This window comes from Sceloporus occidentalis, unplaced genomic scaffold (genome assembly GCF_023333645.1).
Source record: "Sceloporus occidentalis isolate IW3139 unplaced genomic scaffold, rSceOcc1.0.p SCAF_25, whole genome shotgun sequence".
NCBI lineage: Eukaryota > Metazoa > Chordata > Lepidosauria > Squamata > Phrynosomatidae > Sceloporus > Sceloporus occidentalis.
This window is the reverse complement of record NW_028317005.1, coordinates 10,139,996-10,261,891: the sequence shown is the minus strand read 5'-3', so window position 1 is coordinate 10,261,891 and position 121,896 is coordinate 10,139,996. Positions and strand designations below refer to the sequence as shown.

General features: G+C 39.3%; 1 protein-coding gene across 1 annotated transcript; it reads left to right on the top strand.

The window, feature by feature from the left end:
* The first annotated feature begins 6,166 nt into the window (after positions 1-6,166).
* LOC149300378 (zinc finger B-box domain-containing protein 1-like) lies at positions 6,167-70,983 on the top strand. Its single transcript, XM_089485323.1, has 17 exons — positions 6,167-6,231; positions 6,921-7,034; positions 7,297-7,375; positions 8,643-8,691; positions 12,445-12,554; positions 23,048-23,206; positions 23,706-23,859; positions 27,552-27,672; positions 28,960-29,060; positions 29,163-29,272; positions 35,906-35,982; positions 40,616-40,797; positions 42,275-42,366; positions 44,100-44,259; positions 51,894-52,058; positions 56,448-56,684; positions 70,787-70,983. Exons 1-17 carry the CDS (start codon positions 6,167-6,169, stop codon positions 70,981-70,983), a joined length of 2,172 nt encoding a protein of 723 aa, XP_089341449.1.
* The last annotated feature ends 50,913 nt before the right edge of the window (positions 70,984-121,896 follow it).

Genomic DNA, 121,896 nt, shown 5'->3' with positions numbered 1-121,896 from the left:
TCTTCCTAACAGACACCTGAAGGTCTTGTGCCGAAATTCCCTGGTATTTGGAACTGTTCATAATTGACTAAGACCCCGGTTCCAGCTGAAGAAAAACTGCCCCAAAGCATGATGCAGCCACCACCATGCGTCACCGTGGGTATGGTGTTCTTTGGGTGATGTGCAGTGTTGTTTTTGCTCCAAACATACCTTTTGGAATTATGGCCAAAAAGTTCAACCTTGGTTTCATCCGACCATAACACATTTTCCCACGTGCTTTTTGGGGACTCGATGTTTGTTTCAGCCGGGTTTAGATTAGGGCTGCAACAACGAATCGATAATAATCGATTATGAAAATCGTTGTCAACGATTTTCATAATCGATTAGTTGAAAAAAAATGTATCGATTTATAAAATGATGTTTTTCAGAGCAAATGCTCTGAAAAACTCCCTTCTATAATCCGATCTCAAATAGAGATCGGATTATAACTGTAGAATCCAGACCCCCCGCAAAGCTGCAGGAGACCTGGATCCTCTCTGCCACCCGGTGAGGGTCTGTGCAAAACGCGCAGACATCCTCCGCTTCTCCCCTCCACTTCCGCTGGAGCTTCTATTACTGAACCCGTCGTCAAGTGACCTTCCGGCGCGGCTTCCATCATGGAAGCCCCAACGGAAGCGGAGGGAAGAAGCGGCTGTCTGCGCGCATCGCACAGACCCCTACCGGCTGCCGGAGAGGATCCAGGTCCCGTGCAGCGCTGCAGGGGATTTGGATTTTAGTGTGCGATGTGCGCAACCTCCGCTACTTCATCTCACTGCCACTTCCACCTGCCCCACCAGGGGTTAATATATCAACAGAAGAAAAACAGGACAATTAAGCAGCACTGGGTAAGTATTATCTTTATTTTTATGCTCATTTGCCCTGTGTTTCTTCTGTTGATATATTAACCCTTGGTGGGGCAGGTAGAATTCTTGCGGGATCTATTAATTATGTGCATTCTCTAATTTCTGTTTTTTATTTTTTGATGTCTGTAATATTTGATTTATTGTTTATATTGTCCATATATTTATATATATTTATATTGTATTGTGTATTTATTTTTTTGTCTATATTTAATAAATATAAATATAAAAAACTATTTTAGCAATGTCAGTTTTTCTTATATGGGGGGCACATAAGACATATCAGGGGGCACAGTGGTATCAGGGGGGGACAGTAGCATAAAGGGGATATAAGGCGTATCAGGGGGGGGCACAGTGGCATAAGAGCGCTATAAGGCATATCAGGGGGCACAATGGCATCTCAGTGGCATATAGGGGTAAAATGCATATCAGGGGCATGGTGGCATATCAAGGGTAAAAGGCATATAGGGGGCTATAAGGCATATCAGGGGGGCACAGTGGCATATAGGGGGTATAAGGCATATCAGGGGACAGAGTGGCATATAGGGGGTATAAGGCATATTAGGGGACAGAGTGGCATATCAGTGGCATATAGGGGGCTATAAGGCATATCAGGAGGGGTATAAGGCATATCAGGGGACAGAGTGGCATATAGGAGGTATAAGGGGACACAGTGGCATCTCTGACATATAGGAGGGTATAAGGCATATATAGGGGCAGAGTAGCATATAGGGGGTATAAGGCATATATAGGGGCAGAGAGGCAAGCTGGGGGTGAGACGTGCATAACTGGCCAAAAATAGTTTACATGAATATTTACTAGTAAAGCTTTTTTTTGGTATTTTTTGGGTTCTTGTTAAAATATAGCTTTAATTATTATGTCAGTAAAATAAGAAGGCAAATCGTGAAATGCCATGGTAAATTATAAGTTTTTATTTAAAATAAACGAAAAATTTGCATATTTTTTTTTACCCGATTAATCGACTAATCGAAAAAATAATCGGCCAACTAATCGATTATGAAAATAATCGTTAGTTGCAGCGCTAGTTTGGATGTTTTTCTTTGTAAGAAAAGGCTTCCGTCTTGCCACCCTACCCCATAGTCCATTCATATGAAGAATAGGGGAGATTGTTGTCACATGTAGCACACAGCCACTACTTGCCAGAAACTCCTGCAGCTCCTTTATTCTTGCAGTAGGCCTCTTGTAAACCTCACTGACCAGTCTTTTTCTCGTCTTTTCATCAATTTTGGAGGGACGTCCAGTTCTTGGTAATGTCTCTGTTGTGCCATATTGTCTCGACTTGATGACTTCACTGTGTTCCATGGCATATCTAATGCTTTGGAAATTCTTTTTTACCCTTCTGATTGATATCTTTCAACAATGAGATCCCTGATGCTTTGGAAGCTCTCTGATGCAACTAAGCAAATGTCAGGTAAATCCTACCAGAACCGCTGAACTGAATCAGAGTCACTTTAAATGATGGCAGGTGTGTAATGAGATCTATTTAACATGAGTTTGAATGTGATTGGTTAATTCTGGACACACCCACAGCCCCAGTTATAAGAGGGTGTGCACACTTATGCAACCAGGTTATTCTGAGGTTTTTTTTTCTCCTCAAAGATTTCAGTTTTGCAGTTGAATTGTTCTCGTTAGAGGTCACATTAAAGGTGGAAAAAGTTCTGACATGATTTCTATTTGTCTCATTCTTTAACATCACAAGCACCTGGCATTTTAACAGGGGTGTGTAGCCGTTTTATATCCACTGTATGTCATCAGGCGGCCGCTGGGCTTAAAGTGCCAAGTTTAATTAAGTTTAATTAATTCTAAGATTCTTTTAGACTGTAAGCTCTTGTCCTAACATTTCATCTCCTATATATTTCACTTTGTTGATTCCTATTATGTATTTAATCTTTCCTTTGATATCCTGCCTCTCTCTGTTTTCTCCTCCAAACGTAGCCCCATTGACAGCTCAAGTTTAATTATTGCTAATTCCAGTTAAATGTGTGGAAATCAATTTGCTTACTTGAATTTTTACATTCCAAATCTCCTTCACCCATTGTCCTACAAATGACAGTTTTGCTGTCTAGAACTACAAGCCTCCTCATCATACCCTGCAATCATATACCGGGCATCTTTCGTGAAATCAATAGTTTGAAGTTGCTCCAGATGGAATCCTTTGCTAGGATAGCTACAAAATGCTAAACTAAAGGTACGAAAATAACCGTAGGACACACAGGGATTTCAAATAAAAAAACATAATCAGGAAGTGGACATTCAGCCCTATTTTTGAGCAGTTTGTAGGGGCTCTACTAACAACAGAATGTTTAATGAGAAGTAATTAGCGTTTTTGACAGTGTTTTTCCCAAATGCCTTTGCTCAATGTGCCCAACTTTTTTACGTTGAGGGATATGAATTTGAAATTTGACAAAAAAATCCAGAATCTATGAGCTATTGATGTAAGAAAATAAAAATACTGTAAGAGGATTGTACAAAAGCCAACAAAGGTCACGTCCAGTATACAGGCTTCCAGCTGGATAACAATGTCTTGACAATGAAAGGCTAACAATGGCCTCTCGCCCTTTGAATATTTCTAACATATTGTTAAATATAAAGCATTTTGACAGACATATGTGGGTTTTTTTTTCCAATAATTTCATTGAAAGATGTGTTTGTCTTGTGATTGCTTTCACAGCCCTAGTACCACATTGTGATGACCTGCCATGACCCTGAAAACCTTCTCAATATGAAGAAAACAAATGATATGCCATTATTTTAGAAGGATCTAAACTATTTGAGATAAGCTAACTTACTTTGGCTTTCTGCTTACATAGACATGAATCCTTTGTTGATGATTTTCCTCTATATGATTTTAAAGCAGAAAGTCATCTTGATACAAAATTCTGACTTTTAAGCAACTCCTGAAGACCAGTGACCTTCAGGAATCGGGGTTGATGCCAGGATCTTCAAAAACTGATTATATTTGACATTCATGCATTATGTATACTTCCTTTAACAACAACTACGCTGGCATTTCAAAACTATTTTGAACAACGGATTACAAACTGCATTGCCACTTTCTTTACTGCCTCTTATAGTTCAAAGAATGTTGCTGCTCATTTGAAGAGTACAAGGAGATTTCAGGATTCAATGGACTTGTTCTGAAAAATTGCAGTTTAGCCTATCAGTATGAAATCAGCATTGATATGGAAAAGAATTAGCTACAACACCCTGCCATGCAGTTGACTTTTTCCATTTCAGAAAATCTATTATGTCTTAAAATAGACTTTAAAACTACAAGGCCCACTTAACCTTTTTATGTATTTTTTATTTGCTTTTGGAGAGGCCACACAAGCAAGGAAAATGTTTCGACTTGTATTGTTTAAGAACAGAGACATTTATAAGGGTAGATTTGGGAGTTTATTGATTACAAGAAATATCACAGCAAATTAGTCATCCACTGACCTTTTTAGTGTTGGCAATTCATTGCTAAAGTAGATTCATTCTGATACTTGGCCACATTTTGGCTGAAGGGTGAGGTCATGAATAGGAAACATGTGACGTGCACTAGGTACGTGTCTCCACTTTGTGTTTTTGAAAGTAATCTTAGCCTGTGAGGAGTTCCAACAACAAAGCTTATCACACTCACATCAGCCATGGATGGCTTATAGAAGACCCAGAGCTTTGGCTGATAGCGAGCTATCACGCACTCCAAACATATGATATTAGATACATTATAGCATCTAAAGAGCATCTTCCCAACTAGAAGATTCACTAAAAGATGTCCATTCCCTTAGCCCTAGCGATAGGCAATAAGATTGCTTAGCTGTGCTGTGATGCCATTATTTCTCCTGTACCAGTAACATTCAGTTCCTATTCCCTTAATAGCTGCAACACTGTTGAGTTTTTACATTCCTTAACCCAACGCCATCGATTTTTTTGGGGGGCACTGAAACAAAAGGAAAGAAAGAAACACACTTTGTTAACACGGCTACATACAGTTCCCTCTTAGGGGGTTTGGCGCCAGTTTTGGTTACATGAAACCAATCACTGGCGGGAAAACATTACCATTTAAATCAAAGGAAGTACTTTCTGGGCTGTAGCAGACTGGCATTTGCACTGGCAAGCAGGACATATGTTCTATCAAGCGCATGTAATTTCATTTAAAGGTGATCCTAAGCTACCATAGGCATTAAAGTGCAAATGATGGCTGGGATGTTCTTTAAAGGAAGGCCATTTTTCATCCGCCTTACTGATTATCTGATTTCCATTACTACTCTATCCATATATTATCCATTGTATGGTAACAGCCTTTGAGATGATTGGAACAGAGTATTGGATTGCTTTCCTTGGTTTGTTATCTAGTGTGAATCATAGCAGATACCCATCTTCCTTATTATGGCATATGCTTTTAATGTTAGACACACCAACGATATTAGTGCATTATTTTATTCGGTATTTCTTAGATATTTGCAATATCTATTTTTGTGATTCTACAAAGCTTTATCAGTGGCCTCATTCACCCCAGGTAAGTATTTTAGAACTAATCTGTTCCCCTGAGGAGAGTCTAAGGTGCCCCTGAAAGGATTAGAACAAAGCCCTTGGCAGGGGCAAACACAAAGCAGGATGCGGATTAACATTATGAACAATTATATTGCATGTCTCAGGAACAGCGATAACGTTAGGAGGTCCAACCATGCTCGGATTTGAAACCCAAGGTTGTCTGTCTGTCTGTATGTAAATGTAAATACTTTGTGTGGGTGTCCTGTTCGCGCCGATAAATGATAAACTGTGAAATATCAGAGGATTTTGCAGAAGAATAAGTCTGTTTATTAAACCCCATAGTTTTATTAATATGGTTAATCCAGAGTCCCAGGCTGCCCTCTAAACAATCAATGAACTTTGTAAGTACTTTCATATGCCTTATTCAATGTTTAAAAAAGGAAAGATGTATTTTCCTTATGGAGTCTCATCTCTTCCGTGGTGTGATATTTCTGACCGGCGGTAGGTATAGTATATGGCAGCAGATGTGTTCGGCTGAACACGTCTCCTGCACTGACAATATCTGGGAAGTTGGGAAAAGGAGGAATGTATATGAAGGGATTCTGCCAGAATACAGATAATTGAATTCTTTGCGATTTTATGTATTTTGTTTGTGCCCAGACGTTTTTTCCAATATCGCTAATCACTAATAATGTAGACTAACTAATTACTAAAAAGAATCCCTGCCTCCTATTTCAGGCCCAGGATCTTTGCGTGCCAACGGGCAAAGGAGTCGTTTTTAACTAGCCATGAACAGCGAATTTGTAACACTTCCTGCGACAAGGAGTGGAAGCTCTGTCAAATTAAAAGCAAAGTAAGTATAACGAATCTGTTGGGATATAGGTAATTATGCACGTGTATAGCTAAGTAGTATGACTAGAATCCTGAAATACCTCGAAATTAAAGTACCTTGAACCTTTTAAATAAAAAAGAATCCCCAGGTTGCCTGAACCAAATTAGTCAGATGATCTTTTTCAGTTTCTACAGTGCAAATGACTTCACTGAGTTTTATACTCATCAGAGTAAGATGAGATCTTCGGTAGTGCTAGGAAAAAACACCGTTCCCTCTGCCCGCCTGCCCAGGACAGGGTTAGGTATATACTGTAATGCAATTCAAGTACGAAGGAGTGAAGTGGGGCAATCAGCAGAAGTATTTTATGGGTTGTTATAGGTTTTTCCACTTTGCACCATAATTTGCCTTTATACGTAACCCCATATCTTCCTGTTATCATTCCTGGTGGAACAAGACCAATGGCAAATGATTTAGGAAAATTCGATTAATGGAGAGTGATTAATTAGAGAGTGTGGCAGCTGCAGTTTAATGTTGATAAATGTAAAATAATGCATTTTGCATGTAAAAAAATCCAAGGTAAAAATAGCTTTGCAAAAGAAGTAAAAAAGGAAGATGTGTTATTATTATTAGTCCCCTTAACAGTCTACATAGCTGTTACATAAAATGTTTTGTTTTTTTAAAGGATTCATAGCAATGCAATTTTTCTTTAGAAATATACACAAACTGCGTGTGGAGAATCTTCAGCTTGAAATGCAAAACCAAGAGATGCAGCAGAAATTAAACCAGCTACGTCAGAGCATGAGTAGAGAGAAAGAAGAACGAGAGTAAGTTAATTGCTTCATCAGCGGTGACCCTAGGGTTAGTGGCCCCTGTGGTGCCTCCTCTCCCTGTATGTAAAACACACACATACTAACCCGCAAACCTGCTTTAACACCCACTCCCCATGCTCACCACATAGAATTCTTTGTTTGCAATGTCTGCTGCTCCCCTAATAACACCTTGAAATAAATGGATATCTTCTTGCAGAGAAAGCTAAATCATGTGATATTATTAGTTTTATATCCATGCAGTACTTTTACTTTACAGGCGATCAAATGGATACCACTGGAAATCTGGCCAAGCTGGGTATCAGTTCCATAATCAAGATAAAGAAAATATTGGAAAGGTATTAATTCTAAAGAATGTGAAGGGTCACTGAAGGTTTCTTTGGAAGTGCATCTGCGGTAAACTTGATGAGATTAGAGAAAGTTTGACGAGCTGCTATTTTGTAGAATTATTTTAACTGTTCGGATTTCTCCCTAGAAGAATTACAAGCTGTCATCAGAATGTTCTATAGTCAGGTTTGTGTTTAATTATCTCACCTGACAGCAGCGTTGTACACTGACATTACTGTGCGTTGTGAAGGGTCACATCTTGTTGAAGAAGGGCTGAACTGGTCCTGTATGATGCATATTTCAAGAGCCAAGGGATCTTCAAGAGCTCTCTTGACACTGAATATACATTATGCAGGGTCATCTTTGGCTTGTGTTCCTATGAAACCTTATATAGTGGAATTGCTGAATTAAAATATTGCAACTCACCTGCAAACCTAGCAAGTATAACTCAGATTTTCAGGATTTTTTAACTCCATCCCCTGCATTATAAACATATTAACAAAACAAACCGGTCAACAAAACTCCTATACTGAAATCAGCCCTGATATATTAGTTTGGGATTGAAATGATCAACCAGTTAGGCAGAAGGTTATACTGGAGCAGCAGTATTGGTATTTGCCCCTATCGCCCAACAGGCATTTGCCTGGGGTGCCAGTTGGCCAGTTCAGGCCCAGTATATTGAGAGCAGGTTAAATGCATCATGGGGTATTTCCTATTGTGTTCCAAAAGCAGATTGGGATAATTAGCATACTTTACTCCTTGTTACTCCATAACACAATAGAAACATCGAATTTGATGGCAGAGGAGAACCATTCGGCGCACCCAGTCCTCCCAATCAGTCCTTGATCTTGATTCTAAGACAAGATCAGTCCTTGATCTTGTCTTAGAATCAAGATAGAGTGCCTATCCCATGCTTGCTTAAATGCCCTTACTATATCAGCCTCTGCCTCTTCTGATGGGATTGGTTTTTCCATTTATCTACCACCATCTCAGTAAAGTAAAAATAAGATCCAAGCAGGTAGAATTATAGAATTAGAATATCTTGAAACATTTAAACCATATTACATATTTTAACACAGCTTTAGTATATTTGAATCATCTATTGTTACTTAATGATAATTTGTACAATAATTTTCTATGCCGCAATACATCTCTCTCTAGTATTGCTTCACTAAGGTACAAAACAACAGTTAATAAATTGATGGACTGTTTACCGTCTTGAAATCTTATCAAATGATGATGACATTATGTACTTAAGGTTTTATTTTTATATTCTAGATTTCCTCTGGACAAATAAAGTTTAAAGTGCTCAAAAATCCAATACCAGGTAAATAAGGGAAACATGTGTAAACTATTAATTACCAACAGGTCAGCACGTTTATTATTATAACCGCTTAGAATAGGTTTAAATAAACCATTTATATTACTTTATGGTTGTGTGTGTTTTTTATTCCATGAATTGGCTGACGCATAGAGACCCTTTTTATTCAGCTATCCATACATTTATCTGAATTGAAGTCTCTAAAAGGCCTTTAGACGATATACAGGAAGCAACTGTAATATTTATTGCTTGAGAGGCTTTCATGATGAAGGCCTGCACTCAGCCTACCAAAACAATATATGACATGGTTAGCAGTACTATCAAGCTGTTACAATCAATGACCTTCAGCACAGCCTGAATTGCTCTGCATGGTGACCGAGTCTGTTCTGGGAGTGATTTTAGCTACTTCATTTATTATTGTTTGATGTCACAAAATCAATATACCATGATGTCACCAAGTTCACAGTGAAAAAAAAAAAGATATGCTTAAGAGCATCCCTATAACCCATGTTTCTTCCTTGCACCCACCACTATATACCCAATCTCATCCTCATCAACATAGCACATTAAACCGGCAGTATTATGGAGGGCCTGCTCACGTCTTCTTGCAGAAGAAGCTCAATGGTGTTGGTCCTTTGTAATACATAGGAAAGTTAACGTGTTCATCCCAGCTGTTTGCCCTGTATAAGGTACAGTGCTTTTCCAAAAGTATTCACTCCCCTTGGCATTTTTCCTATCTTGTTGCATTACAACCTGGAAGTAAAATGAATTTTCATGTAAAGGACATACACAAAATACTCTAAATTGGTGAAGTGAAATGAAGAAAATACCTGTTTTAAAAAAATTGGTGGAGCATGCATATTTATTCACCCTCTTTGATATGAATCCCCTAATAAGATCTGGTGCAACCAATTACCTTCAGAAGTCACATAATTCGTTAAATAAAGTCCACCTATGTGCAATCTTAAGGCATTCCTGGAGGCATAGTGCTCTGTGAAATGCCTTTTAACCACCTTAATGCCACTCTGCCTCTAGAAATGCCTTTTAACCCTCTATACGCCACTCATGGGTGTAGGAACCGGGGGGGACAGACCCCCCCCAGTAACTCATGCGGTTACTGTGAATGAATGAGTATATGAATGAATCCAACCAGTAAATGCTGGAACCTAGGCATGATGGGACTGTGATTGCTGTTAGCAATCACACTCCTATCATGCCAAGTCAGCCAGTACATGCTGAAACCTAGCTAGCTGCCCCCCTTGCCTATTGATGCTGCCAGCAGTATGGGGTCTGCACATCACTTACAGCCACCCTGTACCAGCATGTACTGGCTGACTTGGCATGATAGGAGTGTGATTGCTAACAGCAATCACAGTCCCATCATGCCTAGGTTCCAGCATTTACTGGTTGGATGTGTAAGTGCTGGAATCTAGGCATGATGGGACTGTGATCGCTGTTAGCAATCACTGTTAGCAATCACTGTTAGCAATCACACTCCTATCATTCCAAGTCAGCCAGTACATGCTGAAACGTAGCTAGCTGCCCCCCTTGTGTATTGATGCTGGCAGCAATATCGGGTCTGCACATCACTTACAGCCACCCTGTACCAGCATGTACTGGCTGCCTGGGTATGATAGGAGTGTGATTGCTGGTAGCAATCACACTCCTATCATGCCAAGTCATATTGCTAATTTTTTTGTCCAATTGTGGTGTGTTACCTACTTTTATAAAAAAATTGAGTTTTTATTAATTTTAAAGGTGGGGGGGTCATTTTCGGTTTTGGCCTTGAAACCGTGAATGTTTTGGTCCAGAATTTTCATTTTGGTGGATCCCTAAAATAAATAGGACTATTTCATTTTTAATTATCCTGAGTCCTGAATTTGTAGTCACAAAACCTTCTAGGCCCAGAAATCAGTGAGAGGAAAAGTAAAGGTTTTGTGTCATTTACTTTATTTTAATCTGCATATTTTATTAAAGGCCATATTTTCTCACAGTGAAAAATGAGTGTGGCCCGCGCACGTATACAAAAGTGGCCAACTGCAGAAAAAACTTGGACACCCCTGGGGTAGACAGTGAGAAGGGGGGGTAGGGAGAGGGTGGGTAGAGAGAGGGTAGCTAGTGAGAAGGGGGTAGGGATAGGGTAGCTGGTGAGAAGGGGGGGTAGGGAGAGGGTAGCTAGTGAGAAGGGGGCCATAGGGAGAGGGTAGCTAGTGAGAAGGGGGCGATAGGGAGAGGGTAGATAGTGTGAGAAGGGAGGGTAGGGAGGGGGTAGATAGTAAGAAAGTGTGAGAGGGGGTAGATAGTGTGAGAGATGGGGAGAAAGTGGGGATATGATGGTGGAAAATGCTGTCCCCCCCAGATTTTTAGGGGTTCCTACGCCCATGATGCCACTCTGCCTCCTGAAATGCCCTATACCTCCCTATGTGCCACTCTGCCCCATAATATGCATTTTAACCCCCTAAATGCCAGAGTGACATATAGGGGTATAAGGCATTTCTGGAGGCGGAGTGGCACATAGGGGGTCAAAAGGCATATCATGGGGCACAGTGGCATATAGAGGGTTAAAAGGGGGGGCAGGTTGAAAAAAAAAAAGGAAATAAAAACAAAATATTTTTCTCAATCGTAGCTTTTATTAACAAACAATTGTTCACATAGTTTACATGAATTAACATTTACTGGTAAAACTTTTTTCCTATAGGGTCGTCTTATATTCAGGCCTTTTTCTTTTTTTTCATAAATTAATATTCAGATTTTGGGAGGTCGTCTTATAATCAGGGTCGTCTTATAATCGAGCAAATACGGTATTAACCTATAATGCAGTTTAGTGTACCTGTTGGTTGAAATAATGGTCGAATTCTCCTCAGAAAGAGTTTTCCTTTATTTAGATCATGTGCATAATCGAGACAAGGCACACAACAAACAAAAGTCGAAGCATTGGTTACTTTTCAAGCAGGTTACGCCTCTTTAAGCTGCATGATTAAGAATGGCCTATACTTGACCCTTTGCACATATATATATATATATATATATATATATAATAACATAGAGTAGATATGTTGGCGTGAACTCGTGCATATATCATAGACTAGACATTTTCTACTTTCTTATGTCTTTGTCAGCAATAATATTTACGATAACATAAGCATTTTTCTAACAGTACCTCTACCTCATAGGTTATCTAGGATTAGTAGAAAATAATTACCCAGAGTTTGGGAAAAACAGAGGAAATAGTCATCAAAATGAATAAGAAACATTTTCTTATTACAGAATACCAATTTTTATAGGTGACTTTTAGTATGATATATGAGTAGTGCAGTGCCCTTGAATAAATGAAATAAACAAATGGGAAATTTGGCACCTAAACCCAAACTCTGTTGGTTTTATTGAAAGGGATTTAGAAATAAATTGCTGAAGTATTTTGCTTACAGGGTCGACTTGTTGCTTCCAGTAGCCACATTCGTTTTCATTATCCGTGCATGCCTTGCCCGCTTGTCGGTGACCAGCTGTGTAAAATTAAACACATGCATGGCTGGATATGTTGCCTGGTGACTTGTGAACAGAATTAATTCTGAATATTAAAGATTGGAGTAATTGTAAACTTCACATTGGAAGATAATTTGTGGCTAGCTTGTCAGTAGGTGATGTGTTTCTATCAGACTATGTGGGTATTCTGTGTATTTCCGTAATGTGATGGAGTGCTTTCCTCTGGCTATTGCTGATGCTTACACCTAATTAAACCAGATTGTATTTTTTTTCTAGAGCCTGGGAAAGAGAAGCCAGTTTCTAGACCGACAAATATGACAGTGACTGAAAAACCTAAAATAAAGGGGAAACCATGTGGACAATGTGAATCTAAGAGTGCTTTATTGGTATGTATGCAAAAATGTTAGTTTCTGCACTATTTTTAGTGTTGTGCTTTTTTTAACTCTATAAATGTTTAAAAGAACTGTAATTTGTCTACATGTATTTGTATGTGCAATCCAAATTACAGGCATTTTCTTTATCCACGTGATTGCCTGCAGAATGTCATAATTACTTAAAAAACGGCATTACAAATACTATTGAAAGTCCATGGTTAAAGGCATCAGTTAATATCTTAAATCTTTAATGAGATCTAAAATGCATAATTCCCTTTCATTCTGCCCCATGGTTCAGATTGGCAATTTTGTTAAATATTCTCTTGCAGCTGTCACACTTTTTCTGAATTGTATTCTTCAATTTACCAACTTGACCTTGCCCCGATGACAAGGAGATTGTGTTTTAACAAGTGACACATATTTTCCACTTTGTCGCTGCCTCGGGCCAATGCCACACACACCATCAGCTGTGAATGGGGATGTATGTTTGAAAAATGGACACTTAAAAAAACCTATTAAGTGTGTCTGTAAGCTGTACTTGAAGGTGGTGTTTGGCTAAGCATACGGTCATTAGGGGAGGAAGACAAGGGTTATATAGATCACAACAGGACCTGCCAAATGATCACTTCTTTTGCAGTGCACCTAAATCGCAATCGTGTCATGTGATGGACAAAGTGGTTTTCACCGATGTTCAACGATCAATTAGTATCCTAAGAATTTAAAGACTGTGCAAAAGATCTTGTAAGCCACGGCAAGCAGAAAGGCAGTCATGCCCGTTTTTTTTTTGTTTTGTTTTTTTAGGATAAATATAGCAGTGTTTATTGAGCCCTATTCCCCTTCTATACAAACAGATCCACTGCCTGGTGACTGCCTCTTGACATCAGCCAGGCACTCCTGCTGGGTATCTGAGCTTGCATACATACTAGAAGCATATTTTTTAACATTGTGTCAAGTTAAACAGCAGCTCCAGACATGAAAACTGTTATAACCGGCTGCTGCCCTACCATCTAAGTCTTTGGGGCTCTGTGGGACTCTATCATACGTCATTAAAATGTTCTTTTCTCCTGGTTAAGAGAAGTGTTCTTCATAGAGATACTGTTGCTTTAAGATTTATGTGGAAGCGCGGGGTCCAAAAATTGGTGTTTATTAATGTACTGAAGTCATATTTTTGCTTGAGATTTTAGACACCCCTGTCTTGCATTCTAACACAACCTGGCTATAGTTTTCCTACAGCTTTGTCAGCAGGATGGCTTCCTAATGTCTGGGGAAAAGTTTAGTTCCCCTAGTTGTTATTCCACCTCTTCTTTAGAAATCTCCTTCATAGTTGTTGAATATAAAGATTCTGTGCAAACATTTTGTACAGTATGTAGTCATTTATTGCCATTTGTGTTGTCCTACTGGGTTTCGACCAGTGTTTATAATACATTTGGAATGTGCTGTAATGGACTTGGAAGCGGTCGTAGTTATTTTGAAAAATAAGCTGGTAAATACATAATGTTTCAGTTATTATTTTGTGATCTATCACAGCAAATGCATTTTAGAGTGATTAACTTGTTTTTTTTTTTTTTTACCAGCTAATGTCCTTGACTGTAAATGGGGACATGGCACCGTGATGTGAGTTTCCACAAACATATAATTTATTTCACTCATGGGGAGAGATTCTCTGTGGTTGTTACTACCACAGAGTAGTCTTTTTTTGCCACAATATTTTCCCAATTTTTACAAATAATGATCTAAAGGGCCTTTTGTTCCCCATTATAACAGATAAATTAAGGGAAAATATTACAGAATCCACTCTCGTGGATCAGCCTCCTTTTACTTAAGTCAAGGTCCCGAAAACTGTCCTACCCCCTGCATACTGTTTTTCATGAGGAACAGTAAGTCGAGTATGCATGCCCTTCACAGAGCACAAGTGGGTTTATGTCTGGCATGGGGGGAAAAGCGCGAGTGTGTAATCATTTGGATCACAATGCCGAACACACACAATAACAGGACTCCAGACTGGCAGGTGGGCAAGAGCCAGCCATCTGGTAAGTGATTAAGCAGAGACGAAAGGGGGTCAGAACAAGCACATTCAAAGAAAAGTATAACAGCCAAAAAATGTCTTCAAAGTATTCTTTACTTTTTCTTATTAATATAGACACCTCTGTTACCTAATACCTTGTCCATCACGTCTTCTTGGTGCACCTTCCATGGAACTGGTAAATTGAGAATTTGAAAAATGGCTTGTAAATGCTGGCGCTTCTCATACGTGAAATATGAGAAAAGAAAAAAGTTGGTGCGCTAAGCTAGTCCCAGGCTCAAATAATACAAATGTGTAAAATGAGGCCTACCAAACAGGTGTGAACATGTGAAATATAAATGGGATAGACTGTCAAGGCCAGGTGTAGATTCAGCAGCACCGCCACGCACCTCTAGAGTCTCAATCTAGAAAAAGTACCGATATTCAACAAACAGAGTGGTTGGACACGCTACCAGACTGCACCTTATAATCCCACCAAAGGTGTATAATACTTAAATATATATAACACCATTATTTATATTATGATTATAAATACACACACACACACACACATATATATATTACCATTATTTATATTACCAGTATAAATACATATATATATTACCATTATTTATATTACCAGTATATATATATATATATACATATATATTACCATTAATTATATTACCAGTATAAATACATTACCATTATTTACATTGCCAGTATATATATATTACCATTATTTGTATTACCAGGATATATATACATATATATTACCATTAATTATATTACCAGTATAAATACATTACCATTATTTATATTACCAGTGTATATATACATATATATCACCATTATTTAATCCGTAAACACAATGAAATTCAGGATTTGTGAAAGGCGACAGATGGGCTTTCATACTGAAAGGTAGAATGATTGCCAGAAATATAAAAAAAGGTGTAGACTTCTGCTAGGTGTGAAACACCGACATTTGTTGAAACTGCATTTCAAACCCAAAAAAACGAAGCATCTAAAAGAACTGTAAAAAGGTTTAGTTTGCTATTGTGCTTGTACCTGCATTACCGTAGCCAGTGAAGACAGCGGGGTATCTGAGCCACCTACTCCTACTCTCCTGGCATAGAAATCAGATCTGTTCAAGATTTAATGAACTGATTAGGTCACAGAGACCTTGAGTTTAGACATCGACTTTGTTTACGTTTGATGACCTTCCAGCTTTTGAAGAGAAGCTTATTATCGTGCCCATCTTCTTCTAATTGAGTTCATAGCTACGTGTGTGTGTGTGTGTGTGTGTGTGTGTGTGTATATATATATATATATTCTGCTGTCCCTGCAGCAGCATCAGACTTGCTTTTATAATTTAATGCACATCAGTTCATCTGGCAGATTGCTATTTCAGGCCTGGCAGGGTTGAGTGTAGTTCAGAAGACATTTCTGTGTCTCGGTGGATTATTTGTGATGTCTCAGTCTCCTCTGACACCTCTTACTGTCACTCTCACAACTACTTGCTACTTTAACACTAAGCGCTGAGACTGTTGAATGACTGAGCCACGTTGTTTGCTCAGCGCGAGGAACCCATCCTAACCTGTCATTCCATGTTATCAATGCTTATTAATGCGCATCTTTCCAAACGGTGTAGACCTGTTCAATTCATACACTAATGTTCTTTTAATAATAACATCACACGTCAAAATATTGTGCGCATTGGCCTTGAGAACAAATGCTGGGGCTATGATCTCATTTCCTTAAGTCCTCTTCCTTGATGCTTGATATATACGTTTGCACTCTCTGTTCTGTTTCTATTGTGTGTTTGTACTTTTTCTTATAAAACCATTAAATAAGGTAATCTTAGCTATTATTCTCCAGCCATCATTAATCATCTCGATTTTCCAGTGTGTACATTATGTCTCTAGTTATTTATTTCAATGGGCAGTCCAACTGAATATGTTAACTCCTCATAAATTAAGTAATAGCGTTTTTAATGATTTTTATAATAGCTAAACTGTTATTTTTATGTAATATTTCATTATTAAAAGCATTATAAGCTCATCCCTTTTCTTCTTGTGTCTAGCAGTGGATGGTTTAGGTCTTGTGTCTTTATAAACCTGTTCTCTTGATGCTAAGCAATAAATGATGCATTTAGGATAAGCTTTTTTTTTTTTTATACAACATATACCTATGGTCTTGTATGCGGCCCTTACTGCCTTATATATGCGAACCCATCACCAATCATAAATTGAATGTGCGCATTAAACAGATTATTCATGGGTTAAAAAAAATTTAAAACATTCTCAAGTTAATTGGATTTTATTTGGAAGTATTAGAAAATATTTCTAGTAAAGCTAGCTGTATATTGCTGCAGGGTGACATTTCTAGATATATATATATTGTAATTTTACAATTACAACACGTTTTCAGCCTCTGTGTTATATTGAATTGAAATCATACAATTGCACTACATTTAACATCTCTTTGTACGACACAGACGCAAGTATTCTTTCTTTCTATATGATCTTTGATTCCAGAATGCGATCAATATCTCGATAATGCTTGGCAAAAAAACCAAAACAAACAATATAACATGCATAGTAAGTGCTAAATAATGAAAAGAGTGCGTTGTGCTGAAGGCGATTTATTTATTTATTTTTTGTTCTATTCTTTATCTTTCACTTAAGAAATGCCTGGAGTGCGGAGAAGATTACTGTTCTGCGTGCTTTGCCAAAATTCACCAGAAGGGGGCATTGAAGCTTCATAGATCTACTCCTATTCAGGTACCATCTTTTTTTTTCCTGTAGGCTTACTCGTTCCGAACAGAAATGCGTTTTAACCTATTTTCAAAGGAGCGCATTACAAGTATGAGATTCTGCCACACGTTAAACTTTATTTTATTGTTACTGTAGAGTGATAGTATAATATGTGCGTTTATTTCAAACCCAAATTTCCCCCATTCTGACAATTTATTGATTGCATGTGCAAATTGTAATCTTGAGTTATCCATGTTTACAATTACCATGATTCGTCCAAGAATGTTCCTCCCAGCATCATGCTATCCCCGTAACCTAAATATGTCTCCTAGACCTGAATTTATGTAACCTTGACGTAATTTACCTGGCATTCGTCCGTTTTCATTTATTTGTATGTGGATGAGTAATTTGCCGGGCTTACAAGCTGTCGTATTTCCATAAATAGCCGCTGTAAGCAAGATTGCCGTATCATGTGATACATACACACAGAAAAGCTCTTTCGTGAAACACAGTAATTTACCGACATACCTGTAGTTTAGAAATATTAATTGTCAGCGTGTGCATTAGTCCTGCCTCTTCCAGGGCCCTTTGCAGCTTTGATCGTATCATTTTAATTGACAGATAGCAAATCAGTAATATGATTCATAATTATAGTGTAAGAACTACAATGTACGCACCTCCTATTTTGTGTTGACATGGCAAATACCAGTTCATTTTCTGTTTTTACCACTAACAGACTTTTATCCTTCCAGCTCTTGCTAATTACAGCTACTGTCATGTTCAGTGACTTAGGGAAAGCTGAGGATAATAGGTGTTGTAATTAGAATTAAACAAAGCAGAAATCATTACAAAATATAATAATCAGTAAAGCAAAGATTAGTGATATTTTAACAAACAGCGGTAGACAATTTAATCCCTAAAGTGTCAAGACCACTGTTTTAAGATGATCTACTTTGTGGTTTTGTGATATGCTGTGCCTTTTATTAACTAGACCCTTTGCCTCAGTGGCCACATAAAACAGACAGTTTTTTGGTTTTGCTTCCATTCCAGAAATATGTCACAAAATGAAATTCCCTAATTTCCCTCATTGTTATTTATATATATATATATATATAATTCATATTAAGAATTACTAGATAAGTGAAATATTTTTTTTCAAGGACATTGAAGAATATGCAGTGCAGTTTAGGATTAAACAATGGTTGCTCTGATCACTAGTTTTATTCAACCATTTACAATTTGTGTATGCATGAAAAGCCAGTTTGGCAGTTTTTTAGCTTAAAAATAGAATAGAATATTACCCTTTGTCACCAGCAATTAAAAGTGGTGAAAAAAAAAGTATCTAAAATGTATAGCTCGTCCGAAATAAAAAAGCTAATTGAGGTAGTTTCATCATTAATGATTATACGCGAGGTTCACGCATATTTGCTATATAAAACTACAATTAGGCACAGCATCTAACTATAACGTACGGTTATTTACATGGCTAGTAACACAATGGTCTAAGTATAATTCACATTGAGTTACTGCTCACATTACACTCGTTCCAAGAATATAATCAATGCTATGGAGCCTACTAAGCTAGGGTGTGAGATATAGAAGTAAAGAGTGCATCTTCTTATAATGAATATGTTTAAAAAAAAAAATAGAGTCAATATCATTCTTTTAAAATTGCTCTAATTTAACCAAGAAACGTTAATCCAAATCGAGTCTTAAAGAAGCTTTGCTGTTAATGTGAAAGCTTAATTCACAGATTTAGCTAAATCCTGAACTGATTCTGGTGGGATGTTAAAACACTCTCGCAGCGTTTCATTTCTGTAGTTGGTGGAGGTATATGACCCAGTTGGAAACAGACCGCCGGTACCAAACGTTACAAAAGTTATTTATATAATGGACAAGAAATTTCCTTCTATTGCTGTCAAGACACCTAATTGGAGAATTGCGGAAAACATGTCTTAATGGGACAATTTATCTAAGACTGTCTGCCTAAGTGAACAACCTTTTAATTCCAATGTTTTATGGAGATGAGTATTTCATCAATCAAGAATTTCCATTCTAAAGCCAGTCTTATAAACTGGTTGTCTTCCCGATCAGTCAGAGTAATGCTTCTTTATTTGTTTTGAAGAACATGTAAACGGCTTTCTCCAGAAACAAGCATAATGAGGTTCTGAACATCGCTGACATTGAATTAAACTGTAAAGGAGCAGCCATCTTAAATGTATTTACAGGCCTAGAGCACTTTCTTTTAAGCTAATTAGATCAACAAATAATGTTGAGAATCGGAAACACAGACTTTTAAGAAATGAACGGCATTTTAAAAAAAAATGGATATCTGAAGAGCCCTCACTAGCTATAATGAAAGGGAAGAATGGAGTGGAATTAATTAAATAAAATCTTAAGTGGATCACATGTCCCAGATGTACATTCTTCTGGCGGTTATAATAAAATACATGAGTAGACAGGTAAAATTAAACTATGGTATTCGTCGGAAAATATGCCCCACTGTTCCCCTGATGTTTAAATTATAAAACTAATGTTCAACCTATAATTAGAGGTTTACTAAACTTATTGTAATTTCAAATGCATCCAAGTGTAAGTGGCTGTCTATAATCTGAATGTCCTGTATTTCAAACAACATGTTAAGTAAATGTCCTATCGCGGCTGGTTCATCGACTACTAGACCGGAGGTGAAAAGTCAGTTCCCAACCTAGTCATCAAGGCATACCAACGGTCCAAGTTTTAGGAATCTCCTTAGTTAGAATAGAACATGGTACTTCCTAAGCCATACCCTGATATGTGTCATACAGTGGGAACCTCTGCACTAAGCAGTAACAGTACATGCATATGAATACACACTGGTTTCTTAAACATAGTCTTGTTATAACGGTATGCATTATCTGACATAACATTTCCAGAAACTGAATGAGCCATCAGCATGTGAGTTTGGGGAAGCGCACGCAAATCATGTGGATAATGCATGAGATGGGGAATACTGCACCTGTACAGCAGTGAGTCAAGATGCAATACATGGTTTCATAGCACTCATATGTTAGAACATTACTTTGCCTGCTGTTCATATTCTCTCCACTAAATAACTGGAAAACATCTTGATGTTTTTTTTCCCCTCTCTAAACAACACAAGCATTACTGTTTATTACATCAACATGGTTCGTCCACATTAACATGCATCAAAATAAAAGGAGTTCTGTAGATTGTCAAAGACTCAAATGTAAGTCAGCGTTCTTTATTGCTTGGTGTTTCACCAATAAAATTGATTCTTTTGCATGTCCATGACTGATCAGCTGCTCATTGTAAATCTGTTGAAGCAGAAAAAGACTCGAGCTGCCCCACGAAAGCCTCTCTAAATAAGCTGTTTAGGAAAATGGAACATGACGAGATTGAGAAATTTTCTGGTCTGTTTAACGCTGCTCGAACAGTAGCTAAATATGGCTAAAGTTTCATGGATTTTCACAGTTGTCAAAAAAAACAAAAAAACAGGCATAACAAGACCTCACTAGCAGCCCACAATATGTAAACTGCTGTGGCTACAGGATTTGGTTTTCACAGAGGGCTAGTCCATGCACATCCCCCCCCCCCCGTTGGCAATTTTTATGTACAGTTGTGAAATTTGGAAACTTCATAATCCAGTGACAGTGACACAAAATACATTTTAAGTCTTTCTGCAGTCTCATGGACATCATGCTCTTATTCTATGCATAAAATCAGTGTTAGGATATATTGTTATATAGACAGAGATGTTGCACATAGTTATAGATATATTTAATGTTGTCTGCTTACTCTCTTTCCCTGCTGCCATGTTCAACCAATGCCATTTCTTTCCCTCAGCACTGTCCACTCTCAATGCTTCTTCTCTCTTGCCTCCTATGTAGTTAAAATAGATTATTTTTGAGATTGACGATGAAGGGGGTAGACCTTTACATGTCCATAGGACTAAAAGTCGTCTCACTTGTATAACGACAATCCCAAGGAAAAACCCTATTTCCTTGTAGTGTGGGTGTGTGTGTGTGTTAGTGTGAGTATCTGTGTGTCTGGGTATGATAGTTGGTTTATGTCTTAGTGTCTGTGTGTGTCCAGTTGTGTCAGTGTGTTAATTTGTCTGGTTGTGTTAGTGTCTGGGTGGGTATGTGTTACGGTGGGTGTCTGCTTATGTGTGTTTGGATATGTTAGTGTGTGTTTGGGTGTGTTAGTGTATGTGTTACTGTTGAGTGCCTGGTTTTGTTAGTGTGAATGTCTAAGTGATTGTATTAGTCTGAGTCTCAGATGAGTGTGTTAGTATGAGTTTCTGTGTGCGTATGTGTTATTGTGAATGTCTGTGTGTGCTAGTGCGAGTGTCTGACTGTGTGTTAACATGTGCGTGGCTGCATATGTTAGTGGATGTGTGTAAATGTTAGCGTGTTTGTGTGCATGTGAGGGTCCATGTATGTGTGTTTGTGTGAATGTGTGTAAATGTTGGTATGTGTCTGTGTGCATGTCGGTTAACATGCCAAGTTGTGTTAGTGTGAGTGCCCCTCCTGCGATCAGCTCTGGATTCACCCCTGTCCCCACTTAGGAAGGAGGCAATTTCCCCCTGCACCATTGAAATATTTTGGGCCAGTAGCATATGCAGCTTTACTTTTAACAGGGAGAGCTAGAGTAAAAAAACCATTTCAGACATCATTTGCACCTTGGCTGTATCATGTGCACCTATTAGAGGTTTTCTTTGCAATATTGCTGGTAAATGTTTGTTGGACCAGTGTGATTGTTAATATGGAGCATGTTGTCTGTCAAATAGGATCCGGCCTGGTGTATTAATGGGACACTTGTCTAAGCTTGCCCTTCATGGCTGTCTGTTGCTAGGCCTTCCATGAAGATTCACTTCTGTGGTCACTAGAGGTTCTAGATATAGCGCTTCCAGTCCTCTATCAAGTATCTAACTGTGGGAGTAAGCATGAGGGTTAGCAGGAGAGATATGATTTCAACTCACACACAGAACTAAACACCCCAGTGAGTATCCACTCTGAGTGATTGAATTATGCACTGTGCTGGGTCAGCGCAGTCCTTCATGCAGTGAACTTGACAGGACTGGTCCATCATCATCCATAATGAATTCAGCAGGTTGAAACCACAACTCTTCAGCCATCGCCTTCTTGAGTTAATAAACCAATGTGACATTTGGTTATTTGAATCCATCATATTGTTAAATGGGGACTTCATTAGTATTGACATTAATAATAACCAGTAAATGCTTTTCACACTACACCTGCCTACCGTGCTAGACAGCCGTTTTAGCTGAACTAGCATAGACTTTTTTAATTGAACTAGCAACATATGCACAGCTTAATAAAGTATAGTCAAATATGTCAAGATCCAGGGAAGCCTTACATCGTCTTACAATTTAAGCCTAACCTGGACTCCCACTGCCTTTTATACTGTGGTTTCAAAAGATAAATGCACTCTAAGCACTAGAGGAGAATGTTGCTGTAAAAGAGACAATTTGGCACGTCTGCTTGCGGTTTCCTTAAGTACACTTCTTCTGTGCCAATTTGCATATTTTTTAAATAATGAGATAAGTATGGACAATTCAACAAGACATTTAGCATGCATATAAAGTACAGCAAAAGTGAAGTGTCCATTGGAAATATCTCCACAACATACTGGGAGTCAGTGGGTTGCTAATTTCATGCATTTAATGTCAGCAGCTAAATTGTTTAGCTATTCAATTTATGTGTGATATTTCATATTTGCAGTACAGATCTCAAGATGGCAAATTAGATGTTTTACACGAGCCTAAAAAACAACCGAGTTGCCAAGAGTCAAGAGAGAGACTAGAAACAGAAAAGGATAATAACCGCTTTGGTTCCACCGGCATTTCTTCCTCTCGTTTGAAACATGATGACAATGGAGAGGTTAGCATTTTATGCTTATTACCAAAAATATATACAATGTTTACTAACAATCATGCTACAAACGGTGAGAACAGCAGAATATATAATCATAATATATAATAATATAGTGCCACAAATCAGTAGATTTTTTTTTTACCGATCTGTTGGATCCAGTTATTTGACACAGGCACATGGGCGGCCCTATAGAATATATATATATTTTAAAACTACAGTAATCTTCAAATAATTTAGAAAATGTTGCCCTATTTCAGCATCTGACATCTGCTTCAGTTAGGGGCCTTGGTAAAAGTCTTTACTGGGTAATCCACCATCCAGCATTCAATGCCCAAGGGTGTTAGGAATCAAATACTGGATTTCATAACCAAACCTTTTACCAGTCTCTTGTTGATTCCAAAATAAGTTATTCGGGCTAACTGGGCATAAGGCAAATTCTTAAAGATTTCAATTTGGCATTTTGCATTAAGGTATCAAAAATAATTATTTGTTAACTTTTTTACAGGCATTTTATTCCCCATCAAGAAAACAATCTGGCAGTGGTGGATTGTTGATGCATGGGGAATTCTGTGAAACAGAATCAGCTAAATCATTTTCTGATGCCTTAATGGAATGGAGGAATAACCAAAAGAAACATTCTGTACTGGACACGGAAATGGGCAAGTATCATTTGTGGATTACAGACTTTTTCATGACTATTTCATGTCATTTTCAGAGGGGGTTTACTCAATAAAAAGTAGTTTGCAGGGGAGTGGAGTAACTCCTTGACTTTGCTATGAATTATGACCGGTTCCCAGCAGGGTTCTCCTATGAGAAGGGCATAGTTAGCTCAACATTATGCACAGTTTAATTGCTAAGAAGGAATTTAAAGATTTAGCTGTGCATTATACACAGCCAGTGGTAGGAGAAAATTGTTGCCCTTCCTAACGTATATTTAAATTGGTGAGTTAAAATGTTTTATCTCATTTTAGCTCAACTGAACAACTATCTTCACTAACCTTCAAAGATGGTGCAGACATACTGTGCAGTATGTAAAAATACATTTGAAAGTGCACACGCATAAAAAAGCATAATTTATTAGAAAACAAATTAGTAACATTTTCTGCGTTGGTGTCACCATTGACTCTGATCTCTATTTCACTCCTCGCATTCTGTCTGTTTCCAAAAACTGCAGTCTACATCTTAAAAATAATACAAAAAATTCACAACTTCCCAGCACAAAATGCAACTAAAATGAACTTGTCAAAGGACACATGTCTAGCAATATCAATTTTTTTAATCTGTTCAAGATGTTGGCTTGTACTATTATGTACTAAGGAAAGGTTCCCAGACAACCCTTCGGACAAAAGAGTATGCCCTATATATTTTGCACCAGAGGGGACATTTCTCTGTTGGTATTTGGGAGATCATGCTATCTTCGGACAGCAAGGTCAGCGTTGTTGGCTCTGTGCTGACGGCGCTCAGTGAGAACACTTTAATGTTAATGGGTGCTCTTGGGGGAGTTGACACCGCTGGAAACACCGAAGATGCTTGCTGATCGCTCTGTTATCAGCTGCAGTGACGATCAAGGTACAAGGAGTCAGAAACCTAAGTGAACAAAAATAAAAGGCAAAAAATTAATTTCCCAAACACCCCATACCTCAAACCTTTACTCAACCCAAAGTATTTGGGAAAAAATGTCAAATTTTTACATTGGGCACGGTAGGTTATGCAACCTTTTCTCCGCTAGTTAACCAGTTACCAAGCTGTGAAGTGACCATTCAGATGGGGAGGAACAGGTGCATGGATTAACACATAACCATGTAGGCTGGTTATACATTAATGTGAGAGTAAGCTTTTTATTACAAAACATAAACATCACCATAAAATGTTAACAGAACATAGAACATATAGGCAGTTGTTTATACTCTGTTTATTACTTCTATCTGTCATAGAAGTAGTCGATTCAGTTCTTGTAGGAAAAGCACTCTGATGTACCTGTTTGCAACTCACGATAACTGCTTTGCGCCTTCACTTCCTCATTTGCATTTAGAGATTTAGAAGAAGGAAATCTTCTGGGCTGCTCAGCGCCTGGGACCCTCAGCGCCTCTCCAAAGCACATGGAAACAGCACAAAGAAAAACACAGGTCCCACACCCAGAATCTTAGTAGAATGAAATATATTTCTTAAATAAAGTGCCAAAGAATCCAGACTTTGCTTAACGTGCTTCGCGTTAAACTTAGCGCTTACTCATAAACTCCCAAAAATGTGTTAAGCAATTAGTCTGTCTGGATTATTTGGCACTTTATGAAATAAATATATTTCATACTAATTACATTCGGAGTGCAGGACCTGTGGTTTTTCTTTCTACAATTTTAAGTATATGCCAGACTGAACATCCTTAAGCCTACTAATCCATGCCACAAAACATTGAGCAATAACAATTGCACTCAATAACCCTGCCTCGGAGTGAACATACCTGCCGTGAGACCGGTTGGGTTCTTGGCTTTTCTCGGGCTCTGTATTGCTAGCACAATTAGTTTTGTTCATCATCGCTCTATGTGATTTGACTTCATCTACATCAGCCCACTGAGGAGCCACTAAGTAATCATTACTCTGTTTAATCCGTATACCATAAACATCTAACATTTCTTTGCAATTCAGATGATTGTTCCTCATCAAAGGTTTGAACATTAGCATTTTGCATGTATTTTCTTGCTAATTACAGATTTTACATATTCTGTTAGACGGAATGTGTTATAGCTTTATATTTTAACTATATCTGATTTTGAGGGGCGATCACTATGAGCAAGCTTTTTCTTCTGCATGTTACAAGAACCAAATATTCTTGCTTTTTGAAGTACACTATTATATTGGTGGGAGAGAAATGTGTAGATGATAAATACCAACATGGATCAATTGACTCCAGTAAAAGTATTCAAAGGCATGCCATTTTGTGGTTATTAGCATGTGCATGACTGGGAAATCTCTGGGTTTGACCTGGAGCCTACGGGTGAAGCGCTGCTTCCCCGGGTTCTTGTGCCACTTCTCTTTCATTAGGCTGGTAAGTAGTGTTTAGTCAGACACTCCCTCGTCCACACTCCTTGGCTCTCCTTCATACTGTTTGGGGCTAGCCCAGTCCCAATGCAAAGCTGGCCCTGCCCCTTTTTGGTGGCAACCTCTCCCCTTGCATGGCCCCACCCCCATGTCTTACCTACCCCCTTACAAAGCCACTCCTCCAGAAAAAGGTGAGACCAGGTATGTTCCAGGTATGAAGTCCCACATATGTACAAAAAACAAGAGTAAATTACTTGCTGGCCTTGGTTACCAGAGCACCAGAACCAGTGGTTTAAAACAAAATCCTGGGCTTCCCTGAAAGCGGTCTTCTTCCTACTCTGTATTGGGTCAAAAAATGCTATTTTGCTTAAAATATAAGCCAGTGGTAAGTTAACAAACACGTTCAATATAGTTGGTAAGAAAAAAATACACAATTATAGATGTCCTTAGCAGCAGATTAATGTCAATTTCGAGTGACCCACTTCTGTTCCAAGAAGGCTCGGGGCCCCCCTGCAGCATCTGTCTGTTTTAGAAAGATATTTGCTTCTAAACCGTATGATATTTTTGGAAATACCTACTTTTTTTAAAGCAATTGTGTATCTTTTGGCTACATGAATAGACATAAAAGAAAAGTCCCTGTGTGGATTGTTTAGAGGAAGACTCTTGAACCAGCCTGTAGGAGGAAAGGGCTCTTTGCGGAAAGATATCAAGGAAAGTGCATGAACGCAGCCTGTGTTGGTGGCTCCATTAAGATTACGTTGACTGTAGCATAAAACCCCTTCTTCTAGTCAGTGAAAAACAGGGTTTTTCAAATGTTTAATTTTCAAAATAATGATTTAACAGTTTGTGTTTTAATAACTGTTTTCTTGTAATGGGTAGGAATACTTATTCTCTTTAAAAAGTAGTTAGTATACAGTAATAATAATAATAATAATATACAGTTTCCATAAAATGACAAAAGTAAGAACTGGCCAAATGCTACAAGCCAAGTCTTGGGAACGGAACGCCTCTTGGGCTTCCACAGTTTACCTTAGACATGACAAGACATTGAGTGCTGGGACATGACATCATATTTTGGTGGTCCGCTGTGAGGACAGTGGATGGGGTAGCTGTGGGCACAGCCCTGGGTCTGGCCTGGGCAGTTTACAGGGTAAATGAGTTCTTCTCCATGGGTTTAATATTTTCTGCCTTGCCAAAACCATAATCCAACATTGGGAATTTCTCTGGAGTTTTTCATAAAAATAGTTTGCACACTAAAGTATATATAAAAAAAATATTTAATTTTCCAGTTAAATATTTTTGCCTTACTTTATAGATTGCACAGGAAATTCAGAGGCTCAAACAGTCATGACCATAGTTAAAAAGCCCTTTGAAGTGGAATTTAAAGAAGATGGACTCAACTACCTGGAGAAGCTGATGCTTAAAAAACACAGACGGTAAATGAATCAAGAGATGGCTAAAATGAGACATTTCTGTGCTTGGTCTATCACAGTTTTGTGATAACATTGGTGTTTCAAAGGTGCACCTTGTTATTGGTTTGAATAGTTTAAACTAAAATGGGTGTCAATCCCCTTAAAAAAATACTGTTAACATAGAGAGTACATCTGGCGGAGTACCCACAATCTTGAGGTTCTTGGTGAATAAAATGAAGAGCATTACTTTGACGTGAGCCCCAAAAAATGGAAGCCACGGGCCAATGATTTTAAATAACTTGTAATATAGGATATTGGAGAAAAGAAATATGTGTAATGAAAAACTAAAGAAATGTAAACTTACAGTGGTGGTAAAGATGGTCAAAAGAAACTGTAAAAGGGCCTTTGCAGAGAAAACAACACATTCATTGTACAATAAGATCAATTGGATCTATTGAGGCAAAAAGCTGGGCAAATGGAATTAAACGAGATATAATCTCAATATCTAAATCAAGGATGCAAAATGGACTCAAACGTCCATTAAAAATAAAATTCTGGGCCTAGACTGTTCCTCTATGATGTGTTTTATAGTATAGTTGATATCATAGACTACATGGACTTGAAAATAACCAGATATAATCATTTTTAATGAACCTAAGCCATGTTTGCTTATAACTGTAGCATTTAAATTATTCAGTTGCTGTTTTCTGTTAATACCTAAGGACTCGGCTGTCCGGTCCTACCTTAGAACCACATTTTATGATTTTTTACCATATGTTATATATATATTTTTTTTTTTTACTGTTGTAACAGCTCTTTGGCTACATAAACTGTGTTTAGGTAGTGGTATTGGGTTTTTCATTTAAGTTTCTCATCTTATATTTCTTTCTGATGATGAAAGTATAGTGATATATGTGTAACAATCATCTAGTGTTGAAGGCACACTAATAAAATAGTAATTGGGGCAGGATAGCGATTACAATAGGGAAACTAGGGAACTGTAGGTCATGCATTTCATTACTTTTAAGCCTTTTGATGGCAGCTAAATTAGCAATTACCTCCCAGGAAGAGTTAAATCTAACATATGCAATAATGATGTCGGCCTTCCTTTTAAAGCTGTCCTCTCCTTTTATATAAACTTTATAATGACTTTATGAAAGATTTTTTTACTGCATTTGCAAATACTTATTGTGTAGTTTTATTTTTTACATCTAGTTATGTTTTTTTATAGCTTGGTGTAGAATGCAAAAACATCTGTTTCTATCCCCATTTGTCTGTGTAGTCATAAAAGTGTTTTGTGTTTTTTTGCAGAACTCCCATTAATCATTTTGCCAGTAAGCCATTAGATAAATGCAGATATTCTAGTACCTCTGTATCAGACCATGAACTGAATGATTTTGATGGCTTGACAGGTTAGTATGTCTTTTACTGCTTTATAATAGACATTTTTCAAACACATGGATGAATAGTTATGCCGTTGCACTAATGATTCACCTGGCTGTTATTCTTTAAAGCCGAAGAAGTGGAAGAACACGAGCAATACGCAGCTTTGTTTAAGCCAGAGAAGGATGCCCCAGACATGGTGACATACGAACCAGCTCTAGAGATCATGGAAATTGACGAGGTAAAGTGGAATGGGTCCATGACTTACTTGGAGGATGTTCACTTTGCTTTTATTAACCAGAACCTTGTGCCCAATCTAGTTTGCATAGCTAATTACAATTTAATTCCTGAAATGCAAATTACACCCCAGGCTTTGGATGATTCTTTAGCCGCTTTGTCCCTTCACTATGATCTTTTTTGTCTTTTCATGTAAAGTTATGCATTAGTACAAACATATGCTAGAGGCTGTATCAACCATCTTTAGCAATGCTTGTGCAAGAACTTGGATGAGCAAGAGTCACCCTGGGAATACAGTTATCGTTAACGTTACTAGGAAAGCGTCAATGCAGACTTATGGTTTCTACTAAGGAAACAAAATTAAAACACGAGATGAAATGTGGTAGGCAGAAGATCTCTGCAAACTGTAACTGCACTCATAGAAACATTTAATTTGGTGGCAGATAAGGACTATTTAGCCCATCTAGTCTGCATTTTTTCCTCATGTATAGACTGAGACCTCAACCAGTCCTTGGCCTTGTCTTAAATTTTAGATATTTTTATGCCTATCTCATACATGTTTAAATTTCCTCATTGCATTAGCCTCTACCATTTCTGTTGGAGGCTGTTCTATTTATCTACCACCCTCTCAGTGAAAGTAAAGCTTCCTTATACTACATCGAAGCCTTTGACACTTTAGATTTAAAGTATGGCCTCTTGTTTTCACTTATCTTCCTTTGAAAGAACTTTCCCCCTGTACTAAAACTATTTATACTTCATTGAAACCAGACATTGCTTGGCCAATTCACTTCTCCTTGTTACCATTATTGATATTAATTATTGCATCCGCACACAATTAGAATCTCCATTTATATGCCAGTTAAGAATCAATGGAGCCCAAGAAATCTTACTTATGATTCCTCAAAAATATTGGGTGTCATTTAGCAGAAGATGCTATATCTTACAACCTATTATTTATTAATATTGTTTATGGTTTGTTGTGTGAGTGTTTGTGATGAACAGTTGAGCTATTGATGTTTAGAAGTCGGTGGTTCCTCTAACCAATAATAGGAGTATGATAAACTTCCTATAGTTTGTGGTGATGAGAACCACTTGGCCACTTTAATCAGCATCTTCAACAAGGAAGGTAAATTGAGCAGTGATGGAGGACATACCAGTGCGAAAGAAACATGTCAAAATCAATATGTCCGCCCTTGTATATATTTACTTTTTATTAAAGCAGCAAAATAATAGAAATATGGTATGGATGGATGATAAACTATACTTAATGACCTTTACAGTATGCAGGCTGAACCTTTTACATGGTGTGTTCGTGTGAACATTACGTTAAATTATTCTAACATTACTAATCATTTTGTGGCAGATAGCTTTGCTTTAACCCAACAAGTTCTAGATTTGCAAAAGCTATTTTCGAGTTGCAGAGATTAAGATTATTCTCAATAATTGTTCAGTTCATTAACATTTTGTAGCACATGTTCTAACGTTTTTGTAGGAGAAATAGGAGATGCAGAGAAATATCACAGACAAGCCAAGCACTTACTGAATACTTGGCATTTAATAAGGTTCCCTGCTAATTTGGTTAAGATGTGCTCAGATCTTTCTGTAATACATGAGTAAAGTTTAACTTTAAATGGGTCAGTTACCTTAGATAGAAATACATGACTGATCAAGCATAATTCTTAAATGTACTTTCTGGAAATGACTGCTGTTGCTAGGCGGCATTTGATCACTTACTATTAGTTTTAAAAGTGAATATTTTATCCATTCTCTCTCTCTCTCTCTACACTCCCTTTGCCCAGTTATATCATATTAGCTTTTGTTCGTGTCTTAAATTAGCTGTTTTTCTCCTGGACTCTTTTCATTTCATGGATAATAAGTAATTATGAAAAATAAGTCATTTTATCCAGATGAAATTGGCACCCAACCTTTTCACACAAGAAATCTAAAATGCACATTATTAATTTACCACTTTCATATTCCGTGGTGAATTCACACAAATTTGTATTTGTTGCATTGAATGCTGATTAAATTTGATGGCAGATAAGAACCTTTTAGCCCATCCAGTCTGTCCATTTACTGATGTTAAAACTTAAACCTTAATCCGTCCTTGGTCTTGTCACAGATAGGCTTTATGTCTGTGTCATCAATGTTTAAATTCTCTTACAGTAACGGTAGAGCGGTACCATTTGGCAAAGTTGAAACCTTTATTGGCTGACGTATAATGGATTGCAAGCTTTTGAGACAATCTCAGCCAATAAAGGTGACATAGAAAGTGACGGCAAATAAGAACGATTTGGCCCATCCAGTCTGCCCAATCTTTACCAAAAGTTCTTTCTATATTGACCTCTACCACATCTCCTGGAGGCTGTTACTACCTATATCCACATGTACCACACTCTCTGTAAAATAAAAACGTCCTGTTTTTACACATCCCCTCTCTCTCTCTCTCTAAATATTTCGATTCTTTAGCCTTTCCTGATAAACTTCATCCTGCAAAAACCATTCACCATTTTAGCAGCCCTCCTGTGAACTCTCTGCAGAACATCAATATCCTTCTGAAGAACAGAACAGTACACAATGCTCTATGTGAAGTCTGACCAGAGATCTGTAAAGTGTCATAACTACTTATGTATTAAATCCATATATTTATGTAGGATCCAGAGGAAGACCTTGAAAAACCCAGAAGCTTTTCCGTGTCTGAGAGGAAACGTAATGAAACCATCCAAAACACGTAAGGATTGTATTTTTTCCATATTAAATACATGCAATAAATTAAAACTCATATATATATAAAAAAGGTCCGGCAGTGTATAGCTGGCATCAAAGGAAAATGTGCAAAAACGGGTCATGGTTCTCATTTTTTTTTAATAGAAGTCTACGGAGAAAAAGTGGCTACTGCTTATTGACTTCTTAACCCCTTCACAACAAGCCCGTACATGTATTGTCATTAATGGGTTTAAGAGCAACCCTTTTAAGGGGTTAAGCTGATATAAGTATTCCTTTGGTGATTGGAAATAAAGACTCTAAACTGCTATGCTAGAGCATTGAAAATATTATTGAAGACAGTATTTGTCTCAACAAGACTTCACATCCCTTCCTTTAGAAGACCCATTCATGTCGGCAGGGATTACCTCATTATCCCTTAGTAAGGGATGCATCTGAAAACATAGTTCTGCGTCAGTGTTTAGAATCAGCCTAGATATAAGGGATGTTTATGAAGCCCTAGGATAATCTGCGTTTGCCTTTCAAATTCTAAAAAACAGATAAATCATTGTGGTTTTCAGAATTAGCAGTAGATGTTTACTGACTGCTGGTCTTAATTTTCATGCCCAGTCAATTCCTGGTACTGTTATGGCATATCGTCTGTAGTAAAGTCATGCAACGCTAGGCATAAACATATCACAAATAACTGAATAACAGTCCTACTATAGACTTAAAAGAATTAGATAAAAAGTGCGAAAGATTAAATCTGTTCAGCAGAAATCCTATTCAGTTACTTAATAAGGAAAATGGATATAGAGATATTGGTCCAAGAGAAGATTGATTCTTTAGTAGGGATGATTTGGTCAACATAGAAGAAAATAGAATTTCAATCTGGAAAAGAGACTTCTGGCCCAATAAAAGGTATCCATATTAAATTGCTTGTGAGAAATGTCCAGCATTGGATCCAGCCCATTAATAGTATTTTGTCAGCCACCAAACACTTGTGGAATATGTCCATTGAAGGTGGCAACAGAGATGATTCAGTGAGACAGTGATGCTGTCCTGGGGAACTGAGCTTTAGAGTGATTTATTCATAAAGTAGGATACTATTGATCTCAAGCATATCATTTGTGACTGCATCAAGAAAGATCTGTCTCATAAAGTACATGTTTACAATGAAATAGGCAACACTACATGACAGATGTGATGATGCAGCTGGGCATAAAAGAAGCACTCAGAGGCTCAATCGGAGTAACACTAGCAATCTAAGAGAGACATATACAGCCAAAGACATTAATTGATGACTAGGCATCTTTCAGATCAAATTGATTCGGACACCTACCCAAATTTGATTACTGAATCTTTCCACCAAATTTACGTTGTTTTTAGTTAAAATAAGATATGACAAATACAGCAACTATTTCTTTGTGCAAGAAGGTTATTACTAAAAAGCAAATGTCAAAGATGTTCACCGGATACATTCAAAGGATAATAGGATAGGAGACCTGTAGTACAGTGTTTCTGGAATTGCAGATATCTGTAAGGTGGCACATTCACCAGAAGAAATATATATAGTCCAGGTGCAGGGGTTTTGTGTACTTGAGAAGCAGACCATATAAAGGTGTATTCAGTTAAGGGAGAGTTGATAGGAAAGTTTGCAGGAGAGTTGTGGTTATAAGGTGAATTCTTAACAAAGGTGGAGAGCTATTGCGATGCCAATCCCATGCGAAGAAGGACAAAACCAGCATAGTAGCCAGTTTACAAGCATGGGCGTAGGAACAGATCCCCCCCCCAGTAACTCATGCGGGGGGGACAGATAATGAAGAAATACCCCCCAGGGCCATAGGACCCCCCCCATAGAAACGCCGCAAACACGGCCCGCGTAAGACCGGCAGCCAGGGCAACCGATCTTACGCGGTCCGCACCTCGAGCCCTGCTACTTACCTGTGAGAGGATCTTCTGTACTGCACAGAGGAAGCGGAACCCAGCAGAGTTCACGTGACATCACATCACATCCTGCTTCCTCTGTGCAGTACCAGAACCCAGAGGGAGGCCGCGCCCCCTGCTGAAGTCAGTGAGCGGCATCGAGGAGCTGGGAGGGTGTTTGAATCAGTATGCGTGATTGAGGGAATGAATCTGTGAATGAATGAGTGTATGAATGAATGAGTGTGTGTGATAGCATGGATGTGTAAGTGCTGGAACCTAGGCATGATGGGACTGTGATTGCTGTTAGCAATCACCCTCCTATCATGCCAAGTCAGCCAGTACATGCTGAAACCTAGCTAGCTGCCCCCCTTGTGTATTGATGCTGCCAGCAATATGGGGTCTGCACATCACTTACAGCCACCCTGTACCAGCATGTACTGGCTGCCTGGGTATGATAGGAGTGTGATTGCTGTTAACAATCACACTCCTATCATGCCAAGTCATATTGCTAATTTTATTTGTCCAATTGTGGTGTGTTGCTTTTATTAAAAATGTGAGTTTTTATTATTATTTTTAAAGGTGGGGGGTCATTTGCGGTTTTGGCTAAGTGAACCGTGAATGTTTTGGTCCAGAATTTTCATTTTGGTGCATCCCTAGAATAAATAGAACTATTTCATTTTTAATTATCCTGAGTCCTGAATCCTGAGAGGAAAAGTAAAGGTTTTGTGTCATTTACTTTATTTTAATCTGCATATTTTATTAAAGGCCATATTTTCTCACAGTGAAAAATGAGTGCGGCCCGCGCACGTATACAATTCTGATGAAGTGGCCCACTGCAGAAAAAACTTGGACACCCCTGGGGTAGACAGTGAGAAGGGGGGGTAGGGAGAGGGTAGCTAGTGAGAAGGGGGGTAGGGAGAGGGTAGCTAGTGAGAAGGGGGGTAGGGAGAGTGTAGCTAGTGAGAAGGGGGGTAGGGAGAAGGTAGCTAGTGAGAAGGGGGTAGGGAGAGGGTAGATAGTGTGAGAAGGTGGAGAGGGGGTAGATAGTGTGAGAGATGGGGAGAAAGTGGGAATCTGATGGGGGAAAATGCTGTCCCCCCAGATTTTTAGGGGTTCCTACGCCCATGTTTACAAGCCCTATGGCAACAATTGGTCAGGAGAACCAATAAGTATTTATGGCAGGCAGGCAGAATAACTGAGCACTGGCTAGCAGAGAACAGATGTGTTAAATGCTATACATACCTGAGAATGCTTCAGGCTTAACCTGGAGTCTCCGGGTAAAGTACTGCGCCATTGACTGTCCAGGTTACAATTCTTTTTCTCTGGGCAGGGGAGCAGTGTTTGTTCTTGTTACCATGCTGTTTTAATATTCCTCATTATCTCTTGTTGCAGTTAGTCCTCTCTTTTAGCTTCCTATTACGTAGAGAACTATTCATTTCTTTGTGGGACTACCTGTTCCGAGATATGCCAGTTTTATATAAATTAGAGTGTGTGTTATCACGTATGCAGAGCCCCAGGAATCATGCCCATCCAATACGCAGAAGTTAGACACAAGAATTTTAAGCCTCTCTTCCTGAATTTCAGCGCCATTCTGTTTAGTGCCAACAAAATGTATTGCAGTAAAACATTCTCCCTTTTGTAGATATGTCCAATATGTGGAATTAGACTTCCAGAACGGGGTTAACACAACAAAATTAGTCATGTCAAATGTAATTTGTCATAGTACCTTTATTTTAGGTTAACCTGACATGTACTGTAGATTGTTTTAGATTGTCTATGATTTCTTCCTGGGATCGGAAAGGCTCCACAAGCTCCTAGTAGGTTAACCAAGTACCATGTGAAGTTTTCGGGAATGTTGTTAAAGTGCCAATCAGTAGGAATGGAGGTGAGAAAACCAGCTTTTAACCCCAATTTATTTTTTTTCAGTTCACAAAAACCCTTGATCCTACTTCATCCTTACCCTATCATTTGAAAAAGACATATTTTGTCTTTTTTCTGTACCCACCAGAAAGAAAATAAACTGGATAAAATGGAAACAGAAGAGTCTGGCCAGGAAAGTGTCCTCATAAAACAGCCAGTAGACCCGTTAGCTGTAGCCTTGACAGTTTTTATAAAGGGCAGTCCCATCAGCCTGCATTTAACATGATTAGCGTGTAGTTATTTGGGTTATTAATCTTGTCAATGTGGTTTAATTAACAATGAAGTAATCTAAAATGTGTTGACAGCTAGGGTGTGTGAACTAATAGCGTTACTGATGCTTTAAGCAGTGCATGTGGCTTTATAAAGTTCTGTTAACTTAGGGATCTTGCATGTGTAGTTGAGATCACAGTGTTTGTTTGTTTTGCACATAATTCTGATAAACAGATGAAATAACCAGGTTTTGTGATCTGTTGTGCAGCAAGTAACCCCCCCCAAGAAAATAAGTCTGTCTGCTCAACAATAATAACCAATAAATCACTGCACAACATGCAGACCTGTTGTTAAGCTACTGTCCATGGACAGCCGACTCCGAAAATGTCAAAATTACGTGACACCATAAATATAATGGGTCGTTTTTCAAAGCCCGTTGTAAAGAAGCCTTGATCCCACTCTTTGTTGGGTGACCAGGAAGAGGACAGCAGGCCAGAGCAATTCCAGGGCAAAATTCTAGAAGTGGAGCGATCACCATGAAACCAATGGGATGCTTCTGCTAATTATGCCTCGTATCCCTCTTTCTGCATCAAAATATCAAAATATTTCTGCTCTGCCTCAAAATATTATTATATTCTTAAAATGTAAACAACCATCTAAGGCTCATTAGCGCAGAAGACTCCCCTACTATTTGTGTTTATTGTATTCATTTACAGACTATTCAGTTCTTGAAACGTTTTCGTTTACTGTGTATAAAAATAGGCACACGAAGAGCATCACTGACCTCAGTGGAAATTGCATACAAGATTAACTTTCACTGAATACATCAAATTTTAGAAATCGCAAACGTTCAGCTGCAGGCCCGTCATTAGGAAAAGCCATTTATGCTTTAAAATACCCCATAGGCTCCGCTATGCCACATCATTGTTTTAACATTTGCCTCCCTCTAACCTTGTGTATCTAAAATACATTCTCACTCCATTTAAAGATAGAATGGAGTCTAGCACTCATGTGCTCTTTTTTGTTGTTGTTTCGGACTACACTATTATTTGTTAAAAGAAACATGTTTTGGAGTTATATTCTGCCGTTCCTAAGTTCTAAGTGGGGTCACTTAGAAATGTCCTTGTTTTTGAAAGAAAATCCAATTTTGGCCATTAAAATAACATGAAATGGATCAGAAATACAGTGCCGATGTAAAATGACTATTGTAGCTGGAAACGGCTGATTTTTCATGTAATATCTTCATAGGCTTACAGAGGCCCTTTATCACTCCCATCACTCCTGTATTCCAATGGCACATTGTCTTCACGAATCCATGTTTAAGATTAAAAGGATACTTAATCATTTAAAAACTCTTTTGCAATTATGTTACCGCAGCTAGAAATGTCCATGTTTTGAATGAAAACAGCTAAGTGACCCCAAACTTTTGAGCGGTAGTGTACATAATATTAATAAAATCATAATAGCAAATGAGCATTAGGATAAATGACAACCCTAAATCTCCCTCTTCTGTGTGAATGGCTTACAGAGGGGCGGTACTAGCTGGATGTGTAATGCTTGAATGGGAGTGGCTAACTGTGAGGGGTGGTGCTAACCCTAGGTAGCATTGGTTAGGAGGGAAGGTAGGCAGGGTGTGGGCTCGGCTAAACACCACTCTCCTTGCCTGTAGAAAAAGAGCAGTGACCCAGACACCTGGAGAAGCAGAGACTGAGTTTAACCATGAGAGTCCCCAGGTATACTAACACACTTGGGGACTTGTGGGCTCCGGCTACCCTCGCGGGATGCGGTCCCACTGATGCTGGGGGATGTTCCCATTGACTTCGCTGGAAACACCCCCATTTAAAGGGGAAATGGGCAGGGAGTTGGGCATGTCAGGACCCCACTCCTGCAACACAGAGGATTTGGGGGTTGACCCAGAGAACCGGAGAAGTGGCCCTCTTCGGGCCAAATCTGGAAAGTTCCCTGGTATGCTAAGAAATAAAATAATAACTTCATAAATAATCAGAATGTCTACCACTTGCTAGACCTCTTATGTAAATCACTTTCTTGAACAACAAGATGTGCTTTGTTGACAGTTTAACAAGACTGCTTTTATGATAATGTGTATGGAAGGGATCGGAGACAAGCGCATGCAATACTGAAGACAGAAAAACACATTGTACTGTAATTATTTTCTAGTATACACACTGCAGAGGGTTCTTTAAAATGTTTGTTTACTACTTGGAACATATGTCATTTTCCTATTAAAGGTGCAAGGTGCTTCGCTCTGATTCTTCACGCTTTCAGACCAATATATTTAATGATATCTTACCTGATGTCAGAGTGCCATGGTTTAGCCTGCTCTAAATTTCATTCCCTTCTGCTGTATAGATTGTCTGTCAAAGTAATTGGAATGCATTAGATGAGCCGAGTTCCCGTCTAAGGTCATACAAAATGAAGCCTATCATTCCCACGGCGCTAGCAGCTTAATTTAAATATGCAAAATTTTCTACCAGCAAAACAAATACATTACTCTAATGTTAACATTATGTCTTCAGGTTGTTTAAACCTTTGGCAGCTTTCGAACGTGTAACAATAGCTAAGCTTACCTTGTGTGCTCTTTGAATGTGAACTTTTCTAATGCTGTCCTTTATGTTATTTATGATAAGCAGAGGAAAATTGTTATTTGCCAGAAAAATCTTGGAAAAGTGTCCTTTGCTTGTGCATGTTAATGTTAAGGACACTAAAGACTAAACAAAGTATGGCGCAAGAATACATGCGCACCTGAGGCTTACCTCCTTACATTTCCAAATGCCAATGTAGGACCCCTCAAATGCCCCCTGTCCCAGATCAATCGAGACAATTGGGAGATATGGCTCCAAAACTGAATGTGTTGCTTATCAAATTATGAAAACTGTTTTAACCCCTTAAGGACAATGGGTTGTCCTTAAACCTATTAAAAACAATGCATTGTGACATTAAGGGGTTAACACAGTTATTGAGATATTTGCATAATGTGTAATAAAAGATTTCAGTCCCTTGGGAAACTACCCTGAACCTCACCCTGCTTCCTGATTTTACTTTTTATGTCTTAACAAGCTTTTAGGTGGACTACAATTCCAATAAACCCTCAAATGCAGGGATATGGAATGGATGTCATAACCAAGAAAATACATATTTTATATCTAAATGGGGAGGGGGGTATAATTATCTCTAAACTATGTCAAACCTCTTTCACTCATTGGTTTAAATAGAAAAAGGTTCCTTCAATAATACTAGAATATTCTGTAGGGAGAAGATGGTAAAAGACATCTTATCGTCTGTTGACAGCAAAAAGGGCATGTGATAAAAACACGCAGAAGCAGGGATGACGAAAGCTCTATATTTACATACATATTGGTATATTCTATCAGGGGTGGACAGTAAAAGGTGCATTAACCACACTTTTGATGAAACAAGTTTTCTGAACGTCATAAACTGTCTCAAAGAGGGTTTTGTAACGCAAATGACTGTGAATCAGTGTTAATATCATCTTCCATGTACACTATTCCCTCCAGGTCTCCGTTCCAGATTTATGGCTATTTATAGTTTTATGAAAACATTTTTCATTTAATAGTTGGGGCGAAGGCGTTCTAAAGCTACTGATCTAATGCCTTTTGTTAGTGTTCAGTAAATAGGCAGAATATGAAAGATTCTTTACAAAAAAAATAAATACTGTTTTTCTAAATGCACATTTGTTTCAGGTTTGCAGCCAAAGAACTACATGCATTCATTCACATGTGATAATTTAGCCCGAGGAATATTGTTGGGTTTCTGAATAAATAGATTCCATAAACAGTTGGTTGAGGGCATTTTTTAATGAAGTCGTGCATACTGGAACTGCTATTGGACCCATGGACAAGTCAGTTTAATGTCTTAAAAAAAACCCATATTCTTGCTATTTCCCCTTGGAAGAAAATATGTGGCAGCACACAGAAGTGTTATGTATAAAAAGTCATTCTATTGCAATATTTGAAGAAAAAAAATGGTCTCCTCACCATAGCAACCAATTAAATGGTCCAGAGAGCAGAAACATTCCATTGGTAGATATGTTGATAAGACTACTTTTTAAGCTTTGCACCAGAATTACTTTTTTGAGTTAACCCCTTATGTTTGATGTTTTAACTAACTGCATTAAGCACGGTTGAACAATCATACATGCATAAGTCCTGATTTTCTGGTAACTGTGCCTCATAGATGGTCCATTGTTCTGCTTTTCAGGAAGCGGGGGCCATGGACCAGGTGAGGAGACCCTCTGATCTCTCCTAACCAACTAGGGGAACTATAAAAACAATCTGCAACTGCACAGATGTCCATTGCAGCTACCATGTGGCCACCTCATGATGCTCTGCTGGTGATCACTGCAAGGTGGCTCTTCTGGTCAGTCTGGGGGGATGCCCTGCGTATTCCTAGCTCTGGCCCTACCCGCTCCTGCCTCTATCCCCAACACAGGTTTCTTGGTTTGGACACCTGAAATTGTTTTAAAGAATATTTTCTCTTCAATATATTACAGATACATAACATTTAACAACTTTGTTGCTCATTCTCAGTTTTTTTGTTAACAATTAAGTTCCTTAGATACCGAACGTACACAAAGTACACCCATTCATGCCACTGTACCTGACGCCTTACCTGTTGGAGCCGCAAACAAGAAACTGAATGCTCCGCTGCGGTCTACTTACTCCGTTGGCAGAGAAACTGGATTAGAGTCTGCTGAAGGTGGAAGGCCCATGTGCACTCAAAATGCAAAAGGTAATAAAAGTTGCACTGATTAGACTGCTCTGTTTAATGGTATACATCAGCTAAGAAAAAGAATAGCTAGAAATGTAGCTGTTGATTGCAAATAAAAAATATATGTCCTGTATATAATTCTCTGAAGCCATCAGCTATTCTGGGTATTTAGTACTATTTGTGTAATGTTGTATATTTGTAAATCCTATTCTTGATGTATTTAGAGGCTCCTGTCATTTTCCTCCCACCCTTCCTTCCCTTTTCCAGGGTAAGTAGTAAAAGGTGATGCCGCTTGAAAAAATATATAATTATATGGGTATGCATATATCCAAAATATAAAAATTAAGTACCTTAGTACTTTCCACACACAAATAACAATAAATGTATTACATGTTTGTTTTTTCAGTGCAAAATATTGATTGCCCTAACGAAGACCTTTTATAGGGAGCAAAATATAGGATGCGTTAAAACAAATCTTGTACGTTGTAAAGCGCTGCAGACCATGACGGCACCATATAATTAAGACGATAATAATCTTCTCATTCTTATCTAACCCTGCGTTCCTGTTTTCTGTTTGAATCTGTGCTTTATCTACTACTGCTACATTATCACCAGCGATTTCAACATTTTACTTGGGATTTCTAAAAAGTGTACTGAACATAGACACTTTGGTCACGTGAGGTGGGCCATGGATGTCTACTAACTCTTCTGTATTAGATGAGATCAATATGAGGTCTAAGCATGGATCTATTAAGACAGTTTGTTTCCCAGTCTCCTGCTAAGACCTCTCCCTATTTAAAGAGAAACCCCATTATTTATGACTAGTATCAGATTAAAAAAAATATTTCGATTGTTCCATGGGATGTCCCCTTTAAATGCCAAATGCTGTTAAATCACCCAAATCCTTGTCCCTTTCACGTGCTTGGTAGTTCCCCTATAAACCAGTAAAGAGAAGGCTTTATGTTAGACTGCAGATATCCCTTTAAATGTGCCTCACTTTCAGGCAGTATTGTGAAATATTTATACACCGGCAGTTTTTCTGCGCTATGAAACCTTTTTACTCAGCCTAGTTTGGTGTAATTGCTTATAGCACTGATGGGGTAGAGTAAACTAACCAAAGGCATTCATTTGGAAAAGGCAGTTACTTTAGCAATTATACCCCCCCCAATAACCTTTAATCAGACCAATTAGATATATTCTGATATAACATGCACCTTTTGTCTTCTCTCTCCCTGACATAAGAGTTGCGACACACTGCTAATGTTCTAAGTAACAGAAAAACAATTGGATTTCTGTATAAGGTGTGAAAGACTAACATATTAATTATTGTGCCACTTATGCATTTTTGTAGGATATATGTATACATACAAAAACAGTACCTGTGGGTTGTCTATGTATTTGCCTGGAGAGAACAAGGACACTGGTGAAACAGGGCAATTAAGCAGTTGACAGCTATGTATAAACTTGAATGCATTCAATACACATCATCTTCTTACAGCATCACTGCAGGAGGACAGCAAATCAATCATGTACAAAAGCTTAAATGACAGAGCAAGTCCGGATACAGCTTCTATCGCAAACCTGCCCAAGGTAAAGTTATTGAACCATGTATATCACATATTGTATATTGTAAAATAAAAATAGAGCATACTGAGGCTTTTTGACACTTTCGGATTACAGTCTAGATTAGTTTCTAGGTGTGTTGGCCCCTAAATCTTTTTATTTAATGGTCCCTAAAACCTCAAGTCTCCTTGTAGTACATACAACATTCAAAGTGAAGTGACTTCAAATAAGATCTCCTTGATTGATTGATCTAATTGATTTTTGCCGTTCAATCTTTTAGTGGGATAATCCTGCTACTTTTGAAATCAATGGAACTGCAATGGGAGCCACGTTTGGTAGCTAGTGCTTTTGGTCAGGGATCTTAACTATTTGAGTACCAGCCACAGAAACAAGACAGTTTATGATAGTGAATGCGTTTCACCCAAACCTCCTAAATTAAATATAACCGTTTTACCACATTACCCTGTATACGATGAATCTTACGAAACGCATCTCGGCTAGATTCAGTGCTATAACTAGAAATCTCACTAATACTAATGAATAATCTAAAAACAGTACGTATAAGGAATCTATCGCTTATTCACATAAAATCATGTAATTTCCCCCAAGTGTATCGCATAAAGTTGTATGAAATATAGTGTCGCATTCAGTGTGTCAATTTAAAAAGAACGTCTTTAGCTAATTGGCTGTATTTAAATGTATTGTCCCAGTCCCATGGCCTTATTCTATTAACTGTATGCCAACGAACAATCCAAAGATTCAACATTACATAAGTTATGGTGGTTAAAGGTGATGGAAAACCCTTCCACTTACAATTAAGGGGTAGTAGGAGTATTATTAAACACTCATCTACAGACACCAGACGAGCCAGAAGGCTTGTTTTTTCCCTCAGAAATCTCATGGTGCTGCCACAACCGCAAGGAATTCTGGGTAGGCACATGCAAATAAGGTCAATAATTATTATAAACAGAAATATAAGAGGCCCTTTAAACTAATATTGGGCTAATTTGTGTGTATGTATGTTAAACTGTTAAAAAAATAAATTAAAAAAAAGAGCCAATAGGAGACGGTTTAAATAAAATTAGATTAAAAAAAATAAACCTGGCACATGTACAGTTACCGTTGACATTGCTGTATTCCCCTATGTTTAAGAGTATGATAAAGTCACTTTAAATGTGACATGGGAAATTTTCTAGATTTCAGAAATGTAAACGTTGCTATGTCTTTTAAGCTATGAGAGTGACACTTTTCTGCAGATCCACGAAATAAACTAGTGACCTCAAATTGAGTGTTCCAGCGTTCTCGCTGCCTTACACTTTCAGAGGATTCCATGTAGAATTTGTGAACCGGTATGTAGTGTTTCAAGGCAGAGTACTTTGTGACCTCCATCATATATTAATCTGGCATCAGGGGACTCACTGGTTTGTCCATGCTTTGACACACGCAGCTAGTTTAATGCTTTAGAGGGTTCTGAAAGCGTGTTATCTTGAATACTCTATCAAGTGTGTATCTTTATCTTGTTCAAAATAAAAATCATTAAGCTGACAGCTGAATTTGACAGTTTGATAAATAATTTGTGCAGCACAGATACCTTAGACATTTAAATGCCGGTTGAAATAACACGCCAGCAACTGAAGTCATTTTTGATATCTGTTTTATGTGTGGGATCTTTTGATTTTTAACATCTCTAACACAAATATTCCTTAAAATATTCATCAAAATCGTACGATACCGTGATGTGATTTATTTATCCCACACAGGCGCTTGAGAGCATTGCTCTTAGAGAAACAAGCCCCGTATCGGAATACCATGGGTTGGCAGGGTTTTTCATTCTGGGTGTTGACCCAAAGGAAGTCAGACCTGAGCACCGGCCGCCGCAAACCTACGAACGCAGCATAGAAACTAGCAAGATCTATGCAGGTGGGTAAACCTAATGTATTTTGTTAAGTATCGGGAAACATTGAAGCTGTCAAAATGTTTATTTTTGGATGTTTAGAAAAAATACTCGGTTTGTGGGAAACAAAAATCTGATTCGGTAATACCCACCTACCTACCAATCAACAGATGGACCTTTACTGTGAGAGATACATACAAACTTGTTTGTTTAAAGTTGCTTCATTGAAAAACAGACCAGAAATTCTATAGCGGAGAGACGAGTGGAACAGTCTCCTAGCAGAAATGAGGCTAAAACAGTCATGTAAACATACATGGGATAGGCATAAAGATATCCTAAAAAGAATAGACCAATAATTAATTAAGGTTTAAGTTCAGGTTTCAATCTTTACGTCAGGAAAAAAATGGCAGACCAGATGGACAGAATGGTTCTTATGTGCTGCCAAATTTTATTTTTCTATGACAAAAAAGAGTTGGAATGTATGCTTAGAAGTTGATTTGTATGCTTATTGTTCTTTTTGCATCGTTCAAAATATGTGTAAAGCAAAAAAATATATATACAAATTCTCTGCAATTTAGCCTATTATATAAAAGGATGTCGTAAATGCAAGGATTAGGATTCTCAAAGTATTCTTACTTTTGTTTTTATATTTTCCGCCGCATAAAATGTTTACTCAATAAAAGCAGCTTTTTTTCGGATACTTTACAACCATTTTAAGGTGAGACACAAAATATTATCGCACATCATTTTTATTTTATGGTTGCCATCTACTAGACACTTATTTTAAATCATTTTTCATTATGATTTTCTTTTTACAATAATGATACAAGAGATGATAAATCAATATTCTTGCATGGAAGTAAAAATCGAAACTTGAAAACAGACAACTTTCAAAAGAAGGCAATAATACAATAATAATAAAATTGAATGATCTGGATTTTTTTTTAGCCCACTTTCTGCCTGTGGCTTAAATATGTGGTAATTAGGTCTCAAACAAGCAGCGTGGGATATCGCTCTTTCAAAGGAACAAACAGAAAACCTTTAATTTCCTCGAGTAAATTAAAGAATGCCAGGAAGTCTCTTTCCCGATACAGTAGAAATATTATAATGAGGGCTTTATGGACGCCGTTGTACCAATTACCCGTCTTGTTCTCTTGTTCTTTGAATGCCAAACTGTTAGTTCACTTATTATCCGAGCACACAACTGAAAGTGTTGCCTCATACAATTTTAATTGTAATGCAACTTAAGCGTTTAGTTTATGAATGTTAATGGGGATCTGGAATCTAATTTTTAAATCATATATTTAAATATTGTGTCACGTTCTACCTATCACTCTTTCTTTTCCAATAACACACACGTTGCTTATTTGCTTTGTCTAGTGTTTCTTCCTATGGCAAATAGACCAGTTCAGCAGCCAGCGGGCAGCATTAAAGCATGATCTGATGTATGTTGTGTCGCATCCAGTTCTGGAAAAGTTACTTGTTAATTCTAGGGAATCGAGGTAATAGAGCAAGTGAGTAAAAAAAGTAGGCAACAGCACAAATCTGTGTTGTTTCTAATCTGAGACTGGCCAAAAACATTTTGTTTTCAAATGTACTATGGGAAGGATAGCCAAATGTGGAAAAATGAGTGTGTGACTGCATGAGATGTAGCAATAAGAAGAGAAAGAATGCGTGTCTTGGCTTCGCTCCTAATGCCAGGTCTCCTGTGGTCGGTAACACTATGGTCAATGTCATCCTTAAAGAAACAATCATAAATATGTTTAATTTGTGCTGTTTCATTTAACTTAAAGCTTTCCTTTGAATTCTGTATAGTGTTTCTATAAGAAGCACATTGCTACCTGATTAAGAACCTGTCCGATTTGTGCCAGTAGGTTTAGTCATGAGCAGGGAAAGGACTGGGAACACTTGTATGTGTGCTCAAGCACATCAAGGGCACGTTACCAACCATGTTCAGTGAATGGAGCCACAATATCTGGAATCAGCCATTGAGTAACAAAGCAGTCTTAGAAACAGACCCCAGAATCAAAATGTGTGTGACTGTCCCTTTAAAAGCCTAATCATTGAAGAACCAAATAACAAGCAGCAGGCATACAAATCACTGCCCAAGAAATTCATGATTTTGTCACCTTTTTTGTCTTTTGTGCTTTTCTCTTATTTTAAGGAGCAAGAGGTTTTGCTTTACATTATGTTCACACTGCCATGCAATCTTCCACAGGTAGAGCTGTTCCTGGAAATAATTATAAATAATAACTAGGTGGACAGGTACACATTTCAATGCACGGTTTGGTAATTGTACCAGACTGCTTCCAGAGTCATGAAATCATGTAATTACCCTTCCTTCCGAAGCTTGTCATGAGTTCAAGTCCGTTATATGAAGCTGTCACTGGCATATACAGTAAAAATTCTAGTGGCAGAAAAGGTAAATAATGTGTTTCTATGGGGAATTCTACTTGCAAAAGACATCATTTAATAATGTGTGAACATGGTAAGTACTTTATATATCAGTTGTTTGAACATCTCGGGAGTGTATTCCCAAAGAACGAGTTAGCTTGTAGTTTCAAAATACGTCTATAAACTATCTTGTTTATTTACCTGTTTCAAAATCGATTATCCACAAAAGCAAACCACCCTCGACAAAATACAAACAAATTATTTGCTCTTCAATTGAGATTGAAACAAGTGATATTTTTTTTTCTCTCGCTGCATTAATGCTACAAAATCTGGCTTCTTAGCACCGGCTTTGACACTTGCCCCCTAGCAGGAATGCGATTAGTGGTTCATGCCAAAACCCCAACCCCTTATTGCTTAATATTACGGGGTTAAGTTGATCCACTCTTGATTGTCCAAGCCTTACTGGTCTGTTGGGGAGGGGAGCAGGGGACATTGGTCTCCAGAATGCCAGTTCTCATTTTCATTGTTGCCTCACATGAGAGGCTTTGGGGATAATCTTTGTTATAGGCATAGTTACTGTATAGGACTAAGTATTGGAGCACTCTCGAGCAGGGTTTATGGCAGGTAAGAACCTGCCTGAGTTGACATTGATCAATGTTGCAGTCAAAATCTTTACTACTGCGTATGTTTAGTAGGTAACAACATTACAACGTTCTTGGTATAAGTGAGTTAATGACCCTTGTCTAAGTCTCCAAGGATAGACCTCCAATTAGTAGAGTGCATGGGCGTAGGAACCCCTAAAAATCTGGGGGGGACAGCATTTCCCCCCATCAGATCCCCACTTTCTCCCCATCTCCCACACTATCTACCCCCTCTCCCCCTTCTTACTATCGATCCCCTCCCTACCCTCCCTTCTCACACTATCTACCCCCTCCCTACCCTCCCTTCTCACACTATCTACCCTGTCCCTACCCCCTTCTCACTAGCTACCCTCTCCCTACCGCCCCCTTCACACTAGCTACCCTCTCCCTACCGCCACCTTCACACTAGCTACACTTTCCCTACCCCCTTCTCACCAGCTACCCTCTCCCTACCCCCCCTTCTCACCAGCTACCCTCTCCCTACCAACCTTCTTACTAGCTACCCTCTCCCTACCCCCCTTCTAACAGCAATCACACTCCTATCATACCCAGGCAGCCAGTACATGCTGGTACAGGGTGGCTGTAAGTGATGTGCAGACCCCATATTGCTGGCAGCATCAATACACAAGGGGGGCAGCTAGCTAGGTTTCAGCATGTACTGGCTGACTTGGCATGATAGGAGTGTGATTGCTAACAAAATTGTAGTGTATCAATTTCTTCCTCCACATCTGTCTTTTGGTCCTCATGAGGACTTCCGGTATCTGACCGTCGATTCTGACTTGTGCCTAGCTCTACAAATGAAAAGTTTTAGCCTAGCCTAGTCTATTAACTCTGGATATGTTGTGCATTACATTTCCTTCTACTTTTTTATTCAAATGTTTTCCAGAAATATCTGTTTTTTGTACGTACGTAAGGTTTATGCATTTTAACATGTTTTTTTGGACCCAATATCCTTATTAAAATGATATCAGAAGGCTGTACTGTGCCGTGGAAAGTACTAAGTGGCAATTATTTGAATTTCATGGTTGACATTTTAGCATTAATAGAACTGAACAAATCTGCTTAAGGGTTCTCGTGAACAGAGTCACTAAAGCTGTACAATCCACTCATTGCTAAATTATAGGCAATGTTTACCCCACAAAATAAATTAAATATGTGTATTTGTTTTGAGATGCAAAAATAATGATGTGTTGTTACCGTTAGTTTCATTTCTGTTGTCACCGCTTTAAGATGTAGTGTAATTTCCATCTTACATTGTGTATAATTGTCAGTGTAAATAGGAGCCAAAAGACATTGATAAATAAAAATATCAGATATAGTTAAGTCCTATAATGCAACAAAAATCCATTATTAAACAGGTGGCATTATTTAAGGCAATGTTCCCAAATTTACTGTTCTCCTTAAATGCGATCTTGATCTGAGGCATTTTTGGGTGGTGGGTACTGATCTTCTGGTCACCACCACCTACGGTGGTGTTATCTCTGCCATTCAGGGACACACTACAAAGCAGATGAGATTACACACACGGGGATTTATTTATTTATATATATATATTTATACCGTATTGGCCCGAATATAGGCCGCACCCCCCCCCACTTTAAGTCTTTAAAGTGGGGGTGCAGCCTATATTCGGGGACTAGCGCTCGACGCCTGGGACATGCAGGCAGCAGGGTTAGGATACAGATCCCCCGCAGCGGTTCAGGGGACCTGTATCCTACTATCCGATACGGTCAGACAGCCTCCCCTGCCAGCACTTTCCACGGGGGGAGTGCCAGCAAGGGAGACTGTCTAAGCGCATCGCACAGGCGTTCACCGGCTGCGGCGACACGCGCATAAACAACCTCCGCTGCCGGCACGTCTGCACGATGTGCTTTAACAATCTCCCTTGCCGGGAATTCCCACGAGTGAACGTCCGCACGATACGTTTTACCTCTGCCCCCAAAACTTACCAGAGCAGACTCCCGGGTGTCTTGCGGGGCCGGCGGGGGACATCTACGCAATACGCGTATACAACTTCCGGAAGTTGTATTGCGTAGATGTCCCCCGCCGGCCCCGCAAGACACCCGGGAGTCTGCTCTGGTAAGTCGGGGAGGGGGGGACAGTGGCAGCATATCTCGGGGGGGTGGGGGAGGAGGACAGTGGGTGCATATCTCGGGGGGGGGGACAGAGTGGCAGCATATCTTGGAAGGGGGGAGGACAGAGTGGCAGCATATCTATTAAAAAAAACTTTTTCTTTAAAAAAGCACCAAACTTCTAGGGTGCGGCCTATATTCGGATGCGGCCTATATCCGAGCCAATACACACTCTGATTCACCTATACACACCATCACATACACATAAAATACATTTTGTTTAATATATATATCTCACATACACACCAATTCACATATATACACACCAACACATACATATAAAATACATTTTATATTATATATATATCTCACATACACACTGATACACATATACACACCGTCACATACATGTAACATACATTTTACAGAGGTTCTTTATCACTCCCATCACTCCCGTATTCCGATGACACGTTGTGTTCGCTAATCCAAGTTTAGCACTAAAACGATACTTAATCATTAGAAAACGCTTTTGCAATTATGTTAGTACAGCTAGAAATGTTCTTGTTTTACATGAAAACAGCTAAATGACCCCAAACTTCACCCTGCCTGCCAGGACTATGCACCAATTATTTTCAGTCATGTCTACCTGCAGCTACTAGTGGCCTCCCTTCCCTCTCTGGAGCACCCAAATTTAATTACTTTGGACAACTGAGCATTGTTACCTGAGTTGAGCCCTGTCTTTATATACCTGCTCTGCCTTTTAGTCTGGGCCTTTGAATTTGTTTGGCTTGGGTCCCTGTTAGTCTGCTTGATTCTGATTCCATGTATGACCTTGGCTTCTTCTCGATCCTGATTTGTGTACCAGACGCCTGTGTGCCCTGCCTGAGGGCTTCCAAGCCGTGTGCCCTGCCTGAGGGCTTCCAAGCCGTGTGCCCTGCCTGAGGGCTTCCAAGCCGTGTGACCTGCCTGAGGGCTTCCAAGCTGTGTGACCTGCCTGAGGGCTTCCAAACCATATGCTTTGTCCCTACTACGGTTCCCCTGTGCCTGCTACGGTTCCCCTGTTACTGCTACGGTTCCCCTGCCAGTGGGCTTCCTGCCGACTTCCCAGCCAGTGGGCTTCCTGGGGTCTGCCCTGCCAGTGGGCCTCCCGTTCCAGGCCTGTCCGGCAAGACTTTCTTATCCACTGTATATACCAGTCCTGTTCCGGTTCAGCAATACAATCTATTCTTATATATCAGCCTGGTGTGAGACTTATCTCTTGTCTGTACTTACCTTTCTGTCGATATGCCTCTCGGAGTACAGACAGAGCCTCAGATATCCCCTGCAATTGGGCTCTTACCTGACCTGGTGGCCCGGGTCCTCACAATCTCACATACACACTGATTCACATATACTATTACATAGTAATTATTAGGAAGTTTGGAAAACCATGTTGATTTCAGATTTAATAATATACATATGCTCATTACAGACATTAGTAGATTCAAGTGTTAACCCCTCTATTACCAGGCATGACCAGATTCAGAGAATTCACTTCTCTATTACCAGACATTACACACCCAGTCACACAAACAGACAAACACAGTCACATACACACAGTCAAACACAGATACCTGTTGCTGGCTGCAGCTTACACTGAGCTTGGTGTGAAGGAGGGACTCTCCGGAAGTTAGGAGAGTTGAGAAGTCTCTGCTGATTGGCTGAGACCTGCACTCAGACATCTCATTCGGGACAATGCATTGTCTCGGTTTGAGGCTGCACAGGACATGTGGTCACCCTACCACCACTCTAACTCACCATTTGGTGCCACCATCTCTACAGCCAAGCCCTTGACATCTACAACAATTAACCAGAGCCAGAAAACTGCATCATAGTGACTTTCCAAATCGGTTAAGAAGATTTATAAAAGAAGTCTCAACCTTCTGCATTTCAAACCACAACGCACAGACCTGGGTATAAACTCCGCTAACTGTGTAAACCCGCGTAGCAATACATATATAGCCATATTAGCCCAAGAGTAGTTGGTTGAAATTGGTACCTTTTATTGGGCCCACACGGAAAAATCACATAACTTGAAAATACTGTATTACTCAGATAATAGTACTTTAGCATACCAGAAAGAAAACATAAAATAATGCAAATGCAGCTGTACTATACAAACAAAAGATCACCAGCACTTCTAAAGAAAAAGGAAAATTACAAAGAAATTAGTGTATCAAGCTATGTCAGACAAAAGACCACACAAAATGGAGCACAACAATGTGGTCAACTTTTTCAGTCTCACTACGTGATAAAATTAAGTAGCCAGTTAAATATTGATTAGAGACTGATTTGTGAGAGATAAGAGAATGGATTTGTGATTACAGTTTTATTTAGTATTTCATGCTTGGAATTTGTGAGGTTTTTGTTTTTTAATTTCTTAAGCAATGCCTGTGTGTTTTATCATACAAGATGGTATGATCCAGCATAGGACAAATCTGATGGATTTGAGTTTAATAAAAACATTCTTAATAAATGTTAAGCCAGTGGCTAAATGTATTTTCTTTATTCCAGGTCAAAGCTACTGGAGACCAGAAAGTAGCTTAAGTGACTGTGCAGATGATAATATTGTCCATGAGATTGTTGAAAAGGCACAGGCTCAGTACCTTTGTAATTTTATGGAACAAAGTTTTAGCCCCAGACCATCCAGTCAGAGATCACTGCAGAGACCACTAACAGGTGAGCTCTTGGAATTACTCCGTATTGTGATATAGACATATAAGACATGTTTTGTCACATTGATGAGTGTGTGGAGTGTCAGATGCTGTCACTACGATACTGGTGGCATATATCAAAACTGTCCAGTGGCAATTTATTGTCTGTGTGTGAGTGGAGGACATGCTTCACAGTTGCGTTGTGTGTTCATAACCCAAATGCACGAATTACAGAACCATGGAGCATTATGAAAACTGTGACCTACTTGAAAATGTGCTTCACTCTTAAAGAAAAGCCATCTCTGACTATAAAAACCAAATATCCTGTCGACTTGTGTTTATGAATAAAACAAAAATTCCCTACTGCTTAAACATACGAAAAATGTAATTTCAACATAAAAATGTGTCTATGGTTGTGATTTTAGATGCTGTGCACTTCCCAGTTGTTAAATTTTATTGTGATAAGTGCAGCCATTGTTGGCTATGACGCCTATTTCTCTCAATTGACGAATGTGGTAAACAAATCCAACACAAAATCAAAATACAGCAAGAAAATTTTTACTAAATGGACAAAGTTGAAAAATTAGCTTTAAAATGATCCACTATTGAGTAACAGATGATTATTGGCATGAGTTATAACGTCTAAATTACCGTATTTGCTCGATTATAAGACGACCCCCCAAATCTGAATATTAATTTAGGAAAAAAAAGAAAAAGCCTGAATATAAGACGACCCTATAGGAATAAAGTTTTACCAGTAAATGTTAATTCATGTAAACTATTATTTTTTAATAAAAGCTATGATTGAGAAAAATATTTTGGTTTGATTTCCTTCTATTTTCCAACCTGCCCCCCCAGTTATGCACATCTGCCCTAGAAATGCCTTTAACCCTCTAAATGCCACTGTACCCCATGATATGCCTTTTAACCCTATATGCCACTGTGCCCCATGATATGCCTTTTGACCCCCTATGTGCCACTCTGCCTCCAAAAATGCTTTATACCCCTATATGTCACTCTGGCATTAAGGGGGTTAAAAGGCATATTATGGGGGCAGAGTGGTATATAGGGAGGTTAAAGGCATTTCAGGAGGCAGAGTGGCATATAGAGAGTTAAAAAAGGCATTTTCTGGAGGCAGAGTGGCATTAAGGGGGTTAAAAGGCATTTCACAGAGCACTCTGCCTCCAGAAATGCCTTATGCCCCCATTTAACACTCCCTCCCCCTCCCTCCTCCAAACTTACCGGTGCTTCTGACTCCCCTGTCATGTAGCCGGGGGAAGCGTGTAGATGTCTATGCGATTCGCGTAGACCACTTACTCTGCAGCCGGAAGGAGGTGTGGCTAGCAGCGGGGGTTGTCTGCGTCCATCGCGCAGACCTTCCCCGACTGTCAGAGAGAATTCCCCGCACTGGTGCGGGGAACTCTGATCTCTGACAGGAGGATCCAGGTCCCCTGCAGCTGCGGGGGATCTGGCTCTTAGTCGTCTCATAGTCAGACCTATTTGAGGTCTGATTACAAGACGACCCCGATTATAAGACCTCGTCTTATAATCAAGCAAATACGGTAATTTATCAAAATTAATTTCAGTTGTTCATTGGGCAACCAATGCCTTCTTAATTTATTTGAATGATCCCTGTTTCATATGGGACGTGCATTCACATGCTGCCAGTTTATTCTCCTTTTGGCTAGGTTCCATAGACATGTCGCACCCTTTGAATGCACCCTACTCACCCTACTTAGAGGTAGGATTCAGATGGTAGTTTATTTGTAATAAATGAATAAGTAATCTTCCATCCCGTAGGTAAAGGATGATGGAGGGAAGAGGAGTGGAATGAAAAGGGGCACATGCCTCCTCAAAAGGTTAAGCCTAATTGAACCCCCATGCCAGTAGGGTTTTTTCTTTATTCGTAACCACATCCCACTGGGTACAGTATGAGGGTAAAAGTGAGGCATGGTAAAAGCTTTCAGTATTTTCAGAACTTTTGCCCCCTCCTATTCCAATAAGCAGGGAATGGGAGTTTAGTTGGGCTGCATACACCCCAAGATGTTTTATTGCTCCCTGCCCCTGTACATCTGTACAGGGGCTGTGAGTTGCAATTGTTGGCCTTCCCTTGGTTAACAGGTGGTCCTATTTTTATTTGCTTATTCCTTAAAAGCTAGTTGGTTGTTTTCTTCCAGTGGGACTCAAAGGGTTCTTAGCACTTTTGCTAATAATATATATTGGGTTTTTTTCAAGACAAATGGGGTCTACAAACCATTCATGTAAATCAATCATTTTATAATTTTTTAGTACAAAAATATTAAAATTTGGACAAAAAAACACTAATTTTCAGTTTTACCTATAAAAGCTATACATAGCCAAAAACCTTAATTGTTAAAAAAAATGGGCAAAGACTGCTGTTCACTCCTGCTGCCGGGTTAAGGCTGTAATAAGCCACAAGCAGTGAGAGTTACCGAGGATGTAATACTACATCATCAAGCTTAAATGCTGTTTTTTCAGGGATATAATATTGCAGCCTCCATCCTTTAAGGGTTAATCATGTAATGTGTGTGTATGGGGGGGGTATTTTAAACACCCAATTTTGCAAGTTTCAGGTGAGGACAATTGAGTTGTATTTCAGGCCTTTGTCGGCATCTCGCAAAATTAACTGAGAGTGTGGAAGATAGATGGAGCAGCCTACCATCAGAAGTGATAGAGGCTAAGACAGCGATGGAATTTACCTTCTTAAGAACTGATTTTCCTATTTCTAAGGACTGGAAGGTTTTTTGAAAACAAGACTGCAAAAGTACAATCATTATTTAATCCCATGTCTCCAAGATCCATTATGACATACTTCAAAATATCATACAACATGTACATCATCCAAATTTTAAGAAGACAAGAAATTAAATTCTGCTTATACCATCAGGCTGGTGCTGAGTTAAGTGGTTGTATATACAACGGTGTTGCTCGTAATCAATTCCTTCTTGGGAACACGAAACCACTGTGTTTTATTCTATAGCAGGTTGTGCTCAGCAAGGACATTTTATATTTAGAACATTCATATATCTTTTGGTTGGTTCATGCATATTCTTGCTGTACTTAACATGACACCCAGTCAAGATTAAGTTATTTACCTGGCTAAGGCTTTTGTATAGTTATTGCAGGTCAAGTTGCACTAGCTGGTGATTAGGACATAGCGTGTCCTTTTTCTGCTACTAAGATTTTGCCAGTAAACAAAACATAGCTGTTTCTATGTATTTATCCATCCAATATATATCGTTAAAGAGATTCTTAGTTATTTGTCCTTCCCACACATCGCTTTCAATCCTTTCTATTTTTAACATCCATCCCATAGAGACGCTAATGTGACCTAACCAATGTCACAAAGAACAATGAGAGCAGAAGCAGATGTAACCGCACAAGTTTACCACTGTCTTTAAATCACACGCAGAGACACACTGGGGAGTGTGTGTGTGTATATGTATGTGTGTGTGTATATATATATATATATATATATATATATATATATATATATATATATGTTATCTCATGCAGACTTTGAAGACTGGTCTTATCACCATAGCAACCAGTAAATGTACTTGACGGTACAGTACTTATCACTTTTTGGTTTCTGTAAGTATAAACGTTTTCAAACTGTGTCACCAGAATCACTTTTTATATTTTTTGTAAATTATGGGATGTTTGAAAATAGTATCTGTTTTACTTTTGATAGCGTCATATGTAAATGTAATGTAAAATATTGTTTGAAAAATTGATGGGGAATGTGTGTAAAGTACAGTTCAAGAGCAAAGTGGGAAAGGAGCTTTGGCCCCCTTTATCTGGATTTCTTCTCTTCAACAACCTGCTTTCTTTCTTTCTTTCCTCACTTTTTTCTATCTTTGTTTCCTTTTTTTTTTCTTTTATCTTGCTTGTCTAACTTTTACAGTTTTCATCTTTTCTATGGCTTATTCTTTCCCCACCCACACATACATACACACACACATCTACTTATACACATGAAAATACACACACATACATGCATACATATGCGCACACGTATATACATACACACAGACATATATATGTCTGTGTGTGTGCATATACCGGTAGGATATATATATACACAGACATACACGGTACTGCAATTTGATTGATTCCCGCGATGTGTGGCAATCAGCCTCCCTCCCTGACACTGCACACCAAGAAGTGATGTCATTTCTGTGCACACAGTATCAATGAGGGAGGGTCATTACCGAACTTGACTCTAGGGTGAGACTAATGACTGATCAAGGTTTGAGTCTTTACGCCGGTAAAGGAAGGCAGACTAGATGTGCCGGATGGTTTAAGATTCAGCTATATCCATTTTTTACCTCACTAACTGGACATTTATAAAAACAATGATTTGGATCTCATGTGAAAACATTCTTTTCAGGGGGCCATTACAAAAGACCTTCTTCCGCAAGATCTACATGGCAGATTTCAGAGTCTAGCCGTACCCCACGACATAGTACAGCAACAATACGGCCGTTATCAAGAGCAGCCAGTGAAATTTCCGAAATAGAATTCATTGACTCAACAGATAATGATGACCCTCTGTCTGAACTTACCGAAGAACAGAAAATGTTGACTGTATTGGGAAAAGAATTGGATGCATTAAGATATCTCCCAGGTAATTAACTCTCTATGCCAGGAACGCAAAAGACATACATATGGATCTCTGTTTTGTATCACTAAGATGTGGCTTAATGTTAAACACAGTATCTAATTTAGTAGTTTCTGATTATTTTAAATTGTAATTTATTATTATTAATTTATATTGTGCCATCATACTCTGCAGAGCAACATAAATGCATAGACAGTGATGACAGAAAGCAACACATTGCTTTTACTTACTAATTATTTAGGGTAGCTTTCCGCCCATCCAAAGTTTCCTAGAATTTCTTTTCTGTCTTTGCTGTCTTCTACTGGAAGTTTATTCCAGTTATCTACTATTCTTTCTGTAAAGTAGCACAGCAAAAAAAGGCTGACTAAGAAGTGATCAGGTAGAGGTGTGGGCAGAAGGCTAGTAGGAGCGGGGGGAAAGGTGCGAACTCTGACAATGTGCAAGAAGAGGTCATACTATTTTATGGTTTATGCATTTACCCAGGCCTGGACTGGCCATCGGGCACACCGGCAATTTGCCCGGTGGGCCGGGCTGGAGCAGGGCCGCGGCCGGGCCAGCCAGGGCCGAATTGACTTAGGGGCTAATGGAGCTGCAGCTCCAGGCCCCTACCTTAAAATAGGTCGTCCTTAACGCAGGGCAAAAGGGGCACCTGCCCCTTAAGCCTGCAGCAACTATGACTGGGCCCGCTACTTACCGGCAGAGGCGCGCGAGCAGCGTCCCTTCCACGGCCAGGGGGACGCAGGAATCCAACAGAACCCTGCTGTGCGTCTGCTTCCCCTGTGCAGATCTGCGGAAGTCTGCGAGCGGCGCGTGCATCATCGGTTCAGGTAAGGGGGTGAGGGAGGCTGTATGGTGTATGTGAGATTGAATGAAAGAGTGAATTAATGAGTATCTGTGAAGGAGTGAGTGAATGAATGTTTGTGAATGAGTATATGTAAATCAGTATCTGAATGAGGGAATTAATGAGTATCTGAATGAGGGAATTAATGAGTATCTGAATGAGGGAATGATTATCTGTGAATTAGTGAATAAATGTGAATCAAGTGAATGAATATGTGTGTGTGATAGCATGGATGTTGTAAGGGGGGGCAAAGATGCCACAGACAGGCTGTTATGGTGGCAAAGTTGCCACAGGCAGGCTGTTTTGGTGGCAAAGTTCCCACAGGCAGGCTGTTTTGGTGACAAAGTTGCCACAGGCAGGCTGTTTTGGTGACAAAGTTGCCACAGGCAGGCTGTTTTGGTGGCAAAGTTGCCACAGGCAGGCTGTTTTGGTGGCAAAGTTGCCACAGGCAGGCTGTTTTGGTGGCAAAGTTGCAACAGGCAGGCTGTTTTGGTGGCAAAGTTGCCACAGGCAGGCTGTTTTGGTGGCAAAGTTGCCATAGGCAGGCTGTTATGGGGGCAAAGATGCCACAGGCAGGCTGAGTGAAACCGTCTGTGGAAACCCTCCGGATGCGGGTGTCAGTGTGGCAAAGCCTGTCCTGGTGTTTGTGATTGGGTGTCAGTGTGGCAGAGCCTGTCCTGTTGTGTGTGTGTTTGGGTGTCGGTGTGGCAGAGCCTGTCCTGGTGTGTGTGTATGTGTGTGTGTCGGTGTGGCAGAGCCTGTCCTGGTGGGTGTGTGGGTGTCGGTGTGGCAGAGCCTGTCCTGGTGTGTGTTTGTGTATGGGTATTGGTGTGACAGAGCCTGTCCTGTTGTGTGTGTGTTTGGGTGTCGGTGTGACAGAGCCTGTCCTGGTGTGTGTGTGTTTGGGTGTCGGTGTGCCTGTCCAGAGCCTGTCCTGGTGTGTGTGTCTGGGTGTCAGTGTGGCAGAGCCTGTCCTGATGTGTGTGTCTGGGTGTCAGTGTGGCAGAGCCTGTCCTGATGTGTGTGTTCGGGTGTCAGTGTGGCAGAGCCTGTCCTAGTGTGTGTTTGGGTGTTGGTGTGGCAGAGCCTGTCCTGGTGTGTGTACGAACACAGAAAAGAACCCCAGCACTCCAATCAGCTTCCAATCCTTAGGTTACTTTACTCAAAGAAAGCAAAACAAAAAAGCAACATTCCGGCCAAACAGGGTCTTTTTCAAGCTCAAACCGCCCTGTTTGGCCAAAACGTTGCTATTTTTGTTATGCTTTCTGTTTTTGTTTTGCCCTTTTTCCTGCTAGCTCCCAGCTTCCTGGGAGTTGAGTGCTGAAACATTTCTTCTTTCTTTAACTGTCCTGGTGTGTGTGTTTGGATGTCGGTGTGGCAGAGCCTGTCCTGGTGTGTGTGTTTGGATGTCGGTGTGGCAGAGCCTGTTCTGGTGTGTGTTTGGGTGTCGGTGTGGCAGAGCCTGTCCTGGTGTGTGTGTCTGGGCGTCGGTGTGGGAAAAGCCTGTCCTGGTGTGTGTGTTTGGTTATCTGTTTCCTTAATTTACAGTGGGAACTATTTCATTTTAAAAATGCCCTCCTGAATTTGTAGTGACTTCAGGGGACAAAACATGCAAGGCCCTGAAATCACCCTGAAATAGTGGAAAAGATAAGGTATTGTGTTATTTACTCTATAATATTTATTTCAAGGATTAGTCGCAGTAAATTGTGGCTTCAGGCTTCCCATGTTGAATGACCAAGTATTATGTATATGTATGTACATATATGTTTTTTCATAAAAATGGGCTGCTCAGTCTGAAATGCCCGGGCCTATTTTTTGTCCCAGTCCGGGCCTGCATTTACCTATAGAATGCATATGTCTAATTGCATGCAGTAAAAAGCATTTGGCTCCATGCATGGTGGGGTAGATGGCTGTACTCATACAGAGCAAATATCCTAAACTCTTGAAACTTGGGAGGTATACAGCTGGATTAGAATATACCAACTTGGCCATTCCTGCGAGTGAAACTCACCAACCTGGTAATGTTCCTGATGGAATGGGGGGCAGCATGTTTTGCCTCTCAATCAATCATTTATTGCCATCTGAAAGCTGGATTTGACTCTGCATAATTAGCCTTACTGTAAACTTTCCTTTTTTCAAAGTGAAATCTGTATGTACGTTCCACCAGTGTTCATTTAAACCTTCTATTGCAAGCGTGACCTTTTGCACTAGCTTACACAATGTTAAAGCCATTTCACGCTGCCTTTTAAACAGTTTTAGTGTCAGATTATTACAATCAGATGTAGTGGAAATATATGCTTTGTTAACTCTGCTGATCCAGTTATCACTAGGCTTAATTGTTTTATGGATCGTATATTTAATTTGTGGCCTGGTAGAAACATGCCGTTGAATGTAAAATTGTGACCTTTTACAAAATGGACATTGAAAACTCATAATTGGGGGCAGCATCACAAAAGTAATATTCTAGATCTCTAAGCCAGTCAGTTATACCCCTGTCTACAAAATAATCAACGGCCAGCCTGTTTTAGGTAATACAGATGCCAACTACCCAGTGACCTCCGATGGACCCATTCAAAGCACCAGACGTGGCAAGTTATCAACGTTTGATGCTCAGTCTCCTTTAAAGGCACATCTGCCTCCAAATAGGTATGCAATTCTCCTTTAATTTGGTAACCATTACAGGTTCATAATTTGTTGTTCTCAATATGTTTTTGTAAAATCTGTTGTTTTAATTTCATGTCATGGTTTGTGAAAAGCCCAAATAGGTATGGGTTTATGTTGTTCAACACAGAAAACATAAATGAGTAGAAGACAAAACATTTGTACTTGGGTCCCATATGTTAACATAATTTACATACATACACATCATATGCATATACACATATATATTATACCTGCTGTCTCACACAGTCTACTTCATATCTATATCACATCTGGTTGTACCGTAGAGTCAGGAGGGATTGGCATGGAGTGTGGACAGCAGTCAAAGATAAGTTAAGCATGAGACAAAGGAAGTAATGCAAAGAACCAACATTGCTTTAGAGTGTGTGGTTAGAGATCTGACTAGGGACATGATATTACCAAGAGCCATTTCTAAAAGTGTGAAATATTTTACATACACAATTTGATGTAAACATATTTCTGTTGTTTAAATACATATTACTGTAAGACTTTTGGCTGTAGAACATTCTGAGCTCCTAGAAAAGCGTGGAATACGCCACTTGTGAATGATACGTGCATTTAATGTGCAGAATTGAGCTTTAAACCTGACATTTATATTTCGCATGATGTCAGGAAATGTAATTCCATTTTTTTACTGAGGAAATCCTTTTAAAGCATCATCTTATGCAAAGATACTGTATATCCCAACATGCATCTGACCATATTTTCATAATCAGCTTTGTATTTAGCAGATTTTGAGAAAAGCAAATAAAAAAAAATGTGTTGACCTAGGTGAGTGTCCTTAGGAAACAAAGTATTTTCAAGAGTTTGAAATGGATTTAACCAATATTTTACAAATCTGACATATGTTAAGAGATGTTAGCCCTTCATATAGGTATGTTTTGGCCATTCAGAAACATGTGATAAACGTAGCACCCAACTAAAGAAATGCCCATGACTTTTATACATTTTTGCGGGTTTTGTTATGGTGGAAACCGTTACTGAACATTTCTGCAGCTGCATGTGTGCTTGTTTTCATTGTCACCAGCAATTGCATGTCATAATCAGAACCTGTTGATTTTTGGGGACAGACACACAATAAATTGTACCCTTTAGAGCCCTTGCTTCGTGTAAGTGCATCTGCTTTATTGTTGATGTCACATTTAGTAACAACAGCTGCGTCTCATAATCTCATAGATATATAATTAGGTTCTTTCATATGTATGCTGTGATGACTATTATTTTTATTTCAGCTCGCACATGATTTCCATGGAATCCCTGCAAAGCTGTGGTGGCGAAAGTGATTCAGGCGAAGATGAAGAGACCCTGCAGGACAAACTCAATGTTCTGTCACTCCAGTAACATTGAACCAATCAGTGTTGAAAGAAATATTTTTTTTATCTCAGTTGGATGGTGTTGTATTGAAGTATTTTTGTTTGCATTTGTTTGGCATTTTTATTAGTCGCTTGGAGGATTGTATTGTATTTTATGTATGTATGTATGTATGTATACACATGGTTAAGCCATCTAAGTTCTAAAGTGCAGAAAGACTCACCTTCCACGAGGACCTCTGCCTGAATTAAAAAATTACACTTAAGACCATTTTGGCTTGACTTCAGCTTTTGTTCCTCCCCCAAATCCCAATTCCAGTAATAGTTACTCTTTTTTAGGTTATTTTCCATTAACATAATTTCTAGATGTCACTCGATTTAACATCAGTAAGACAAGGGGCTAGGAAGCAGGATATAAATATTACAATAAAATAGATTTGCAGTGTAATACAATAGGAAGAATTACTGATGCTCATACAGTCAGCTAAGTGGTAGATCCCCTTGTGACACCAGTAATTTTATATGGATTTTCTCTGAGCTAAATAACGTATTGCTTTATTCTTTCCGTCTATTAAAAGAAAATTACAGGTATAAATAACATTGATGAAAACCAAGATCAGTTCGAATACTGTCTATTTTTACTATTTTCGCTCATAATTTACTGCGTACATTCCCAGGTGGTAAAAACTCCAGTATAATTTTTTTTAATTTTATAACAATCTACTGTAACAGCGAGTTCTGCATATGACTTTTCAACTATGAGTGTTACACGGTATTCACATCATACAAGCCAAAGTACCAGAGTAACAACATATCACAAATCAGTGTGTTAAATGATGTCCAGTATAGGACACATGTACACACATAGTTTATAGAATGAATCTTGTTGTTTAACTTCATTAGGGTAGGTGGATATCCAGTGACACACTGAACTACATCATCAGACCCCCATTAAAACAGTTTAAAAGCTATCCCTATATGTTTCCTATGCTCACGGGAGCACTGGCAACACTGCCTTAGTGGCCACATGAGCCAAGTGTTCCATTAGTGGAGTGGCCTGGTGGACAAATGACTGGCAATACTCATTGTGCACTATCCATAACACATCCAATACACATTCAGGTTTAGTCCTTCATAATACACAGGTTGATGAGTTGAATCTGCCACACTTCTGCTTTGTTGAATAAATCCCTTGGAGCCTGCCCTGAGTGCCATAACATCCAGCTCTCTAGCATTAAAAGGGTTAAAGCATCAATGAAACATGGATACAGATACTTGTTCCAGAAATATCCAAGTGCCAAACAAAAATATATGCACAGATATATCCCAGAGTTACACGATATCAGGCTTCGAAGGATAATCAAGTACATTTACATCATCTTATAATGATTGCATTTATTTCCCGTAAAACAAATAGACTCTATTTCTGGGGTTTAATTGAAAGTTGGCAACATGCAATTTCATAATGAGTAATAAGAAATCTCTATAATCTCTCTGATTGCAATCCTCCCATATGCATATTTAAGAGCAATGTGATACCGGGCCATGTGTGAAAATGATAGTTACTTTCTTATTTAGCTTATGTTTTCTTAAACATACGCTTTATGTATATGCCCATATGAATGATTGGCATTGGAATTGCTACTCTGTTATCTTTAGTTTGCAATTTGCATCTATTGCACAATGAAGGAAGTGACCTGCTTAATATTACAGCTAAAACTGTACTGCAAGCAAAATGTGTTTTGTTTGTCTGCGTGTTTGCTAAAATATAATGTACTAAAAACAGATTTACTAAATTGATTATGACAGTTTTCATAATTACAAATGTTCAAAACTATAGAGGTGAAGTGATCCTTCCATTATGTGTATAAGCCACTATATAAGAAGAAAGAAAATTCAAATGAATGCAAATGGGAGCAATGAAGTAACTATTGGTTAGTATTGGGGGAATCACATAGTATTTTCTCTATGAACAGTCAGTGAGATGTAATACAGTATTCTTCTTCAACAAAGGGCAAGTAATTTAAAGAAATCTTCTCACATAAATGCAGAACACTGTAATTACATACTAGTCTTCAGGTTGCTCTTGGTGGAAGACCACTTTTTCAAACATTAAACCAGGATAACTCTTTTTGGATAACCACCAATGAATTTTATTTATATAGTTTACTTTATAAGCAGATTTCCTCTTGTTTACGTCCACATCACTGTGACTTTATGGCTATCGAACCTACACCCACCAAACATTCTAATCACCTGAAGAAGAGGAACATCAATAAGGAAAGAAGTAAAGGAATGATTTGACCTCAAACATGGACTGTGCCTCATATAGAGAGTCAGTGATCACTACAAGTAGTGAAATTTGTGCTGGTGGTAGAGATGTTTCAGCCTCAGAACTCAGTACACAAATCACGTGGGAGGCAACTATAACAGAATAGTGTAAGAAGCTCCTTTCCAGTATTGAGCACATCCCTTGGGATGGACGATCAACAGGAATGTTGACTCACATTAAATAAAAAGAGTTCCCCTGGCACGCTTAGCATGCCTGTCTAATGCATTTGTCTCCGCTAAGAGAGTGAACATTGTTTTCCTTAGTCTGGATGCATATATTTATGTTGGGTGCTGCGGTAGACCTGGCCTCAGGGCAGCACCCATCTCTGCAGATGTTGTCCTTTCTTCTCACCACTAGGGTATGATGTTGTTTCCTGGATCAATGTTCAGAAGGAATCACAGTGCTGGGTCCAGCATGCTATGTGTTTGCCTCCCTCCATCATCAAGGCAGACATTTTGGAATATACATTTTTTGAACATTGTTTGTACGCCTATGAATTGCTTGACTAGGGATTAATTTACCAACATTAATATAGAGATAAGTTTAAAATTAGCACCACTCTGTGCCTTTAGAGGGAAGACTGGAAGTTCTTAAAAATTTTATGTATAGACAAGTATATGTCATGCAAGCACTGCCTGGATATTAAGACGGTATTAGGTTAATTAAGTACTTAATTTAGGTTTTTAGTATAGGGCTGTATAAACACCTTAAAACAGGCCATTGGTTGCTTTATAATATCAGAATATAAATTATGTTAATTTGCAAATTATTAAATTTACCAAATAATTTTAAAAGCTAAAAGAAAAAAAGACTTTAATTGAAGTTTTTTACTCATCTTACATTTAACCAAAAGATAAATTTTCATGGGATAAAAACTTTCTCCCCCTTTCAGTATATATGTGTACATGTATGTATGTATGTATGTATATATATATATATATACACACACACATACATATGCTTCTTTTTCTTTCAGTCCATCCCTCTCTCACCCATTAGATGGAGTTAAATAGTGCATGTATATTTTTTATTTTATGCATCATGGCCAATGTTTCTGGCAAACACCACTGTGCAATTACATAGACAATTTAGTATAGAGATAGGGGAAAAAAATAAATAAAAAGCAGACATAAAAAATTGTTATAGCATTTTGATATTCAAACATTTTCTGGAAGGCCACTGAAATAAACAGGAATAAAATGATAACATAGCAATAAAAAGTAATATTTCATAAAAAAGAAAATTTCTGGTTACTGTAACTCACAGCCTTGATTTATAGAATTTGTAGTCTACTTGATATTTTAATATTGTGGTTATTAATGGGCATCACATATTGAAAAGGGATTTTGAGGAGGTTTGTAATAACGTGTTACGTCAGAAGGCAATTTCCCCTGTAAAATGCATGTAAATACTTAATATTGCCTGTAATTGAAAACTTTGATGTCCCTAATTGAAAATACTTGTGTTACCTTCCTACGGCAAAGTGAAATGGCAGTGTTCGTGATTCAAAAGATATGTGCATATAAATATATTCAGGAACCTGACTGAATTTCAAATCATATATTAGTAACCCATAAATCTGTTCATCTACATGACCTTCATACCCAGCTGCAGGGCAGTGATAAATTACCGTCTTGAGAATTCTAAACTTTCTCATGTCATTTTAAGAAGACTCACTTAATGATAATTTTTTGATCTCGTAAGATTAACAATGGCAATCACAAAGTTAGGTAAACCGGGTTTTATATTTTCTTTAAAGTTAAAGTTTTTTATTCGATTTTTCAATTTTAAGAGTTAAGTTCGCCGAGACAAAGTTGCAGTACACCAGACACATGAAAAATCAATAGCAACAGTAATAACACAGTAACTCAAACAATGCATTACAGTGGCAATAGTCTCAATAAAGAAACACAGGTGGTAAGTATGCATAAATGTACAAGAGCAACAGAAGAATAGTCGCAACAATGGCACAAGACTCGACGAAGAAGCCTTGCGGCTACGGGAGCCCAACCGGGAGAACAGACAGCAGAACAAAAAGAAGATAAATACAAAAGAGAAAGAAAAAGGAAAACAAAAACAAAATCAAAGTAGTGCTCTATTAGAATGTTATCATGCCACGACTAAAATAATGCAAGTCATTGGAAGAACCATATGGTATACTGGTACAGAAGATAGGGAGGACCGGGCACGATCACACATAAACACCGCAGCAATCATCCCTGCCACAGTGGGGAAAGCTGGACCTGCGTCCAAGGAGCCCAAACCTTATCAAACAAAGGCATTCGTTGATCATTTTGGAAGGACAATTTTTCCAGAAGGTAAGTGTGTTCTAGATGATGGAGTATATCAACGAGTTTCGGCAGTGTGGCCGACTTCCAATTACGGGCTATCATCAATTTTAAACTTAAAAAGAAATGAATCACCAATTTCCTAACACAAACAGAAATAGCATCAGGGAACATGTGGAATAACACTAATTGTGGTGTAAAGGGGAGGTGTATTTGTAGAGTGGATTCCAAAAGATGTATCAACCGCCTCCAAAGTTGAGAAACAGGGGGACACAGCCACCATACATGAAGCATGGTGCCCCTATCCGGGCAACCACGCCAACAGAAAGGCGAGCAGGACGGAAACATATGTGATAGTCGAGCCGGGGTGAGGTACCACCTACAGACTACCTTTTTTTGTAACTCAATATGGTTACTACAGTGTGATACACCACGCATCGCCTCCTCCGAGTCAAGCCACATCTCAAGAGGGAAGGTGACACCCAACTCACGCTCCCATGTTAGCATGTGCGGTAATTTATTGTCCCATAGATGGGTTAGGAGCGAACTGTAACAAATAGAAATCACACCTCGAGGGGGAGAGGACCGTGAACACAAGTGAACGATTGGGTCAGATGAGAAAACGTCAATGGTCAGCGAGGACGTTCGAGATTGCAATAGATGTCTGATCTGCAGAAACTTGTAAAACTCGGAGGAGGGAAGCCCGAAAGTTGAACTAAGATCCAAAAAGGTCCGGAAAGAACCTTTATCAAAGAGGTCTCCCACTGTGAAGGAACGGGTAGCATACCAATGGGCGAGATTCAAGTGTGGGATTAATAGCTCAAGAGAGGAGAGCGGAGTAGCTTTAGTGATATGCAATAAAGCCGAATTACGTTTGGCCAGGTGAGACCAAATGTGAAGCGTACATAACGTAGTGGGAGAGAGTGATGGAAGGGACGGGCGAAAAATAGGAGGTAACCATAAAAGTTGGGCAACCGAATAAGGATGGACATAGGCGTTTTCAAGGGCGACCCATTGAGGCAGATTACCTCGATAGTGAAATAGAGTCGATTGCGCCAGAATAGTGGCATGGTAGTAGGATAGAATATCTGGTGCCCCCAGACCCCCCCTGAACCTGGGAGAATAAAACGCCTGCCTGGAGATGCGGGAGTGACCTTTAAGATTAATAAAAGAATTCAGAACCACCTGTATGTGAAGTAAAAATTTACGAGGGACAGAGGTCGGGACTGCCCTAAAGACGTATAAAAGCCGCGGCAAAAGCATCATTTTAACAGAAGATATACGCCCTAACCAGGATATATCAAAGGAACGCCACCTATCGAGGTCCTGGAGAGCCTGCTTCCAGATTGAACAAATATTAAATTCATTCAGTTTAGACAATAGGCGAGGAAGTTTAATCCCTAAATACAGGAGATAATCTCTCCTCCAATCAAAGGCATAGGAGTCATGAAGCAGGTGTAATGTCGAACTCGGTAGATTCAGAGATAAAGCTTGCGTTTTGTGGACATTAATTTTATGATAGGAAACCTGAGCATATTGCTGGAATTGAGAAATCAACGCAGGCAAAGAAATTAAAGGGTGAGTGATGGAAGCCAAAACATCGTCCGCAAAGAGACCTAGCGTAAGATCTGTACCACTTGAAGTAGGGAAACCCCTGATCAACGGGTCCGAGCGAATCCGCTGCGCTAGGGGTTCCAGGGCCAATATGTACAGTAGGGGAGAAAGTGGACAGCCCTGTCGCGTCCCATTCGAGATGTGGAATGGGGAGGAAATAAATCCGGAAAAGAAAACAGAAGCAGAGGGGCAAGAGTACAGCGCCATTATTGACCTAATCAGGGAGGGAGGAAAAGCAAACTTAGAGAGAACGGACGTCAAAAAGGACCAATGGAGGCGATCAAATGCCTTTTCAGCGTCAAAAGAAATCAAAACAGACTGAGTGTTGTGTTTGGAGGCTTCCCACAAAACGTTGAGAAATTTGCGCGTATTATCATTAGCCTGTCTGTTTTTCACGAATCCTACTTGGTCAGAATGTAAGAGAGAAGGAAGAAGCAGAGAAAGTCTGTTGGCTATAATTTTTGCATATAATTTGACATCATTGTTTAGAAGGGATATGGGCCGATAATGTTCACATTTGTCAGTAGATTTACCAGGCTTAGGGATTGTAACAACATGGGCATATAAATTTTCAGGCGGCATGTGACCAGTGGACATGAAGGAACGAAATAAAGAAAGGAGGTGAGGGCCCAGCACCGGGAAAAAAGCCTTGTAATAGAAACTAGTCAAACCGTCAGGGCCGGGAGCAGAGTTCTTTTTTAATTGAGCAACCGTGGTCTGAATTTCATCTAACTCCAAAGGGGTTTCTAACTGCGTGACCATCTCCTCAGTGAGAGTAGGTAGCGCTACAGAGTCAAGGTAAGTATTGATCGTGGGTTGAGAAGTTGAGGAATCAGTGCGGAGATTATAAAGCGAGGAATAGTAAGATGCAAATCTATCGGCAATGTGAGAGGGATTCCGCAACGGAACTCCCTGTGAGGAAAGAACAAATTGAGGACGCGACAGGGCCGTGGCGTGGCGGAGTTTATTCGCTAACATAGTGTCGGCCTTGTTGCCCTTGGAATAGAATCGTTGGCGGAGACGAAGTCTCACCCGGGCCGTGCGTTCGGCTTGAATCTCAGTTATTTTGAGTTTGATACGGGCAATTTCAGCAATGAACCGATCTGACGGATTTTGTTTATTCAGGGCTTCCAAGTCATATAAACGTAAAAGCAGGGAATCCAAATCAGAATGGATAGCTCTCTGTTTCTTTAAATAAGAGGCAATACTGATAAATTTACCTCTGACCACCGCCTTATGGGCATTCCACAATGTCTCTATAGATGTTTGTGGATGTGTATTTTCGCGAAAATATAATTCCAAGTGGGATTGAACCTGGGATTTGACGGAGTCATCGGAAAGCAAGGAATTATTAAGCCTCCAGGAACCTCGACCAATAAAGGAGTGAGCAACTGAGAGAGACAGAAAAACCGGCGCATGGTCAGTCCACGTAATAACACCAATAGAGCAGTCCCGCACCATCTGCAAAGCAAGCTTATCAACCAAAATAAAATCAATTCTGGTGTACGACTTGTGTAACGCGGAAAAAAAAGAGTAATCCCTGTCCAGAGGATGACGGAGGCGCCACACATCATATAATTGGAAGGAATGGAAAGAATGAGCAAGGGAGGCAGCCAATGATTTCACCCGTGTACCGTATGCGCCCCTCAAGGAGGTCGAAGTATCTAACAAAGGATCAAGTAGCGCATTGAGATCCCCGGCAAGGATGAGGTGGCCTTTCTTGAGGGAATCTATTTTAGAAAGCAGGACCCTAGTAAAGTGTAATTGGGATGTGTTGGGTGCATAAAAAGAAACTAACGTGTATTCCGTGGAATTCAAAATACAGTGAAGGATCAAAAATCTGCCCCGGGGGTCGGTCACCAAGCGAAGTGATTGAAACGACAAATGTTTAGAAATAAAAATGGAAACACCAGCCTTGCAGGTGGTAGCCATAGAGTGAAATTGCCAAGGATAATCTTTTAAGAAACACTTAGGCTGTTTGGAGTGTTTAAAGTGAGTTTCCTGAACACAAACTATGTGCGCATGAGCTTTCTTAGCATCCGCATAAAGCATCCTGCGCTTATGTGGTGTATTTAATCCATTCACATTAATAGACATTAAATTAATAGAGGCCATATTGAAGATAGCAGAGAACAATGATAAACTGGCTCATCAAAAAAAGATAGATAAATAAAGAAATAATAAAAAATGTTGTACTATGTAGAGTGGGGTGAAAAAGAGTGACCGATGATCCCGGGGAAGACCATACACATACATATGACATTGAGAATCGCACCCGGTCCCTGTACAAACAATAGCTCTTAAAAAGTAAACACAGTCTCGTGAGCAGGAAGGATATTGAATCAGAGCACTTTAAACAAAATAAACAATGAAAAGAGCAAGGTCGTCGTGGACAATCGGAGTAATAAGAAAGGCAGATTACATAATAATAAAATATTACTGACAGGAAGGAGCTAATAAAGGAATAACACGGAGGAAAACCCCCAAACCTAAAGTGAAACTCCCAACAAGCGGTCTCTGAAAAATTTGACCGCGCGAGGGGGAGGCAGTAACAAGACCTTGCGTTCTCCAACAAGGAGAAACACAAGGAAAATAGGCGCCGTATGGTGGAGTAGCCAAAATCAGAGAGCGGGAGGGAGACCTCCAGCATGTGTAAAACAAAAAAAAAAGAAAAACACGGCGAAAAAACAAAAACGACTGCGGTAGGAACCAAAATATGTATGTAGTGTAGTGGATAGAGCGGGCACATAAAGCCCTGAGATGGAAATGTAAGGAAAAGGAAAATCCAGCTACATAAAAGAGGCTGAAACCAGACATAGCATCAAGTGTAGTGAGAGTGTAAGGAATCATGTATTGAGCAGCAGAACCCTCATCGCACACACAACAAAAAAAAAAAAAAAAAAACCCCCCTTTCAAACAGAAAAATCAACAATAAGAAAAAACAATGAGAGGTCTCATTCAGACGTCCAACCGTAGGCAATGAGACCGGAACAATCAGGAGGTAAGTTCATCAGCGGTTCATTCGGACATCGATCTCACAGGCACAAAGCGGTTTAGTCCCTGCAGAAACGAAGAAGCACGACGAAGCTCGGTACACGAGGACTGGAACCATCAGGAAGCTAGTCACCGACGCTTCATCCATACACAGAGCGAAGAAGTCTCCACAGAACCGGAGAAACGGAAGCAGGCCTTCCAAAAGCCGAACAGGAAATCCACTGGACCTCATAGTAGACGGTAGGTCAGGAAAATAACAACAACAAAAAAAAAAAAAAAAAAAAAAAAAAAAAAAAAAGGAAGGTGTTGCGGTGGAGAGGATGACATCTCTGAGGCTGACGATTAAGTATGAAGAGGCGAGCGACGAGTAGGAACCACCGACCATTCCCGGGCCAACCGTTTAGGAGAGGATGCCAATGATGGTGCTGTGTCAGGAGCAGATGAGTGACGAGGTTGGACAATGTCCAAGCCCCAAGCTGACAGTAGAGCAATACCTTCCTTAGGCGATCTAACCGAATGGAGCAGTCCATCTCTCGTAATCAGCAGGCGAGTGGGGAAGCCCCATTTGTAAAGGATTTTATGAGATCGCAAAGTTGTCGTAATAGCTGAAAGAGATCTCCGTTGCTGTAAGGTGTATTGAGATAAATCATTAAAAAATTGTAAATGAGTGTATTGGTCGGGAATATTTCGAGCAAGCCTCACCTTCGACATAAGTTTGTCTTTGAGTTCATAAAAATGGAGGCGGAAAATGACATCTCGAGGAGGTGAACCCTGAAGCGCCTTAGGTCGAGGCAGGCGATGAATACGATCAATATTGACATCTTCCGATTGTGGAAGGTTCAATAGAGCTTGGATCAAAGATACCACATAAGCTCTCAGGTGTTCCGGGGAGACGTCCTCCGGAATGCCTCGAATGCGGACGTTATTCCGCCGAGAGCGATCCTCCAAATCGCTGAGCTTCAAACGGAGGGCTTCTACCTCCGATTGCAAAGCGTTACAGGTGTCCACCACAGTATTGTGGGCCTCGGAGAAGTCCTCCATTTTAGATTCCAAATGATGAGTACGATCCCCCAAATCTTGTAAATCTTTATGGACTGCCGCAAGGGAATCCTCTATGTCTTGGCGAAACTTGTGTCGCATGTCTTCGAGCAATAGTTTCATTGAGGAAACTGTGAGTGCGTGATCGTCCGGGTCATCCACAGACGGAGCAGGAGAGCTCGGCGCGCAAGGTTCAGCCAGGAGCAACGTGGTGTCGCCATCTTCCCCAGCATTGCGAGCGGTCAGTAAAGCGCGGGAGGCCGCTTTCCTCTTTGGTTTCGGCTCAAAATAAGCAGGTAGGTTGTGCGTAGCTGGTTTTGATTTATGCGTGGACATCCTTGGAGTGAAGAGCATGTAAAATAATTAGCAAATTCGGTTCCAAAATGCAATAAAAGCCGTGTAAATGTATAAAAACTGGAGGAGCTCCACAGCCGTGCGTCCTATTCCTTCGCCATCCAAGCCACGCCCCCCCGGGTTTTATATTTTTAATAAAAAAATTAATTCGGAAATATTTTTAGATCAAATGCAGGTTTGGATTAAGATCATTTCAATATCAACTCTTGGCGGCTTAGTGTTATAAAGATGATCCTGCTTGAGCGTAACCTGTATTGTTGGAATTATGCAATAAATCAGAATTTAAAGAGTGTGTGTGAGGCACACCATGTTGTCTCATAGGCACTGAAATATACCCAGCAGTAAAACGCCAAGCTATTAATTAATAACCTGGAGAGGACAATAACGGCTCTAATTATGAGTATTACTGCTTAATCTTAAAAAGCTACAATATTAAACATAAATTAAAAGGTTTGCTATAATTCTTTCCTCATCACAATAAATTATAGTTATTTAAAGCTTAACTTAAGCAGATTTGAAATGCTCGTTTCTGGGATGGGTAAATACAGATACAATAGTTTCATATTACTAAAATACAGACATTTAAAAAATGTTTTTGAATTTCCACTTATTGGAGACTATGGTTTAGTTTAGTTATTTAAAGTACATGTCACAAATCATATGTAATTTAATGCATATGATAGCCTGGAGGTCCCTCTATTGTGTTGCCGATTGCAAATACATTGGGGACTCTGCATAGTCCCCCCATTTACATTTGCCCCTTTCCCTACCCACTAGCTATTTCTCATGCAAAAGGTGTGACCGGCCGATATATTTACTCTCAGTTATCTCCAGCGCTAGTTGGCAAACTCCACAAGAAGGAGGTATTCTTCTGCAGCATCAGAGACCATTAAGGCTTTCTGGGGTAGTTCAGCTGAGTGTATGTGTATCTGGGTATTTTAGTGTGTGTGTGTTTGTATGTTACTGTGTGTCTGCACCTTACATGTTGCGCCCATATGAGCTTAATCATATGATTCTCACACAGGAATCTGTATTTAGTAAGTACATGTCTGCCTGGGTATTTTAGCTTGTTGCCAGGATATGTCTGGGTATGTTTGTGTGTCTACCTTGGTATGTTAGTGAGGTTAGTTAGGTGTGTGAGCATGTTTCTGCCTGGGTATTTTGGTGTGTGAATATGTGTGTGGGTATGCAGTAAATGTGTGTGGTGGGGTGTATGTCAGTATGTGTATGAGTATCTAAGTGTGTGTATCTGTGTATCTCAGCATGTACACTATATTTATCCAACATTAGCGTCTGAACTCACAAATGGTCTGCGGGATGAATGAGAAAAAATCCCACAGAAAAAGTATTTTATAAACGCTATTATAGTTGCAAATACACATCTTTGTTATTATGTCCTGATATGTAAAACCATATAATTCAATCATCAACCTCAGATGAACAACAACACACAACATATAACACAGTGTCATGATAAACAAAGATAAAGCAAAAAGGGAGAAGCCATGTGTCGCGGTCCCGGGACCGGTCGCGGCCCCGGGTTCGGTCGCGGTCCCGGGTCCGGTCGCGGTCCCGGGTCCTTGTGTACGACGATCTGCTCGCGGGTCACGAAGACCCGAGCTGGAGAGCTCGGGCTCCGTCTCCGGCGGGCGAACGTCGGCACGTAAGTGCGGTGGGGTCCGGAGTTCCCGATCTCCCTGCACTGGCGATTTGCAACCCGATCACCGGTGCAGGAAGCAGGAAGGCAGATCTGGGGATTCGGCAGCGATCAGAATGAAAACTGCTCGCTGCCTAAGGAATCCCCAGAGAGGTTTACTTACCGGTTCGCCGGTCTCCACTGGGGGCGCAGCCAATTCTCACGGCTGGAGCCGTGAGTCAGAGGGACGTCTCAGGGCACGCCCCTGACGCTCTGTTGGGGGCGTGGCTTTCTGTGGCGCCAGATTTAAAAACCCTGCAGATCTGTCCACAGGCACCCTGTTGTGGTCTTTCCTCCGTTTTGAGTTTGAGTTTGCTTTGTTGCTATTTGGTTGACCATTGGATTTCCTGACTACCCACTTGCCTGCTGATTTTGTACCTCTGCCTGTGACCATCGTTACCGACCCCTGGCTTGTCTTACTACCTGCATCGTGTACCTGACCCTGGCTTGGCTGACTATCCGCATCGTGTATCCGACCCCTGGCTTGGCTGACTATCCGTATCGTGTTTCTGACCCCTGGCTTGTCTGACGTCCGGCATCGTATATCTGATCCTGGGCTGCTCCCATATCTGCTACTTCTGCACCTCGCTGCTTCAGCTCAGTATCCACCATTTTCAGCTATCACTGCAGCTTCCTCACTGTTGGGATCATCCTGAGTTCCTGTTGATTCCTTATTCTGTAGATTTCCTGCGGTGAGTGCTTTTGGTGTTAGCAAACGTGACACCATGTGTCAAAAACTAAGTACACCTTATGATTCAATAAGTTGTAGAACCACCTCTTAGCAGCAATAACTTGAAGTAATTGTTTTCTGTATGCCTTTATCAGTCTCACATAGTTGTTGAGGAATTTTGGCTCGCTCTTCTTTACAACGTTGCTTCAGTTCATAGAGGTTTGTGGGTATCTGTTTATGCACAGCTCTCTTAAAAGTCCAACAGGTGTATCTATTTTTGATACACCTGTTAGAGAACATTTCTGTCAGCCTGGACACAACATTCGGGATGGGAAGCTGTTAGTACTGATGGGATTGTTCTGCACCCAGAGGGAGAGAAAAATATGGGAGGTCAAAATAATCTGCCAGTTTAATCCCCTACTCACTGGCCTCAATACAGAAGGAGAATTCATCTCCCATCATAACATTACAAACTATTAATCCTTTTACAATTCAAATTAGCTACAAACAACTTATTCCTGCAAACATTTGACACCTTCATGGATCTGGCATCTGTCAAATGGTTTTATGGCCCCTCTAACCAGGGAGTAAACTGACCAAGGATGCTCTGACTGAACCTTATCTGTCTATTGGATCTCTGCTAGTCTGGCTAATTTACTGCTGAGCAAATTCCCCAATACCTCTGTGTTTTTTTAAAGTTTTTGTTAATGTGTGAATTGTGCTTTTGTATTTAGAAAATTATGTTTTAGCTTCATTAATGCCCGAGGAAGAGACCTAACAACTTGGTCTCGAAAGCTTGCAAAATGGTATCATTTTAACTATACTTTTCTCCTGTTTTCTCAATGGCTAACCCGGTACAAACCTTTTTATCATTTGAATATAGATTTAGAAATTGATGAGACAAGTCTTGCTTTTGTTGCAACTACGTTTTGTTACTTTAAAGGATATACGGAGGAACTGATATACTTAGATAAATTCTAAATGTGGAATGATCACAGTTCGCACCGGAACTGTTTTTCCTAAATACGACCTTATTATGTTAAGGCTTAAACTAATGAAAACCTTAGCTAGACATCAAGATAATATAGAAAGCTTATTCCTCAACTGCCTTCTCAAGAAATTAAATATATGACTAAAGTCAGCTTTGATTGGGTCATACATAAACATCTCAACTTAAAATAACATTAATGCCCTCTCTTTCCATGTACTTTATCACTGGGGATTTTTTTTTCCTAATGTGGGTAAAGCTATCTAATCTGGAATTTCTTATTTCCTGCAAAATACTTAGATCTTGTTACATTTCAGTGTAGGCTCACCTGCGCTCCGTCTAAAGATTTCTGAGATCGTGATGCTGTAGCAATGCACCTGTCGAACATCTTTGCCCCAGATTTAAAGGGTTAATTGACAAACATTAGTCTTGAAATGGTGTTCTGGTGAATAACACTCTTGAGACAACAGAGGTCTCTTCATTGGAGCATCAAACAATTTAAGTGACAGAAAAGTTTAACTAGTTGAGGTGTATTAATCACAATTGCAGAAGAAATCTCGAAAGCTTAATGGTTAGGGTCATTTATCACTCACCCAAAAACGTCACAGAAATTAATAGAGATGAAGAGATTCTCGTAGATCCTGGTGTGGGCAATCAGCTGTGAATTCACCTAGATTCATTTCTCAGCATGGCACACAATATTGACAATGAGACAGTAACCTACAATCGTGTGCGTTGTTTTTTTTCATGTTTTTATTCACTGTTTCCATAAGGTATTGACTTAACTCTTTCATTGCTAGCGGGTATCCCAAATTCTTATTATGAATGAAAATGCTTTTATGTACATATTGACACACAGATATTAATCCAGTGGTGGAAATAAAGTAGCTAGACTAAGTCACACATGATTGGAGTGACAATGTGACTGATGTGAGACAAGGGTTAATATATCGGTGCTTGAAATAGAAATCTACATACACCCAAACAATATAAGAAGAACCCTTGTGAACTGTACCTACCTCCCCCTCCTGATTGTATCTGCATGTTGTCCATACACCTAGAATGTAAGGTCTATGGGGTATGGTCCTCCTTTCCTAATGTATTTATACCTATTGTCTGTATGACTACTCTACATGCTTTACTATTCTGCAAACTGTAAAGCGATAATACATCTGTTAGAGCGCAATACAGAAAAATATACATACGTGCAATCAGTGGCAAAGTTATATTTGGTGCTGTCCTAGGCCTAACCCAGGGCGCTCTGCCGCCATAAACATTAAAGGGGTGATTAGTTGTGCTTTTGAACGTCATTTATGGTAGCTCATGCTAATAAAACAGAGCAAAATAAGGATGTTTCTGTTATATTGTGATGCACGTTTACTGTATTACTAGTTTATACAAATATTCATTAGTTTATAGTTAAACAGCTCATTTTAAAAGAACTTATTTGGTATATTTTCTTTGCAATTCAAGAATTTTCAAGGAAAATCTCAGATCTTACAACATTCCTTATTTTGAGATCAGTATTATCGATTATAATCAATAATATTACTGGTTTAAATCCTTGGGCTCTATTTATAAAGAGCAATCACCACGGAAACTGATAACACTGATTGCTCGGCATTTGGAACATCCTCTATAGATATGGACTGTTTTTAAATGACTGAATAAACCAATATAAGATTTAATAAGATTATTTCCTCATTACTGTCTTAAGTTAGCTAATCAAATCTATTTTTTAAAGCATTTCACTGGTTTTCTCTAACCTACTGTCATAACTAATAGGACATTATTTTTCATTGGAAATTTTCCAAAGTGTGAGGTTCAGGTTAGAGCACAATGTCCTGTCTCTCTGCATCAGTTTGATAACTATGGAACTGTCTAAAGTTTGGAAAAAGTTACCTAAGTTTCCTGCCTTTTCTGGTGACTGAAGTAATAGCTACTTTCTAGAAAATAATATCAGTGGCAGTCCAAAAAGTATACTTGCTTGAATAGCTTGCAATTTAAAACAACCCGAAGGTTAAGCAGAAATAATGTTGAGATACCTTCTATTGAATCTAAAACGACCCTGTTACTTAAATAGTCGTAGGAGATAGGCTAGGAACCCCAGAAAACCAGTATTTAAAATAAAAAAAAATAACCGAATAACATTAAACCAATGTAGTGTTTTAGAAGAATATGCTTGATATATTCACTGAAGTTTTCAGAAGTTTATACTTTTCTGTCTATGGCATTTATAGCTCTTTGATGTTCTTTATATTGTAAAACAATATGCTGAAAAATGTGTTTTGCCATCCTAATCATATGAAAATGGATTTTTCTAATTAACAATGCCACAAAAAACATAACCATGACAAGTCGTTTGGGATATAAAAATTATGCTGTCTAACTTTCTTTAGTGAGACAAATGCATCCGGTGGATTTTCTTTTCTAGTGTTTGGGTTTGATCTGTTGTCCCAGGGCCTTCTAATTAATTGTTCTTCCAGATGTGTTTTCTACAGATCAGCATGCGATCTATGTCTTCAGCTGTGCTGCTCTTCAACAAGTGTTTTTCAAAAGAATTTCAAGTGTTTGACGGAAGAAGAACAATATCCAATAAATCTATCTTTATTTGCCATTCAGATAACATTCAAGGGGGAATCTTGTTAGCGCCTTCTTTAAAGGCATCTTGGCTGGGCTAGAGTGCATGTGTTGTAATTTGGCTATTAACTGCAGAAGAAGGGAATTTAAACATGCATCGAATAAGCATATGGCTATCCTGAATCTAAAATGATCCAAAGCACTAATTTGAGAGTTAAGTCTTTACAGCAAGAAAAAACGGACAGACTAGATGGGCCAAATCGTTCTTATCTGCTGTCGCATTCTATGTTTTCTTGAATTGTGTTGAGAGAATTCCCTTAAACCAAATAAGACACTAGTATCCTTAAGTCATCTAAGACAAGTGGGTATGACTAATTATTTTAGCCATGTTCCACTCTTTTCAACCTGTGATTTTCCCATAATGTCTAAAACATGTTTGATAATAAGACAAATCAAGTCTGCAGAGGAGTTAGGGATCTTGAATAAAGAAAACAAGATATTTCTAAACCAATTCTTCTATTTAAAAATAAAACCATAAGCTATGTAGTAGTTTAACCCCTTAAGGACAATGGGCAGTCCCTAAACCCATTGAAAACAATGCAATTTGAGCCCGTACATGTACAGGCTTTGTCATTAAGGGATTAATCTGTTAAACATTCTTTTTTGGTATTTAATGTACTTAGCATAATAAATACGTATCAGAAATTATATGTATGAAATAATTACGATTTCTGCATAAGTAAAGCAACATAAATGCACGCAAATTATATGCCGTGTGATTCATTTTTGTGGGGTGCTGCTCTAAGCCTGGCCAAGAGTAGCATCAAGTGCCTCCGTACCATCTTGTTATAGGTTTTCTAACTGGTGGAGAAAACTGGAAATATAAAAGGATGAGTGCCTAGAGTATCTACTCAATAGTCTAATCAGCTGGGCTTTGGTATATTAATACACCATATGTATTTTTTTAGTTTTCAATTTCAGTTTTGTTTATGATGACAGAGATGCTTTAATGATTCTTACAATTCTAACAATATATTATTGGTAGCGGTAAATGTACCTCTACAGCTGAAGTCAGTATCTACTAGACTTATGCAAATGGATCAAAAAATGATTCGGGCAGATTTTTCATTTGGTTTTTAGTCCATTTGTTTTCAGACAACAAACTTCATGTCTTGCCATTCGGTTTGGATGGAACTTGGGGGGGTTCCATTTGAAGACCAAATTCACCAAAGGGACAGAGCCTCTGGGCACACACTCTCCCCTGATTGGAGATATGGCTCCGCCCCTTTTAAGGAAGTGCAACCAGAATAATGCATATGGATTCTCGGAGAAAGAGAGGTGCAGAAATGCTTCTCTTTCTTAGCGAATGAGTCTTCATTATTCTGAGGGTGTGCCTGGAGGCCAGAATCTAGTTGTTTCATTGTTTCTACGAATTGAAGAAATATGCTAATTCCATTAAAGAAGAAATTCACACAAATCCGAATGTACAAGTCTAGTATCCACCTTTGCAAACACGCACACGTTTGCATGCAAAAAAATAAAAAAAATAAAAAATTGCCAAAACAAGAAATTGTGTTGGCATTAAAGTCCTGCTAAAGTTAAAAAATAATTACATTTAGAAAGATGTTCTGCATCTATGCATCTCCTGCGATACATACCACATATGCTCCTATTCTTACTGAGAACTGGGAATCTATACAAATTTGCTCTTATAGAATTCAAAATAGTGTTTAGAGAATGTAGAATTATTATTATCAGTTTAAAAACCCAAGTTAGTTTTGTAAAAATAAATGAAAACGGATAATAATTGAATATAATTTGGTTAGTGAAAAATCAGGACAAATTGGATATACAAAATATAATATAATAATAACTAAATAAATTTTATATATCAGGAACACCAGAGTACAGTTTTACTCCCGCTGCACAGAATATGGCATGGTTAAATGTAGGCTTTGCAAGACCAGTCATTCCCTTTATAATATGTTAAACTGAAAAGGAAAGTTTCTATTAGCTTGACATTGTTGCAAAGATAAAAACACTTTTGCTTGTCCTACTTCAAAACCAATGATTTATTTCATCCACTGAACTGCAAATTACATTTTGTCTTTCAAGAGAACAAACAAAAGAAAGGCATGTCACATACTTCTCATTATATGTGAAGTGAAATATGTTTAGCCGATATCTTAAAATAGTTCTGGCTTATGTGAGGAACTTAAAGTCCCTTCACAATATTGAGAGACTACAGATGCTTTATATATAGAGCTCCTATATACATTGTATACGGGTCTCCTCCTTTAATCCTATGCTGGGGGCATATTTTCCTCTTGGTTGTAGTTCAGGCCCAGGGTTTTTTTATACAATATTTTTTTACAATATGTTTGTTAAATCCTGATTCCTCTTTTGCATATTTGATGTATCCACACAAATTATATATTGTTTTGTTTAGGATAAGTATGGCTTTCTTTTGAAATTATAGATATTTATTTTATTATTTTATTACATTTTTCTCTTATTTTTTTTCATTTTTTGGAAGGGGAGAAACATTTTTTTTTCTCCCTCTCCTCCCCCTTGTCTGTCTGATTGATCACACTGTGCTTCTGCCATCAGCCTGCAGGGGGAGCAATCCGAGAAATCTGCAGAGTATAGAAAGACCCTGCTGAGTCTCTCCTGTCCTGAAGTGAACTTCCTGTGAGCAGTAGAACTAGGTTAAACAAGCATATAAACGGATTATCAAGGGGAAACCTCTCTATATATGTAATCAAGACAATATAAACTATTCATAGATACCTAGGTGAAGGCAATTTGTGCATTTGATCATATGGTATAGTGATCAAAATAAAAAGTATATTTTTTTCTCTTATTATTGCTTCATAAATTCTAAACTAAATAGTAAAAGTGACAAAAACAACATTTTCTGAAAAGCTCCCATTCACTTTGTAAGTGTATCCAATAGATGTGGTTATTCATAGGAGTATATTAAACACAAAGCCCATGTACGTGGCAGTTCACAATATAACTCAATTTAGGCACACATTGGAGGAGGTTAAATTCAATAAATCATTTTAAAGACAAAATGAGTAGAAAATGCACATATTCGCAAGTACACCAACCTTTTTGTAACTCTGGTGTGCCAACTATCAGGGTCTTTATTTAATAATAGCTGAAGAGTCAGGCACTTTAGAGGATGATAATCCCACTATTCAGATAATATACGTGAGCTTTGAAATTTACCTTATAAAAAAATCCAAAAGATGGCTATGCGGAGCAACTATTACCATTAATTTTATTATATGCACAAAACACCTTTAGTAAGAGTTGTACATAAAGTATACTTTTGATCTAAGTAAACATATGCCATTGCTCTGCATTTCACAATCAGGAGGGCATATATTCACGGCGCATGTAATTTTTTAGTGCTAAGCATGTGATAATTTTACTTTTTATAAAAAAGTTATGGTGCTTAATCTATATTTGCACAGTACACTGCAGGCTATTTAACTAAGGTGTATAATTATCAGTTTGGAAAGAGTTGGCTTTAGTTGTAGATCCATTTAAGATACTTTACAGGCTGCAAAGTGTCATTTGATTTCACAGTGATGTGCATCAACCATGGAGAGGAACTGTGGTTAATGAGCATCCTATTTGTTTCTCAGGATAGGACTTTATTGTAAATACGTGCTTTTTGGAAACAGATTCTAATGTGTAACTATATAACCAAAACCCCTGGTGTTTAATTCAAATCGCAGGGAATCAATCATTTGCTTATTTGCTCTTGCTGTCTTTAGAGCTGCTATGTGGGTCTTTGAAATTATTGCCCCTATTAACAGTGTTAATACGTGATTATGCCTAGCTCTTAGGCATGTTGATCGGCATAATAGATGGCACTCTTTGCATGGACACTATCTCCTGTTGGTTGTTTATCTCAATTAACTCACCCTACTAGATCTAAATTCCAGTTCCACACATCATAAGACTATAGGAGGATCAAAAACAAATACTTGTATACTACTGTATATGTCATAAAAGTCCCTGTTGGTGTAATGGTTAGGTGTCTCGATACCTTTGTCCCTATAGTATGGTTGCTGCTGAAATTACCACTAATAACATACAACAAAACAAAGGAATCGGTGCACATCTATCAAATACTATTTCGAATACAGAACATACAGGCAGCCTATATTCTTACCGTGAGGCTTAAAACCATGTGTATGTTACACTCAAATGGTCTCTAAACTCCCAAAGGTTATGCATAAATGTAATAGCATGCCATGGGCAATCATGGATACATTACAAAATATTGTCAGAGTCTGTTTGGATCTTAGGCACCCTAATGACATTACTACATCCCTGTGCCAGAGAAACATTTTTCACTCTGTTTTATGAAAAGTCTGGTTATTGGCAAGTGACACTGGATCAGGCCTGTCAAACTTTATTTAAGTTGGGCTAAGGCAGTGTAAGTATGAAAGATGACCTTGCTTTCACACCGCGGTCACAATAGGACTTGTAATGCAAATCAAATTGTCCCCTGTCTGAGATGAGAAGCATTTTTGACTGCTCTCTTTTTTCATGCCCTGCAGAAGGAACAGGTATCATAGATTTTTGGAAATAAACCTGCAATATGCTACGGCTTTACACTAAATGGAAGTCATCTGTTTAATAGTAGATGACACAATTCTAGCTGCATCAACACGACAGGAACATGATCAAATATTGAGCAATGTCACGCAGAGCGCATAGAAGCTCAATGTCAAATTCAATTTAGACAAAATTCAATATACAAAGACACAAGTCAAACACCTGGACCATATCATTCCTTCTGAGTGTGCTAATATAGATAATGATAGTATTGTAGGAACTGTTAAAATTCGCAAGTTGCAGAAAGAAATCGGCTTGCGGTATATATGTACATAATATAATCAAAAAATTAGCACAGAAAGTGAAAGTGTTTACTAATTCACTAACTACCAGAGAAGACTCTAATAGATAACAACAACATTAAAATGCACAAATTATAAGGGGATGAAAATGGGCCCAGCAAGTTATAAATGACACGCATGTGGCAACCTTCTGGATAAACGCAGCTGCAAGGCTACACTTTTGCAGGGTGCAGGATTATACAGCGGGTGGCCGCACATTAAACTGCTGGATCAACTTTGCGAGCAGCCTTAAAGGTATGTGAGAGGCACCATTGAGCACCAGCTCCTTGTGGATTTTCCTAGTGTGCACAATGGCCAGTCTTGGCCGGGGCATGTGTCTTGGGGTTCTTTTGCTGTAATTAATAATTTGGCAAAAAAAAGCCACACTGCGCAGGCTACTGTATATTGAAAACAGACGCTCAGCAGGGCTAGATGTCCCAACAATACAAGCTCAGTAGCTCCCACCATGTGGAAGTCCTGTGGTCCATGTTGAAAGGTAAGAAGATTAGTTTTCTGTGTGTATACGTATAGGGTTTTGTACACCCTCTTTGAATTCTATGGTTTTACATATCAGGACCTAACAATAATCATCTGTTCCTTACCAGGTCTCAAAATTAGGTAAATACAACCTCAGATGAACTCTCTCTCATGCTGTCTGAATGTCTCCCTACCATCTATGCCAACCACTGCTGCTTACCTGTCTCGCATCTTCTTGTTCTGCATCTTCTTGTTCTCCTCTCTTCTATATTCTCTTTACTTTCTTCTCTCTTCTTTCTTCGTCCCCATCTCGGACATAACCTCCCTGGTGAACTTCTGCCAAAATGATGGAGCTTCCGGTGATGTCCCCTCTCCAGTCCTCCAACTGGGGAAAAGGATGCCGCCAGAGTTCCCATGAGGGTATCTTAGGGCCAAATGGCAGAGCTTCCGGTGGTGTCCTCTACCCAGACCAACCAATCGGGGGAGCGGATGTCACTAGAAACTCCACCATTTTGGCTGATGTTTGCTGAGAGATCTTGTCCGTATAGATACAGATGAAGAAAGAAAAGAGAAGAGAGAAAAGGGAAGAACAAGAAGACACGAGACACGGAAGCAGAGCTGCAAGACATGGAAGCGGAAGTGGATGGCAGAGAATGTAGGGAGACATTCAGAGAGCATGATAGTGAAAGAGCCTGTGTATTTTGGATGAAAATTTGTTTGCTTTTTGATTTGTTTTCATCAGTTTTATGGGTCTGGCCTCATTATCAGTCATTGATATGAATCCAAAAGTCTATTACACATATGCTTTTTTAGATACGCCAACAAAATAGCTTGTTGTTTTGAAACATACAAAATGCAAATGTAGCAGTTAATATTTCAGGGTTCATATTAGAAAACCAGAATTAATTGCTTATCTTTTTAGTTTGTACTGTACCTTTAAAGTATGAAAAGGTTCTGTAGTTCTGTGTTATGGGATAACAAATCAGTAAGTTTTTTTTGTTTGTTTGATAATGTTATTACATTTATGGACTTGGGATCCCAGCTTGTAAGGATACATTTTAAAAGAATTATGGTTCTGCCTGTCCCCTAATGAAGGCACCACATCATACTCTAGATGCTCAATTTAAAAAAAAAAAGACTCTAAATCACTCAAGTGACCCAGAGATAAAACTCATTTGTAATGCACCCCGAAGGATTGTATAGAAATACAAGGTAAGGTGAAGTAAGGAGAGATTTATTTAGAGAGATCTGGGAGACACATATTGCATGTTGTACCAGCTGGGTGATTCAGATGCATAATAGTCAAAACTTTATTTTTTTTACTTTTCCAAACATGAGTGTAAGGGAAGAGTGGAATTATAATAAGATTCAGCCCTAAACAAATGGATTTATAGACACAAATGCAATAAATCAACAAGCTGATATTAAAGGCTCTATGTGTAGAAAAAAAGCTTTGGTGCTTTTTGCCAGATGGCTTATAAGCAAAAATCAAATTTATAAGCTAAAATAGGTGGCAGAATTTCAACATGCATGGGATAGGCATAAAGCTATCCTAAATATAAGATGAGACCAACAACTCGTAATGAACGTATCTGCTGTCAATTTCTAAGTGTTTTTTTTTCTTTCCCTTGCTTTTTACACAGGGCCGGCACAAGGCAAAATGCCGCCTGGGGCGAATTTTAAAATGCCGACCCCCCCCCCCCCTATCTACCCTTCCTCTCCCTCCGTCCCTGCCACCCCCCCCCCATTATCTACCCTTCCTCTCCCTCCCCCCCCCCCCTTGTACTTACCTTTCAGCAGTCCTAAGGCGAATCTCCCTGTTCAGTCTCGGTGCCGGCTTGTAATGCTGAGCGCCGGAAATCTTCCGGCACTCAGCATTACAAGCCGGCACCGAGACCGAACAGGAAGACTCGCCGCAGAGGAGAGAGGGGCGCCGAGCGGGTACTGACAGCTTGGTAAGCGAAAACCACTCGGCGCCCCTTTCTCTCTTTCGCTTTTTTTAAAGTGCCGCCCCTTCAAAAGTGCCGCCTGGAGCGGTTGCCCCACTTGGCTCCATTGTCGGGCCGGCCCTGTTTTTACATTAATTTTGTCCTAGTAGTCAGTACAGAGAAAATGTTCAGTAAAGTTAAAGCCTATCCTCAGGATCTCTCAGTGTTTGAACTTTAATCTCAGGTCTACATGCACTGAATTGTCTGCTTGTCTACATGTTATTGCAATAAGAAAGCATTAATAAGCATAAAGATAACTGAAAACTCTTCAAATTGCCCCTAACAGAATCCCTACTACTAAGTATTTATAAGTTAAACTACATGTCCTATGATCCTTCTCCTTCTTTTATTAATGTGAGTTGTAGTTCAACCAGTTTAGGAGCTATATGTTGGGTTTGTGCCTTTAAAAAGATGTATTAATTGGAATAGCAGATATAAACAACTTCTATTTGTTGCTTATCAGGTTTCTTGTTCTAAAAGTTAAACGTTTAAATGTAGGGAAAGATTGAAAGAACATAACTTCGGTATGGAATGGTTTTGCTTGATTGAATATATTACTATGTTTTGCCTGAAGGCTTTTAAGTATTGTTCTTGCTAGAAAAATGCAAATTACTAGAGAGAAGGGAAAGGAATCAGAACTGTAAAATACTTTCTGACAGACATAACATAGGCTAACTTCCCAAATACTACATTATTTTAAATGTTGCGGCTGAAAGAGTTACAAATGACAATGTCTTTCTACTATACTCATAGTCATTTTAAGTAGAAGTACACACAGTATGTAGTATACCGGACCGCAGTTCATAATAAAATGGGAATGTCTACACTTAAAGGGGTTTCCAGTCCATTAAGAAAACAGTTGTATTGCTCTTTTATATGACATCATTTTTATATTAAATATACAAGTCCTAGCCTCTGCAGTGGTGTACCACAAAACACTGCCACCCCAGGCTGGGTTGATGGTCGCAAAATCTGATGTGATCTTGAATGTTAATGTGTTTTTTTGCCTTGGAACGTGACTGCACATGCACTATTACGGACAAATCAAGCAAGAGATTTTAACTAGAAATACCATAATGAACACTGTGCCTATGCCTAGTAATAAATGTCCCTTAAGTAACAAATGTCATTAGTGCCCTGCCTTCTCAAAAGCGCTTACTTTTGTAACAAAAAGCCTTGGGTGAAAAGAAGAGAACAACAAAGAAAAAAGAGACAAAAAAGGCAATTGAGAGGAGAGAAAAGCAAGGCACACCTGCACACTTACTCTAACACAAAACACTCCTACTAACAGAGACACTGACACACACAGAGACTGATACTCACACATCTGCCCACACACAAACTCACACACATAACAAAACACTAACATCTCACTAACACCATCCCAGACACAGACACACGCCAAACGCTCAGGGAGGGCTCCAGTCTGGCTGCCAAACAAAGATAGCACAGGTAGGAACTCCATTGTTTACCCCATCAATAGGATAGCTGCCATGGGAATTGAAGGTTGGGTTGTATACATGTATCTGTTTATCTCTGTTAATGCAATTCTGTGGATATATGAGGCTATGTGTCATGGCTAGATAACCCGGACACATATGGTGTGGGTGTGTGTCAGGGTCCTACCTCACTCCCCCGTCGGCAGCACAGGTCTCCACCCGATGGTGGAGTCGCGGGACGCCCGGGACTTCGTCCGCGCACCACGCGGCCCCGTCGCGGTCGCGGCCTACTGCGGCCTACGGTAGGACTCCAGTGCAGCGAATGCCGCACGGGAGAAACGCCACACGTGGAGTGATGGCGGGGAGGCGTGGCCGGCGTCTCCAATAATGAATTACTCCTGGTCAGGGGCGGGATGAGTAGTGATGGACAGTCACTACTCCATTGTACATACTGAGGAGGGGAGGAGCTGATTTCTAGAGGGCTATTTAAACCCACAGCTTCTAGGCCTCATTACTTGATTGGTCAAGTCTCTACCTACCCGTTTTGCTGATACCTGTGTTGAAACCTGTATGCTGTTACCTCTTTACTGGATTTACTGGACTTTTGACCTCGGCTTGTTACAGATAACAGGATATACCTCTCCTACCCTTGATCTCGGCTTGCTTAATGGACTTTGCTACACTTCACCTACCCTTGACCTCAGGATTGCTACACGGTACAGTTTATGCCTTTTTCTATTCTGTGGAATAAACTTGCTGATATTCCTGATATTGCCTGTTCTGACTCTATCACATATCTGGTGTCTCACTGCGCTACGCTCCAAACCCTGCATACCCTACAAAACAATCAAGTCATTATGGAGCTTGCAGGAGTCACTGATGCCATACTCACCCTCACGCAACAGATAGCTGCCTTGGCTCATACCGTGCAAGGGATGCAAGAGAACCAACAGACATTAAGGGCTGAAGTGCGAGCCTTACAAGCAGGACCACCAGCAGAAGCACCGGCACCCCTACCCGCTGTCGCCCCTCCTGTGGTAGAAGCCATGGCCGTCCAAGCACCTGAACCCCAAGTACCTTTACCCGAACGCTTCTCAGGAGACCGCTCTAAGTATAGAACCTTCATCACTTCATGTGAGTTACTGTTTGTTCTCAAACCAAGAACATATGCTACTGACTTTATTAAAGTGAGGACTGTTATCTCCCTACTCACGGGAGCCCCTATGACCTGGGCTCATCATCTCCTCCAGGTGAATCACCCGTCTCTTCATGATTGGAATGATTTTCGTCAGGCTTTGAATACACTCTATGACGACCCCCACAGAACCTCCACAGCTGAAACCACATTAAGGTCCTTAAAACAAGGAAGGAGGCCAGTTGAGGACTATATATCTGATTTTCGAGGAGTAGCCTTAGAGACTCAGTGGAATGAACCCGCTCTCGTTAACCAGTTTCGCCTGGGGCTGTCAGAGCACCTGAAGGATGAATTAGCGAGGGTAGGCGTACCAGAGACCATGGAAGACTTGATACACCTGGTTACTCAGGTGGACCGGCGACTCCGGGAACGACGCCTAGAACGCTCTAATGCAACAGTTCCTTCACCTCGTTATACTCCATCTGTTACCTCCACCAACGCTCCGGTTCCTGATAACACTGTGGAACCCATGCAGATCGGACTTGCTCGTGGTCCCTTAACATCCGCTGAAAAAGAGAGAAGGAGGAGCGCTAACTTATGCCTCTATTGCGGTGGTCCGGGTCATACTGCTTACACCTGTCCAGTGTTAGCCTCCAGAGGTAAGCCGACCCTGCCTCCATCTCTTTGTATATCTTCTGTGTTCCTAGGAAAGCTGACCACTCACCTGTCTCTCCCTGTTTCATTACAGTGGGGAGGAAAAAGGATTCACCATAATGCTTTCATAGACTCCGGAGCAAGTGAAAGCTTCCTGGATATCTCCCTGGCTCAAGCCTTGCACATCCCTACGCAAACCAAGAAGCAACCATTAACCATTCGCCTCGTGGATGGGAATCCCATTCAATCAGGACCGGTCACCAAAGAAACTCAACCCATCTCCATCACGGTCGGGACCGGACATCATGAACGCCTTTGTTTCAATCTGGTACAATCACCCATGTTCCCTATCATAATGGGACTACCCTGGCTTCGCACCCACAACCCCCACATCAATTGGGCCACAGGTGCGGTGTCCTTTTCATCAGACTTTTGTATGAAATATTGCCGTCCTTCCTTACGCTTGGATTCTGTCCACACCATTTTCTCAGCCGTTTCCGACCCACGCCCCGATAACCCAGAAATACCCGCTCCATATCGGTCCTTCACAAAAGTATTCGATAAAAAAAAAGCTGAACAACTGCCACCCCACAGGTCATATGACTGCCCCATAGACTTGTTACCTGGTGCGGCAATCCCATTCGGCAGGATATTCCCTTTGTCCGAACCAGAACTGAAGGTGTTAAAAGACTATGTGGAGGATAACCTACGCAAGGGGTTTATCAGACACTCTACCTCACCTGCCGGGGCTGGTATCTTTTTCGTGGGAAAAAAAGATGGTGGTGTGAGACCCTGTGTGGACTACCGCGAACTGAACAAAATAACCATCAAAAATAAATATCCGCTTCCTCTGATACCCGAATTAATGGACAGACTACGTGGGGCGAAAATTTATAGTAAAATTGATTTATTAGGAGCTTATAACCTTGTGCGGATGAGAAAAGGTGATGAGTGGAAGACGGCCTTCCGCACACGTTACGGTCACTTCGAGTACAGAGTCATGCCATTTGGACTCTGTAACGCCCCAGCCACGTTCCAACACTTCCTACATGACATATTCAGAGACTTATTGGATACATGTGTTATCATTTACCTTGACGACATACTCGTGTATTCATCATCCCTTCTGGAACACCGGAAACATATGGCTCAGGTTCTCACACGTTTACAAGAGAACCATCTCTACGCAAAACTGGAGAAATGCACGTTCGAGACGACCAAGATCGAATATCTTGGATTCATCATCACCCCTGATCAGATTGAGATGGATCCCAAAAAGATCGAAGCCATTCTACAATGGCCAACACCTACCTCTGTTAAAGCTGTCCAAAGGTTTGTGGGGTTTGCCAACTTTTACAGACGATTCATCAACGGTTTTTCACGGATAATTCAACCCATAACTCAACTGACCAAAAAACAAACACCGTTCCACTGGACTCTGCAAGCTCACCATGCTTTCGAACTCTTAAAACAAAGATTCACTAATGCCCCCATCCTTGTATTACCTGATCCGGAGAAAGCTTATTATGTGGAGGTAGATGCCTCCGGGACTGCTGTAGGTGCGGTACTATCCCAAAGACACGGGGAAAAGGAAACACTACACCCCGTCTCCTTCTACTCTAAACGTCTCAGTCCTGCAGAGAGCAACTATTCGGTCGGGGATCGAGAATTACTTGCCATTAAAATGGCCCTGGAGGAGTGGCGCCACTTGCTGGAAGGAGCCCAACACCCTATAACAGTTTTTACAGATCACCGCAACTTGGAGTACCTCCGTACAGCGCGAAGACTGTGTCCCAGACAGGCTCGGTGGGCACTCTTCTTCACCCGATTCCAGTTGCATATAACCTACCGTCCTGGTACTCGCAACGGGAAAGCAGATGCCTTGTCACGCCTATACGAGGATCGCGAAATGACCAAAAGTGAAGGAGACACCATTCTCTCGTCAGGCCATTTTCTTTCCCTACAGACGACTCTCTTCCAAGCCCTGCACACACATAGCAGCTCTCTTCCCCCTGGGATTAATAATATCCCTCTGCATTCCGAAAAGGGATTCCTGTTCAAGGACAACCAGATCTATGTTCCTCCGCCGGTCAGAGCCGACGTTTTACAGGCAGCTCATGATCATCCTTTGGCCGGTCATGGAGGCGTACTAAAGACCTTTTCTTTGCTTAACAGAACCTTCTGGTGGCCCAAGATGAAGCAAGATGTCCTCACTTATGTTCGTTCCTGTGACACCTGTGCCAGGGCAAAAGACCCAACGACAAGACCCGCTGGCTTGCTACAACCTTTAGCAATACCTACTAGGCCATGGGAAGACATTACAGTGGACTTTATAGTTGACCTACCCGCGTCACACCAACACAACACCATCATGGTTGTAGTTGATCGTCTCACGAAGATGGCCCATTTTGTTCCTGTCCGCCACTTACCTACAGCTGCTGAGACAGCTGATCTGTTTATAACTCACATTTTTCGTCTGCATGGAGTTCCTCGTTCCATTTTATCCGATAGAGGGGTCCAGTTTACGTCCAGATTTTGGTCCGCCTTTTGCCACGGTCTCCAACTCCAACGATTGTTGTCCTCAGCCTACCACCCACAAACCAACGGACAGACCGAAAGGGTTAATCGAGTTCTGGAACAATACCTCCGTTGTTACATATCCCATCACCAAGACAATTGGTATCCTATGTTGCCTTTGGCAGAATTCGCCTATAACAATCAAATACACAGTTCCATCAGGATGTCACCATTCAAAGCCAACTATGGCTACGATCCGTTGTTTCATGTTTACTTACCTCGTTCCTCTACCGTTCCACCAGTCACGGATCGCCTCCAACTTCTTCAGCAGGGATTTCTTACCTTACAACGGCATCTTCGGAAGGCACAACAGGACTACAAACGACACGCAGATAAAAGGAGAAAACCAGCACCAACATACCAAGTGGGTGATAAGGTGTGGCTTTCATCCTCACACATTAAACTCCCGGGTCCCGCAAAGAAACTCAACCCTAAATTTTTAGGTCCCTTTGCCATTACGGCGGTGTATGGTTCGACAGCAGTCCGTCTGGAACTCCCCGCTACTTGGCGCATACACCCTACTTTTCATGTGTCGCTCCTCAAACGATGGGTTCCTGATCCCTATCATAGAAGTCCACAGACTCCTCCACCCCCAATCACAGTGCAGGGGTCTGAGGAATACGAGGTGGACAGCATCCTGGACTCTCGCATAAGGTACGGAAGGCTGGAATACTTAGTGAGCTGGAAAGGATACAATCCCAAAGAACGTACTTGGGAACCTGCTACACATGTGCACGCCCCCTCCAAGGTGCGTACGTTTCATGTGACACACCCTAGCAAACCATCACCGGAACGCCGCATATGGGGGGGGTCCTGTCAGGGTCCTACCTCACTCCCCCGTCGGCAGCACAGGTCTCCACCCGATGGTGGAGTCGCGGGACGCCCGGGACTTCGTCCGCGCACCACGCGGCCCCGTCGCGGTCGCGGCCTACTGCGGCCTACGGTAGGACTCCAGTGCAGCGAATGCCGCACGGGAGAAACGCCACACGTGGAGTGATGGCGGGGAGGCGTGGCCGGCGTCTCCAATAATGAATTACTCCTGGTCAGGGGCGGGACGAGTAGTGATGGACAGTCACTACTCCATTGTACATACTGAGGAGGGGAGGAGCTGATTTCTAGAGGGCTATTTAAACCCACAGCTTCTAGGCCTCATTACTTGATTGGTCAAGTCTCTACCTACCCGTTTTGCTGATACCTGTGTTGAAACCTGTATGCTGTTACCTCTTTACTGGATTTACTGGACTTTTGACCTCGGCTTGTTATTGGACTTTGATATACCTCTCCTACCCTTGATCTCGGCTTGCTTAATGGACTTTGCTACACTTCACCTACCCTTGACCTCAGGATTGCTACACGGTACAGTTTATGCCTTTTTCTATTCTGTGGAATAAACTTGCTGATATTCCTGATATTGCCTGTTCTGACTCTATCACATATCTGGTGTCTCACTGCGCTACGCTCCAAACCCTGCATACCCTACAGTGTGCAAGGGTTAACGATACCAGCCCCCTGGTCACTCACTTAACCCTTAAACGCACCACAAAAACCCATACCAGACTGGTAATACCCTGCCACCACCAAGTTATATTTTGTGTTGACTGCAGCTAATGGGTGCTTCGGTAACGCCCGGTACCACACCCTCCCTTTATGTAGTTTTGGAGTGATGTTGCTGTCCAGGTATGTTCCTTCCCAAAATTGGTGTGTGGTGTGATACCTGGATAACTTGACAAGTTAGGTTGGTTTTGTCTCTGTTAACGCATCTGTTTATTATTATTGTTATTTCAGGTATTATGGGACAATGACTGTTGAAAAAAAATGGCTGTGGCCTTTTCAAACCCATATTGTGTGTTAGTGTTTTATTTAATTGGGTAACTGGGCCGAGCCTGGCTCGTGGGTTGAAGCGACATCCGTCACGACATTGTGGGTGTAACTTATCATACGGAAATGAACTGACACCGCAGTGTATTAAGTATTCAGACAGTGTTGCAATGCATTTATAAGCATTTAAAATCATATGCTTATAAATCTAAATGCGGAATATTGGTTGATCAATATACATGAGGAAAATTTATTTGAAACTATATCTCTGAAACTAATGAACAATAGAAAGCTATAAGCGGCTTTAGAGATAAAATAAGATGTTTTGTGCTACTTCCTGACGTTATTATTATTTTTACTAAAATGATTCCCTTGACATTTCCAAATCAGATGACACCTCTTAAGGTTAGAGCAGAGGTTCTGAGCTCAATCACAGAAGAAAAAAGCTCTAAAGCACATTTTAATTATTCATGGCTCTTTTTTTAATTATAGAAATGCTAAAATATTAACTGTGACCTTTCCTTTTTGATTACAAAATTAATTCAGCATCTTAACAATTAACAAAAAGAGTGGTCAATATTTCATAGTTAATTATAGTTTTCATATTTTTAAACTAAAAGTTCATTTTACATAAAATTATTATATTTGTTTTGGCTGTATCAATAATTTGCTGGTATTTTGTCTTAACTTACAGACCAAAATAGATCATTGTGAGCATGATACACTCCAGTAGAATTCCTATGTGCAACATAGACCTGAATCCATTGTTCACACTGCACAAAGTGACACCCTCACAGTATAGCAACAGAGCAGGTAAGACCCAACATTTCAGGTTTTATGGGATGACAACTGTTTGAGACTTAAGGGATGGGTCCCCAAGGGGGTTGGTGGCAGCTAAGGAAACTGATGGGCCCTCAAGGGGGTGTCTGGATTGATAATTGGAGTCTACAATTATCTCACTCCTGCAGGGCCTTCATCCAAGTGAGTCTGCCTTAGCAGTGCTTCACTGCATCATCACAAGCAGGAAAAGACTGTGGGAGGAAGCTGCCTAGTGGTGGGAAGCCCACGTGACGACTGCCTATGCAGTGCAATTTTTTTATGTATTACTACACTGACGTATGCACGTGTGCAGTCAAAGTACAGTTACCTTGCTTATCCTGAGCTAAGTTACGCAACATGCCCTACTTCTGTACCCATGGGCATTGGGGTTTCTGCTTCATTGTGCACCGGAGACTCCGAAAAGCCGGTTTAATCAGCGGCAGCAGGATCATTTCATAAAAGTAAAAAAATCAGCTCGGCACAGGGACAGACGGCACAGGGGCGTCCATAGAATATTTGGCTCCCTGGGCGGACCCTATATGTGCCTCCCCACTTAAAAATGTTAAATGTATTTAAGAAGTCAAATATATTTAAATAAATAACATTTACTGAAGAGATAATGCTGCTTTCTATAATAACAAAACCCCAAAATAACACAGGTCCAAAGTGGCGACTTGCAGTGTATTCTGCAAAGGTAAACAGATTTACATCCTCTGGCTTGAAGCCTCAGTTTATTCAAATTGGTCAATGACTTCATCAAAGCTATATTCATTCATGTTGCCAGCAAGTGAACATTTTATTCTTAAGGTTGATGTTTTAAAAGCAGGAAAAAATGGGGAATGTTCTGAGCGACATTGACAAGGACCATATTGTGATGGCTAGACGACTGCATCAAAAATGGTCCAAGGAGGGAAAAGTGGTGAACCAGCAACAGGGTCAGAGGAGCTACTGTAGCTCAATTTGCTGAAACAGTTAATGCTGGTTCTGATAGAAAGATGTCAGAATACACAGTGCATCGCAATTTGTTGTGTATGGGGCTGCGTGCCCATGCTGACCCCTGTCCAGTGGCGAAATCACCTACAATAGGCATGTGAGCATAAAAACCAGACCACAGAGCAATGGATGAGGGTGGCCTGGTATGATGAATCATGCTTTCTTTTACATCAAGTGGATGGCTTGGTGCATGTGCATCGCTTACCTGGAGAATACATGGCACCAGGATGCATCCATGGAAGTCCCACCTCACAACTTACAGGACTTAAAGGATCTGCTGCTAACGTCTTGGTGCCAGATACCACAGCACACCTTCAGAGGTCTATTGGAGCCTCGACGGGTCAGGGCTGTTTGGCAGCGAAAGCGGGACCTACACAATATTAGACAGGTGGTCATAATGTTATGGCTCAATATACAGAGCCAGGCACTGATGGTGGTACACCTTAACTCCCATCACTTTAAACTGAGCCAACACACTAACACTTACACATACTTATCCATGCTAGCACAAAAGCACATACACATATACACCTATGCTAGCACACAAATACTTACACATACACACCTATGCTAGCACACACATTGATACATACATATCCATGCTAACACACAAATGCTTAAATATACACATCCATGCTAATACACATACACCGTCATGTTAACACATACACTTATAATACATTCTCATTCTAACATACATGCAAATATTCATACATACATTGATAATATACAAAATTGTTAACTTTAACACAGGTAGAAGAAAAGGGTGCTGCTATTGCAAGCTTACAGTTTATCAAGAACTTGATGGAGAAAAAAGTAGACAGAAAGGAACTATTTAGGGGATGACAACTTGATTGTAGCGAGGGTGATATGAAAAGTAAGTGGAATGAAGATCTCAAAGTTGGAAAGAGCCAATTTAGAATTAAGTTATTGAGCTGAAGCTACAAGTCTACTGCATATTTTATTAAATATTATTATTTATTGATAATATTTTTGAAGCCCTTTAAAATTGAAATGTGTGTTAATACATAACAAATATACATTATCACACATAGACACATAGATGTCTGTGAACTTGCCATCTAGCCTTATGTTTCTTTTACACAAACTTCCTGTCAACAATGGTGGGCTTTTGAGGGTCCCGCTTGTGAGTTTATAATCTAAATGAATAGTATGGGTAATTGAAACAAATGGGGTAGCATTTGTCTTGTAGCATTAAAGTTCTACGAGTATGCAAAAGATGATAGTGATGGTGTGAAGATGGTGCCTAGCAGAGAGGTTACAGTGATTTAAGGAAGCTACAATAGAGGAAAGGCATCAGGTATGTGCATTTTAAAAAGGTAAACAACTTTTGCCTGAAAAGAAACAATGTCCCCAAAATACATATTTGGTACATATGCATAAGAACACATGCATAATTAGATCAAACATTTACTAACAATCTTGCTTGTGAAAATACATCTACTTGTTCTTGTAACTCATTTTTATGTTGTTCATATATCCTATATGATCTACTGCTATATCCACTACTGCATACAAGTCTTGTCTGTAAAGCTGTACCTCAACAAAAGCAGTTTAAATACTGGAGATATAAAGCTAGTTTAAAATGATAATATATCTAGCATATGGCTATTCTGTAAAGTAACAAATCTCTGTAATGAAATCAATAAATGAAATGAAAGAATAGCTGAAAGGAAATTATCATATGAAACAGACACACAGGATGAATGCAAGTAAAAGTAAAGAAAAGAAGTGAATTCACAAAAGGTTTGGTGGGAATGTACTTGCAAGCAAATAAGTAAGAAAACGGATTGTGCATTTTTATATAAACTTGCTTTGATTAAATAGTTATTCTAAATGAGACAGCATATGAAAAAAGGGCAATACTATAATATATGCACCATGAACTTTCAATTCTGGTAAAGAGGTGTCTATTATACCATTTTGCCTTCACTTTTGATTTTCATTCTGCTTCAGTTGTTACAGAGAAAATCAAATTGCCTCCTTTCCACTGTTTTAAAATTAATAATCAGTCCTCAAAGAGAAATACATTTTTTTTGTGATTGAATCTACATTTTTTAAATGTTTGTCAAGATGTTTTAAGATATGCAAATTGAAAGAAGGAATGAACATTTTTTTATTGGTGGCAGTCAAATAACATCACATCTTATGGGAAATGAAGTAGACACAACACTTATTTTAAAGAAAGGATCAAGCAAGCTAATTAGAACACTGTGTCTAACAGGAGACTGACTTCTATTTAGATAATTTAGTTTTGCTTGAATATAGCTAATACATATGTAATTCACAAGTCAGCGAGTTATCATGTACTAATATGAAAAATTCGTACTTATGGAATAATAGGAAAATTACATGAAGAATTTGACATGACCAATTATAGAGTGCTTTTCAAATCTTGACCTTTAAAGATTGCAATAACAAAAAAGTTATTTTAGATAATTACTTGGATGACCTCCAGCCCCAAATAATTATTGGAAAATCCTTGACATAAAAACACTCCCCTTGTTAAGTTAATTTGGCATCAAACTAACAACAAAGGAAAAAAAGATAAGCAATATAATTTGATTTGATTAGGAAATTAACCTGAAATGTAATGTATTTAATGATGATGATCATGCATTTTACATATGAAAATGTATCTCCATAATCTGCAGTGAAGGCAACATTTTTATCACTCAGTCTAGTGCATTTTTCGGAAATATAAGAGTTGGTGATAACATTTCTCAGTGGTTATTGCCCTTTTAATCTGAGTGCATACATAAAAAAGGCTATCAACACATTTTGAAATAAAAGGGATCACAGCAGGGATATAATTATAACTGGCACAGATGCTGGTAACCCTTTTCCTAGTCTTGGCACTTCAGACTTAGTATTTCAAAATATAACTAAATAGCGATGTGGGTTTTCATCCCCCACAAAAATACAAATTCCCAAAAAATCAAGATAATTAGAGTTACACCACTATTATTATTATTGCAATCATGACATGTTACATAGTGAACGGTGAAGTCGAAAGAAACTAAGTTTTCAACTTTTAAGTTAATATTTGTACTATTTATAAAGTGCCAACAGAGATTACAAATATAGTGTTTGTAATAAAATATAACGCAAAAAAATTGACACAGAACAAAGGGCTGAGTTAGCCCTGCATAATTCATGGTTGAGTTGACGCAGTGGTTTTCAAGATATATCACTGATTTAACTATGTATAAGACAGGGCTAACCAAATCATTCTTGCCTGCATTGGGTCACTGGGGTCAGCCCTTTGAAATGCATAGTGAAGTCAGTGAGTAGGGCTGAAAGTGAATAATATGTATGATGCAAAGGTAGATCGAAAGAAAAATGGAACACGGAGTTAGAGTTGAATGAGGAATGTTGGTCTCAGATGGAAAAATGCATGAGTGGAAGACATGAAAAAGCGTGTCGAAGGAAGTGGTTGAGATATGTTAGATAGCATAACAAGCTGAATTACATTCAGTTATCTAGTTTACAAGTAGCCAGTAACGAGCTCTCCATTTTTTTCTGAATGATTTGTACAGTTCTGCGGAATGTGATGATGCTATATAAATCAATAAAAATTAAAATATTGTTACTAAACTAATGTTTTTAGTTAATTGCTGAAGAGTGTACAAGATTTAACTCTTGGATGATAGCTGTATTTCAGGAACTACAAACTGAAGTTCTTCAACCGTCGGATAAATTCCACAAAAAAACTACAAAAGTAACTGACAGTTATTGACAGGAGGCATTTTTCCTTTCAACAATACAACTTCATTATCTTTTGTTCCTACACTCTTTATTGGTTTCATATGGTAATGTAGGTTGCAGAGAACTAAATGATATCTGCTGGAATATTGTAGGTGATGTATCCAATCCATTGTACTCGGTTATAGACATGAAATGGAAAGGAACTGGAGAAGTTACATGTAAAACCATCTCCTCCCAGCTATTACCTATGTCAACATACTTCATATAGTGCTATTCTTCTGTCAGATGATCTGCTTCCCTTGAGTGAGTTCTTGTTATTAGTATAATAAGCAACAGCATTATAAACAGACTCATCAAGGTTTACCCAAAGTAGATCCCAAAGCAGAGTGCTGATTAAAGAAATGAGAAAAGTAACTTTAAAGCAGATGTCAAGAATAAACACTTGATCACAAGAGACCGATAATCTGAAACGCAGATGAAATAAATTAATCACAAGGGTCCAGGATGAGGTACAAACATTCTGTAGAGATAGATACTAAAATGTTAACTACCAAAAGAGAAGGTTCTGCAGACTAAACACAAAAGCGGGAAGAGCAAGCTATACTATGAATGACATACTTACCAGCATGTGCTGCAATTTAAATATTAATTTCAAGTGTCTGCTGTATTGACTACTTGTACCTCAACTTCACACTTAAAGTTTAAAATAAGGCCTCTCATTACATCCTAATTTTTTTTCCACTAAAATGTATTAGTGGCTTTAATTACATGCACATTACTGTGATTTCTGTTTAAGTTCGGGGCTCAACCAACTAACATTGCATAGATGACCCTGATGCTCCTGTTCATAGAATTCTGGACTATTTTTAGTTAAGAACAAATTTACAAAATGAGCTTTCTTTTTCAACTTTTACTTAGCCAGCAGTACCTCCACTGCTCCTTTCATACTTTATTCGCATATCTGGTAACTTTTGAGATTCATCTACCCAGATCTTCCCTTTCAGTGATCCCGTCAACGTCAGGGAGCTTTCCTGCTGACAATGGCACACTGGCACGCCCCATTTAAAGGGGGGAATGGGCAGGGAGTGTCAGGACCCCGCAACCAGGAGGATTTAGGTGTCAACCCAGAGGATTCGGGTGTTGACCAGGAGGATTTGGGTGTCGGCCCAGAGAACTGGAGAAGCAGCGTTTGTCCCGGAGAGTTCCCAGGTACTGTATGTTTATTCCTCTTTCAGCCTTCTCTCCATTTCTTCTTCTGCTTGGCATCTATATCCATGCAGGGCCACATGACAGAGGATAATGAAGAGTGTATTATATTCCACTTTACATTTTAATGTCCCACTCAATGATCCTTCTAATTTTTAGTAGTTGGTGTGCACACAAATCTTATATTGTGCAATTTTTTTTCCTGTAACAAAAGTATGTGCGCACTGAATGCTTGGGCAAATGTAAGCCTGCACTATGATTAAGCTTAGTGGCGAAATGCATGAGAAATGCTTTCCTCATGCTGAATTGATTTTATGGATTTCTGAATAAAGATGGATATTTTTACTTCATCGGGTCTCCTGTGAATTTGTCTCGATACATATATGAGAATGAGGTGCGCCGATAAAACACTCTCCTTTTTTTATGCTATTGATGGTGGGAAAACGCTGTTGGCAGTCGTATTCATACATAAACTAAGCCTGCTGTTAACCGATATGTAGATGGATTACTCCATTATTCTGATCATATCAGAATGCATACAGGTTAATAAAACTATATTGTCATGTTTTAATATAATACAAATATAAATGCAATTTATGAGTTTTGTATTTAGTTAAGATTGCATTCTATATGATCTCATATCTGGTGTGGCACTGACTGGCAGACGCACAGAGTAGAACCGTACAGCAGAGACTCAGAGGACAGGTAAAAGAGCGAAGAAATATGTTGGTAGCCTTTTGTGGGCACATGAATTTCGCAGCTTAGAGCATTGGTCCCACTTAGCTTGATTGTACAGTGTGCAAATAGTTCTCTTAAAACACAAGTATGGTCTTATGTTGGGCAGACTGGATGGGCCGAATGGTTCTTATCTGCCGTCACTTTCTATGTTTCTATGGTCCAGGTGCTACAGGGGGACACAGGGTTGTCTACTGTATATACCTGGGGGACCAGGTGCGACACATTGCCAGGACCAGCGGTAGTTATAATGAAGTAGAGGGGCTGATCCTATAACCCCCATTTAGCCGGCATGTATAATAAAACAGGGAGGCTAAAAGTCTACCAGCATATACGTGTTTTGGCAAGCAGGAGATGTGTACTGTGACGAGACTGACTCATACCTAGACTCCCCATAGCCAACAGTAATACAAAACTTCAGGACAGCACCGAGACTTACCCCAATATCAAGACAGAACTCGTATTGAGATAAAACAGGAACTGTCTTTATTGGGAACAGCACAGACTTTTTACACACACAACAAATTTGGAATATAAACCCATCAACTACCAGACAGCCTGGCGCCTCCATACAATTCAATGACCAGCAATGCCTACCCGACAAAGAGTCACTATTTTGGGGTGATCCTAAGGGAGCACCGTCAATCCCGGGGGAAGCAAAGGAGAGCTCAGGGTCCGTGGATGCTATGTTTCAAAAAGTGACTTGATCTGACGTCGGGACCCTGAGCCACAGCGTCTGAAATGTCCCTGAGAATAGTCCATGCAGTAGTCATGCCAGAGTTCCATAGCCTTAGCTGGATAAACCCCGGTCATAAAGATGGGTAATAAAACCAGGGCTCCCAAATGAGCTCCTTTTCTGTAACCACCTCTGAGAGTCGGCCACTGGGAGCATAGTGTGACCTCAAAAGAGTGACATGGTGGGACAATGGATGTCCATAGCGACGCAGCTCCAATTGTCGACGGGCATCACCCAGCTGCCTTACAGTTCCATGGATTTGTGGCTAGGTCCTGGTCAGGCACATGGAGCGTTTCCGGCCATGCAGAGCCTCCAGCTCTGAGCCAGCTCAGCTCAGAGCCAGCTTGTCCACGGGAATCTGGTTAGGGCAGAACAGACAGGGTTTTCCGGGTCACCCTGCGCTTTCCAATGAGCATAAGGTGACTTAGACATAAGAGAGGATAGGGCAGGCAGGTAAGGAGTCACCTACCCCCATGTGTCATCAGCCTCAGAGGGTTACTGTGACATGTAAGACTAAACTTATCTCTTGCAAAGTTTTATGAGCTGGTTGCGAGGAAAGACACTAATATTAAAGTCCATGTGATAATTGAAGTATGCCATTAATATGAATTTAAACTGTCATTTACATCAAGTCTTAAAATCCATTCCTCATGAAATTTCATTTGAATTCAATTAGGAAATGTTTAGTTCTCCCCAGCCCTTCATCACAAGTATCCTAAAGCTAGACATTGTTTTCTTAGAATGCATGCTGGATCCCCTTTTTATTTGGAACTTCAATGTAATATATAGTTATTTATTTTCTGCCTGAATACCAGCCATAAATATGTGTGATTGGTGAGACAGTCAACCTTAATATTCCAATCTCCTCATATTAATATTTTCTTTGACAGTACAATACCCAGGTTAAGACTATTATTATTACATCCTTCCTCTAACAGACAGACTGTACAAAGAAAGGGACTTGTAATCCAATGTCTATACTAAAAACCCCTTCATATTGTTGTAAATCTTTCCTGCGGCTCAGTAATGGACATGGTTGGAATGACAGTGAGGACACGTTATCAAGCATTAGGGCAACACACTTCCATTGCTCAGTTTCTCAAATTTATGTTCAACTGGAGCTTATTACGATCCCATTAACTGTTTTATTTCAGGGCAATTAAATGAAAGTAAAATATAAAATGCTGTCGACAATACTGTACCCATCGGAATTGTAAAAATAACTAGGATGTGATACCCAACATTTTAAAACCACTGAATGTTTGCAATTATTATGCCTTAAGACAATTACAAAGTTAATGACCGACCTAGAATTTCACTAAGATGCTCTTTTTTTCAGTGGGGCATGACCACAGACTCCACAGTAAGATTGAACATTTAATGAACAGTTAGCTTTAAATCAGGAATATAAAAGAAGATCCGTAAAGCTGTAAAACACTCACAGGTAAGCAAAAAATAAAAACAGATTTTGCAATGGGATTTAAGTAAGTTTTGCTAACCCTATAAAGAATATTGTGCAAAACATCTGAGTTTAAAAAAAATATATATTTATATAGCATTATTAGTATTATTAATATTATTATGTGAGACCTGCATAGGGCACTGACTTTCTTTAACGAGTCCTCTGTGATCAAGTGCCCTAGATTAGCACTTGCCTAAAACAAATCCTGTAATAATCCATATTATGTAACAACATTGAGACCTAGAAAAAAATGCACATGAAAACATAAAATAGATGTGTTATTACATATACTGTATCTATCTATCTATCTATCTATCTATCTATCTATCTATCTATCTATATATATATATAATATTTCCCTGCTGGATGGTATACTAGATTATATACATGTCTGTATAGATCTACAATTAAGGGAGAGTACTCATGTTTTCTATGCTTTTAATATTTTGAAAGATTCAGCTTGGCAATTATTTCTTCATTGAGCTGTGCACTGCCATGTAACATTCACTGGAGGGAGTGTAAATATAACCTTCTTAAAACATATAATTTAGAAACGTCTTATAGTACAACACATGCAATTGAGACAATATCCCAGTTTCTCAGAGTCCCTGAGGTTCTCTGGGGGATGCCTATTAATTCCTTCATAATGAGGGTTTGTGGGACAATGCAATGCAAAAAGCATCGACACAGTTTATAACACACACTTTCCCTTCATTAACACTGCCATATGAAAGTAAAATGTGGCTTTGAGGAATGCTTTTACCTGAAAATGTAAAGCATTACAAAATCTATTAACGAAAAAACAATCAAAGAACACACATTTTTTCGCCTTTAACGTAGGATTTAAACACCTCCAAGAATGTGAGCTCAACCTATGTGTATCAATTTTGCAAATGTTTGATGCCTAGCAGAGCTAGACAAAAAAATATGTTCACAATCACGGATGCATGCAGGAACAGGTAGTTTCCTGTTGTCATGGTGATGTCAGAGTATACGCATTTCCAGCAGCGGCACTCCATTTAAGTCAATAGTGGTCACATGATTCTATGCCCATGTGCTGGAATGCTGGAACAAGGTTTTTCCCTAGAAAAACTGCCCATTTTAGGAGATGGGTACGTAATTTTTTTCTTATTCTAATTGCCTTGGTCTTCCTTTTAAGGCTCTGGCCTATTGTATCCATAACTGGATATGTATGATGGGTGTTTTGTTTCCTTAGAACATGAATTGTTAGTTGGTCCTACGTGCTGGTTGTAAATTAAAGTGTGGAACAGTGATGGGACGATTGCCCTAGGGCCCCTGGTTGCAAAGGGACCCCAACTATTTGCTTTTCTTTCAAAAGTGACCCAATATATATATGTTTTAGATAATTATTCTGGAGGGTGCCCCTTGTAACAGTGTTGACTCAAAGCCCCACTTGACCTTGATCTGCCCCAGGGTAGATGGTGTAGCGGAATCCTTCTTAACTTGATATCTTAATAGCTTAACAAGTGTTTTAACATCCAGCAGCATAATGTTGCTAGGTAGGTAAAGCTTTGAAAGCAGATCTGAAGCATCTCTTTAGCAAGAATGGGGCTATGATCAATACTTGGCTTATGCAATCACACTGACCTCTCTCTTTCTCTTGCGTACCCTCAGCTATAACGATCCAAACTCAACCCACTGATCCACCTCACAAATACACACAAATGCACTCATACTGACCACACATGACCGTGATGTAAAGTCAAACGCTCTGACCACACAATCATACCGCCCCTTACATACAGAGACTTGATCAGAGACTTAGGAATAATCTGCCATTGATACCCTTACAAGTCTGCTGTGACATTGCGAGCATAAAGTGCTTGCTATAATATTGTTAGTAGGATTGATGCCTTAATTGTGATTTCCTTGAAATACATTATATATAATTATGTATGCAGTTAACCAAATTAGATGTAAGTTCCTATTAAATGTATACTGAACGCCAGAAACACTACTAAAGTCAGTTAAGATTGAATTTGGCCAAATTTGTTATTGCTGAGGTCATATCATGTGCGTTGGCAACCAACATGGATAGCAAAAACGTAAAGTTCAATGAATATACCACAAAGGGGTCAGAATGGTTCAGCAGGTGGGAAGACAAAGGATCCCCATCTGCACAGCAGTACAGCTTTAATGAAGTTCCAAAAGAAGTGCTTATTTAACCTACTGTGCTTAAGCCACCTGTGTTGACAAACTGGAATATTAAAAAAGAACAAAACTAATTGTTAATAATGCTATGCCACCTGTGTTGAACAAATTGGTATGCCAGATGTTTCTTATCACTCATTTCTAATATTCCATTTTGCAGTTTTGTTTATATAAAGGCAGAAGATGCCGATCAGTTTGTGTTTTTTAAAGGCAGCTTGTAGGTTTAAAATAAATATTTATAATATATCTTTTCATACGCATCGTATACTATTAATGACACTATCCTAGAATTTGTGAACCCTACTACCAGCAGAAGAAACTATAAATTATAGAGCAAAATACACTTTAAAAAAGTATCTTGTAACAACTATATTGATTCAGACAGCAATTACTATCCATCTTGGATTAAACATGTGCCATTTGGACAGTTTAGTGTTGTATTATGAGAAATTGCTCACAACAGGAATATTTCTTTAAATAGTCTAAGCTACTTATAAAAACATCATGAGGGAAGGTTTTTCTAAACATTTTTCAAAGCATTTCAAAAATCATACGGTATATATATATATATATATATATATATATATATATATATATATATATATATATATATATATATATATATATATATATATATATATATATATATATATATATATATATATATATATATATATATATATATATATATATATATATATATATATATATATATATATATATATATATATATATATATATACAGCATATACATAAAATAATGTGTGTGTCCATGAATATAACAGGATGGTGGGTGTCACAGTTCCAGTTCATGTACCTGCAAGAACTGGAACTGTCCCTGCTCTGGGGATAAGTAAGTCAAGGTCAAACTACACTCATCCTATGCAGAGATATGATGCTTGACAGGGAAATGACCGATCATCAAGCACTCAATGAACACACAAGGAATTTTTAAAGGTCACAGAGTTATTAAACACCTGCGACATACGTAAACATAAACATAAGCGTCACATATGTAAACATATACTCATAATCCACAAAAAAATATAGCGATCACAGCTCTTAACTCAGACTTTTCTTCTTCTGCCGAGGTTTGTTTTATATAAGATGTTTTTGAAGATATGAACGGTAGAAGAATATATCGTTAGCATCTCCGGATAACCGAAAGTGACGTATCGCAATACATACAAAAAGTCATCATAATGGCCGCTGGAACAGAATGTCGCCAGCTGGATGATGGTGGAAATGGGAAGGTTACTGGGTTACTTACTGGATTACGTCTGCTGAAAGCTCTATGCATCTACATCTACTTCGAATGTAAGACAGATATTTTTGATGACATTTTATATTCATACCACATTCACTGATATGTGTATATTTTTCTGATTGAGGTCTTCAGCTGAACATTCATCATTATCTTGGAATTGTTGGAATATTTTTGCACTCAAAGCGCAGAAAATATCATCTGTTCCTGTGAGTGCAATATTGTGTAGTGGGGGTTTCTTTACTTTTATACCACACTATTGTTTTTTCTTTATGTACTTTTCATGTTATTCACGGATTTAAAATTCTGAAAAGAGGTGTATTGCAGAAGACCTGTATTTGTGAAAGGTTGTATTCCCTCTTTATATATATATATTTTTCTACACCATTTTTATTTATTTTTTTGAGCGCACTTTTACACTTTTTTTTTTCACTATATATACTTATAATCCACAATTAACTTCAGCTAATAACATCATCCTTAAGTGCATACCGAAAAGAATATCCTAGTTTACTAGCATGGGGTCCCCTGGGAAGGCTTATGTAGGCGTAAACAATGTTAAGAGCGCTTACCGGCATCCTACATGCACGGTAGTGAAACCCATGGGGAATCCTCCATGTAGCTGTCTGGCTAATTCCACCCGAGTTGCCATACCTCAGATGGCCAACTCTGGCACTGATGCAAGAAATAAATACTCCAGGGAGGGATGACATTAGCATACTGCCCTAACAGAGGGTCCCCAAAGACAAGTGATAGATTGGGTGATTTACAGCCAGCCCAGTCCAATAATTCCCTAAAGGTCTGCTATAAGATCTGGTTTCCAGAGCCTATGATCCAAAACCTGGAGAGTTCTCTGGTAGTTTCACACTAGCTATGGATCTACTTGTTGGCTACCCCTTGTGTAAGAATTTAATGCAACATTCACTAGAGAAGTTTTCCTCTATTAACTGCTTTCACATAGATGTGCTCACCATGAAAGCAAGAAAAGTGGCTATATGCCCCTACTAATATGTATTAGCAAAATAACACATACCTAAAAAGATGAGGTGACCAAACTATTAAAAACCAACAAACAATTGGATTTGTGGTCAATGCAAATTTGCATTTTTTGAACTGAACATTTAAGGAATATCATACAGCTGCAGTATTATTAGAAAAGTTTAAGCACATATTGTTTTAAACTCTGTAATAGATCTCAGCAGAGGACACTGGCAGCCAAGTTGATAAACAAAAAGATAGGGGTTTTTAGTAAATAAATGCAGCCTTTTGCAAGAAACCTATATGTTCTTTTTGGTAAAAAAACAAACAAACAAAAACAAACAGTCAATATCCTAATGCAGTCCAAACAACTCAAAATCTACCTGCTAGAGGTGGTAAAAGTCAAACCCATGGCACCTATTAGTAACAGGAAATCACATTGGTCATTTAATGACCTTTGCTAGACATTAAACAATGGTTGGGGCCAAATGCCATCTCATCAACCAAACATTGCTATCTTTCACGATACTTAACCATTTAAGGGGAGCGCACTCAGTTACTAGGGTGAAAAGGATCCTTAAGGCCTCAATGGCCCAGTTAATGGCATGGTTATTTTTCTCTATATTACAGAGTGCCTGTTCTCCCTAAGGAAGGGCACAGGATGTCACCCATCCTCCAACTGTTGGGACAAAACTGCTCCCAGACCCACATATGAGCCATCTGTCTGCAACACGAAGGGTTAATTAAAATCAAGGCTTCTTAAGGCTGGAAAGACATTGCTTTATCCAGTAATGCATTTAGGTTTTGTGCTGCTCTAGGACTGATTAAACACACACAGCCCTAATCTTCATTTGCCCAACCCCCTTCCTACCCAGGCCTTACTTTTTCTTGTTTATGGTCCACTGTCGGGGGGAGGAAGCAGCTTAGTATGCCGCCCTAAGCCTAGTTGGCCTAGACCAAATAAGACACTGCCTTTATCTTGTCAAACACCAACTGGCAACCCCTGGACTAGACCATCCTAGAGTGGGCAGTCTTCCATTGTAGGTCAGTTGAGGGTGCTGGGAGATTGGAGTAATAAGGAATCAAGTAACAATAAAACCCTGCTAAATGCAGAGTCTCCTAAAGGAACCGTGACCAGAGATGCCTGTATCCTCAACCATCAGATCTATAAACAGAGACACCTCAGTCTTCATTTTAGTGGCATCAGAGTTAGTACAAAACATATATATTTGTAAAAAGGATGTTATGGTCTTTCATCCCATAAATCAAATCATAATCATGTGCCTTGTTCACACTCTATAGACATACGCTTGTGATATGTGACAAACAAATAAACCACTTTTAATTGTAATTTAAGAAATTCTTGCTGCCTACACATATTAATCAGTCCTGTAATTTCTTTAAAAAAATTAGGTTTGTACCCCTGGCACACATCATGATTGTGTATGATAACAGCTAATGTTTTACAATAAGCAGCAATAATAATCCAATAACAGCCTTAAAGCAGCTGCAAACAGAAACATTTAGCAAGGCTTTGTGTACTTCTATGGCATCTATGATTGGGGGACCGAGACCATCCAGGGCTCTGGGCAACAAAAATGAATGAGCACCCATAGTGATGTCCCTCCCTTAGCCATATCCTATCATGACTACACTTCTTCCTAGTAATAAAACAAGATAACTTTTAAACAGTGTAAAAAAAAATATTGATCAATGGCGTCATCAAAACTATATTTATGTCCACTATATAATGAGCCGGATATTAATGGTGGTACACCAAACCCCTGTCAGTATTTAAGGAGCCAGAAGAGACAATGGTATAGCATAACTCCTATCACTATGCACTGAGCCAGACACAGAGAGTGGAAGAGCATAACCCACATCACTATATGCGGAGCCTGACACACACACAGTGGTATATCATAACTCCCATTACTATATGCTGAGCTATACATTAATGGTGGTACAGCATAACTCCTATTACTATATGCTAAACCAGACATTAACAGTGGTCCAGCATAACTCTCATCACTATATACTGAGCAAGACATTGGCGCTGGTACAGCATAACTCCTATCACTATTGTCAGGAATCACAGAACCAGATGGAGACAACAGTGCAGTTTAATCACACCTTTAATGATAATAAAAAATACAAAATAATAAACAGTAGCAGAATCCAGGGACTTGGTCAAAATACACAGCCAGGGGTCAGAAGCCAAAGCGGGTACTCATGAAAGCCGAAGTCAGCATACTGGAGAGCAGCGAAGTCAGAAGCCAAACCAGGATCAGGAACCGGTGTGGGAAGTCAGCCAGGCCTCAGAAATCACCCTTAGAAATCACGCAGGGGTTTCTTCCTCTTCCTCCTTCTGGTCTTGAACCCTTCTTCTTCGGTGGCTGTGTTGAGCACCCAGCATCTGTAACCAAGAGTAGCAGGACCTCCCGCTCACTTAATTTTGGACCGGTTAGTAACCCCGCTTACAGTAAGCATTATCTACCTCGCTACCCCTTGACAAAAAAACCCTAAAAATAACATCTGATTAGAAGCCAAAAGTTTTGCCCTTTGTCAGAATCAGGTAATCACCAATAACAGATGAAGAGTAAACATGTATGCGGCCACACAATCCTGATGGCCCAACACACAGGTAAGTGTGGTTACTCTGCATCTGTTTCTGTGTCTCCGCTCTTGCACGGTGACTCCTGCAATACCATCATCCTGGCGCTCTGGGTCATTACAGTCTTCAGTATGGACCCAGTATGTGACAGGTACAAAACTAATTACATTAGAGTGCTAGCTTAATTGGCAAAATGAATTAAATTAGAGTGCAAGCTTAATTGGCAAAACTAATTACATTACAGTGTGAGCTTTATTGATGAACAGAATTACATTAGAGTGTGAGCTGTATTTAAGAATGTGAATAAAGAATAATTACCACTATATACCATAATGGATGTGGGGTTAGTTTTGGTGGGGAAAGGCATTTCATTCTTGGACCCAGGCACCACCTCTATCAAATCTGCTATGCAGTCTATCCCTGGATATTCTGGAGACCTAACAACGGCCCTCTTGGCTACATTATAGTCTCCTGCAATACTGGACACTAGCAAGCTGGACTGAAGCCTATAGGCTCTGTTTGATGGAGTACTATGTGATTCAGGCATTAAACCAGTCACACTAAATCTTGTACATAAGGCTCTCTCATGGAAATGCAGTCCTATTAATATTTTTAATGTTGCAAATATGATTTGATCCCAGTCTTCTTCCAACCACTCATTACACTTCTGTGAAGTTTAGCACTAATATGTAACATCATATCCCAGAGCTCCGTTTCTCACACCTGTAGAGAACATGAGCATCAGGAAGAATAGAAGCCCTGAATGCCCCTTCCTAAGGGGAAAGGGGGCCCCTGTGTTCTCCTTGTCCCAGGTCCAGGAGTGTGTGGTAGGTTGTATATAATGTCATCTTTAAATTATAATTACCAGTGACTAGTAAATGTATCACAGACTCTCTTTTTGGGACCACTGAGCTTTCATATCAGCAAAGTGATCTGAAGAAAATCTAGAGTCAAGCTTTTTGGATGTAGTAGTTAAAATTATGAGCTCTGGTATTTAGTCAGAGAGTCACAGAGTATACCTTCTATCAATTCTACTGCTTCCTCATTTAAGGCATAACAAAATGGAAGAGATATCCTTATTAAAATGAAAGGCATTACATGACGTCTTCATTTCACAAAAATGATTCATTGATATAAACAAATAAATCTTTAAATCTAAGAGGTAGTGCTACTGAGTGACATAGACTGGTCATTGAGAAGGGGTATCAGCATCTTGCATTTTAGTAATTGCATGTATGGATGTGAAGTGTAGGCTTTTCAGTGGGGATTTGATAGTACACTAAACACTAGTGGTTAAAGAGGAAGTATATTACATTGTAGACACCATAGTAATTCAAGATATTCATGCTGAACTCTCAAGGAAAGTAACATAAGAAACTCCTATGAATGGAAATGAAATAATAAATTTGGGAACATAAAGGAAATTATTATAATAGTGGAACATTTGTTATCTAACAAAACTGCTAAGATTGTAAAAACATATCTGCTAGTAATTCTTTTAGGTATCAATTCTTGGCTGAATGAAGATTAAATTATTTTTGTGGTATACAATAATACTTTGTAACACATATTGTCAGTAAATCAGAGATTCGTTAAGAAGTATGACCCAGGACACTGGCATTTCTCTAAGTAGAATAAAGGAATGAAACATAAAAGAATCACAACTAGAAAGAAGGCCCAATAATATATATATATATTTTTTTTACGTTTGTGAGGAGTTATTGATGTGACATTTTTAGATATCTACCAAGGTTCTGCGCGTTGAAACTATGTGAAGATCAGAGAACTGCAAAGGCAATAGGAGCATATTAGGATTGAATAGTTTGCCTCAATATAGAATTTATCTTTGAAGCTTGAGCTCTACTTTGATTGTAAATCTTCTCTTTTTTATGGGGTTGATTTTAAACAGTTTGTGTCACTTAGAGAGGACAATTTCTTTCCGTTGGCTAGAAAAGATAGAATAACATTGTACAACTAATTTAAAGAGGATTTTTATGTGCAAGACAATAGTCATAGAGGCGATGCACAATTATTTTTCTCGAGTCTCTCTGCAAGTCTATTATAGTGCATGTCTAGACATAGTTAAGATTTATTCCAACATATTTTATGATCAGGAATTGATTTATTAAGGGAAACACGTTTTATTTTATGAAAAGAAAAAAATAAGTATTTGGCCCAGCATAGAATTACATAGTATATGCAGAATGCCTTCTTGGCTGGTCTGAACCTCGGAATAAATGGAAAATTGGGAATTTTATTCCTTTTTGCCGTTTACCAATTGTAAGATGAAGCCATCTGGGCTTCTATATCTTGTACTTGTTACCTGTACAATTTGTCTTCTGCACATAGAGCTGTTTTGGACTGGAACCACATAACCATGTAAACCAATCAGGCACTTAAAATCTTGAAACTGTACTTAACCCTGTAGCTTCCAGGACATGTTGGGATTGGGCTGTGGCTAGTATTCCTACCAATATTACAACTGGCCATACCACAGGGTTTTCATGGAAGCTTTTATATGGCTGTGATCTATTGAAAACTCAAGTAACACTGAGGAAGATGTGTTCCCATATCCTCTGATTAAAAGCAGGGTTGCTGTTGTTTAAGGCTTTGGCATGATACATGGAGTAACTACAGGAGTCGCAATGGGGACCATCTCTCTAGGGGACCAGAGTGACAAATCCGGCCATTATGTATGTTTGTATGTATCTGAGCATGAATGTCTATGTATACGTTATATAAGCATGGATGTCTATGTATAAGTGCATGTGGGCATAGATGCGTATGTTTCTATGTATGTGAGCACGGATGCCTATGTATAAGTGTATGTGAGCATGGATGTCTATGTATAAGTGTGTTTGAGCATGGATGTGTAAGGGTAAGTGTGTGTAAAAGATTCTAACAAATGTAACATCTCTTCTAACCCCAATAATATAAAAGGACCATATGTAATTATTGGTATAGGCAATAGTCAAAGATATGTAATCATTGTTCATAAATAAATGATAATTAAGATATATTAATATGCTTCAGGGTTTCCTTGACCTTAAATATGGAATGAAGGATTTGCTGAACAGGCATTCTATAGATAGGATAGTAACTTGTTAATGCATGGTATAGTTGTAACTGTAAAAGGGCATTACAGTATGCTTACAGTGACCACCTAAAATAGGGTTTAGACGTGTAAAGACCTTAGTGAGCATGTTTACCCAATTAGGTGAAGACCAATAGACTGACATCATTATCCAAACCACATATAAGCAAGGCATTGGAGAGGCATGGGAGGAGAGGTTGAGGGGAGATGTACTTGCCATCCACATACTCTTCACGTCCCGAACACTCCCTCCCTCCCTCCATCCTCAGGAATGCATAGGACAGATGCCATGAACTAAATTCTTCTCCAAGGTTTTGTAAGACTTATTTTGTATTATTTTTGTTATCTACTTTTTATATTCTTCTTCTATTTTTGTTCGTATTAAATGTTTTACCTTTGTTTGCATCTAAGTGACTCTGCCTATTTTTGACGCACATACATATATATGTGTTTTCCAATTATTTGAAGTTTGTATTGGCCCTATATTTTTATTACAGTGTGTGTAAGCATAGATTTGTATTTGTATGTGTTTGCGTGTAAGAGGTGTGAGATGGAGTGTGTGTTAACATGAGTGGTGTGAGAAAGCCTGTATTAGAATGAGTGTGTACTTGTGTTTTAGTGAGTATGATTGAGTGTTAGCATGTGTCAATTTGTGTAAGTGTGTTTACATATGTGTGCCAGATTGCATGTTGGAGGGGTGATGGCACAGGCAAGCTGTTTGAGAGCAAAGATGGCACAGATAAGCTGTTTTGGAGCACTGCTACCTGCGGCAAAGATGGCACTGTTAAGCTGCTTGAGTGCAAATGTGGCAATGTGGGACATGTTGCTTGGTGAAGTCGGGGGCCCTGGTGTCATTTTTCCACGGGGCCCTGTGATTCCTAGTTGTGCTCCTGACATGATAAAACATTGAAAGGCATTACTTCCCTTATTTTTTTAGCAGTGACGCGACACCATTTGCAGTTTTCACAAAGCTTGTGTTCAGTATATAAATTCCTATATTTTATTCTGTAAGTCTATTACAATATGGGAGAAATCACCTTCTTAATGGAATACTTTTTTGCTGTTCTAAAAGTTTGAAACAATTAAACTTTCATGTTTAATTTTTGTCCCAGCAGTTTTCCATTTCATTTGTCTCTTGCATGTTATTGAATTAGTAACTGTCTTCCACATAAACGTTATTAGGTGCCGAGACAATTTACATCTTTAGGACACTATCTGCAACACTTTGTGTAACAATATGGGACAACTTGCATTTTGAAGTATTATTATAAATTAAAATTTTGGGCTGTCTGGGCTTCTTGTAATTTTATGTGATCCTTTCTGGCAAGTGGTGAATGTTTTTTTGTTATTGAAATAATAAAACTTATTTCAATCTTGGTGAATTGTAGACTTCAGAGCTGCTAGTATGGGATTATTCCAAACAAATATAAAGCCAGAGTGGTGCAGAAACACTAGAAATACTTAAATAAAACATAAAACTATCATAGTGTAGTATATTAATCAAATAAAAATAAATATAAATCACAAACACGATGTGCTAGCAAAGCCTTTCAAACAGCAGATGGGGACAAATCTTCTTAGAAATAGTCTTTAATAAAATGTAAAGAAATATATAGTGCAGGATCAATTATACACGGAAAGCCCCCTCAATATTGGAGTCACTCACAAGATTTTGAAAAAAAAGAAGACAATCGGCAGTATGAGCAGTATACTATCTGATAAAGCTGTGATCTGATCCGCAGAAACACCTTATGAGGCTGTGAATAAGTGTATCCAATTTTTTTATTTGCTGTTTTCTATGGCTGTATGATGGATTCTATTACTTTGGATATTGCCATCAATGTATTTCATATTAAATTAAGGGTGCAATAACATCTTGTGAGTGACTCCAATATTGGGGAGACCTTCCATGTATAACTGATCCTGCACTATATGTGCATTTTTGTTCTATATATTTTTTTAAATTGGATGTAAAGGGAGAAGGAGAGAAGTGGGAGAGAGAAAATGTGTGTAAATGTGTGTGTGTGTGTTGTGTTAGTGTGAGTGCTGTTATTGTGAAGTGGATGCTTCTAAGAGTAACAGGGGCCTGTCAAGTGTAAAAACTGCATGTCATCTGTACCATTATTAACTACAGATCTCCAAACTGCCTCTGGAAGCAACATCAGCACAAGCACTGCATGTAGGAGCTTCATAAAATGCATTTCCATCGCCAAACGGATGCACACCAGCCGAAGACCACTATGCACAATGCCAAGAGTTGGCTAGAGCTCTGGAGCAGTGGAACTGTGTTCCCTAGTGGTGAGTTATACTTCACTGAAAGTCTGATGGATGAATCTGGGTTTGGTGGATGCTATTATTATTATTATTATTATTATTATTATCTTTTATTTATATAGCGCCAACAGTTTACGCAGCACTTAATACAATACATAATTTCTTTGGGCATGAAAAGACAAGAATTGACAGACTAAGACAAACCGATACATTAGGTGGAGAGAGCCCTGCTCGCAAGCTTACAATAGGAAAAGGGTACCTATGGAATGCATAATCCCTGCTATAAAGTATGGTGGAGGAGGAATAATGGTCTATGGACTGTTTTCTTAGAGTTTGGGCTAAGGCCTTTTAGTTTTGGGTAATGTTAATGGTATAACATATAAAGACATTTTAGACATTTTAGTATGCTTCCAACTTTGTGACGCCAGTTTAAGGTAAAGCTTTTTCTGTTCCAGCATGACTGTTCCCCTGTGCATAAAGCAAGGTCCATAAAGACATGGTTTGATGGGTTTGGGACTGAGAAACTTAAGTGGCCTGCACACAGCATTGACCCTAACCCCACTAAACACACTTGAGATGATTTGAAATGTGCAATGTGAGACAGGTGTTCTCATCCAATATCACAGATAAATCGTATTCAAGACAAGCCGTGTTCAGCAACCGTTAAACAGGGTAAATCGTGGTCAAGGCAAGCCAGGTTCAGCGACGCGTTAAACAGGGTAAATCAGGGTCAAAACAAGCCGGGATCAGCAACAGGTTAAACAGGTACAACCTCACGCTAGCCAAAATGCACTACGCACTGTAGGAATGTCCACAGTAGGTGTAAATAGTGTTCCTAATCAAAACCCTGCCTCTGGGGTTGAAACGAGGGGTGGAACGCAAAAGTAGTCTGTGTCTTTAAGAAGGGGCTGTACGGAACCCGAGATCTCCTTATTTTGTGCACGCACCATCTGAATCATAGCGGCCAACTTGGAAGCTGCATGTGTCTTCAGACGGCAGCATGGGACAGGAGGAGTTCATCTGGCAGCGGCGGAGAGAGAAGAGGTGTAGTGACATCCACGTACTCTTGGTCATATAGTGTATGTAGGTTTAAGTGAATGGTTTTAGAGTGAGTATGTGTTATTATGTGGGATTGGAAAGTTGGTGTGTATTAGTGCATGGTGTTAGCCTTTTTACTATATGGCGTCACACGTGGTGTATGTGTTACTGTATGGTGTTAGCATGTTTGTATGAGTATATGGTTTGCGGGGCCTTATGAAGTTAGAATGTATATTAATGTATGTTGTTAATGTGAGTGTGTGACAGCATATAGTGTCAGATTACGGATGTTAGATTTTGGTTTTAGCATTTTGGTCTTATATGATTTTAGCATGAGTGTGTGTCAGTACATGATTTTAGAGGGTCAGGGGTGAGCCTAGGGTTAGTAGCACGTGGGAGGGGAAAGAGAGAGGAAAAGTGTTTGTGTGTGCATGTATGTATAAGTGTATGATGTTATAGTAAGTGTGTGGGTGTTAGTGAATGGTGTTAGAGTGAGTGTGTATTAGAGTAAGTTTGCCTGTGTTCTTAAGTTACATGGAGGTGAAGGCACCGAGGAATACTGCATCCAGGTCCACTAACCCTAGGCTCCCCCATATCCCTCCTTAGTCCACATACCACCCACTGCTGGGTTCCAGGATATAACATCTTGTCCCAGTGCGCTTCAACAGCAGGGCCCAACTTGAAAGAAAGTGTTGACAGTGTTTTTCAACTCAAGAAAGGACAATAATATGTAAAGAAAAATACTTTATTTGTTTCCTACATGCATTACTCAATTATGTAATTTTTTTATCAACATTGTAATATTCTTTTAGTATTCCACACTGGTAGCAAAAGAATCAAGGAGTAGTGAGTATTCAATGATGTTTATTGTAACAGTTATGCAATATAATGATACTTGATCAGCAAGCAGGTTTAGTAACAGACTCTGTTAAACACAGAGTTAATTGGGCTTATAATATAGAAGAAACGTCCAGATAGCGAGCCCAGAGTAGAGTTGTAGTACCTTTGGACAACGTCAGGGGGAGCCCTGGTATCTGTGCCTCAGAAGAGCTGTAGAGCAATATAGGAAAGTCCAGGTTGTGAGCCCAGGGTAGAGTGGTAGTACCTGTTGACAATGACAGGGGAAGTCCTGGTAGCTGTGGCTCAGAAGCAGTGGCGTCGCTACAGGGGGGCAAGGGGGGGGCATTGCCCCCCCTGTTGCCCCCCCACCGAATTTGGAGCCACCCAGGACAGTCCCGCAATGGGACTTTAAACCCTTGACTGCTAACGACGGCATGGTGCCATCGCTAGCAGTCACAGTCAGGTGCTAACGACGGCACCATGCCGTCACTAGCACTACCCTACCTTGATGGAGGTCTGTGGACCTCCATCACCACCTACCCTGGCGATCTGCCCCTCAAACTGAAGGGCATCACCGGGGCCACCCGATCCGGCTGGTGACGTCTCGCGCAATGACGCGATGACGTCACCGCGCAACTTTATTAACAACTGACAATTGTCAGTTAAAGAGGTATGGGGGCATGCTGCTTAGATGCCTGTATCTCAGACATCTAAGCAGCTACAGACCCCCAACATATACCGTTGGAAAGGTAATTACCTCACCTTTCCAAGTATATAGCTTGTAAAAAATACTAAGTTAAAAAAATACAAATGTAAAAAAAAATGATTTGGGGGTCTCTAAAGGCAGATAAAAAAAGATCAAAATTGCCTAGAGACCCCCAAATTAAATTATTTAAACATAAAGTAGTTAAACTTTAAAAAAAAAAAAAAGTTTAAGTATTCTAGCTAAATGATCACTGTGGTAGCCAATGTTACCACAGTGATCATATAGCTATAAAAAGTCACATTCCCTTTTTAAAAATGGCCGATACTAATTTTTAATCCCACAATCCCTTTGATCATGGGGTTAAATTTAGCCAACGGTTGAGGGAAGCAAATTTTTGAAATTCTGATGAACTGCAAATATTATTGAAATCAGCCATTTAGCCTGTGCGGTACGTGAGTAACCATCTCATCCCTGCAGCGCCTTGCAAGACTTATTTTTGCTGTAAAAGTGTTTTTTTTTTTTCTCCCTTTGCCATCATTTCTTTGGGATTGTAAAGGGAAAGAATGGTGTGTGCTTCTGTGAGTGAATGTATGGAAAGTATGGTGTGTGCTTCTGCGAGTGAATGGAGATATGAAAGGCGTGTGAATGGTCAGTAATTAGGGTTGAAGCCTTGACGTGGTATTACTGCTCACGTAAGAAGTTAAATTATGGCACAAAAAGTACGCATTTGCAAGAACTACACCCCTTGGCACATCAAATGAGGGGCTGTATGTGTTTCTAGTACAAACCTGGAGTGCGTAAGACACAAATGAACATGGTTATGCTATGGTTAGAAAAAACATATTTTCTAGCCAAAGCGACATATTCCATCATTTGTGCACTCAACTTTTGTCCTAGAAATACATGTAGCCCCTCATTTGAAGCTCCAAGGGGCGTAGTTTCTTAAAATGGATGAATTGTCTGAATGAGGGAGAGCATGAGTTAATATGTGGATGAATTGTCCGAATGAGGGAGAGCATGAGTTAATATGTGGATGAATTGTCTGAATGAGGGAGAGCATGAGTTAATATGTGGATGAATTGTCTGAATGAGGGAGAGCATGAGTTAATGTGATTGTGTGTATCATAGATGTATAATTGTGGAAGGGCAAAGATGGCACTAGCAGGATGTTTGAGCCTTGGGGACCAAGATGGCACAGGCAGGGTGTATATGGGACAAAGATGGCAAATCTTATGTGTGTTATCTGGGTGCTGGCCAGGTTCTATGTGGACAGTGTGGACACCAGGGCTGGCTTTGGGGTTTGCAACCTGTGATCTGTGCCTGTAATTTAGGGGGTTTTAAATATACTTTTAATGCTGTGTTTTTATGTGAATTCCAATTGATCTATACCTGCAAAGCTGGGTTTCTGTGTTATTCTGTAGATCCATATCTGCTATGCTATGTTTCCATACATTATTTATGTATACCTGCAAATACAGGGTTTGTATGTCTTGTTCAGTTGATTAATACCTGCAATGCTGTTTCCTTGTATTTATTTGATCTATACCTGCAATGCTACGTTTCATATATTATTATTGTATACCTGCAAATACAGGATTTGTATGTCTGATTCTGTTGATTTGATATATACCTTCAGTGCTGAGATCACAAGTGAATTTCAATTGATCTATACATGCAAAGCTGGGTTTGTGTGTTAATGTGTTGATCTATACCTGCTATCGGCAGCAGGGTCTAATATTTATGTATATATTTATATATATATCGGCAGCAGGGACTAATATTAATATATATATATCGGCAACTGGGGCTAATATTAATATATATGGGCAGCAGGGGCTAATATATATATACATATCAGAAGCAGGATCTAATATTAGGCCCTGAAATCATTTAGTGCAAAAGTTAAGGTATTGTGTTGTTTAAAGGATTTCAAGGATTAGTCGTACTAAATTGTGGCTTCAGGCTTCCCATGTTGAATGATCAAGTGTTGTATTGTCCAATAACAAAAGTATAATTCCATAGCACATTACTTTTGGCAATATATATATATATATATGTATGTGTGTGTGTGTGTTTTTTCAGTGGTATGATTTAATGGTGGAAATTATTAATGCCCCCCCAGTTTGACTGTGGTATCTTGTGTGCCCCCCCTATATATTGTTTCTAGAGTCGCCACTGCTCAGAAGGGCTGTAGTGCAGTATTGCAAGTGAGCCAGAAAGTAGCCAGGAGGCGGAACAAACAGAGCAGGTACGTAGCACGTTTTAAACAGTCTCTTTAATGAGAAGCGATGAACGGCGTAAAAGCTAAGCGGTCTGATAAAGGAGAATCCTTCAGGGCGGTACACAATCAGCAGAACAGGAGAGTAAATAGGGATGAAGTCCAGAGGTCTGTAAACGGGGAATCAGTCAACGCAGTACCATAAGCGGTAGGCAATAAGGAAATCCTTACAACAGTCCAGGTCAGTAACGGAGAGGATGATGCAGGGAGCTTCGTTCAGGACAAGGAGATGGTTAAGCATAAAAGTCTTCAAGGAATACAGCTCCGGTCTGAGCGGTGGGGCCCTTCCTTGGATCACCTGTAGAGACAAGGTGTGCATGCAGCACGTTTGTTAAGACAAATTGAAGTGCCCAGAATCACTCCCTAATGAGCTTTAAATAGGGAGTGATCTCATTAGGTAGTGATTAATTAAAGGAACAGTACCTATAATGTATAGAACATGACAACCAGTCTCAGAATAAGTCTCAGTAAAGACATGCTCTGAGCCATACTGATTATTACATTTCCTAAAATAAAAAAGAGAGTCTCTCTTTGTCCATCTGGAAAACCATGAGGTGTGTTTCTCCATCAAAACTATCACAAATAAAAGGTAGTTACTCCACATGCAGTGGATCCCAGTTGGTCCTGTATGTTGTCTTCATACAAAACTAAACATCGCTGCACAAATAAAATTTAATTTATATGACTTACTATCACATGTATCTATTATATGCAATTTTCCACAAAATTCCACGTTACAATGTTATAAAGCTAGAAACACCTAGATCAGGAAGTTTATTGTGTATAATGCCGTTACTGATCATTTTAGGCACACATGCAAGTATTAGGGTCAGCGTATTTTTAGTTCTTCCTGGAATGTTTATATATATATGACACTTACGTTGTCAGAGTGAAAACGGAATTCCATCATTTTATTGCTATTTCACCACTTCTCAAAATATCCTCCCAGATCTATCGCTACTTCAGCAGAATGGTTACATAATGAAGTAATGGAAATACAACTTATACTTTCAAATGTCTTTTCCCAGGGATAATCTCCTTTTGATGAAAGAATATACAGAATGACATGTAGATCCAATATTTAAAGTAATTCTGTGTCATCGAAATGGCAATATCAGGTAGGCCTGTCATTCATACTCATGCATTACTACTGCAATGTGTTAAAAATGGTTTTCTATGAAACAAATCTCTTGTGGATAAATTTAAACCTGCCTAAAAGCAGCAATAGATATGAAGATGTCTTCCTAATATGGGGTTATATTTTTTCTTACATGGCTTTCTAGATATGGAGGGATATTAATAATTGGACCTTAAGGAGATGTCATATCTAAAACATAGGTTTGGCTTAACTGCTTCTAACACTGTGATAATTTATTTAGTCTATATGGGACTGTAATTATCCCAACACGTACATTTATAGTTAAGTATCTACATACGCACACAAATCTTAGCGAGTCATTACATCTTAATGTATTGATGAACAATTAAACAAATGCAAGGTGGGTGAATACAATATATACTGTTATTTTTAGTATATATTTTATAAAAAAAAATGTAAGGAAGCTTTGCCAAACACCAACTTACATCCACCAGGCAAGCCTAAAGACTTGTTTCTCCTACAGAAATCCTATAGTGCAAGGGATTCAGCGTAGGTATATTCAAATCATTTTAAAAAAACTGTTTTTTGCCTCCAAATTTACTTTTATACATGGATCCCTTAGAGGTTGTGGCTTATTTCTTAAGTGGAGGGGGTCTCCCCGATAACATATTTTGAGTATAAAAATTCTTAAAATTCTATAATGTGGTGTCCTCTTGCCCAATCCTTCAAATGGGGGTGCGTTGTTGGTGGGGGCCTCTCACCCAGTTGGAGAATTAGACATAACCTG

Coding starts and splice junctions, on each gene's coding strand:
- LOC149300378 (XM_089485323.1), top strand. CDS start 6,167: ATGAACAGCGAATTTGTAACACTTCCTGCGACAAGGAGTGGAAGCTCT. Junction 7,376..8,642: donor ATAAAGAAAATATTGGAAAG/GTATTAATTCTA, acceptor TTTATATTCTAG/ATTTCCTCTGGACAAATAAA. Junction 44,260..51,893: donor AACTAGCAAGATCTATGCAG/GTGGGTAAACCT, acceptor TCTTTATTCCAG/GTCAAAGCTACTGGAGACCA.